Source organism: Bacillus rossius, unplaced genomic scaffold (assembly GCF_032445375.1).
Source record: "Bacillus rossius redtenbacheri isolate Brsri unplaced genomic scaffold, Brsri_v3 Brsri_v3_scf30, whole genome shotgun sequence".
NCBI classification, from domain to species: Eukaryota; Metazoa; Arthropoda; class Insecta; order Phasmatodea; family Bacillidae; genus Bacillus; species Bacillus rossius.
The window spans coordinates 256,918-396,337 of record NW_026962481.1 but is presented as its reverse complement, the minus strand read 5'-3'; the positions used below and the strand labels follow the sequence as shown (position 1 = coordinate 396,337).

The window sequence follows — 139,420 nt, the reverse complement described above, 5'->3', positions numbered from 1 at the left end:
AAAAGTGGGGAGAAGAAAAGAGTCAGTGGTGGCAAAAAAAGTGAGAGCAGGTGGTTTACTTGTTAATTTTATGTGAGAAATGTCTACAGTGTGTATATTCTTGTATTTAGGATTTTTTATAGATGGAATTGCTTCTACAGAAGGTAAAATTTGGGACAAAATAATTTTATTTAAACATATTTTCAAATCTTGGTACTAGGTATTTTAATCTCAAGAATGATAAACTTGGAAAACAGTTGTGGCACTTGTTATTCTGTGACTTTTAATTGTGATGCGAAGAGGTGAGATGCAGTGCCCACATACTATTCAACTACTTACTTGGTAAGTTAACTAATTGTAATACATTCTTGTATATTGTTAATTTGTTATACTTGCCTCTTATTGAGACAGATTCATGATTGTGTAGTTCCCAAGAAATGTTTGTAGAAATCTGCTGAGAAATGATGGAAAAAAATTTTGGCTGGTGTAAAATGTACTTGAAATTTTTTTCATGTACTGGAATTTTTTTTAGTTTATAAGTGGACACCCTGATTACATAAAACGTTATTGCGTATAGTATGTTCGTCAAGTTGGCGACCACCCATTAAAAATATATATTTTTTTTTTAATTCTATGCCGCGAATTAGTGATCATTACTGCTGATCACAGCCAAAATTTCATTACTTCAGCTGCATTATATAAAAATTTATAGCGTATAGTACGTTCGTTAATTTGGGTACCACCCATTTAATATTAATTTTTTTTTTAAAAAGTTCTGTGTTACGAATTAGTGCTCAATTAGTGCGAATCACAGCCAAAATTTCATCATTTGTGCTGCATTACATAAAAAGTAATTGCGTATAGCATGTTCGTCAAGTTGGCGACCACCCAAGGAAAATATCAATTTTTTGGAATGAACTTCATGTCACGAATTAGTGCTAAATTTGTGCTGACAGACGCCAAATTTTGAGATTTGTGCAAAGTAAACCTAAAAATTATAGCCCTTAATTCTTTTTGTACATGTGTCAAGTTGGCGACCACACATTAAAATTAAAAGTTCAAAATTTATCTCAAATTAGTACTCCATTTGTGCTAATTTGTGCCGTAAAAAAGACAATTTTTTCTGCATTACATAAAAAGTTATAGCCTATAGTATGTTCGGCAAGTTGGTGACCACCAATTTAAAAAATCAATTTTTTGAAAAAAAAAAAATTAAGCAACGAATTAGTGCTCAATAAGTTCTGATCATATCCAAAATTTCATAATTTGTGCTGCATTACATAAAATGTTATTGCGTATAGTATGTTAGTCAAGTTGGCGATCACCCATTAAAAATATCAATTTTTTTGAAAACAGTATGCCACGAATTAGTACTCAATTAGTGCTGATCACAGCCAAAATTTCATAATTTCAGCTGCATTATATAAAAACTTATAGCCTATAGTAGGGGAAGGCGGGGCAAGATGGGGATATGGGGTAAGACGGGGTAGTGGCACTTCCAAACCTGCCAGCTGTTGCAATCTAGCGGTGACAGTTTGAACTAAATCAAAGTAATCGTAGAGAGCAATACCAGCGTTGGAGCCATTTTCTCTTCAGTTGTTCATGACACACATACAAGTTTGCATTATTCGCCGACGTTGATGTAATTTTCAGCATTTTACTATCATCCAACGGTAAGTTGCTTTAATATATCTAAATAAAATTTATCATACCATCAATAGTGCTCCTTTTATGGATTTAAATGCAGTATTTACTATAATTTTATCGTTCGTTGGTACTAATCTAAGTCGGTATAACCTATAAGGCGTGGTTTGGGGCAAGACGAGGACGAATACCCCAGTATTGGCCTACATAAATAAAAAATTAATCCTGAAGATAAATTTTGTTTGTGAACATTGCGCGTGACACTAAATGGATCACTCTTGTAAATGAAACTTTATTAATATGAAAATTAGGGTTTTTATTACAAACTGTTGTTCTTTTATAATGTTTAGGTAAATTTGAAATTTTAATTGTTCATTGGTTTCTAAATTTATAATTTTAAAATCCATGCAAGCATTTTTTTTATGTTTTTAGTCTTCCGACAATTTATGTAATTACATATCGTAACTGATTATTGTGTTTTAAATTTAATTATTACATGTAAATCATCCAAAATTCAAAAGTAGATTAATAAGAAATGTATCTCTTTAAATGTTCATAGTTCTGTTTATAAACTCGGAATTTTTCAGTGAATTGAATGTATTTATTTTTATTTTCCAGAAATTGTTCGCTGTTATAAACGGACCAGTAACAGAGGAGCTTGGTCAGATGATTCTATGATGAAAGCAGTGAATGAAGTTCTGAGCGGAAGAATGGGTTACTACAAGGCTGCTTCAATATTCGATGTTCCACAAACCACACTGGAACGTAAGGTACGAAAACATCGAACAGAAAATGAGCAGAATGAGATGACAGATGTGGAAAGCGTGAGAGAAAAGTTAGGTCCCATGACCACCGTATTTACCATGGACGAAGAAAAGGAGCTGGCAGCTTATGTAAAGCACATGGAAAGTCGGCTATTTGGTCTCAGAACAAATGATTTGAAAAAAATTGGCTTTTCAGCTAGCTGAAAAAAAAAATAAGAAACATAATTTTAATAAAGAAAAGCAGGAAGCAGGTGCAGATTGGCTGGCCGGTTTTTTGAGAAGGAATCCTGATCTGTCGATTCGGAAGCCCGAGCCTTCATCGATAGCTCGTGCTACAGCATTCAACAAAGAAAATATTTCGCAGTTTTATAAGTTGCTGGGAGAACTTTATGACAGCTACAGCTTTACACCAGACCGAATTTACAATTGTGACGAGACTGGAATTTCAGCTGTTCCCAAATCGACATCTAAAATTATTGCTACTAGAGGAAAAAAGCAGGTTGGAGCATTGACTTCAGCTGACAGAGGGAAAACAGTTTCTGTTGAATTATTCATGAATGCTGCCGGCACATTTATGCCACCCATGCTGGTGTACCCAAGGCAAAGGATGAAGTCCGAACTGCTAAACGGTTGCTCTCCTGGAATGTGGGCGCAGTGCCACATTTCTGGCTGGATGCAGAAAGATATTTTTGAAAGTTGGTTTGAGAGTTTTGTGCAGTTTTCAGGTGCATCAAAGGAACGTCCAGTTCTCCTCCTGCTGGATGGGCATTCAACTCATGTTCAAAACTTAAACATTCTCGATAAAGCCAGAGAATGTGGGGTGGTTATAATGTGTTTTCCACCTCACTGCACCCACAGACTACAACCCCTTGATGTTGGAGTTATGAAACCTCTTAGCACATATTATGACCAAGAGACAACAAACTGGTTAAGATCGCACCCAGGAAAGGCGGTCACTATGTTTCAGATTGCTGAGATTCTAGGAAAAGCCTTCATTAGAGCTGCAACAATGAGCAATGCCATAAACAGCTTCAAGGCGACAGGAATTTATCCTTTTGATTCAGATATTTTTCCTGACTCAGCTTTTCATGCATCAAACACTACTGACCACACCTATCCTACTGTCATTAATGAATGTGCACTCAGCGAGGCAACAACAGCTGACCCTGGTACGTCTCAAGTCAACAACGAACCTGGATGTTCACATCATCTTGTGCCTTCGAGCCACCAAGACGACTCCATCCTCAGTGACTCAGGGAAGATGAGTGTTTTCACCACTTATCCAGATCGAATATTGCCCATTCCTCATGTAGGAAAAAGAAACGTTAGGAAGGTAGCATGTCGAAAAGGCAAAACAGCGATAATTACAAGTTCTCCTTATAAAAGAGAACTCGAAGACAAACTTTCAGGGAAGGGCAAACTGCAAAATGAGACAGTACAGAAGAAAACACTATCTGACAAAAAACTGAAGAAAAATTTGCCAAAAAAGTGTAAGGGAATTAAGGCCAAGAGAAGAGCAGGAAAAATAAAATCTAAAAATGTTTCATCGGAAAAGGATGTGGATAGCTCAGACAGTGAAGGAAATTGTGATACAGAATGTTTGTACTGCGGCTACTTTTATACTCAGTCTAATGAAGGATGGGTGTCATGTAGACACTGCTACAGATGGGCACACTGCTCATGTGCCAGAGAGGAAGATGAAGATGATGAAGTCAGTTTTGTCTGTGAACATTGTAAGCAAAACTAAATGGTTCACTTTAGTAAAATCTAAACTTTATTAGCAAGAAAATGAAAATCTTTCTTATAAGCGTGTGTTTAATGGCAATGGTTTGTTTCAAAACTTTATTGCTTTAAGGTTTCAAACTTAATAGGTTCTTTTAAAGTTCTTGTGAGCGATAATACTAATGTTTTTATGTAATTATGTATAATAACTCATTATTATGTTGAAACTTTAATTATTACATGTAAACCTATCACATTTAAAACTTTTTACTCATACCCCATCTTGCCCCAACAACCACCCCATCTTACCCCGGGGGTCGGGGTAAGATGGGGCATTTGCCACTCTCTGAGAAAACGAAATTTTTTCGTTAATGTAAAAAGTTATAAGCATTTTGACCAATGTGTTTGAAAGAAAACAAGACAATGTTAACATGTATACATAATAAAACATATTCTGCTAAATAATTTATTAAATATATTACGAAATCCCTTAACCACCCCATCTTGCCCCGCCTTCCCCTATGTTCGTTAAGTTGGCGACTACCCATTAAAAATATTTTTTTTTTTTGAAAACATACTATGCTACAAATTAGTGCTCAATTAATGCTGATCACAGCCAAAATTTCATTATATAAGTTACATTATATAAAAAGTTATAGCATATAGTATGTTCGTCAATTTGGGTACCACTCATTAAAAATATTTTTTTTAAAAATTCTATGTTACGAATTAGTGCTCAATTAGTGCTAATCACAGCCAAAATTTCATCATTTGTGCTGCATTACATAAAAAGTAATTGCGTATAGTATGTTCGTCAAGTTGGCGACCACCCAAGGAAAATATCAATTTTTTGCAATGAACTTCATGTCACGAATTAGTGCTCAATTTGTGCTGCCAGACGCCAAAATTTTGAGATTTGTGCAAAGTAAACCTAAAAGTTATAGCCCTTAACTCGTTTTGTACAACTGTCAAGTTGGCGACCAATCATTGGAATTAAAAGTTCAAAATATGTCAAAAATTATTTTTCAATTTGTGCTAATTTGTGCCATAAAAAAGATAATTTTTTCTGTATTACATAAAAAGTTATAGCCAATAGTACGTTCGTCAAGCAGGCGACCACCAATTTAAACTAATTTTTTTGAAGAAAAAAATAAGCAACGAATTAGTGCTAAATTAGTGCTGATCAAAGCCAAAATTTCATAATTTGTGCTGCATTACATAAAGCATATAGAATGTTCGGCAAGTTGGCGACCACCCATTTAAAATGTCCATGTTTTGGGGAAAATTTTGTTACGAATTAGTGCTCAATTAGTGCTGATCACTGGCAAAATTTCATATTTTCAGCTGCATTATATAAAATGTTATAGCGTATAGTACTGTTACGATTTCCCTGCGGGTTCGTAAAGGATAGCCCAATTAATAGATTTTATTTCACACACACAGTTTTATTTATTACCACTACTTGTCACTTACAAATAATCTTCTAAATTGGCAGATAATTAATTACAAGTAAAAAATGTCAATTCCCCAGTCACTCATTTCACACACCTCGCTGGACCGCACTTCCGGCGCAACTCTCGCCGCAGCACCCCTCGTGGGTCTCCGCCGCGGGACTCCGTCGCCACACTCCGCCGCCGCCGAGACTCACTTCCTCTTCACCGAGATCCCACTCGACTCCTCGCTCGCAACTTCACTCGGGACTCCGCCGCGCCCGCGACTCTATCGCCCGGAAACTCCCGACTCCACTGAACTCACTCACTCCCTGTCCTGGAACCTTCATCCAAGGACTTCGCCACTCTGCCGCACCCGCGGCACTATCGCCCGGAAACTCCGCCGCGGGAGAACTCCCCACTGAACTCCTGACTCTCTGCCCTGGAACCTTCGTCCAAGGACTTCGCCACTCTGCCGCACCCGCGGCACTATCGCCCGGAAACTCCGCCGCGGGAGAACTCCCCACTGAACTCCTGACTCTCTGCCCTGGAACCTTCGTCCAAGGACTTCGCCCCTCTGCCGCACCCGCGGCACTATCGCCCGGAATCTCCGCCGTGGGAGAACTCCCCACTGAACTCCCAACTCACTGACTCAGACTCAGACTCAACTTCCTTATATAGCCCTTGGGTTCCTGTCCAGAACAATCGGGCATGTCTCCGAGATATCTCGCGACCTTCGCCGTCGAAATGCCCAGAAACGCATCGTGAGTCCTCGAAGGACGCGGTGGCTGCTCTAAGAACGCCGATAAAGGCGTCTGAGTCCTTTTATTCCGCAGTGCGGCCTCTTTTAAGTAACCCGATCTGAGGCAGGTGCGCGCTGCGACAGTCAGGATGTCGCGTGATAGTATGACACGAGATACCAGGGAGAGGATGCGGGTGGAAGGGGGCGCAGACAGGCCGAACGAGCGCGGCGACGCCAAGCACTGCAGCCAAGCGCGATCGTAACAGTTTGTTCGTCAAGTTGGGTACCGTTCATTAAAAATATCAATTTTTTTGAAAACATTCTATGCCACGAATTAGTGCTCAATTAGTACTGATCACAGCCAAAATAATTTCATAATTTGTGCTGCATTACATTAAAAGTTATAGCATATAGTACCTCCGTTAAGTTGGCGACCACCCCTTTGAAATATCAATTTTTTTTGTTTAAAATTGCTCGCCACGAATTAGTGCTCAATTAGTGCTGATCACAGCCAGTATTTCATAATTTGTGCTGCATTAAATGAAAAGTTATTGCGTATAGTATGTCCGTCAAGTTGACGACCAACCATTAAATATATCAATTTTTTTGAAAATTATCTATGTTACGAATTAGTGTCAATTACTGCTGATCACAGCCAAAATTTCATAATATGTGCTGCATTACATTAAAAGTTATAGCATATAGTACCTCCGTCAAGTTGGCGACCACCCATTTAAAATATCATTTTTTTTTTTGTTTAAAATTCGTTGCCACGAATTACTGCTCAATTAGTGCTGATCACAGCCAATATTTCTTAATTTGGGCTGCATTTCATAAAAAAGTTTTAGCGTATAGTTTTTTCGTAAAGCTGGCGTCCACCCATTGAAAGTATTAATTTTTTGTAATTAATCTTATGTCAATGATTTTTTTTTGTTCTTGAAGTGACAAATTTTTTCATACTCGTGCTAAATAAACCTAACAGTTTGAGCTTTTTATAAGAAACAAGTTTGTTTCTAATCGCCATTTAGCAATTTTTCATAGTATTTCAGCGAAATCTACCACAGTTATTTTGTTGTACTGATGAACTTCCATATTTGTTGTCAGGCTGAATTTTAATCTGATGCCATAAGCCTGATGACTTGAGACATACTTTGATATCGTTATCAAGTTTGCCTCTGTGGATAACCGGCAGAGTTTTGCGAAAGTCACCGGTATGTAAGACAACCATTGCTCACATGATATCTGTAATATCTTGCAAGTTAAGAGAATTCTTCTTAGTGCCTATATATATTTTTTTGGGGGGTATTGTACTTTCGTCCCACACTTATAGTTAATTTTGTCCTAGCATGAAATCTCGAGAGCTTAGTAGTAGAAAATTGCAGATGGGTTATTTTACAGGGTGGCCACCAAACCGGTAAAACGGGAAAAACCGGGAAAATGTCGGGAATTTGAAAGGGCCCGGGTAAAACCGGGAAACTGTCTGGAATTTTACTTCTTTCCTGGGCAAATGCTGCGGGTAAATGCGCACAACTTATATAAGACGTACATCGCGGCGTCTGATAATCACGCGGCAAATGTCATGTTGGCAGCGACTGTAGTTTTCCCAGGCGTGTCATGTTTCTTCTTTCCTCATAGACGCAATACATCACTAATAGGGGGAAGGGGAGGGGGAATATGAACCGCACTACGGCGTGCAACGCGGGGTGTTGTTGTAATTTGTTCTGTTCAGTACAAGTCTTCGAGCGATGTTAGTCTTACGCTGTGCAGTTTGTTAGGAAGCTATTGCGGCAATGTCTACTAGGTATTCTTGTCGTTATGAGTCTTGAGTTTCCATGGGCTACTGAGGATGCGAAAGACAGAACTTGTGCGAGATGCAAGATATGCAATAAAAGTTTCAAGATCGATACGATGGGTAGGGGAGCATTTACAAGCCATGCCAAATCTAAGAATTACAATAGAGTTATAAATAAATAACCAATCAAGAAACCTGCAAGTTACAGAATTTTGTTTCCACTCAACCTGCTCAGGATGATGCCAACGCTTCCTGTAACAAAGTTAAGTCCTACGTTTGCACTTGTATTAGTACTTTAATTTATACTAGTAGCTTCCAACGGTTTAGCGGCGTTATAAAATACGACGTCTTGTAATCCATCGCTTATCAATAAACTGTCAAATATGTCCAGTAACTAACGACACTGCACGTTTTTTTAATGAATATTCGCAGCTGTGTGTCTAGGCCGGCCGATAAACCTTCCGCATTAACGTACCTTTAACGTCGGTAATGCTATGTTCACTTAAAATTTGTAAAATAATAATACTAAAGGTATAATAATTATGTACACCAGAACCCCGATTTCACGAACACCGGATTTAACGAAGCAGTGATTTTACGAATACATTCTCGGGAACCGTAAAAAAATTGGAAATTTTGACCAAAATGTGAAAATCAGAAAAAAATATTTTAAAAAAAACGTAATGAAAGATCATTAAAATTCCTGCTGGCTGGCGGCAGCGGCTTCGTGATGCCCTCCCTTCTGTAACATTCTTCAAGGCTAGCTCACACAAACCATCTAGTGTCCTCCCTTATAACACCCCAACTTCTCTCCCCTTTGAAAAACCTTCAGTGAGAAAACGCTCTTTTCACCCTCCTTTCGCCCGTAAAATTTGGCTACTAGCCCAGGAAACAAAGGTTTCAACCTGTGAAAAATTTGTCCAAAGCTGAATTTTTGCACAGTGGTAGAGTCGACTATGCTTAATAACATACCGAAAGTTTACCGCTGTAGACCTTGTGCGTATCACTGAAAATATGCAGTTAAGTCCTAGATGACAGCGACTTGCAGCAGTTCATTAAAATGCTTCCCATTTTCGCACTTTTAACCGTAGAATCTCGATAGCTATATGAAAATAATCTTAAAGCACTACTACTCACATTTATAATGAATAAAGTTCTAAAAGTTAATATTAAAGGTAAGAAAAAAATGTTAAATTAATGAAATAAGTTTTTTTACATCAGTCAAGGCAATAAAAAGACAATTCACTTAAAAATAAAGGGTCTTACGCAAATATTTCTTTAACAAAAGTTGTTGTATAGTTCTTAAGCTTTACAGGGACATATCTCTCAAAAGTCTAGCTTAATTTATAGGATCACTAGAGACTCCCGAGCTTATCAATGTCGTCTACGCACTGCGACAGAGTCACAGCCGCAAGCGCTGTGGCCACTCTCACTCCCACGAAATCGAAGATTTTTAATCTTTGTAAAATTTGCTGCTAACTGAAATTTAAAACAGTGGTAACATTCAAGTATTCTAGCAACATTTGAAATGTTTAACTTCGCAAACCTTGCGCGGAACACCGAAAACGAGAAGTTAAGTCCTAAATAATACTTTATTGACCACTCAACAATATGGCACTATAACGTAATTACTATAGTATACTTTCAGAATAGCAAACCAAAACTTACTCAAAACATTATTCTCAATGATTAAATTTAAAAATCTTTCACTACGTTTGACTAAATATGATATTTATTCAATAATATTAGAAGAGAGGTGTTCTGAAAAAAAGGGCAGAAATGAAAATACGTATAACAAAAACACGTAGAGCCTGATGTGAAAACATTAAATAAAAGTAGTTGCAAAGTTCTTAAACTTTAAATTAGTTTATTTGTTGAGAGCTTGGTACAATGTGTCTGACCGCTAAAGCGATCCGAGCCACGTAGTGTATACTACTGCGAGGTTGTCCTGCGAGGTTGTCGAAGTAGGCTCGGGTCGGGACGAATTTCGCTGTAAAGAAACAAAGGTTTTTAATACATGGAAAATTATCCCAAAGAAGAAACTTTGTACAGTTGTAGAATGAACGTTTTTTAGTAACATATCAAAAGTTTACCGATGAAAACCTTGTGCGTCACGCCAAAAACGAGCAGTTAAGCCCAAAATGTCAATTTTTTGCAATGATCCACAATTATGGATATTGCAAATGCAGTTTATGGAGTAGACTGACATTATGGAACCCAAAATAATCTAGAAATATTTCCCTATCTGAGTATAGTGATAAAAAGTACAAAGTTTAAACATCTTTCTATAAAATAGACAATTTAAAACATTAAAGTTAACGAATTCACTTTCATTCAATTTTTAGGAAATATAAATACATTTTACATAAACTTAAAGAGCCCTAAATGGAAATCGCTTGGATTAAACGTTGTTGCATATTTATTCATCTTTAAATTGGTATATTTTTTAAGTGTCTCATACAATTAGTCTGACCGCTGAAGCGATCCGAGCCGCGTAGTGTATACTACTGCGATGTTGTCGAAGTAGGCTCGGGTCGGGACGAATTTCGCTGTAAAGAAACAAAGGTTTTAAATACATGGAAAATTATCCCAAAGAAGAAACTTTGTACAGTTGTAGAATGAACGTTTCTTAGTAACATATCAAAAGTTTACCGTTGCAAACCTTGTGCGTCACGCAAAAAACGAGCAGTTAAGCCCAAAATGTCAATTTTTTGCAACGATCCACTATAATGGATATTGCAAATGCAGTTTATGGAGTAGACTGACAGTATGGAACCCAAAATAATCTAGAAACATTTCCCTATCTGAGGATAGTGATAAAAAGTACAAAGTTTAAACATCTTTCTATAAAATAGACAATTTAAAACATTAAAGTTAACGAATTCACTTTCATTCAATTTTTAGGAAATATATATTAATTTTACATAAACTTAAAGAGCCCAAAATGGAAATCGCTTAGAGTAAACGTTGTTGCATATTTATTCATCTTTAAATTGGTATATTTTTTAAGTGTCTCATACAATTAGTCTGACCGCTGAAGCGATCCGAGCCGCGTAGTGTATACTACTGCGATGTTGTCGAAGTAGCCTCGGGTCGGGACGAATTTCGCTGTAAAGAAACAAAGGTTTTTAATACATGGAAAATTATCCCAAAGAAGAAACTTTGCACAGTTGTAGAGTGAACGTTTCTTAGTAACATATCAAAAGTTTACCGATGCAAACCTTGTGCGTCACGCCAAAAACGAACAGTTAAGCCCAAAATGTCAATTTTTTGCAACGATCCACAATAATGGATATTGCAAATGCAGTGTATGGAGTAGACTAACAGTATGGAACCCAAAATAATCTAGAAACATTTCCCTATCTGAGGATAGTGATAAAAAGTACAAAGTTTAAACATCTTTCTATAAAATAGACAATTTAAATCATTAAAGTTAACGAATTCACTTTCATTCAATTTTTAGGAAATATATATTAATTTTACATAAACTTAAAGAGCCCAAAATAAAAATCACTTAGAGTAAACGTTGTTGCATATTTATTCATCTTTAAATTGGTATACTTTTTAAGTGTCTCATACAATTAGTCTGACCGCTGAAGCGATCCGAGCCGCGTAGTGTATACTACTGCGATGTTGTCGAAGTAGGCTCGGGTCGGGACGAATTTCGCTGTAAAGAAACAAAGGTTTTTAATACATGGAAAATTATCCAAAGAAGAAACTTTGCACAGTTGTAGAGTGAACGTTCCTTAGTAACATATCAAAAGTTTACCGTTGCAAACCTTGTGCGTCACGCCAAAAACGAGCAGTTAAGCCCAAAATGTCAATTTTTTGCAACGATCCACAATAATGGATATTGCAAATGCAGTGTATGGAGTAGACTGACAGTATGGAACCCAAAATTATCTAGAAATATTGCCCTATCTGAGGATAGTAATAAAAAGTACACAGTTTTAACATCTTTATATAAAATAGACAATTTAAATCATTAAAGTTGATAAATTCATTTTCATTAAATTTTACGGAAAAGTTAATACATCTTACATAAATATAAAGAGCCCTACGTGAAAATCGCTTTCAATAAACGTTGTTGCATATTTATTCTTCTTTAAATGGGTATATTTGTTAAGGGATTCATACAATTTGTTTGACCCCTGAAGCTATCCGAGCCGTGTAGTGTGTACTACTGTGAGGTTGCCGAAGTCGGCTTGGGGTCGGGACGAATTTCGCTGTTAAGAAACATGGAAAATTATCCCAAAGCAGAAACTTTGTACAGTTGTAGAATAAACGTTTCTTAGTAACATGTCAAAAGTTTACCGATGATCCCTTGTGATCACACCAATAAAGAGCAGTTAAGTCCTAAATTATAATTTCCCAAACGATCCACAAAATTGTGTTTCGTAAATAATTTAATAACTCTATAAATACTTTTTTTAAGTAGGCTCCCAGTATACAGCAAACTTGGTTTGTCCTCAAACGCCATACTACTACGGTAATAGGAATATGAAATCACTACAGACAAGATTTTGTTCCGTTTACTATGGTGAAACCAGAGCTAACCGAGAAATGACCGAACGTCCCGGAAAGTTGTGATATTTGACGATATTGCGGGAGTAGCACACCCGTACGTGACTACAGAGAATGGATAGTTTCCTTAACCGTTAGGATTTCTGGTACGAACACCCTCTCACAGGTAGGGTCATAAAATATGGTCAAACTCTTGCAAAAACATCCACCACCGCTCTTTGCCACTAGCAATCCAACGACGTCAGCTAGGCGCAGCACTCAAATACATTAACTTATTAAAAAAAAACTGAATATGTAATGCTACCTATACGTTTTACAACACAACTCGTGTTTTATATATTTTCTGAAAAAAAAAAGCTATTATTATAGGAATTATGTTGTAAAAGTGAAAACAAAACTTAAGAGTACATTTACGATGTATCGTTTTATTCAATTTTTATGTAGTAAACAGATTTTAAAGAAGTAAATGTATAATTTTTCATTTTGTCGAATACAGGCTACATTAAAATTTTGCATTGTTCTGATCGAAAATAAAACGATGTATCAGAAATAAAAAAAAATTTGTTGCTAAAAAAATAATTTTTAATAATAAAATTTTTGAAACAGAATAAATCCATGCAGATATAAAACCAGAGGTCCTCTAGAGTTTTTCATTTACAAGTTCCAAGCAGAAATCGTTTATTGTTAATTTTATTGTATCTAAAAACATTCATATAAGAAAAAAAAAAGCATATCTCATTACATGTAACATACACCCTCTCATATGAATTAGCTATGTTTTAAGTAATCCCTAAATACGACCCAGTTGAATGAGTGTCGCAGTACGCAGTGTGTCGCAATGCCGCGCTGGAACGGCGGTGGCCGTGAGAGATCAGTACGGCCGCAGTACACTGCAACGCTCGGGCCGCTTTAATGAGCCAACTAATTACGTTAGACTCTTTATAAATATACTGTCTTAAAGCTAAAGGTATAACCAAAAACATTTATTTAGACATTTTTCGCATTGGACTCTTCAAATTGGTGTAAATAGTATTTTTATCTGAGTGGCAAAGATAAAAAATAATATGTCATGAATTAATCGCTTAATATCACATCTTTAATATTAACAATTTATGCTTTTTACAACATTAATAGCTGTATTAGGTAAATATTTACTTGGGCGGTATTTCCGGAAAAAAATGTTAAAAATCCGAAAATACCTTTATTTTATGCTCTTCAAATTCCTCTTTTCATTAAAAGCGGCAAAGATTAGAAATTCCAAATACTTTAGGAGATATCGAATTTTTAAATTTCAGCACAAAACCAGCGTATTCCTGTGGCGTGCGTGCACCATTGTTTCTTGTTTACGTACGAGTATCTATTTTTTTTTATTGGATAATGATGTCACGTGATTGTTCGTGATAGGCCAGAATTCAAATGAACTAATACGTGATTATTTAGTTCAATTATTGTTTAAAACGGTGTTTAATTACCGCCTCCAACTTAGGTGAGTTTTTAACGTTTCTAATTTTAAAGTCTTATTTGTTATTTTGATATTGTTGCGCAAGTAATAAGTAGGCTAACAAAAAAATTTACGTGAGTTGTTACTGTACATCCTTTGTTACGGGTTTGTTAGGTAAGGTCAGTTACATTATAAATAATTTAAAACTAAAGAATAATTAAAATTAATAATTCACATTATTTTTAATATCACCTTAGTTTGAAAGTATTTATAATGTAACTGACCTGACCTAATCGACCATTTTAGTTTACTGTTCACCCTCTGTCCGGGTTTGTTTGGTCAGGTCAGTTACATTATAAATATTTTAAAACTAAACAGCCATTAAAATTAATTCACAAAATAATTTTTAATGTCGGCTTAGTTTGAAAGTATTAATAATGTAACTGACCTGACCTAATCAACCATTTTATTAATTACGCATTCACGAACACACGGCAAAATAACAAAAATGGCGCCGCTCGAATGGTTCCACAGGTCTTGTATTGCAAAATTAAAAAAATCGATATCTCCTAAAGTATTTGGAATTTCTTATCTCCGCCGCTTTTAATGAAAAGAGGAAGTTGAAGAGCATATGATAAAGGTATTTTCGGATTTTTAACATTTATTTTCGGAAATACCGCTCAACTACATATGATGAAATTTAAAAATTCGATATCTCCTAAAGTATTTGGAATTTCTTACCTCCGCCAATTTTAATGAAAAGAGGAAGTTGAAGAGCATAAAATAAAGGTATTTTCGGATTTTTAACATTTTTTTTCGGAAGTACCGCCCAAGTAAATATTTACCCTGTATTAGTCTCAAGATTATTTTGGTAGTTTTATGGACAGTCTAAATTAAAAACTGTACAAATGGGTAGCATTTTAATGGACTGATGTAAGTCGCTGTCATCTAGGACTTAAATGCAAATTTTCGGTGATACGCACAAGGTCTACAGCGGTAAACTTTCGGTATGTTATTAAGCATAGTCAAATCTACAACTGTGCAAAAATTCAGGTTTGGACAAATTTTTCACAGGTTTGTGGCTTTTTAAGTCTTGGTTTCCTGGACTATACTGTGAGTAGGGTACTGAAGAGTTGAGGGAGGGGGAAGATGGTAGTAAATCTTTCGGACCCCTCCTTCCCCCCCAACCCTCCAAAAAAAAGTATGTCAAAACATACCACTTTTCACACCAAGTTAGAGTTCAGTCATCTTTGGCAAGGAATTTACAACTTAAATATTAATGTATTTTAATAGCAGTGGTCCTATGAAAAGGGAATATACCGAATAAAAGCATGTTGGACCCCCTGCGGTCACCAACAAAGCATAACACGGCCCAATGCGTGGTGCAACTGCTACATCGCTTCGTTATTGCTCGCGCGAGAGGCGAGAGGTGGAATGTTAGAAGAAAGGAAGGGGGAAATGCGGGGGATGACAGACAGCAGCCAGTGTGTTTCCTGCGTGGGAAATAAGTGGCGTAGCCCCTTTTTTTATGCCGTGTGAAGCGACCTTTTTCTATCAACCCACGGGAGCTGTCAAAAGAAACATCGCTGCGACAGTTAAAACAAGACGCGGGCGAGCATCCGGTCGCTCGCTGTGTATATCTACGCGAAAAACATATCTCAATTCATGATAATAAGATTCCTTATAACTTACACGTATAGCCTGATGTTTACAGCATGAGCCATGCAAGTTTTTTTTAGCCACGTTTTGAATGAAAACAACCACCAGCCGGCCAGTGTTGTGCCCTGTTTAATACGCACAAAATATACCAGATATATTTGGTTCCAAAAGAAAAAAAAAAACAGAAAAGAACCTCAGGGAACTTGAGGCAAAAAAAGTCAAAATAATGAGTGATGCCTTAAAACAGACCGCTCTCATAGACGAAGAAATTTTAAACACAAAAAAGGTTAAAGTTATGTGGCAAATATATATTTAGTAAACTGTCACCTGTTTTTTTTTAGTTAGGTATGTATCACGCATTTTTGTTTTATATTTAGTACTATACAGTTCCGTGTTTTAAAATGTGTGCTTTATATTATGTATTACATAAATAAAAACATGTCATTTTGTTTATATATATATATATATATATATATATATATATATATATATATATATATATTGCAAAACCTGGAAAATCTTGAAAAAACCTGGAAAAAACCTGGAATCTTGTATCACAAATATATTGGCCACCCTGATTTACCTGTGAAAGTTCCAGTGGAAATTTCAGCAAGGAATGCGTAGTACGAGCCTTGTTCAGTAGTGCAGCAGCGGTAAATATTTACCCAGATATGTTGTTCCTGTTCCTCCAGGATCGTCGACTTATTGTAATTGTAAATGCTAACTTATGTAGGAATTGCTACCTCTTAAATTGTAATGCCTAATTATTTCGAATTATTATCAACACTCTCTCCCCTTGAGCGGCCTCGGTGAAAATAGTTACCTATTTCTTCGCCTCAGCTCTCTGATCCACAGCCTGGTGCCGTTGCATCTCGGTGCATCAAGGTTACGCATCAGCAAACCTGGGACGCCAACCTTTGGCAAGACGTGACGCACGCACCAAACGATAGCGCGTTTCAAATGCAAGGCAACGCCACGAGCTCACTGATATAACTTAATATCTAAAGGAATTGTTCATTTCTCCTTCAAGCTTCATCTCCTGTGTTTGTCAAAACCAAAGACTAATACAGTACATTAAACAACTCATGTAAAACAAATATAGACCTTACTATAACACAATAAGACAAAACAATATCAGTTTTACAATTAAAACACGAGTTCTGGGTTAGTGCAAATGCATCAAACATATACTAACGGGCATAGAATTTTCATTGATATAACATGTAATATTTACCGTTAATATTTGATGTTGGAAATAAAACATATTGATGAGCCTTTCTGGGATTTTTTACAGCGTATGCAAATGACACCAAAAATTCATATTAAACAAAACTAATGTTTCGATTAATTTCGTGATTTATTTTTTCAGTGTCCTAAACTATGTTCAACTCTCACATACCATTTGCGATTACTTCAAGTAAATTTATATATTCAGAACATAAAGATTATTGTGAAAAAAAATGTGAGTTTGCCACAATATTGTTTATATAATATGTAGCCTATCAGTTTTTCTTAGCAGTTCACATGAGCTCTATGTTGGCATATAATCTTTGTTGAAGATTACTGTTACTTTAACAGGAATAAAATAATTAATTACTTACTTTAAGAAAGAATATCACCATAAGCTGATTTATTATCCCCCCTCGCCCCCTCCCCCATGGCCACGTATATTTTATGGAAAACCCAATAGAATATCTGAACTACGCTTTCGAATTGAACATACATATATTTAGTTCACATAAATATTCACATTGTCGACTACAAAGTTATCACGTTTTGTGTTCTGGACTTTCCGGCGCTCTTCGTTCACTTGGAAAAGAACAGACGCATAGAGTAAGTAAAGTACTAGTACAGAGTGGACACTCAATGCTATTGCAGTTCTACGTTTTTTTATTCAGAAATGCCCTAGTTGCTATACAAAAACGCAAACTTGACAAACATTAAAACAAAGTTGCAATGGCTTAAAACCGAGATAAAGTACCTTCTGGAGTAAGACTTACATTTCAAATTATAAGTAAAATTTAATTTAAATACAACATTGATCCTAGAAAGTACAATTTGCAGTTAATATGCTTAAAACACTAATTTGAATAGTAGGGAAATTTGCAGTTTCAACTGAATGTTGGCGAGCTTGTGACTTCTTTCGTGCATGCATTAATATTTATAAAAATATTGATTTTATTTTTTTTTCCCTTATAACTAAATATCGGTAAACGTAACATATAATTATTTAGGAGAGCAATATTTTTAAAACAATAAGTAAATTTCTTACCTTCGGGACAGTGTTTGCCTTAACCTCATTTCGGTTAAAAATGTTTTGTTTACGTAGCATAACATTTGTTAAAATGCATAAAATGTAACATATTTTCGGATTATAATAAATTGCTACCTTTTTTTTATGTACAAGAAATAATTTCTGTTCTAGTAGAATCACGTTGATTGAAGTTAAGGTTAGGATTTTCGTAGGTACCTACCGAATTGCATCACAAATCGCAAACAAAACTAATGCATAAAAAAACGTCCAGAAGTATTTAATCATTAACACAGGCAATGTGTATTTCTGGCAAATTTAACTACCTAAGATGTACCATTTTAGTACAAATCTTTCTCGCATTTTCACTTCTTGAAGACAGGTGTATAGCAATTGTTAAGGGGGGGGGGGGGGGAATCTTAATTTCAACATAAAAATTTAAAAGACACTTCATTTTATCGCAACCCTCACCTCGGTAATTGTTCCGTATCACGTATCCAAGTTTATCCCTTGGTCCTGTTGGCATGATTATGTATGATTTATCCGGTGGCACATGATGCTTGCTGTTTTAATTAATGTTAAAACAGCAAGCATCATTACCACAGGATCAATGTATTCAGGATCATGCCATTAGTATCAAGGGATTGACTTGGATACGCAATATAAAATTTTTACCCACACCTCCCTCTCGACCTAAAAATAAAATTCATACAAAAAATTTAGACTAATTAAAGTACATAAGCAACAAGTTTGAGCAGAATTTGAGACTCATTAACGTTTAGAACAGTACCTAAGTATTTATGTATTGTGTGCTTGTCCTCAATGTGCGACTACACACTACCTAAAAAGAGGAAATTCTGTAGGGCATGAAAACAAAATGCTCATCACTATTTTAATTACACAAAATTTTTATTTTGTTTCGTTTTAATGATTTACACATACCTAGTTTCGTCATGCGGAAACTTAAAGTAAAGTTAATTATTATTATCTCTTCTCTTGTTGTAGTAGCAGTAGTTAACACAACACGTAGCCGAATCAGGCATGTTTCATAACAGTAATTTAGAACGTAGTTCATGAAATCATTAATATTATTTAACGAGATTACTATTTCAACATGATTGAAACAAAATTTCCTTCGAATTTTTTTATTAAACCTAATATTGCTTAATTCAACGCCGACGCGACGCCATTAATTATGGATAAACAAGTGGTTCAACATGCCAACGAAAACTTGTTAAGTAAATATATTATTTTCATTTCAACAATACCAATTTATGCTATAAATTTGATAAAATGTCAAAACAAATGTAATAATTATTTAATCAACGTGGTATTTTGATTATAATTTTTGTGCTCAGATGTTGGATAAAATTGTATAGCAACTAGAAAAATGCGATTGCCATGCCCTATGAAGTGTCCCCCCCCCCCCCCCCCTGAACATACGAGTAAGTGACAACAGCGCGGCTTTCTTAGCCCACTGGCCGCGCCAAGCACCTCCCGGGAAGCCTACATTTCACAAAGGGTTGAGGACCAACCCGAACATGCCCGAAGACTTAACCTTCGGTCAACTTCGGGACTTTGTTTTTCTTTTAACAAGACGCGCGGGAATTTTGATTAGTGAAGGCCCACCGCCCATACTTAAGGACAGAGGCTATTCCTATCTTGCAGAATCTCGTCACTGTTCAACTATGTAACAGAACTTAACTGAATTCAACATGTTTCAGGATAATTATATTTAGGGCGGTATTCCAAGACGTTTCAGTAAGGTAGCGAATATACACTGCCTTGTTGGGCAACTGCCATACCCTAACTTTCGGGTCATATTCCAAAACGTGTCCTAACTGATCTCCTGTAAGGTATCAGATCGGCTGCCGTTTTAATAAACAAGGACTTGTACCAGGCTATAAACAGTTGTACTTCGTGGAATCCATCGTAATTTTACCTTATTTTTTAAAACTATGGAATTATAATGTGAAATAAAATATTTAATTTTGGTTGTACAAGAATAAACGATGAATTTTTGGCCGTATTTATGTTTGCTGTTTTTTAAGATATTAGGGGGGAAATTGTAATCGTATAAGTTACATTAAAGTTCATTAAAAAGGAAAAAAAATATATATACAGTTATGGATCAAATCGGCAACAGATAGGACACCAAAAATCAGTGCCCTAAAAATAAGGGACTGGCCGTGTCCTATCGTGCACTTGGAATATGGTTAGGGTACAGGTATTGCATATTCAACACCTAAACCCTTATTTTTGTGTCTTGGAATATGGCCCTTAGTGTTGTATCTATAGCATGTTTCAATTTTTTTTTCATGGAAAATTCAAAATCATCTTTATATATTTACAGCTTAAAATTTTATTTTCTTTCCGGGAGGGTGCCAGGCTAACTTATGCAGCTGTTTGGTGGGTCGTCGGCCCCAGCTTTGTTCACTAGGATCGTGGCGGTGGTTGGATTACTAACTAGAGAAGTCGTATCACACTTCTCAGGCAGCATGGTTGGCTGATGCCTAACTTAGGTAAGGGGGCACTGGAAATCACTGTCAATTTGTTCTCGCATTTATTGGCATGCTATGCATTGCGGTGTTAAACTATGCGTTATACCTTATACTTTACCCTGACAAAAGTTTCTGATTGCTTCGTTATGTGCTTACGTTACATCTAACAGCAGTCTTATTGGGGATTTGCATGGAGTCGGCCATACCCGTAAGTTTTTGAATTACGACTCGAACAGGCTCTACGAGCCGTGAATCTACAAGTGCTTTAATGTCTTTGTTTGGGCCAGCAGACATATGCACGGCTACATTAAATTAAAACGCTTACCTCTGGAGTCAGCGAGTTCCATAATTGTCGACCCTGCGGCGTGGTCACGTGGCAGGGTTAAATCTAAGGCGGTTGGGATAAGCCCGGCTCCGCAAAGATGACCCAGGGATGTGTGGGTAACGAGAGAAAAAAGATTTAGAGGTGAGAAAGTCTATAAAACATTTACCACAATATTTCAAGACGTGTGTGAAAATGCTGAGAGTTAATATTGTGGTCATTCACTAAAAACTGGTTTCATTATATTTGTGAGGTTCATACTGTGCAGCTATACTGCATGACTATTAAGTAAATTATATAAACAATTATTTTATGCACAAATTACTACATTATGTTTCTCACCATAAAAGTAATTGTCCATAAAGGTACATACTGAGGTTGTTTAAAACAATAGCATGTTATGAGACTTTGTAGTGTCACCTGATGGTATAATGTAAAGAGGAAATATTACTGTGTAAGCTCTGTGTTGGTAATGCTCAGTATAGAAATTCAGTAATGTATGAGACATTTGCAGCCTAGATTGTCACTAAAGAATATTCTTTTTATGAAAAAAAAAACATAAATATTAATTTTTTTTTGTGTCCACAGTAATCTCTTTCCATTGTATTATTTTATCCGTAACATTCCTGTATAAAAAATCCTATCATTGTAGCTTTCCTAATTGTTCGTTGGTTTACTTGATATGTACCAACACTTATTCGTTGGTTTACTTGATATGTACCAACACAGTGGGTGAATGTATCTTGAAAGCGATACCACATAAAAGGTTACATGTTACATTTAAATTTATATGTTCACTTTATAAAAAAAATTCATTTATGTGCTGTGGAATGAAAAAAACGAAGACACATTGAATATTTAAACACTAATATTTTAAGGCATAAAATCTTGTGTTTTAAAGATAACTGACATGTCAAAAGGTAAAATTATTTATTATGAACGTTCAGCAAAAATCTTTACACTTTTCTTTCCTTTAAATGACAGCATTTTTTTTCCATATGAATCACCCAAGTTTGGTAAGTTTTGAAGATAGACAATCATGAAATATAAGGTTGTAAAAAATACTCTTTATTTCTCCAAAAAAAAAAAAATTATTTCACTTTCTTAGTTACTATCAATTAACTGGCAATGAAATAAAATTCTAAGTGAAATAAAAAAAGCACTATTATAACAAAAATTCACAAAATAATTCATTTTCATTGAATGTCCAAAGAATTTAATCTACAAGAAAATGTTCTAATGTCTTCACATGCCAGCATTAAACAGAAAATAATTCTTCCTTTCTATGGAGTGTCCAAGGAGTTTAATGTTTCAGCTCATTTTCTAATTTCCTTACATACCTGCAACAAACAGAAACAATTACAAGTACTGAGAATGTAGAGAATAAGTCATATAAATGGCAATCTGGAGACAAAGTCCATAACAGAAACTGTAGAGCAATAAAGTAATACATAGTATTTAACAGAAACTATATAGCAGAAAAATAATATTCATGGCAACATGATACACACCAGATGGTCAACACATTTCATTTCGTGAGTATATGTATAATTTGATAAGCTCAATAGTTTTGGTAGGCCTATCTTATTTAAATGTATACTGTTCTTCATGTATTCACAGCTTTCAATATTTTTTTTTTGTTTTTAATATTTGTTAAACATTCAGTTACATAAAAAATTGGAAATATCGTATACCTACATCACAAAGAGTGTTTGGTGATTTAATGCAATGGCAAAATTAGCACCTACACACATTAATTAAAAAAAAAACTACTACTGCTTATAAATACAAGTGGTAACAATAGTTAACAGCACTTAGCTCTTAATGTTTCTCAGGTAGATGTATAGAATATAAACGTGTGGTGATTGTAGTAGTGACTGCAGTTTGCGATACTGTATGCTGCAACACTAAGTGAGATTAATGGCAGAACAGTAAATATTTTTTGTGTAAACTTAAGACAAGCAGCCAGAAAAGTAGGACAGGTGGTTTATTTTTATGATTTTATAAAATGTTATAGTAATTAAGTAGTAGTGTTTTGTGTTTATTGTAATTTTATAGTTTATCAGATTTTTTGCAAACAAGAAAATAAAAATTACAAAATACCTTTTGCTTCCTGAAATGCTTTGGAATCATTTTGTAAGACAGCACTGTGTTACATCAAGCAGTCTACCAATAGTTTTATAGTTTTAACATTCATGATTGCGATATCGCAAGCGCCGCCATGTGCGAGTCCCTGCTTTCAATAAAAACAAGGGCCTCATAATCAGATTTTGTCACATATGGAGTTATGTGTTTCTTGCTGCAAGTATTGCTCTCTTGGGTAATGACTGAAAAACATATCAGGAAGTAAAAAAAAAAGTTATAATTTTACTCTTCTTACTTTTGTTGATTAAAACAAACTTAATAAAATCTTGTGCAGTTTTAAAAACGATAAACAACTTAAAGTACCTCAACATTCTCTTGGGAAATATTTTGATACATGTCAGGATGTGAAAAAAAGTTTTTCAGAATTTTTTTCTTTATTCATTTAAAAGCAAATTTAAAAACAATACAATTACTCTGTGTATTTTATTTGCTGTTAGGAGAGAGGTGGGTAATAATCTTACATTGTGGCTTTTCCACAAACTAAAAAAAAATTAGACAAAAACTTTTTTTGACACTAGTCTTAGCCCTGAATTTATCCTGAAAACAGACTTTAAATTTCTACAGGTTAGCAAGTAATCAAAGTTTAAAGCTTACATTATAAATATTATAATACCTGTGCATTCACACATACCTGTACGTTCTTAAAGTACAAACACTGGAAAGAAAAACTTTTGGACGGACATTCATATGCTTCTGTTACATCAGATATATATCTTGAGAAATAATAATGAAATGTAATATATCTTCAGTATGGTGTTCTATTATCCTAGTACAGGTAGGGCTTGTTCTTAAGTATAGAATATGATACCACAGGTAAAATATATACTGTAGTAGGTATGTTCTAAATCTAGAATAAGCATGGCCATAGCATAAAATACGTTACCAGAAAGCTAGTTTAATACACAAACATATTTTGTGCAAAACAAGCATTAGAATACTCCCCAACTAAAACCCCCATATAATCATGCTAGTCACATAATAATGCAGATATGGTAATGACATAAATGTGCCATGTTAATGTCATCATTAATGTGATAATGGTATTGTGATACATACTTGTCCCGAAAGTGAAATTGGTAAAAGTTCCGTATAACATATTCAAATTCATCCCTTGATCCAGAAGGCATGATCTTGTATACATTGTTCCTGTGGTACATTTTGCTTGATGTTTTGATTTGGTACATTGAAAGAACATGGGCATACTAACTTGTGTTATTACAATTTATATATGAATGTAAAACAGTTACAAAAGAAATTATTTCACAACACCTGAGATAATTTGTTTGTCTTGTGATGTTCTGTTCTAGTATTTGTTATGTTCATACTCTTTCGACGTAACAAATTAAAACAGCAAGCATCTTGTACCACAAAACCAAGGGATCAATTTGGACACGTGATACGAAAAAAATTACGCCAACCTAGGCTAAACTTTAAAACCTGTAGAGAGAAAATATGAACTAAATGATGATACATATCTCTTAATTTACACGCAAATCTGAAAGTTAGTTAAAGTTCAGTATCGCATATCCAAGTTTTTCACTTGATACCGAGGTACATGATGCTTGCTGTTTTAATTTAGTGCGTTGAAAGATCCTGAACATAACGAATACTTGTAATATAACAGTGAATAATAATCTTAAGATTATTACTAAATATGCACTTTCTTTCTATGAATTAAACACTTAACCTCACAATTATTATTAATAAGTGTTTTTGATATCCACCATGGCCGTGCTGTTATGAAAATAAAAACAAAGTCACGAAGTTGGCCGAAGGTGAAGTCTTCGGGCATGTTCGGGTTGGTCCTCAACCCTTTGTGAAATGTAGGCTTCCCAGCACCTCCCAGCAGAGCACTCCACGCATTCTAGCGGGCTCTTCGGAAGCAACCCACGCGGTGTACAGAATAGTTTGTTTTTTGACTCCTGCACAAACCAATTACCTTTATCGAACGCAGTAAACGTACGAATCGACCCTAAACCATAGCTCTACCAGTTTACATACATGATTTTTTGCAAATTCAACACTACGATTTAATAAGATCAATTTATAATTCCATAGAATATACAATAGCCAAGTAAATAATATTTAATTTATTATTTATTGCACCACATTAATTTCTATCTATGCTAGGCTCAAGAGAAAGCCCTTAGGAATTAAAAAATAGTAAATATGTTCGCTAATTATACTTTCATAAAATTTATAGCATAAATAATACATTTATATCGCAGTTAAGTACGCATTTGCGGCTAGAACAAGGTTTATTCTTTACATGAAAAAATTCACAAACACCTTGTGGCCCCCAGGCCACATTTATGTAATTTATTTATTTTACTCATTATTGATTTTATGAATTATTTCCTTTTTTAAATGATTTCTGTTTCTTAAATTTTATTTAGTGTTATTCTGGTTAATTATTTAATTATTGTAACCTTTTTCTTTTATAGTTTTATTCTGATTTGGTGTCTTTCTAGTGTTATTGTTATTCTATATATACATATCGATTGTATTTTCATGGCCGGCTACTGGGAGCGCGGATGCGATGCATCGATGACGTCATGAGCGGTCGTGTGCCGGCGGAGGCGAACGAAACTGTGCGCCGCGGTCTGTTGGTTTTTGGGACTGAAGATGCAATCTGCTCCCTTTACTCTCAAATTCGTTTAGCCTTTCAACGTAAAGAGATCTTCTCTGCCATATTCATGGACATATCTGCGGCTTTTGATAATGTCCAACTTCCCATCCTGTACTCGAAACTATATGCATTAGGACTTCCTAGTCAGATTATCAGGATCCTTTCTGCCTTACTCTCTTCTCGTACTTATACACCGCGGATGGTACGACCTGCACCTTACACCCGCCAGGTGTCCCAGGGATTAGTGCAAGGAAGCTCTCTTAGCCCTCTTCTCTTCCTTCTCTATACTCAAGACCTTATATTTCACATTGGAACTTCGGCTAAATTAACTGCGTACGCCGATGATGTGGTGTTGTGGTATCGTGGTTCTACTATTCTTGACACTAGTACTACTCTTTCAGCTGCACTCACTAAGGCTCAACATTGGTTGGGAACGCATGGGTTCAGTCTGTCCCTATCGAAAACGAAGATAATTCACTTCACACGAAAACGGGTTACGACGCCTGCTCATGCTATTTCATTGGATGGTGTTCCCTTACCTATAGTCACGTGCATCAAATACCTTGGTGTTTTCTTAGATCAACGAATGCTCGGTATCGCTCACATTAATTATGTCATTGATAAATGCTCTCGTCGGTTACACCTCCTTAAGGCTCTAGCGGGGAAAACTTGGGGGGCTGATGTCCGTAGTCTTCGCTCATTTTACATTTCTACTATCCGACCGATCCTTCTCTACGGTAGCCAGGTATTAATGCATGCGTCCACTTCCCAGTTGCAAAGGTTGGAAACACTTCAGAATAATGCTATGCGAATCATCCTCGGTGCGTTTAAATCCACACCTATCATGTATATGTACATTGAACTAGGCCTTATTCCATTATCCTTATCTCGCCGTATGCTATATGCCCGCCATTGGGTTCACCTTCGTATCGTAAGGCTGCCAGGTTTACGACGGGCTATGGACGCCCTATATGACATTCCCACTCCAGTTCTTACTGCTGCTCGATCCATTGATCCCGGACTGTATTGTTATAAATACTGCTACTCGTTTGATGTTCTTACTTATGTCCCCTTGGTTCGTATTGAGGGTCATAAAGACAAACCCCCCGCGGTGCTTCGGCAAATATACTTGGAACTTCTTGCATCCTACCCCTCTGCCTCTCGCATATATACGGACGGCTCTAAACGTCAGGATGGTGTGGGTGCCGCATGGTTTGACTCCTCGCACGGTCGATCTGGACTTTACAGGCTTCCTGATTACACTTCCATCTACTATGCCGAAGCGCTTGCAATACTTATGGCCTTACAATATATTCTGTCGCACGTGGTTCCCATTCCCTTGATTGTTTCAGATTCTGCCAGCGTTCTCACGTCCCTCTGTTCTTCTCATCAGACCTCCGACTTGCTTCTCTTACGTATTAAACGCCTCTGCCTTCAAATTGAACCACATTCGGGCCCTGTTACGTTCCTTTGGGTTCCCAGCCATGTTGGCTTGGGGGGAAATGAAACTGTCGATAAGATGGCCAATTTAGCCATATCCACCGGTCACCTAGTACAACCCGCCTCGTACCAGCCTCTGCTCCCTCTCGTGAAGAGATACTTCAAGGAGATTATGTTCCAGGATTGGATTGCTTATGCCCACACGCATTCATCGCTCTACCCTTCTCTCCATCCCTCTACGGTTCCAGTTTACGAAACGCTTCCCCCATATACTTCTCGCCGTCAGGCGGTCATGTCCTTCCGTCTTCGGTCCGAGCATCTTCTGACTCCAGAGCACCTCTGTCGACTGAACATGACACCCCATCCGACCTGCCCTTGTGGGGCTCCTGTCGCAGATGTTCAGCATCTTTTATTGGAATGTCCCCGTTTGAGTGCGAGAACGCACCTCCTACGTACTTTTCAAGAACTGGAATTGCCGTCCCCACTATGATTTGGCAATCATCGCTTACTTTTTGTCCAATGGCATCATTTTGTAACCCTGGGGTTGCTCTTGTAACTTCCTTGGTGGCTGGCCCTCCCTAACTCCTTGTTCCATGCTCCACGGCCTACTCCACCCTCGGTAGACGGGCCTCTACCAAGAAGATGTAGTTTATTCTCTAGTCTCCTCTTCTGATTAACATGCTCCCGACACTCTGAACTATGGCCGTGGGCTTCATGCTGTAGGCCACTGTCCAAAAACAAAAAAAAAAAAAAAAAAAAAGGTTTTTGGGAGTCGCCGCGACTGGACGTGTGTCGCGAGACAGGAGACACGGCTTTTCGACTCTGCACCGGCCAGTCCTCACCGGGGCCTGCTGAGATGGTGCCTTGCCTGACCGAGAGGCGTCTTCAGCGGCAAGATATTCGCAACCTACGCTAAGGTAAAGAGGCGACACTTAGCTTTGGCAGTAGCGGGTTGTGGATCAAGATTTATTATTAAAAAGAAGCATAGTTTTGTGAGGCGAACTTTTTTATGAACTGCGTATAACGGTGCAAGCGTATGGATTAGACTTTGCCGTTGTATAAAATGGATCAATGCTCCTTGGCTCCTTCCAATTTGACCGGAAGGCGGGTTTCAACCTGCGATATGTAAGGAATTTATAAAATGTAATTTTCAGGACCCTAAAACGCCCAAATATCTCAACCGCGCCCTTAAGATACGACCGTGCGGCGAACATAGAGAAACGAGACACACACACTTTTTGCATGTCTATGACTTACCTCCTATTATGATCTATTATACAGGTATCTCCATATCTATTCCACAGAAACCGTGAATTTTTCCGTGATAAAAAGTAGCCAATGTCACTACCTAGCTCATAAACTATCTCCATACAAAAAAAATCATGTCAAACAGTTTCTCTGTTGCTGCGTGAAAGAAGTACAAACAGGCAAGCACACTTCACATTTGTAATATTAGTAGAGATGGAAAGCTATGGACTAGGCAGTATGCTTGCAGAACACTCATAATAATACTGTATGAAGGTGTACACAAAGTGTGCGCAAGTTTCTTAGTTCACTATGAAAATTTTAGTAATATCCCGACTGGTTGTTTGTTGCACGAGGTTCAAATAAACTCAAAAGAATGTTTTTGAGATTAATAACAAAAATAAACTTAATGAACAGTTTGCAGTATGTCAATGAAAATCGTTATGCACTGTGTGTAGCTCACAACAAATACGAACATAAACACAGTATGATATGTCTTTTTGACAAACTTTTGAGAAAATTATAATAGTATTTAATAACATTACTTAGCAATAACTATACAACAAATCTGTATCATCCTTAATCTTGCTGTTTTTCGGTATTTAAATTGGGCATATTCAAACACAACAGTTTATAACGTATCTTTGGTCAATACATTTCAGTACAAATTTCAGTTTTTAATTACCGCACAATGCAATCAACTAGATAAATGCTCTTTACTTAATGGTTCCGGCTAGTTAGTTCAGCGTAAAGCATAATGTATTTCTCGTCAGGAATACCGAGTTGCGAGTGTCCAATAATTTACCTATGCCAATTTTACAATACAAATATTTCATTCATCGAGAATGAAATTAAGGTTTAGCGTTATTTAACTGTCTAGTTTTGGGATGAGTTCAGTTCATTTCAGTAAATCATTAAGTTTTCAAATTACGCTCTTGGCATCACTTGCGTTTAATCTATTTACTGAACTGTGTATAGGTAATAGTAGCATGTAACAATAAACCTACAAACAGCACCGAAGTGTGCTGCCCTATTTCAATAGTTTAATTAGACTTGCCTCTCTGCCCTAAGCATCAATAAAATAATGGAAGCTAAAATGTGCAACGTAGTATTCAAACAGTTTGAAATACATCTGTGCGACCGTTTCTTCACAGTAAGAGAAGTATGCGATGGATTTTAAGTTACAATAAAACGTTGTACATAACATGCTATTCATATCGAAACTTAAAATATTTGAATTTAGAAAGTTGTAATCTGTAACCATATTTACTATTTATTTTCAGTGCACATTACGTGTACATATTATATAGCTATCCCCCAATTTTTGTATTCCTTAATATATTTTATCGTGGTGAAATCACACTTTCTTTCTTTTCACTTCATACTGTTTTTTTAATGTTAAATACGCATCTATTTTGTTGCAATGTACATATATTATACCATCTTTACAGTTCCACTCTTATGCAATTTGGCTGCATACATACAAAAATTAAAACCAAACCCATCTTTCTTGTGCCTCATCACAGGAACATTATCATAAGGTTTTAGGAAATAGTTGCATCTTAGATTGAAATTTAGAATGCAGGTATAAAATATATTGTCTTGTGCATTTGTTGATTAATATAGTTATGCTTATTATTGAAACCAAATTCACTCAATTTTCACCCATGCCTTCGTTTTCTAAAAAATTAGAATAAAAGCTCCTTTTATTTTTTAATATAAATAAGTAGGCCCCTAATGAAAATTCTGAATTAATGTTTCAGTAATACGGAGAAAATCATACCTAATTTTAAGCAAACTCATCCCTTTTCATCACCTCGGGTATAAAATCCAAATAATATATAATAAATGTTGCAAACAAATGAAATATAAATTTATCTCACTAAATGTATTATAAACTAATTCAGTGTTTTCTTCAATAATTATTTATAATAATACCTTCATCTGTTATTACACTGGAGGTGAAATATTAGTAAATGGTGAATTACAGATGGTAGTTTTAGAAATGATTTTTAATGCTCTTTTTCACCCCTTTTGCTGTAGGATTAAAGAAATAAACAATCACGCTACATACGTCTAATGTAGGTCATTTGTACAAAGTTTCTTACCTGGTTACCTCCCTTTTGATTTGCTTGGAAGTTATGAATTTCTTTTTTAAACTTAATTTTTCATTTCATTTCATTTATTAGCGTCCTATATTTGACAGTACATATGTCCAGGTTTTGTCAGTAACATTATAAATAAAATACAACATCATAATACACTAACAAAACAATATTAAAAAAAAATGCATTATAACACAATAATATATGTTACAATAAAAAATGATAATAAAAACAATGCAGCAATTTATGTAGATGCACTGAGGAATTCATTAACAGAGTATGGAGCTATTCGTAGTAGGTAATCTTTGAGATGTCGTTTAAATATGGTATGTGATTGGGATGCTGTATTTAACAGGGATATCGGTAGAACATTTATTTAAGGCCCATGTAAAAAGGGTTCAATTCGTATTTTTTTGTTGAATGAAAAGGAATATGATTCTTATAAATGGATCTGGTAAAGTGATTATGTATTTCATTATTCTTTACATACTTAATATTTTGAATTACATAAATGACAACCGAATATATATAAATGGCTGGAAATGTTAAGAGTTTGTTATTCAGGAAAATAGGCCTACAAGAATCTGTCTTACTAAGATTATAAATAATTCTAATAACCCGTTTTTGAAGCTTAAATATCTTTAGCCAATTTAGGGAATTTCCCCAAAAAATAACACCATATCTCATTATTGAATATATGTTTGCATAATACATAGCCATTACTGCTTTATGTGAAGTTACAGTATTAATAGTTTTTATGGCAAAACAAAGATAACTAAGTCTACGACACAGAAAAGATATATGATTAGTCCAATTTAGATTCTCATCAAGATTCAGTCCCAGTAATTTTGCTGTTTTTACAGTATTAAGAATATTATTGCCAATAGTCACTTCAATATTATTTAATCTATTTATTTGAGAGTTAAAATATATAATAGAAGATTTTTGAATATTTAGAATCAGTCTATTATCAGTAAACCAAGTTTGCATTTGGTTGAGGGTTATGGAAATTCTTTTTTGTAGTTCCTGTAAAGTCTGGCCTGTTACTATAATGGAGGTATCATCTGCAAACATGATAGTCTGGCCATAATCTAGAAACAAAGGTAAATCATTAATAAAAAGCAAAAACAAAAGTGGACCGAGAATTGAACCTTGGGGAACACCAATACCAATTTTCAAAATTTTTGACCTAGAAGTAGTGGTAATATTATTATAAGTCACATTAATACTAGTAATTTGTGAACGATTTGATAAGTAAGATTTTATAATATTGTTTGCAACACCTCTTATACCATATTTACTTAATTTTTCTAATAAAATATCATGGCTTACACAATCAAATGCTTTGGTTAAATCTACAAGTATGCAAGCTGTCAAGACTTTATTATCTAAATGAGAATAAATACTATTGAGTAGAGTGAACAATGCTTGTTCCGTTGACTTGCCTTTAACAAAACCATACTGATTACTGGTAATTATATTATAACAATTTAAGAATGAAAGCAACCGTTTTAATATAATCTTTTCAAGAATTTTTGAAAAATTTGGTAATAAAGCAATTGGTCTATAATTATCAATGCAGGTAGTATCACCCTTTTTATGTAGTGGAATAATTTTCGCTATTTTGAGCCTATCAGGAAATATGCCATTTTCTAAACATTTATTAAATATATAGACAAGGGGCTTTTTAATGTGTTCTGCACATGATTTTATTACAGAAATAGGAACATCATCAAGACCAACAGAATTTTTATTTTTCATACCTCTTATTATTTGAGTAATTTCATTTTCATCTACTGGTGTTAGGTACATTGAATGCAAATGCGAATGAATATCAAGTATTCTAGGTGATATTCCTGTATTTATAATGGTTGAATTGTTTTTTATTAAAGAGGATGCAATTTCCGTAAAATATGCATTAAACTTATTAGCAATTTGGAAACTGTCAGTGATTGTATTATCATCATCATCAATTAAAGAAATGTTATGTTTATTATTGAAACATTTCATATCATTATTAATTATTTGCCACATTGTTTTACTTTTATTGGTGGAAGATAACAGTTTACATTCAATATAAAAATTTTTAGCATCTATAACAGATTTATTAAATTGTTTTTTAAATTTTTTATAATCATCTCGAATGTATGAATTTTTATTGCGGAGAAGCTTCTCCTTATAATGATTTAAAATTTCTAATCCAGAGGCAAGATCACTATTAATCCAAGGAGAGGACTTATTGTTAATGCTTATCCATAAATAGGGAAAGTATTGATTAAAATCAAGTAAAAATGTATTTATAAACAAGTTATATGCCTTATTGGGATTGCAAGTGTTATAGATTTCTTCCCACAATACAAGTGCAATCTCATTACAAAAAATATCTATTGTATCAAGTTTAAACAATCTTTTCAGTAAATGAGTAGTGGAATTATCATTAGATCTAAGTTCAGTGTCACTTAATTTTAATATTATATGTTGAGCCAAATGATCAGAAATAGCAGTATCAATAGTTTCTGCAAACAAAGTACTAGGGCTACATCTAATATTAGTAAGAATATTATCGATACATGTATTAATTGTATTGCCAATTCTTGTAGGGGTAAGTATCGTTCTATGTATACCATATTGCCTAAGTAGACAAAAAAATTTATTGTTTGTGTTATTTTCCTCATTAAAATTTATATTGAAATCACCACATATTATCACATATTTTTGTATCCTTAGAACTTTTTTTAAAATTAAGTCAAAATAATTTAAAAACAATTCAAAATGACAAAATCCAGGGGGTCTGTATATACCAGTGGTTCCCAACCAGTGGTCCGCGGACCATCAGTGGTCCGCGAGAGCTAAAATATGGTCCGTGAAAGATTTCATACTTTGAATGAACGCGCGTCGGTGAACAAAAGCGAGCGCGGCGCGCAGGCGACCAGGGGAAGGGCAAGCAACTGACTAAATTTATTGCGCAAGCTGGTCAGTCAATCGTACGTTTTCTTTTGTAGGTACATTCTATTGCATTTTGGTTTTGTTTTCAGAAAATGTTGCCTAAGAGAAAATATGATAATAGTTACATTAAATTTGGATTTACACCGATAGAAAGTAATGGATAAATAAAACCACAATATGTTATATGCGCAACTGTTCTCGCAAACGAAGCCTTGAAGCCAGCGAAATTAAAACGTCACCTAGAAACGATTCATCCAAATTTTTCTGACCAACTACCAGAGTTCTTTCAAGGAAAATTGGAGAATTTTAAAAGAATGAAACTCGGGCCAAGTGGTACAAGATATGCATCATCTGAAAAAAATTAGTAGTATCGTTTGAGATATCGAAATTAATAGCACAATCAAAAAAGCCTCACACAATAGGAGAAACTCTTGTGAAACCTTGTTTGATCAAAGCCGTCGAAGAAGTTTTAGGGTTAGAAGCAAAAAAAAAAAAAAAATAAAAGATATAAATTTGTCGAACAACACGGTGAAATATAGAATTGAACTCATGTCAAATGATATCGAGGAGCAACTTGTTTCGAGAATTAAAATGTCACCATTCTTCGCTTTGCAGTGCGATGAATCCACTGACATTTCTAATTGTGCTCATTTACTTGTTTTTTTCCCCGCTTTTTAGACGACGACAACATAATCAAAGAAGAACTGTTGTTTTCTCAGGAACTGGAAAGGACATCAAGAGGTATCGACGTCGTGAATATAACTGTATATTTCCCGAAATATGGCATTATGTGGGAAAAGATAGTCGGTTTCTGTACGGATGGTGCTCCTGCGATGTTAGGATCACATTCCGGTCTAGCAACATTAATCAAACAGAGGAATCCGTCAACATTAACATCGCATTGTATCCTTCATCGCCAGGCGTTAGCTTTCCAAGACTCTTCCTAAATGCCTTAATGATACAATGAAATTGGCCATAAAAGTAGAAAATGTCATTAAAAGCAGTGCCTTAAATTCATGCCTTTTTAAAAAACTGTGCACTGAAATGGACTCCAACCATGAGAACCTCCTCTTTCACACAGAGGTTCGTTGGTTGTCGAAAGGCAATATGCTGGAAAGATTATACGAGCTGAGAGGAGAGATTGAGTTGTTTCTAGGTGAGAATAAAATGGAAGACTTACTAGTACAGTTTTCTGATTTGACATACCAGATGCATTTGGCATATCTTGTGGATATTTTTACACACTTAAATAAGTTTAACTTGCAAATGCAAGGTTCAGGAAACAGACAATTAGAAGGCGTTGCAAATATTTTTAATTTTGAAGATAAACTTCGTGCTTTTATTTGCAAACTTAAGGTATGGATTATTCAAGTTGGCGAGGGCAATTATAGTGCGTTTTCAACATTGAAGGCACTCCTTGACGTCAAAAAGTATGTCATGTTTAGGGAAAGCATACAAAAAAACAGCAAATGTCATTTGCAAATGTTTGTTGATGAATTCAACCGTTACTTCCCAGAATATAACAATACAGAAGCTAATGTGGACCAAAAACTGATACGCAACCCTTTGGCACTAACGCTAGAGAAGTTGCAGAAGAAATCCAAGAAGAACTTATTGAATTACAAAATGACAGGAACTGTAAGAACGCTTTTGAATCTGATTCTTTGGAGACGTTTTGGTATAAGAAAGAAATTTCTAATATTAAAATTCGAAATTTTTTTTTGCACTCTCATGCTTTACTCAACAACTTATTTATGCGAACAAGGATTTTCTGCATTACTGCTCATTAAAAACAAATCCAGGAATCGACTGAAAGTAAGTGATGATTCGCGTGTAGCTTTGAGTAAAAATATTACCCCAAAAATTCAAGATCTTGTACAGAAGATGCAAGCTCAAAAATCTCATTGATACAAACTGAATTGTGTACTAAAAATATATGTTTTCAATCATAACACTGTTAATAATGTTTATTTTGGTTTTTTAGATTGCTTATGTTAAACGTTTGGATTAACATTGAACGATTAGACTTAAAATTTATTTTTAGATTGATACAGATTATTTTTTGACCTTGTGGTCCCTGCTAATAATAATGAAATTAAAGTGGTCCCTGATCAAAAAAAGGTTGGGAACCACTGGTATATACCAACAATACAGCTATGTATTGAGTTTATAGATATACAACAGCATTCAATTATTTTATCAAAGCAGTATTCAGATATATCAATGATCTTGTTCACAATATTTTTTAGAGTATAAATACAAACACCCCCACCTTTACTAATAGTTCTGTAATAACAAGAAGCTAAGTTATAACCATAAAAAAGACAATAGTCAAGTTCATTATGTTCAAGCCAGTGCTCGGAAAAACAAACAATATCAAATTTATAAAGACATAGCAAATGTTCTAAATTATGTTTTTTATTAAATATACTACATACATTTTGATGAAATATTGATAATTCTTGTAGATGCGATTTCATAGGTTTTAACATAGGTTTAAACATAGGTTTAAACATAGGTTTAAACATAGGTTTTAAAATAGGTTTTAACATAGTTGGCCCCTTCATATCCATACATTGCAAGGGGCCCTCTAAAAGTTTTCCTGATTTGGGAACTGATGCCAACCCAAGGCAAGTGGTTTAAGATGTACAAAGCATTGAGCACTATTTTGTTCATGCATTATAATTTTTCTAATCTCATTAGCAAGGCGATCTTTGCCTCTACCATTTAAATGGAGGCCATGATGAGTATGATTTACCCGAGTCAGGTTATTTACGTCAATTACTTTAACATTCTTAAAAGAACTACAAAGTTTGCCAATATTTTGGTTCACCTTTTTTGTTTCCACGTTTACACAAGAGTCATCAATAAGATCGTATCTATGTGGTAGGTTTACAACAATAACATTGACATGTCCTAATTTAAATAAATTTCTTTTTAACGTGGTAATTACTTCATTACCTTCATTTTTTGCAACATCATTTGCACCACCTAATATTATGACAGTATCCTTATTAGTGAGCTTCTCACAGTTTTGTATGAGCCCTTCTGTTACAATACGCAGAGGAGCATTTGGTTTAACAATACCGTTTACAGTACAATCACTAACATTATTTAGAATTTTTCCTGCTACATCACGTCCATGGCTGTCAGCAAACAACACTTTTTTACTTCTTACCTTAGTATTCATACAGTTGTCTAAGGATGGTACTTTTACATACATTTTCTTTTGTAATGGTGGAAAAGCTTCTACATTATTTAATAAACTATACCTGTTGTTGATGGTCTTATTTTGATTTGTTTTTTGCATCTCAAAATCTTTAATCCTTACTGTTCTCTTGGGTAAACAAAACTCTGCTTCGTCAGTTCTACTTTTTTCAAAATGTTCCAGTTTCGCAAGTAATTTATTATTTTCTTCTCTATTAATGATCAAGTCTTTTTGAAGTACCTCAATAATCATCTGAAGTGAGCCAAGTATATTATTCTCGACAGTTCCAATGGTATCTTTTGCCATATGAGAAATATTAGGTTCTTTAATGTTCATGCATTTCCTACAGAAACCATCTGTAAGGAGTTTTTTGTTTTCTTCTTTTAGGTCTGCAATGTCATTTTGAAGTAGGTCTATAATCTTTCTAAGTGGCACTTCGCAAAAGTAAAATAATAATAATATTGCTTTGTTGTGTAATATTTTCAATATCTGACCTCATTTATCTCCCTAGTTATCATTATGTTAAAATAAAATAAAAGTGTAAACAATTGCAATTCGTAATTCTGCACGCTCGTTGTTCTTGCCCAATTTGTTCAGAAGGTATGAATTTTTCTTCATTAGAATTAAATGAATCCGTTTTAGCCCTTATGTATGAAATTTCCAAAATCGTGAAAAGGAGTTGGTAGTAATAGCCGTAGTAATAGCTTTCACATGGAGGGGGTCCGCGGGTAAAAGCTAAAAATCTAAACACTCAAATCATAGTCATTTAGCAATTACTTTAACATGAAATGGGTACACACTAGTTCAGCTACATATAATTAAGCTACATACATACAAAAGTTACTTTAAGTACATTAAAATAAAATTTGTAAGTAATGTTCGTAAAGAATTTATTTAACTATAATAAAAGTAACAAAGTAGATGATAGATAACATAAACATAATATTGTATATAAATATTTTTTTTTAACTACATAGTTATTTTTATTCTATCTTTGTGATGCTTCGGTTTTTATTTATTTCCATATTGCACAATCAACATAAAACATTTTGACATAAAGAAGACTACAATCAATCAACATTTGGCATAAAAAAGCCTTCAAAATAAAATAATAAATTATAGGTAAAAAGTTAAAAAAAAATTAAAACTTCAAAGTATTAAATTTAGCCTTTTACTTCTTATGGCGAACATATTTATGATTTCATCTGAATCCAGTTCAGAAACTATGTCATGATGAACGCTCATCAACGCAAGCCCAGTTAGTCGTTCATCTGCCATGCTGTTTCTGAAGTAGTTTTTAAACCTCTTTAGAGTTGAAAAACATCTTTCTGGGGTTGCTGTGGACACTGGGAGTGTGGCCAAAATAGTGAGCAGCTTTTTTATAGTAGGAAAAAATTGATTCTCGCACTAATCTAGACTTTCTAGTACGGTGGATGGTTTGTTCGCCATATGTTCCCAATGATTCTGCCATATTTCATATTCACTTGAAAAATTATTTGCCTCAGTTTCTCCCAAAAATAATAGTGCTATTTTTTTTTAAGTCTTTCGCTTATCCTGGATCCCTATTGATCTTCTCAGGCAGAAGTATTTGAATCCCTTCTATTGTTTCTTCATGCGGTTTAAAGCGTGCATCAAGTTTTGTAATCACATTATCAATGGAAGGGTAAAATACATTTCGACAATAATATGTCTCAGCAGTTTCTCCTGGAACATTACTGCGCTGAGTTTGCCTTCCAGTCGTTCTTGGAACATTAATGTCGTTTAAACTGATATTCTTTGCTTGCTCGAAAAAGATCGCGAACTCGTTTTCATTCCGAATATTTATAAAGTATTTTTTATTGTTTTTACATAACTGCAAATATTGGTCAAATCGACATTGATCTTTTGCATTGCCTTATTTAGATTTACTGTGTATGAAAATACTTTTCTCAGTACAAGTAATGACACAATGAATTGGCAGTTTTCCATAGCTGTTTGCAGTTGTATGCTTCAGTGCTGACATTTCTATTAGCAGAATCCTGAAGTGTTTCAAGTGCTGTGCGTACTACTGGAAGCATTTCTGCGAATCTCTCAACAGCCACATGTTTTTCTGTCTATCGCGTCTCACAAAGAGAGATAAGCATTGAATGAGATGAGTTATTTTGATCCGCAATTTTCTTCATAAGACTGACGAAAAAAGTTTACTATACTTTTTATGGTTCCGATACAGTTTCTTATCATAGGTACTTGAATGCGCTAGAACCAAATTCAGAACGTGAGCCACACAGTGTACGAATTGCGCTTTTGGGTATTGTTCTGCGATAATTGTTCTCACGCCTCGTAAGCGACCACTCATCACTGCAGCACCATCAAACCCTTGCCCAATAAATTTATCCATGTCCAAATTATAACTTAAGAGATGTGTTATAATAGTCTTCGCTAACGCTTGAGCTGAAACATCTGCTACGTTGATAAATTTTAGACAATCTTCTCGGATGACAGATTTTACAGGCGAGCAGTCAGTCAACTTCTTCAAGGTGGGATTTCACTCTCTCCTTTTTTGCAAAAAAATCCAAAAGTTATACTTGGTTTGATGACCGTTTCATAATAAATTTTTATTCAAGAGTAGACATTTAATAGCAACAAAAGATGGCTTGAAAAAACATGTTGGCTGGCGATGGCGCGTGGTTCTATCAAGGTCGCGAGACTCGACTGTTGTGCACATGCGCAGTAAGCGCGTCGCACGGGAGGCGGGTGCGACGTATGCGCAGTAGGAATGGTACGCAGAAGTCAGGAGGGGGGATGTGCAAGGCGCAGTGTCCACGTAGCATACATAGGTAGTTCATTGTTGTGACGCGTGCTCATATTTTGTGGCACAGATTATATTATCCGTCATCAATCTGTTAATTTTAATTATGTCGTATGCTAAGGGGGGGATCTGGACCCCCTGACCCCCCCCCCCCGGGTCCAATTATATACGCCCATGCATACCTATCTAATATCTTTACTTACGCTTGATTTCCTTCGGAGATATCATTGATTTAAAAAAAATTTCCATACTCACCATATTGGGGGATGAATTATCTTGTAACTATATAAAGCCAAGTGTATAAGTTAGCCAAAGTTAGCCGGATCAAGCAGACACATATACGAAAATTAAAAAAAGAAAAAGAAGATGTGTTTGTGTTCCAAAAAAATGTAAATATGTGTTTCTATTACTTTTATTTTCATAATTTCATGTAATAGACAGACTACTTACGAACAGTTTTATTATAAATATAGACAATATTGATAAAAAAAAAGGATAGCAAAACACATAATTTATAGTGGATGGTTGGTTATATTAGGTAAGTATAGCTACATGAAAATTACTGTAAAATCATTTTATGGTTGCTTAGCAAATAACTTTTTAATATGTAGCTATCCAGCACTAGGAAACAGTTTACATGATTTCACAGTATCTTTAATGTAGCTATCCTAACCAAATCAACCATCCACAAAGTTTTAAAGCATTTATAATGTAGCTAACCTAACCTAATTGGCCATTAGTTATCATGTCCTTACCTGAAAATTACAATTTAATTAATAAATATACTTTTATTTGCATTCATTATTCAAAAATATTTATTACTTTTGAAATGTTACGTGATCGTATTTATTTTTACAAATACAAAAAAAGTTCGTACCTGCCGGGATTGGAACCGTCAACTTTACGTTTAGATGATAGCGCCGCTGAGCGCTCAGCCACGAGGCCATATTTGATAATTGGAAGTTTCAGATGACATATATGATCTTGCCGCCGGCCCCGGAACGAGCCTGAGCGGTGCGGCAGCCGGCCCCGGAACGAGCGTAAGCGGTGCGGCAGTTGCAGGAAGGTAGCACCATGGGGAGGAAACTGGAATAGGAAATTGTTGCACAGGCTTTTTTTTTATGATGGACCCTTTTTTTTGTTAGTTCGTCATTCGCCATGATACAGGTGGCCGCGCTAAATGCTATATCACACAATCACACTAAAGACTTCAACAAGTATAGCATAGCTACTTGTACTTGTAACGAAGTTTCTACATCAATTTTTAAAATTATTCAATATTATAATAAAAATAATTTGCTTTGAAAATACTCCGCTAAAAAACGTAGGATATTTATTTGACTCGCAAGGGTTGACTTGCTGGCGCCATGTTGTGTTTAGTGGTAAACAACAACTTGCAGCTGGTAAATTAGAAATCATTTTAAAATATTTGGTTAGCAAGAAAACGTGAAAAGATAAAAATGTCTGGACGATATGCCAATGAGCGAAAATGTGCAGTAAGATGCTGTCGTTCAAAACCAGAAGAGCAAAGATTTTTTTCTAATGAGTTTAGTGAATATTTTTATAAAATAGTGCATAACCAACTCCGTGTTCATCAGATTATTAAAATGTGTACAATACAGCCTCCATTTCTGGCACAACCTATACATCGTCTTCTATTTTCGTATCTCCTGTAACTAAAATGGAGTTATTGTCAGTAGTTCATAAATCAAAAGGTAAACGTTCATCAGGTTTAGATGCTGTACCTGATTTTATTATTAAAGACTTGTATTGATTATATAGTTGACCCATTGTTATATGTTTATAATGAATCTTTTATGCAAGGTTATTTTCCTACCTTATGGAAGTGTTCAAATGTTATTCCCTTGCATAAAAAAGGTCCTCGTGACGCCTGTCAGAATTATAGGCCAATATCGCTTCTGTCCTCATTCTCAAAAATATTAGAATTATTAATTTTTAATAGATTAATGTCATTTTTTGAGAAAAATAAAATTTTAGTGGGCAGTCAACATGGATTCAGGCGTTGTAAATCGACGATAACTGCACTTTATGAATTTATCAGCATTATAACTATGTACCTACACAGAACGAATCATCCTGTTGGGCTATTTTGTGACCTAAGTAAGGCTTGTGATAGTGTTAACCATAAAATATTAATTAAGAAGTTAAGCACATATGGTGTAAGAGATACAGTGCTTAATTGGTTAACATCTCACTTGTCTCAGCATTTACAAGTAGTCGTAGTACAACATATAGATCCCTTAACCAACATAAAATATAATGTTCATTCAGATAGGCAAAACATATCTGTTGGTGTTCCTCAGGGTTCTGTACTAGGACCTTTGCTTTTTCTTATATACGTTAACGATTTGCCTAAAAATGTTAAGAGTGGGAAAATTGTATTATATGCTGATGACACTAATATATATATACATGGAGATAACCCTTTAAGTTTAATTGCAAATATTAATATTTTAACTAGGGACATCATAGATTGGTTTAAGGCTAATGAATTAATTCTTAATAACACAAAAACAACGTGGCTGCATTTTAAACTTAATAACTTATACAATTTGCAAGACCCAACTGTATCGATTAATGGTTGTTATAATATATCTCAATCAAATTCAACCAAAATACTAGGTAAATATATTGAGAAGAACCCTAATTGGAAATCTCATATTGCTCATTTAATGATTTACTGACCTTAGCATAGTTTGGAGTATTTGTAACTGCTTGGTGTAGATTAGCAGGTTGGTGTTAGAGTGGAATTTCAAAAATTCTGCTTATCAGGTGTAGCTATTGAGGTTACGCATATGGTATTTTACAAATATAGATAATATTCTCTTCAAGAAAGTATATTGTTCACAATAATCATAACCCACTCTCACTGTTCATTTAATTAAATGTCACAATAGTTAGTAGGCTTTGTTTATATTGCGCCAAAGACAAACTGAAAGAAAAGAGTTCACACATGAGCGAAATGGTTTTCTTTAGATATATATCTTTGTTTCATTTTACCAATGAATTGACAAAAATCTTATTATGCAAATAGATTAATGGAATTATCTTATCAAATTAGTCTATTGTCATCTGTCCTTGATAAATCTACAAAGATTGAATGAAATCTAGCCGTTTAAAGTGGGTCAAAATCGCACCCAAAGGAATTGGTTACAAACATACATACAAACATACAGGTGAAGCTAACATAAAGCGTATATAAACAGGTTACAAGTATAAAATCAAAGGTACATATATTATTACCAATGCTGGACTGAGAGTTCAATCTAATAGCATACTGTTATTTAGGCCTACACTGTATGCAGTAGGTAACAGCCATTTTGATTGTGTTCATAGAAACAATGGTAGTATTGAAATCCAATGTAGGTAAGAATACAAATGCCATTATAATTTTATTTGTTCATAATTATTATTTTTTTTAATGTTGTGAGAAAACTATCAACATCAATGAACCAAGGTGATAGCTACCAAACACACAAACAAACAAGCACCAAAAAAGTAACAAATGACAAAATAAAATCTACTATAGTTCATAATGTAGGATCTACTAACTGTATTGTTACATTAGCTAACAAATAAGAACAGAACATATTATATTGTGTACATATCAGGGTTAGTATACTTAGATATATTTTTTTAAATATATATATGTTGGATTAACCAAATAAAGTTTAGTAGATAAATAATTTCTTGTAATAACTTTATAGATTTAGGGACTCTGTGATGTGTTTATTATAATTTGAGAAGAGTCTATAAATAAGATCATCGTTACAAATACACTACACAGGAGGCGAAACTTGAGTTGGGGAATTCTAGGTCTCGAATTATAAAAGTTGAGAACAAGAAGATAGTCTACGGCCTGTCAGAGGAAAGCACGTGTACAGCAGGAATATTGAAACATTAATTTATTTTATAATAAGCTTTTTAATTATACTGTTGACCAGATATGAACAACATCAAATAATAGGATGTGTTACTGGTAAAATATGGTGCCATGTTACCCCGTTCTGTAATATGGATGCTATAGACAAGGGTCTCCTTAAACTTTTGCACCAAGCAGAATGGTGCACCCTTTTTTTTAAATTTATTATAAATATTTTAAATCCCAAGGGTGACCATATATGAAGCACATAGAATGCTATGCTGTGTTACTGGTAAAATATGGTGCCATGTCACCCGGTTCTGAATATGGATGTTGTAGACAAGGGTCTCCTTAAACTTTTGCACCAAGCGGAATGATGCACCCATTATTTTTTTTAAATTTATAATAAATATTTTAAATCCTAAGGGTGACCATATGTGTTTTAGTGTGTCAGTCCGTCTGTCAGTTGTCCATGTGTCAGTGTGTGTCAGTCTGTCTCTCAGTGTGTCAGTCAGTCAGTGTGTCAGTCAGTCAGTGTGTCAGTCAGTCAGTGTGTCAGTCAGTCAGTGTGTCAGTCAGTCAGTGTGTCAGTCAGTCAGTGTGTCAGTCAGTCAGTGTGTCAGTCAGTCAGTGTGTCAGTCAGTCAGTGTGTCAGTCAGTCAGTGTGTCAGTCAGTCAGTGTGTCAGTCAGTCAGTCAGTGTGTCTGTCAGTCAGTCAGTGTGTCTGTCAGTCAGTCAGTGTGTCTGTCAGTCAGTCAGTGTGTCAGTCAGTCAGTGTGTCAGTCAGTCAGTGTGTCAGTCAGTCAGTGTGTCAGTCAGTCAGTGTGTCAGTCAGTCAGTGTGTCAGTCAGTCAGTGTGTCAGTCAGTCAGTGTGTCAGTCAGTCAGTGTGTCAGTCAGTCAGTGTGTCAGTCAGTCAGTGTGTCAGTCAGTCAGTGTGTCAGTCAGTCAGTGTGTCAGTCAGTCAGTGTGTCAGTCAGTCAGTGTGTCAGTCAGTCAGTGTGTCAGTCAGTCAGTGTGTCAGTCAGTCAGTCAGTGTGTCAGTCAGTCAGTCAGTGTGTCAGTCAGTCAGTCAGTGTGTCAGTCAGTCAGTCAGTGTGTCAGTCAGTCAGTCAGTGTGTCAGTCAGTGTCAGTCAGTCAGTCAGTCAGAGTCAGTCAGTGTCAGTCAGTCAGAGTCAGTCAGTGTCAGTCAGTCAGAGTCAGTCAGTGTCAGTCAGTCAGTGTGTCAGTCAGTCAGTGTGTCAGTCAGTCAGTGTGTCAGTCAGTCAGTGTGTCAGTCAGTCAGTGTGTCAGTCAGTCAGTGTGTCAGTCAGTCAGTGTGTCAGTCAGTCAGTGTGTCAGTCAGTCAGTGTGTCAGTCAGTCAGTGTGTCAGTCAGTCAGTGTGTCAGTCAGTCAGTGTGTCAGTCAGTCAGTGTGTCAGTCAGTCAGTGTGTCAGTCAGTCAGTGTGTCAGTCAGTCAGTGTGTCAGTCAGTCAGTGTGTCAGTCAGTCAGTGTGTCAGTCAGTCAGTGTGTCAGTCAGTCAGTGTGTCAGTCAGTCAGTGTGTCAGTCAGTCAGTGTGTCAGTCAGTCAGTGTGTCAGTCAGTCAGTGTGTCAGTCAGTCAGTGTGTCAGTCAGTCAGTCAGTGTGTCAGTCAGTCAGTCAGTGTGTCAGTCAGTCAGTCAGTGTGTCAGTCAGTCAGTCAGTGTGTCAGTCAGTCAGTCAGTGTGTCAGTCAGTCAGTCAGTGTGTCAGTCAGTCAGTCAGTGTGTCAGTCAGTCAGTCAGTGTGTCAGTCAGTCAGTCAGTGTGTCAGTCAGTCAGTCAGTGTGTCAGTCAGTCAGTCAGTGTGTCAGTCAGTGTGTCAGTCAGTCAGTCAGTGTGTCTGTGTTCAGTGTGTCTGTGTTCAGTGTGTCTGTGTTCAGTGTGTCTGTGTTCAGTGTGTCTGTGTTCAGTGTGTCTGTGTTCAGTGTGTCTGTGTTCAGTGTGTCTGTGTTCAGTGTGTCTGTGTGTCTGTGTTCAGTGTGTCTGTGTGTCTGTGTGTCTGTGTGTCTGTGTGTCTGTGTTCAGTGTGTCTGTGTTCAGTGTGTCTGTGTTCAGTGTGTCTGTGTTCAGTGTGTCTGTGTTCAGTGTGTCTGTGTTCAGTGTGTCCGTGTTCAGTGTGTCTGTGTTCAGTGTGTCCGTGTTCAGTGTGTCCGTGTTCAGTGTGTCCGTGTTCAGTGTGTCCGTGTTCAGTGTGTCCGTGTTCAGTGTGTCCGTGTTCAGTGTGTCCGTGTTCAGTGTGTCCGTGTTCAGTGTGTCCGTGTTCAGTGTGTCCGTGTTCAGTGTGTCCGTGTTCAGTGTGTCCGTGTTCAGTGTGTCTCAGAAGGGGGTGTATATAATTTTTGAAACAATCCACCGCATGCATTTAATATTTTATATTTACCGAAAAAAATCAATTTTCAATAATTGGTTTTGAAAGTGTTATTTTCTGTAACTACAAATTTTAAAAATTAAAAAGTTACCTTTAAATAAAACCATTTTGGAACTCTATGCTCACAACTTTTGCAATTTTAAGAAATTTTGGAATACTTTACTTCAAATACGAAAGACAGAAATGCAAGCAGAAATACAAGGAGTTGAAATTTGGCCAATACGTGCATTATGTTTTGCCTTTTGGGTAGTTTACCAATAAAATTATATAACTTTAGCATCTGGCATTTCTTGCGTAGTTTATAAACCCAACTTAGTACTAGGGGTTTCTCACTAAAATATGTTCGGTATTTATTAAGATTGGCGCCTTTTCCGTAAAAATTAAGATACAAATCTGAAACAACTTTCATTAAGTGCAAAAATATTACTCTATTTTTTAAGCAAAGGCGCACATACCAAATTCCTTACCGTTTCGGAGTAATTACCATTTATTGTTTACATTATAAAATATGACCATTGATGGCGGTAGTCGCCGTTTGGTTGTTGTTTACCTACATTTATATTATATTTACAACAATTTTCATAAATAAAAACAAGCATAATTATTATGACTGATCTAAACCAACCTAACCTGACCTAACCTATCATAACCTGACCTAACCGAAAGTAACATTTAACATAATATTTTAAACGTTCAAAACTAACATAAATATATTGTAGTCGGGTACAAATCCTTCGCTGCCAGTAAAACCCCGGGATCAGTCAAAAATTAAAAAAAAAAATTAAAATGTGAAGGGTTAGGTTGGGTGAGGTCAGTCACTTAATGCTTGTTTTTATTTAAGAACATGGTCGTGTATGTAATATAAATGAACGTAAACAAAAATTATCATGGCAGCCGTTGCATCTACAGGGTTTGTTGTGCATTATAAAAAAATCAATTGTGTACAAAATCTAATATGTCCAAGGAACATCTGCCACATAGTTCTCTGGTACCCAGACAGTTAGCCATATCAATATCAGAATTTATGAGGATTTAAATTGACGTATTCCCGTTAACGGCCGCAACATTTAATAGTGCAAATTGCCGTTCGAAGTGCTGTAGGCCCTATTTAAAGAAATACAACACTGTTTGAATAGATTTTAAAATTTGCCTGCCACGTGACTACATTCTCCAAAAGAAAAAATACCCTTTGAAAACGTCTAAAAACCACGCTCACGGCCATACAAACAATGAAAACAAATGTCCGTTGGCGTGTTAAGGAACAGGTATTGTAAATCTTCATGCAAACATTTATTTCTCCGAAACGGGAAGGAATTTCGTAATACGCCTTTTTGCTATAAAAACAGGAAATTTTTATGCACGTAATGAAAGTTGTTTCAGATTTTTTAAATCTTAATTTTTACGAAAAAGGGGCCAATCTTAAGTAATACCAGATGTTCAAAATATATGAAAATTATTTCACTTAATGTCTATAATTACTAAACTAAGTATTCCATAACAGGATGTATTCAAAACAGGATACATTAAATAGTTTAGCTGCACTATTACAGAGTTTTAATAAGAATTTTAGATATATTTATTAAAAAATAATTTTAAATCATGAATTTGATTATGAATTACTAATTATAATTAAATTAACCTAACAAACCATCTACCTACATATATGTTATAGTATTTTCTATGTAGGCCTAGTTGTTAAAACTGAAATCAAACAACTGTAATTTATTTGAACTACAGACTTTCATTACATGATATTTCTCGTCTGTGTATTTCTGCAACAAAAATAAAAATAAAATATATTTGGTTTAGATTCAGTACTGCTGCTTAATTTAAGAATTGTTAAATTTTATTTGGAGCACAGTTTGAATGGAATCTTTAGCTATGTAGTTTCTTTTTCTGCAATGTGATGATAAATTTACGTATGTGTTAATACTAGACTAGGATACAATGAAACCCCTTATTTGCACTGTTCGTGGGCACAAAGTGAAAAAGTGTAAAATAAGGGAAATGTATGGAAAATCATTTTTTGGTCAGATAACTGTCATATTATACAACCTTAACATATTTCACTATCATAGAAACATAACTATTCCATATTATGAGTGTCTAAAGCATATCTAAAAATAATTATTGACATTTAATCTTTAATCTCTTATTTACATTCTGTGAAGTGTAGGTAAGCATCTATAAAATACATACGTACATTCATACTGTAGTTGGCAATTCATATCAGATGTTTGCAGATTAAGAATATTGATCAAAGTGTTAATACATAAGGATAGTTTACTAAAGCAAAAGTTACATTTAAAAAAAAAAAATACAGCAAGTTTTACAAAAACCTTATTTCAGTATTTAATAAACATTCCAATGGTCATTTAGTCATTTGAAATTGTCAATCCAACCATGAATATATGAAACTCAATTCCGAGCCATGTAGCTGAAATTGCGCCTTTTGTGTACTCAAAACACATTTTATGGTTTATTCCAGGGCCCTTGCACCCACCAACCATTCTGCATTGTGCAAAAAATGGAAATTGTAAATAACGGTAACGTAAATAAGGGGTTTCACTGTAGTGAAATTCATAACAAGCTAAATGAGTGTGCACAATTTAAAGATGTGCTAAGTGAGAGATTGGTTTAACTACATGTGTATTAATCACTTTGGCTATTATGTTACTAAATAAAAATATGTCTTTGCATCACACATTTATTGTGTACTCATCTCATTGCAGCGGCGGAGCCAGGGGGGGGGGGTTTAGGGGTTCAAACCCCCCCATCCTTAGCAACAAATCTTTAATTATTTTCTTATTAATCACTCAAACAAATTTCATATTAAAATAATAAAATTTTTACCATTACAATATTTAAATTTAAGTACCGAAAACTGTTAAAATAGCACTATTTTACACCTTAAAATCCAATTTTTCCCGGGGTACGACTCCCGGACCACCCGCTTTAATAAGGGGGGGGGGGGCGCCCCATGCTCCTTAACACCCCCCATAGACAAATCCTGGCTACGCCATTGTCTCATTGTACACAGAATTTTAGCATGATCTCATTATTTTAGGTTGGCTCTTGTGGACATTGAGACTGTGTTTGGCAGTTCATATGTGTTGGAGAAATCTTAGAAAGAATATGGGGTATAATTGGTAGCTAAATATGCCAAATATAATTTGTGGTTCCAGTATATATCTACATGTCAAAATAGAACTGGCTAAAACAGTATCATAAAAGTACCGTAGACTATGGGTCTGTATATAGGGCGACCATTTTTACTTAAATGAGATGCGAAAATTGGACGAGGCAAGTGGTACTTCAGAGAAAGGAAGTAGCTCTGAAAATGACCACAACTTTATAATGGAAAGTACGTTTAATTGAAAGTATAGTACACCAAAGCACACAAATCCATTTAAATTAATATGTCGTAAAACTAAAACATTTTAATATCAACTTAAAATAGAAAAACAAAAACCCAGGTATTTCAAACTACAGGCAGAATTTAATGCATAATTACTGTCGTAAGTCTTAGTACACACTAAGAAATAGTGTGACAATGCAGGCTATGAGTATGTGTGTCAGTATGTGTGTCAGTCTGTGTGTCAGTCTGTGTGTCAGTCTGTATGTCAGTCTATGTGTGAGTCTGTCAGAGTGTGAGACAGTCTGTCAGTGTGTCAGTCTGTCAGTCAGTGTGTGTCTGTCTGTCAGTGTGTCTGTCAATGTGTCTGTCAGTGTGTTATTCAGTGTGTCAGTGTGTCTGACTGTCAGTCAGTGTGTCAGTCAGTGTGTCAGTCTGTGTGTCAGTCTGTGTGTCAGTCTGTGTGTCAGTCTGTGTGTCAGTGTCTGTGCGTCAGTCTGTCTGTGCGTCAGTCTGTCTGTGCGTCAGTCTGTCTGTGCGTCAGTCTGTCTGTGCGTCAGTCTGTCTGTGCGTCAGTCTGTCTGTGCGTCAGTCTGTCAGTCTGTCTGTGTGTCTGTCTGTGTGTCTGTCAGTCTGTCTGTGTGTCAGTCTGTCTGTGTGTCAGTCTGTCTGTGTGTCAGTCTGTCTGTGTGTCAGTCTGTCTGTGTGTCAGTCTGTCTGTGTGTCAGTCTGTCTGTGTGTCAGTCTGTCTGTGTGTCAGTCTGTCTGTGTGTCAGTCTGTCTGTGTGTCAGTCTGTCTGTGTGTCAGTCTGTCTGTGTGTCAGTCTGTCTGTGTGTCAGTCTGTCTGTGTGTCAGTCTGTCTGTGTGTCTGTCTGTCTGTGTGTCTGTCTGTGTGTCAGTCTGTCTGTGTGTCTGTCAGTGTGTCTGTCAGTGTGTCTGTCTGTGTGTCTGTCTGTGTGTCTGTCTGTGTGTCTGTCTGTGTGTCTGTCAGTGTGTCTGTCTGTGTGTCTGTCAGTCTGTCTGTGTGTCAGTCTGTCTGTGTGTCAGTCTGTCTGTGTGTCAGTCTGTCTGTGTGTCAGTCTGTCTGTGTGTCAGTCTGTCTGTGTGTCAGTCTGTCTGTGTGTCAGTCTGTCTGTGTGTCAGTCTGTCTGTGTGTCAGTCTGACTGTGTGTCAGTCTGACTGTGTGTCAGTCTGACTGTGTGTCAGTCTGACTGTGTGTCAGTCTGACTGTGTGTCAGTCTGACTGTGTGTCAGTCTGACTGTGTGTCAGTCTGACTGTGTGTCTGTCAGTCTGACTGTGTGTCTGTCAGTCTGACTGTGTGTCTGTCAGTCTGACTGTGTGTCTGTCATTCTGTCAGTGTGTCTGTCAGTCTGTCAGTGTGTCTGTCAGTCTGTCAGTGTGTCTGTCAGTGTGTCAGTGTGTCTGTCAGTGTGTCTGTCAGTGTGTCTGTCAGTCTGTCAGTGTGTCTGTCAGTCTGTCAGTGTGTCTGTCAGTGTGTCTGTGTGTCTGTCAGTGTGTCTGTGTGTCTGTCAGTCTGTCAGTGTGTCTGTCAGTGTGTCTGTGTGTCTGTCAGTCTGTCTGTGTGTCTGTCTGTGTGTCTGTGTGTCTGTCTGTGTGTCTGTGTGTCTGTCTGTGTGTCTGTGTGTCAGTCTGTCTGTGTGTCAGTATGTCTGTGTGTCAGTCTGTCTGTGTGTCAGTCTGTCTGTGTGTCAGTCTGTCTGTGTGTCAGTCTGTCTGTGTGTCAGTCTGTCTGTGTGTCAGTCTGTCTGTGTGTCAGTCTGTCTGTGTGTCAGTCTGTCTGTGTGTCAGTCTGTCTGTGTGTCAGTCTGTCTGTGTGTCAGTCTGTCTGTGTGTCAGTCTGTCTGTGTGTCAGTCTGTCTGTGTGTCAGTCTGTCTGTGTGTCTGACTGTCTGTGTGTCTGACTGTCTGTGTGTCTGACTGTCTGTGTGTCAGTCAGTCTGACTGTGTCAGTCAGTCTGACTGTGTGTCTGTCAGTGTGTCAGTCAGTGTGTCTGTCAGTCTGTCTATCAGTGTGTCAGTGTGTCAGTGTGTCTCATTCTGTCAATGTGTCTGTCAGTCTGTCAGTGTGTCTGTCATTCTGTCAATGTGTCTGTCAGTGTCTTTCATTCTGTCTGTCAGTGTCTGTCAGTGTCTTTCATTCTGTCTGTCAGTGTCTGTCAGTGTCTTTCATTCTGTCTGTCTGTGTCTGTCAGTGTCTTTCATTCCGTCTGTGTCTGTCAGTGTGTCTGTCAGTGTGTCTCAGTGTCTGACAGTGTGTCTCAGTGTCTGTCAGTGTGTCTCAGTGTCTGTCAGTCTGTCAGTGTGTCTGTCAGTCTGTCAGTCTGTATGTCAGTCTGTCAGTGTGTCAGTCTGTCTGTCAGTGTGTCAGTCTGTCTGTCAGTGTGTCTGTCATTCTGTCAGTGTGACTGTCAGTCTCTCAGTGTATCCGTCTGTCATTCTGTCAGTGTCTGTCATTCTGTCAGTGTGCCTGTCAGTCTCTCAGTGTATCCGTCTGTCTGTCAGTGTGTCTGTCATTCTGTCAGTGTGCCCATCAGTCTCTCAGTGTCTGTCATTCTCTCAGTGATGCCTGTCAGTCTCTCAGTGTGTCTGTCATTCTGTCAGTGTGTCTGTCAGTCTGTCAGTCTGTCTGTCAGTCTCTCAGTGTGTCTGTTATTCTGTCAGTGTGTCTGTCAGTCTGTTAGTCTGTCTGTGTGTCTGTCAGTGTGTCTGTGTGTCAGTCTGTCAGTGTGTTTGTCAGTGTGTCTGCCAGTGTGTCTGCCAGTGACTTGTCAGTGTGTCTGTCATCTGTGTGTCAGTCTGTCAGTCTGTCTGTAAGTCTGTCAGTGTGTCTGTCAGTCTGTCAGTGAGTCTGTCAGTGTGTCCGTCAATGTTCTGTGTGTCAGTCTGTCAGTCTGTCTGTCAGTCTGTCAGTGTGTCCGTCAATCTTTCTGTGTGTCAGTGTTAGTCTGTCTGTGTCTGTCAGTGTGTCTGTGTGTCAGTCTGTCAGTGTGTTTGTCAGTGTGTCTGCCAGTGACTTGTCAGTGTGTCAGTCATCTGTGTGTCAGTCTGTCTGAGTCAGTCAGTGTGTCTGTCAGTGTATCCGTCTGTCTGTCAGTGTGTCTGTCAGTCTGTCATTGTGTCTGTCAGTCTCTCAGAGTGTCCGTCAGTCTGTATCAGTGTGTCTGTCAGTGTGTCTGTCAGTCTGTCTCAGTGTGTCAGTGTGTCTGTCATTCTGTCAGTGTGTCTGTCATTCTGTAAATGTGTCTGTCAGTGTGTCAGTCAGTGTGTCTGTCAGTCTGTCAGTCTGTCAGTGTGTCTGTCATTCTGTCAGTGTGTCTGTCATTCTGTCAAATTGTCTGTCATTCTGTCAGTGTGTCAGTGTGTCTGTCAGTGTGTCAGTGTGTCTCAGTCTGTCAGTGTGTCTGTCAGTCTGTGTGTCTTGATGTTTGTGTGTCATACTGTGTGTCTGGCTGTGTTTGTCAGTCTGTGTGTGTGTCAGGTTGTGTGTCAGTCTTTCTGTTTCAGTCTGTGTGTCAGTCTGTCTGTGTCAGTCTGTGTGTCAGTCTGTGTGTCTGTCTGTGTGTCTGTCTGTGTGTCTGTCTGTGTGTCTGTCTGTGTGTCAGTCTGTGTGTCAGTCTGTGTGTCAGTCTGTGTGTCAGTCTGTGTGTCAGTCTGTGTGTCAGTCTGTGTGTCAGTCTGTGTGTCAGTCTGTGTGTCAGTCTGTGTGTCAGTCTGTGTGTCAGTCTGTGTGTCAGTCTGTGTGTCAGTCTTTCTGTGTGTCAGTCTGTGTGTCAGTCTTTCTGTGTGTCAGTCTGTGTGTCAGTCTTTCTGTGTGTCAGTCTGTGTGTCAGTCTGTCTGTGTCTGTCAGTCTGTGTCTGTCAGTCTGTCAGTCTGTGTCTGTCAGTCTGTCAGTCTGTGTCTGTCAGTCTGTCAGTGTGTCTGTCTGTCAGTCTGTCAGTGTGTCTGTCTGTCAGTCTGTCAGTGTGTCTGTCTGTCAGTCTGTCAGTGTGTCTGTCTGTCAGTCTGTCAGTGTGTCAGTCTGTCAGTGTGTCTGTCTGTATGTCTGTCAGTGTCTGTCTGTGTCTGTCAGTGTCTGTCTGTCAGTCTGTCAGTGTGTCTGTCTGTCAGTCTGTCAGTGTGTCTGTCTGTCAGTCTGTCAGTGTGTGTCTGTCTGTAAGTGTGTCTGTCAATGTGTCTTTCAGTGTGTTTTTCAGTGTCAGTGTGTCTGACTGTCAGTCAGTGTGTCAGTAAGTGTGTCTGTCTGTGTGTCTGTCTGTGTGTCAGTCTGTCTGTGTGTCTGTCTGTCTGTGTGTCTGTCTGTGTGTCAGTCTCTCTGTGTGTCAGTCTCTCTGTGTGTCAGTCTGTCTGTGTGTCAGTCTGTCTGTGTGTCAGTCTCTCTGTGTGTCAGTCTGTCTGTGTGTCAGTCTGTCTGTGTGTCAGTCTCTCTGTGTGTCAGTCTGTCTGTGTGTCAGTCTTTCTGTGTGTCAGTCTGTCTGTGAGTCAGTCTGTCTGTGTTTGAGTCTGTCTGTGTTTGAGTCTGTCTGTGTTTGTATCTGTCTGAGTTTGAGTCTGTCTGTGTTTAAGTCTGTGTGTGTTTGTCAGTCAGTGTGACTGTCAGTCAGTCTGTCAGTCAGTGTGACTGTCAGTCAGTCTGTCAGTCATTCCGTCAGTCAGTCTGTGTGTCTGTCAGTCTGTCTGTGTGTCTGTCAGTCTGTCTGTCAGTCAGTCTGTCAGTCAGTCTGTGTGTCTGTCAGGGTGTCTCAGTCAGAATATGTGTGTGGCTGTGTGTCTGTCAGTGTGTCTGTCAGTGTGTCGGTCAGTGTGTCTGTCAGTGTGTCTCAGTGTCTGTCAGTCTGTCAGTGTGTCTGGAAGTCTGTCATTGTGTCTGTCAGTCTGTCATTGTGTCTGTCAGTCTGTCATTGTGTCTGTCAGTCTGTCATTGTGTCAGTGTGTCTGTCAGTGTGTCTGTCAGTGTGTCTGTCAGTGTGTCTGTCAGTGTGTCTGTCAGTGTGTCTGTCAGTGTGTCTGTCAGTGTGTCTGTCAGTGTGTCTGTCAGTGTGTCTGTCAGTGTGTCTGTCAGTGTGTCTGTCAGTGTGTCTGTCAGTGTGTCTGTCAGTGTGTCTGTCAGTGTGTCTGTCAGTGTGTCTGTCAGTGAACCTGTCAGTGTGTCTGTCAGTGTGTCTGTCAGTGAACCTGTCAGTCTGTTATTGTGTCTGCCAGTGAGTAAGTCTGTCAGTGTGTCTGCCAGTCTGTCATTGTGTCTGCCAGTCTGTCAAGGTGTCTGTCTGTCGGTCTGCCAGTGTGTCTCTCAGTCTGTCAGTGTGTCTGTCGGTCTGCCAGTGTGTCTGTCGGTCTGCCAGTGTGTCTCTCAGTCTGTCAGTGTGTCTGTCTGTCAGTCTGTCAGTGTGTCTGTCTGTCAGTCTGTCAGTCTGTCAGTGTGCCAGTGTGTCAGTCTGTCAGTGTGTCTGTCTCAGTCTGTCAGTGTGTCTGTCAGTCTGTGTGTCTTGATGTTTGTGTGTCAGACTTTGTGTCTGGCTGTGTGTCTGGCTGTGTGTCTGTCAGTGTGTCTGTCAGTGTGTCTGTCAGTGTGTCTGTCAGTGTGTCTGTCAGTGTGTCTGTCAGTGTGTCTGTTAGTGTGTCTGTCAGTGAACCTGTCAGTCTGTTATTGTGTCTGCCAGTGAGTAAGTCTGTCAGTGTGTCTGTCAGTCTGTCATTGTCTGTCAGTCTCTCAGTGTGTCCGTCAGTCTGTCTATCAGTGTGTCCATCAGTCTGTCTATCAGTGTGTCTGTCAGTCTGTCTATCAGTCTGTCTATCAGTGTGTCTGTCAGTGTGTCTGTCAGTGTGTCTGTCAGTCTGTCTCAGTGTGTCAGTGTGTCTGTCATTGTCAGTCTGTCTCAGTGTGTCAGTGTGTCTGTCATTCTGTCAATGTGTCTGTCAGTGTGTCAGTGTAACTGTCAGTGTGTCAGTGTGTCTGTCAGTGTGTCAGTGTGGCTGTCAGTGTGTCAGTAGGTAAGTCAGTGTGTCAGTAGGTCTGTCAGTGTGTCAGTGTGTCTGTCATTCTGTCAGTCTGTCAATGTGTCTGTCAGTCTGTCAGTCTGTCTCAGTCTGTCAGTGTGTCTGTCAGTCTGTCAGTCTGTCTGTCAGTGTGTCAGTGTGTCTGTCAGTCTGTCTGTCAGTCTGTCAGTCTGTCTGTCAGTGTGTCAGTGTGTCTGTCAGTCTGTCTGTCAGTCTGTCAGTGTGTCCGTCAATCTTTCTGTGTGTCAGTGTTAGTCTGTCTGTGTGTCTGTCAGTCTCTCAGTGTGTCTGTCATTCTCTCAGTGATGCCTGTCAGTCTCTTAGTGTGTCTGTCATTCTGTCAGTGTGTCTTTCAGTCTGTCAGTCTGTCTGTCAGTCTGTCAGTGTGTCAGTCTGTCTGTCAGTGTGTCAGTCTGTCAGTCTGTCTGTCAGTCTGTCAGTGTGTCAGTCTGTCAGTCAGTCTGTCAGTCTGTCAGTGTGTCTGTCAGTCTGTCAGTGAGTCTGTCAGTGTGTCCGTCAATGTTCTGTGTGTCAGTCTGTCAGTCTGTCTGTCAGTCTGTCAGTGTGTCCGTCAATCTTTCTGTGTGTCAGTGTTAGTCTGTCTGTGTGTCTGTCAGTGTGTCTGTGTGTCAGTCTGTCAGTGTGTTTGTCAGTGTGTCTGCCAGTGTGTCTGCCAGTGACTTGTCAGTGTGTCTGTCATCTGTGTGTCAGTCTGTCTGAGTCAGTCAGTGTGTCTGTCAGTGTATCCGTCTGTCTGTCAGTGTGTCTGTCAGTCTGTCATTGTGTCTGTCAGTCTCTCAGAGTGTCCGTCAGTCTGTCTATCAGTGTGTCTGTCAGTCTGTCTATCAGTGTGTCTGTCAGTGTGTCTGTCAGTCTGTCTCAGTGTGTCAGTCATTCTGTCAATGTGTCTGTCAGTGTGTCAGTGTAACTGTCAGTGTGTCAGTGTGTCTGTCAGTGTGTCTGTCAGTGTGTCTGTCAGTGTGTCTGTCAGTCTGTCAGTGTGTCTGTCAGTCTGTCAGTGTGTCTGTCATTCTGTCAGTGTGTCTGTCATTCTGTCAGTGTGTCTGTCATTCTGTCAGTGTGTCTGTCATTCTGTCAGTGTGTCTGTCATTCTGTCAATGTGTCTGTCATTCTGTCAGTGTGTCTGTCAGTGTGTCTGTCAGTGTGTCTGTCAGTGTGTCTGTCAGTGTGTCTGTCAGTGTGTCTGTCAGTGTGTCTGTCAGTGTGTCTGTCAGTGTGTCTGTCAGTGTGTCTGTCAGTGTGTCTGTCAGTGTGTCTGTCAGTGTGTCTGTCAGTGTGTCAGTCTGTGTGTCAGTCTGTGTGTCAGTCTTTCTGTGTGTCTGTGTGTCAGTCTGTCTGTGTGTCAGTCTGTCTGTGTGTCAGTCTGTCTGTGTGTCAGTCTGTCAGTGTGTCAGTCTGTCAGTGTGTCAGTCTGTCAGTGTGTTTGTCAGTGTGTCTGCCAGTGTGTCTGCCAGTGACTTGTCAGTGTGTCTGTCATCTGTGTGTCAGTCTGTCTGAGTCAGTCAGTGTGTCTGTCAGTGTGTCTGCCAGTCTGTCATTGTGTCTGCCAGTCTGTCATTGTGTCTGCCAGTCTGTCAAGGTGTCTGTCGGTCTGCCAGTGTGTCTCTCAGTCTGTCAGTGTGTCTGTCTGTCAGTGTGTCTGTCTGTCTGTCAGTCTGTCAGTCTGTCAGTGTGCCAGTGTGTCAGTCTGTCAGTGTGTCTGTCTCAGTCTGTGTGTCTTGATGTTTGTGTGTCAGACTTTGTGTCTGGCTGTGTTTGTCAGTCTGTGTGTGTCAGGTTGTCAGTCTGTCTGTGTCAGTCTGTGTGTCTGTCTGTGTCTGTCTGTGTGTCTGTCTGTGTGTCTGTCTGTGTGTCAGTCTGTGTGTCAGTCTGTGTGTCAGTCTGTGTGTCAGTCTGTGTGTCAGTCTTTCTGTGTGTCTGTGTGTCAGTCTGTCTGTGTGTCAGTCTGTCTGTGTGTCAGTCTGTCTGTGTGTCAGTCTGTCTGTGTGTCAGTCTGTCTGTGTGTCAGTCTGTCAGTGTATCAGTCTGTCAGTGTGTTTGTCAGTGTGTCTGCCAGTGTGTCTGCCAGTGACTTGTCAGTGTGTCTGTCAGTGTATCCGTCTGTCTGTCAGTGTGTCTGTCAGTCTGTCATTGTCTGTCAGTCAGTCTGTCTATCAGTGTGTCCGTCAGTCTGTCTATCAGTGTGTCTGTCAGTGTGTCTGTCAGTCTGTCTATCAGTCTGTCTGTCAGTGTGTCTGTCAGTGTGTCTGTCAGTGTGTCTGTCAGTCTGTCTCAGTGTGTTAGTGTGTCTGTCATTCTGTCAATGTGTCTGTCAGTGTGTCAGTGTGGCTGTCAGTGTGTCAGTAGGTAAGTCAGTGTGTCAGTAGGTCTGTCAGTGTGTCAGTGTGTCTGTCAGTGTGTCTGTCATTCTGTCAATGTGTCTGTCAGTCTGTCAGTCTGTCTGTCAGTCTGTCTGTCAGTCTGTCTGTCAGTCTGTCTGTCAGTCTGTCTGTCAGTCTGTCAGTGTGTCTGTCAGTGTGTCTGTCAGTCTGTCAGTCTGTCTGTCAGTGTGTCCGTCAATCTTTCTGTGTGTCAGTGTTAGTCTGTCTGTGTGTCTGTCAGTGTGTCTGTGTGTCAGTCTGTCAGTGTGTTTGTCAGTGTGTCTGCCAGTGTGTCTGCCAGTGTTTTGTCAGTGTGTCTGTCATCTGTGTGTCAGTCTGTTTGAGTAAGTCAGTGTGTCTGTCAGTGTATCCGTCTTTCTGTCAGTGTGTCTGTCATTCTGTCAGTGTGCCTGTCAGTCTCTCAGTGTGTCTGTCATTCTCTCAGTGATGCCTGTCAGTCTCTTAGTGTGTCTGTCATTCTGTCAGTGTGTCTGTCAGTCTGTCAGTCTGTCTGTGTGTCAGTCTGTCTGTCAGTGTGTCAGTCTGTCTGTCAGTGTGTCAGTCTGTCAGTCTGTCTGTCAGTCTGTCAGTGTGTCTGTCAGTCTGTCAGTGAGTCTGTCAGTGTGTCCGTCAATGTTCTGTGTGTCAGTCTGTCAGTCTGTCTGTCAGTCTGTCAGTGTGTCCGTCAATCTTTCTATGTGTCAGTGTTAGTCTGTCTGTGTGTCTGTCAGTGTGTCTGTGTGTCAGTCTGTCAGTGTGTTTGTCAGTGTGTTTGTCAGTGTGTCTGCCAGTGTGTCTGCCAGTGACTTGTCAGTGTGTCTGTCATCTGTGTGTCAGTCTGTCTGAGTCAGTCAGTGTGTCTGTCAGTGTATCCGTCTGTCTGTCAGTGTGTCTGTCAGTCTGTCATTGTGTCTGTCAGTCTGTCATTGTGTCTGTCAGTCTCTCAGAGTGTCCGTCAGTCTGTCTATCAGTGTGTCTGTCAGTGTGTCTGTCAGTGTGTCTGTCAGTCTGTCTCAGTGTGTCAGTCATTCTGTCAATGTGTCTGTCAGTGTAACTGTCAGTGTGTCAGTGTGTCTGTCAGTGTGTCTGTCAGTCTGTCAGTGTGTCTGTCAGTCTGTCAGTGTGTCTGTCATTCTGTCAGTGTGTCTGTCATTCTGTCAGTGTGTCTGTCATTCTGTCAATGTGACTGTCATTCTGTCAGTGTGTCAGTGTGTCTGTCAGTGTGTCTGTCAGTGTGTCTGTCAGTGTGTCTGTCAGTGTGTCTGTCAGTGTGTCTGTCAGTGTGTCTGTCAGTGTGTCTCAGTGTCTTTCAGTCTGTCAGTCTGTCAGTGTGTCTGGAAGTTTGTCAGTCTGTCTGTCAGTCTGTCTGTCTGTCAGTCTGTCTGTCTGTCTGTCAGTGTGTCTGTCTGTCTGTCAGTGTGTCTGTCAGTCTGTCATTGTGTCTGTCAGTCTGTCATTGTGTCTGTCAGTCTGTCATTGTGTCTGTCAGTCTCTCAGAGTGTCCGTCAGTCTGTCTATCAGTGTGTCTATCAGTGTGTCTGTCAGTGTGTCTGTCAGTCTGTCTCAGTGTGTCAGTGTGTCTGTCATTCTGTCAATGTGTCTGTCAGTGTAACTCTCAGTGTGTCAGTGTGTCTGTCAGTGTGTCAGTGTGTCAGTGTGTCTGTCAGTGTGTCAGTGTGGCTGTCAGTGTGTCAGTAGGTAAGTCAGTGTGTCAGTAGGTAAGTCAGTGTGTAAGTAGGTCTGTCAGTGTGTAAGTAGGTCTGTCAGTGTGTCTGTCATTCTGTCAATGTGTCTGTCAGTCTGTCAGTGTGTCTGTCATTCTGTCAATGTGTCTGTCATTCTGTCAGTGTGTCTGTCAGTGTGTCTGTCAGTGTCTGTCAGTGTGTCTGTCAGTGTGTCTGTCAGTGTGTCTGTCAGTGTGTCTGTCAGTGTGTCTGTCAGTGTGTCTGTCAGTGTGTCTGTCAGTGTGTCTGTCAGTGTGTCTGTCAGTGTGTCTGTCAGTGTGTCATTGTGTCTGTCAGTGTGTCATTGTGTCTGTCAGTGTGTCATTGTGTCTGTCAGTGTGTCATTGTGTCTGTCAGTCTGTCATTGTGTCTGTCAGTCTGTCATTGTGTCTGTCAGTCTGTCATTGTGTCTGTCAGTCTGTCATTGTGTCTGTCAGTCTGTCATTGTGTCTGTCAGTCTGTCATTGTGTCTGTCAGTGTGTCTGTCAGTGTGTCTGTCTGTCAGTGTGTCTGTCTGTCAGTGTGTCTGTCAGTCTGTCATTGTGTCTGTCAGTCTGTCATTGTGTCTGTCAGTCTGTCATTGTGTCTGTCAGTCTCTCAGTGTCAGCGTGTCTGTCATTCTATCAATGTGTCTGTCAGTGTGTCAGTGTAACTCTCAGTGTGTCAGTGTGTCTGTCAGTGTGTCTCAGTGTCTGTCAGTCTGTCAGTGTGTCTCAGTGTCTGTCAGTCTGTCAGTGTGTCTGGAAGTTTGTCAGTCTGTCTGTCAGTCTGTCAGTCTGTCAGTGTGTCAGTGTGTCAGTCTGTCAGTCTGTCAGTGTCTGTCTCAGTCTGTCAGTGTGTCTGTCAGTCTGTGTGTCTTGATGTTTGTGTGTCAGACTGTGTGTCTGTCAGTGTGTCAGTGTGTCCGTCAGTCTCTCAGTGTGTCCGTCAGTCTGTCATTGTGTCTATCAGTGTGTCTATCAGTGTGCCTGTCAGCCTGTCAGTGTGTCTGTCAGTCTGTCTGTCAGTGCCTCTGTAGGTGTGCCTTCAGTGTGTCTGTCAGTGTGTCTGTCAGTCTTTTAGTGTGTCTGTCAGTGAGCCTGTCAGTCGGTTAGTGTGTCTGTCAGTGAGCCTGTCAGTCTGTTAGTGTGTCTGTCAGTGAATCTTTCAGTCTGTTATTGTGTCTGCCAGTGATTAAGTCTGTCAGTGTGTCTGTCAGTGTGTCTGCCAGTCTGTCATTGTGTCTGCCAGTCTGTCAAGGTGTCTGTCTGTCGGTCTGCCAGTGTGTCTCTCAGTCTGTCAGTGTGTCTGTCGGTCTGCCAGTGTGTCTCTCAGTCTGTCAGTGTGTCTGTCTGTCAGTCTGTCAGTCTGTCAGTGTGTCTGTCTGTCAGTCTGTCAGTCTGTCAGTGTGTCAGTGTGTCTGTCTGTCAGTCTGTCAGTGTGTCTGTCAGTCTGTGTGTCTTGATGTGTGTGTGTCAGACTGTGTGTCTGGCTGTGTTTGTCAGCCTGTGTGTGTCAGGTTGTGTCAGTCTGTCTGTGTCAGTCTGTGTGTCAGTCTGTCTGTGTCAGTCTGTGTGTCAGTCTGTCTGTGTGTCAGTCTGTCTGTGTGTCAGTCTGTCTGTGTGTCAGTCTGTCTGTGTGTCAGTCTGTCTGTGTGTCAGTCTGTCTGTGTGTCAGTCTGTCTGTGTGTCAGTCTGTCTGTGTGTCAGTCTGTCTGTGTGTCAGTCTGTCTGTGTGTCAGTCTGTCTGTGTGTCAGTCTGTCTGTGTGTCAGTCTGTCTGTGTGTCAGTCTGTCTGTGTGTCAGTCTGTCTGTGTGTCAGTCTGTCTGTGTGTCAGTCTGTCTGTGTGTGTCTGTCTGTGTGTCAGTCTGTCTGTGTGTCAGTCTGTCTGTGTGTCAGTCTGTCTGTGTGTCAGTCTGTCTGTGTGTCAGTCTGTCTGTGTGTCAGTCTGTGTGTGTCTGTGTGTGTGTGTCTGTGTGTGTCTGTGTGTGTCTGTCTGTGTGTGTCTATGTGTCTGTATGTCTATGTGTCTGTGTGTCTATGTGTCTGTGTGTCTGTGTGTCTGTGTGTCTGTGTGTCTGTGTATCAGTCTGTCTGTGTGTGTCTGTGTGTCTGTCTGTCTGTGTGTGTGTGTGTCTGTCTGTCTGTGTGTGTGTGTGTCTGTGTGTGTCATGTGTGTCTGTGTGTGTCATGTGTGTCTGTGTGTGTCATGTGTGTCTGTGCGTGTCATGTGTGTCTGTGCGTGTCATGTGTGTCTGTGCGTGTCATGTGTGTCTGTGTGTGTCATGTGTGTCTGTGTGTGTCATGTGTGTCTGTGCGTGTCATGTGTGTCTGTGTGTGTCATGTGTGTCTGTGTGTGTCATGTGTGTCTGTGTGTGTCATGTGTGTCTGTGTGTGTCATGTGTGTCTGTGTGTGTCATGTGTGTCTGTGTGTCAGTCTCTGTGTGTCAGTCTGTCTGTGTGTCAGTCTGACTGTGTGTCAGTCTCAGTGTGTGTGTCAGTCTGACTGTGTGTCAGTCTCAGTGTGTCTGTCAGTCTGTCTGTCAGTCTGTCAGTCTGTCAGTGTGTCTGTCAGTCTGTCAGTGTGTCTGTCAGTCTGTCAGTCTGTCTGTCAGTCTGTCAGTGTGTCTGTCAGTGTGTCTGTGTGTCTGTCAGTCTGTGTGTCTTGATGTGTGTGTGTCAGACTGTGTGTCTGGCTGTGTTTGTCAGCCTGTGTGTGTCAGGTTGTGTCAGTCTGTCTGTGTCAGTCTGTGTGTCAGTCTGTCATTGTGTCTGTCTGTGTGTCAGTCTGTCATTGTGTCTGTCTGTCTGTCAGTCTGTCTATCAGTGTGTCTGTCAGTCTGTCTGTCAGTGTGTCAGTCTGTCTGTCAGTGTGTCAGTCTGTCTGTCAGTGAGTCTGTCAGTGTGTCTGTCAGTCTGTCAGTGAGTCTGTCAGTCTGTCAGTGAGTCTTTCAGTGTGTCCGTCAATGTTCTGTGTGTCAGTCTGTCAGTGTGTCCGTCAATCTTTCTGTGTGTCAGTGTTAGTCTGTCTGTGTGTCTGTCAGTGTGTCTGTGTGTCAGTCTGTCAGTGTGTCAGTGTGTCTGCCAGTGTGTCTGCCAGTGACTTGTCAGTGTGTCTGTCATCTGTGTGTCAGTCTGTCTGAGTCAGTCAGTGTGTCTGTCAGTGTATCCGTCTGTCTGTCAGTGTGTCTGTCTGTCTGTCAGTGTGTCTGTCAGTCTGTCATTGTGTCTGTCAGTCTCTCAGAGTGTCCGTCAGTCTGTCTATCAGTGTGTCTGTCAGTGTGTCTGTCAGTCTGTCTATCAGTGTGTCAGTGTGTCTGTCAGTGTGTCTCATTCTGTCAATGTGTCTGTCAGTCTGTCAGTGTGTCTGTCATTCTGTCAATGTGTCTGTCAGTGTCTTTCATTCTGTCTGTCAGTGTCTGTCAGTGTCTTTCATTCTGTCTGTCTGTGTCTGTCAGTGTCTTTCATTCTGTCTCAATGTGTCTGTCAGTGTGTCTGTCAGTGTGTCTCAGTGTCTGTCAGTGTTTCAGTGTCTGTCAGTGTGTCTCAGTGTCTGTCAGTCTGTCAGTGTGTCTGTCAGTCTGTCAGTCTGTATGTCAGTCTGTCAGTGTGTCAGTCTGTCTGTCAGTGTGTCAGTCTGTCAGTCTGTCTGTCAGTCTGTCAGTGTGTCTGTCATTCTGTCAGTGTGCCTGTCAGTCTCTCAGTGTATCCGTCTGTCATTCTGTCAGTGTGCCTGTCAGTCTCTCAGTGTATCCGTCTGTCTGTCAGTGTGTCTGTCATTCTGTCAGTGTGCCCGTCAGTCTCTCAGTGTCTGTCATTCTCTCAGTGATGCCTGTCAGTCTCTCAGTGTGTCTGTCATTCTGTCAGTGTGTCTGTCAGTCTGTCAGTCTGTCTGTCAGTCTCTCAGTGTGTCTGTTATTCTGTCAGTGTGTCTGTCAGTCTGTTAGTCTGACTGTGTGTCTGTCAGTGTGTCTGTGTGTCAGTCTGTCAGTGTGTTTGTCGGTGTGTGCCAGTGTGTCTGCCAGTGTGTCTGCCAGTGACTTGTCAGTGTGTCTGTCATCTGTGTGTCAGTCTGTCTGAGTCAGTCAGTCTGTCTGTCAGTGTGTCAGTCAGTCAGTCTGTCAGTCTGTCTGTAAGTCTGTCAGTGTGTCTGTCAGTCTGTCAGTGTGTCTGTCAGTCTGTCAGTGAGTCTGTCAGTGTGTCCGTCAATGTTCTGTGTGTCAGTCTGTCAGTCTGTCTGTCAGTGTGTCCGTCAATCTTTCTGTGTGTCAGTGTTAGTCTGTCTGTGTGTCTGTCAGTGTGTCTGTGTGTCAGTCTGTCAGTGTGTTTGTCAGTGTGTCTGCCAGTGTGTCTGCCAGTGACTTGTCAGTGTGTCTGTCATCTGTGTGTCAGTCTGTCTGAGTCAGTCAGTGTGTCTGTCAGTGTATCCGACTGTCTGTCAGTGTGTCTGTCAGTCTGTCATTGTGTCTGTCAGTCTCTCAGAGTGTCCGTCAGTCTGTCTATCAGTGTGTCTGTCAGTGTGTCTGTCAGTCTGTCTCAGTGTGTCAGTGTGTCTGTCATTCTGTCAGTGTGTCTGTCATTCGGTCAATGTGTCTGTCAGTGTGTCAGTGTAACTGTCAGTGTGTCAGTGTGTCTGTCAGTGTGTCTGACAGTCTGTCAGTGTGTCTGTCATTCTGTCAGTGTGTCTGTCATTCTGTCAAATTGTCTGTCATTTTGTCAGTGTGTCTGTCAGTGTGTCAGTGTGTCTGTCAGTGTGTCAGTGTGTCTGTCAGTGTGTCTGTCAGTGTGTCTGTCAGTGTGTCTGTCAGTGTGTCTGTCAGTGTGTCTGTCAGTGTGTCTCAGTGTCTGTCAGTCTGTCAGTGTGTCTGGAAGTTTGTCAGTCTGTCAGTCTGTCAGTCTGTCAGTGTGTCAGTCTGTCTGTCAGTGTGTCTGTCTGTCTGTCTGTCAGTGTGTCTGTCAGTCTGTCATTGTGTCTGTCAGTCTGTCATTGTGTCTGTCAGTCTGTCATTGTGTCTGTCAGTGTGTCAGTGTGTCTGTCAGTGTGTCTGTCTGTGTGTCTGTCTGTGTGTCTGTCAGTGTGTCTGTCTGTGTGTCTGTCAGTCTGTCTGTGTGTCAGTCTGTCTGTGTGTCAGTCTGTCTGTGTGTCAGTCTGTCTGTGTGTCAGTCTGTCTGTGTGTCAGTCTGACTGTGTGTCAGTCTGACTGTATGTCAGTCTGACTGTGTGTCAGTCTGACTGTGTGTCAGTCTGACTGTGTGTCAGTCTGACTGTGTGTCAGTCTGACTGTGTGTCAGTCTGACTGTGTGTCAGTCTGACTGTGTGTCAGTCATTCTGTCAGTGTGTCTGTCATTCTGTCAGTGTGTCTGTCAGTCTGTCAGTGTGTCTCTCAGTCTGTCAGTGTGTCTGTCAGTCTGTCAGTGTGTCTGTCAGTGTGTCAGTGTGTCTGTCAGTGTGTCTGTCAGTCTGTCAGTGTGTCTGTCAGTGTGTCTGTCAGTCTGTCAGTGTGTCTGTCAGTCTGTCAGTGTGTCTGTCAGTCTGTGTGTCAGTCTGTCTGTGTGTCAGTCTGTCTGTGTGTCTGACTGTCTGTGTGTCAGTCAGTCTGACTGTGTCAGTCAGTCTGACTGTGTGTCTGTCAGTCTGTCAGTGTGTCTGTCAGTCTGTCAGTCTGTCAGTGTGTCTGTCAGTCTGTCAGTGTGTCTGTCAGTCTGTCAGTGTGTCTGTCAGTGTGTCTGTCAGTCTGTCAGTGTGTCTGTCAGTGTGTCTGTCAGTCTGTCAGTGTGTCTGTCAGTGTGTCAGTCTGTCTGTCAGTGTGTCTGTCATTCTGTCAGTGTGACTGTCAGTCTCTCAGTGTATCCGTCTGTCATTCTGTCAGTGTCTGTCATTCTGTCAGTGTGCCCGTCAGTCTGTCAGTGTGCCCGTCAGTCTGTCATTGTGTCTGTCAGTCTGTCATTGTGTCTGTCAGTCTGTCATTGTGTCTGTCAGTCTGTCATTGTGTCTGTCAGTCTGTCATTGTGTCTGTCAGTCTGTCATTGTGTCTGTCAGTCTGTCATTGTGTCTGTCAGTCTGTCAGTGTGTCTGTCAGTCTGTCAGTGTGTCTGTCAGTCTGTCTGTCAGTGTGTCTGTCAGTCTGTCTATCAGTGTGTCTGTCAGTCTGTCTATCAGTGTGTCTGTCAGTCTGTCTATCAGTGTGTCTGTCAGTCTGTCTATCAGTCTGTCTATCAGTGTGTCTGTCAGTCTGTCTGTCAGTGTGTCTGTCAGTCTGTCTGTCAGTGTGTCAGTCTGTCTGTCAGTGTGTCTGTGTGTCAGTCTGTCAGTGTGTCAGTGTGTCTGCCAGTGTGTCTGCCAGTGACTTGTCAGTGTGTCTGTCATCTGTGTGTCAGTCTGTCTGAGTCAGTCAGTGTGTCTGTCAGTGTATCCGTCTGTCTGTCAGTGTGTCTGTCTGTCTGTCAGTGTGTCTGTCAGTCTGTCATTGTGTCTGTCAGTCTCTCAGACTGTCCGTCAGTCTGTCTATCAGTGTGTCTGTCAGTGTGTCTGTCAGTCTGTCTATCAGTGTGTCAGTGTGTCTGTCAGTGTGTCTCATTCTGTCAATGTGTCTGTCAGTCTGTCAGTGTGTCTGTCATTCTGTCAATGTGTCTGTCAGTGTCTTTCATTCTGTCTGTCAGTGTCTGTAGGTGTCTTTCATTCTGTCTGTCTGTGTCTGTCAGTGTCTTTCATTCTGTCTCAATGTGTCTGTCAGTGTGTCTGTCAGTGTGTCTCAGTGTCTGTCAGTGTTTCAGTGTCTGTCAGTGTGTCTCAGTGTCTGTCAGTCTGTCAGTGTGTCTGTCAGTCTGTCAGTCTGTATGTCAGTCTGTCAGTGTGTCAGTCTGTCTGTCAGTGTGTCAGTCTGTCAGTCTGTCTGTCAGTCTGTCAGTGTGTCTGTCATTCTGTCAGTGTGCCTGTCAGTCTCTCAGTGTATCCGTCTGTCATTCTGTCAGTGTCTGTCATTCTGTCAGTGTGCCTGTCAGTCTCTCAGTGTATCCGTCTGTCTGTCAGTGTGTCTGTCATTCTGTCAGTGTGCCCGTCAGTCTCTCAGTGTCTGTCATTCTCTCAGTGATGCCTGTCAGTCTCTCAGTGTGTCTGTCATTCTGTCAGTGTGTCTGTCAGTCTGTCAGTCTGTCTGTCAGTCTCTCAGTGTGTCTGTTATTCTGTCAGTGTGTCTGTCAGTCTGTTAGTCTGACTGTGTGTCTGTCAGTGTGTCTGTGTGTCAGTCTGTCAGTGTGTTTGTCGGTGTGTCTGCCAGTGTGTCTGCCAGTGTGTCTGCCAGTGACTTGTCAGTGTGTCTGTCATCTGTGTGTCAGTCTGTCTGAGTCAGTCAGTCTGTCTGTCAGTGTGTCTGTCAGTCAGTCAGTCTGTCAGTCTGTCTGTAAGTCTGTCAGTGTGTCTGTCAGTCTGTCAGTGAGTCTGTCAGTGTGTCCGTCAATGTTCTGTGTGTCAGTCTGTCAGTCTGTCTGTCAGTGTGTCCGTCAATCTTTCTGTGTGTCAGTGTTAGTCTGTCTGTGTGTCTGTCAGTGTGTCTGTGTGTCAGTCTGTCAGTGTGTTTGTCAGTGTGTCTGCCAGTGTGTCTGCCAGTGACTTGTCAGTGTGTCTGTCATCTGTGTGTCAGTCTGTCTGAGTCAGTCAGTGTGTCTGTCAGTGTATCCGACTGTCTGTCAGTGTGTCTGTCAGTGTGTCTGACAGTCTGTCAGTGTGTCTGTCATTCTGTCAGTGTGTCTGTCATTCTGTCAAATTGTCTGTCATTTTGTCAGTGTGTCTGTCAGTGTGTCAGTGTAACTGTCAGTGTGTCTGTCAGTGTGTCTGACAGTCTGTCAGTGTGTCTGTCATTCTGTCAGTGTGTCTGTCATTCTGTCAAATTGTCTGTCATTTTGTCAGTGTGTCTGTCAGTGTGTCAGTGTGTCTGTCAGTGTGTCAGTGTGTCTGTCAGTGTGTCTGTCAGTGTGTCTGTCAGTGTGTCTGTCAGTGTGTCTCAGTGTCTGTCAGTCTGTCAGTGTGTCTGGAAGTTTGTCAGTCTGTAAGTCTGTCAGTCTGTCAGTGTGTCAGTCTGTCTGTCAGTGTGTCTGTCTGTCTGTCTGTCAGTGTGTCTGTCAGTCTGTCATTGTGTCTGTCAGTCTCCCAGAGTGTCCGTCAGTCTGTCTATCAGTGTGTCTGTCAGTGTGTCTGTCAGTGTGTCTGTCAGTCTGTCTCAGTGTGTCAGTGTGTCTGTCATTCTGTCAATGTGTCTGTCAGTGTGTCAGTGTAACTCTCAGTGTGTCAGTGTGTCTGTCAGTGTGTCAGTGTGTCTGTCAGTGTGTCTGTCAGTGTGTCTGTCAGTGTGTCTGTCAGTGTGTCTGTCAGTGTGTCTGTCAGTGTGTCTGTCAGTGTGTCTGTCAGTCGGTCTCAGTGTGTCAGTGTGTCTGTCATTCTGTCAGTGTGTCTGTCATTCTGTCAATGTGTCTGTCAGTGTGTCAGTGTAACTGTCAGTGTGTCAGTGTGTCTGTCAGTGTGTCTGACAGTCTGTCAGTGTGTCAGTGTGTCTGTCATTCTGTCAGTGTGTCTGTCATTCTGTCAATGTGTCTGTCAGTGTGTCAGTGTAACTGTCAGTGTGTCAGTGTGTCTGTCAGTTTGTCTGACAGTCTGTCAGTGTGTCTGTCATTCTGTCAGTGTGTCTGTCATTCTGTCAAATTGTCTGTCATTTTGTCAGTGTGTCTGTCAGTGTGTCAGTGTGTCTGTCAGTGTGTCAGTGTGTCTGTCAGTGTGTCAGTGTGTCTGTCAGTGTGTCTGTCAGTGTGTCTGTCAGTGTGTCTGTCAGTGTGTCTGTCAGTGTGTCTGTCAGTGTGTCTGTCAGTGTGTCTCAGTGTCTGTCAGTCTGTCAGTGTGTCTGGAAGTTTGTCAGTCTGTCAGTCTGTCAGTCTGTCAGTGTGTCAGTCTGTCTGTCAGTGTGTCTGTCTGTCTGTCTGTCAGTGTGTCTGTCAGTCTGTCATTGTGTCTGTCAGTCTGTCATTGTGTCTGTCAGTGTGTCAGTGTGTCTGTCAGTGTGTCTGTCAGTGTGTCTGTCAGTGTGTCTGTCAGTGTGTCTGTCAGTGTGTCTGTCAGTGTGTCTGTCAGTCTGTCAGTGTGTCTGGAAGTTTGTCAGTCTGTAAGTCTGTCAGTCTGTCAGTGTGTCAGTCTGTCTGTCAGTGTGTCTGTCTGTCTGTCTGTCAGTGTGTCTGTCAGTCTGTCATTGTGTCTGTCAGTCTCTCAGAGTGTCCGTCAGTCTGTCTATCAGTGTGTCTGTCAGTGTGTCTGTCAGTGTGTCTGTCAGTCTGTCTCAGTGTGTCTGTCAGTCTGTCTCAGTGTGTCAGTGTGTCTGTCATTCTGTCAATGTGTCTGTCAGTGTGTCAGTGTAACTCTCAGTGTGTCAGTGTGTCTGTCAGTGTGTCAGTGTGTCAGTGTGTCTGTCAGTGTGTCAGTGTGTCTGTCAGTGTGGCTGTCAGTGTGTCAGTAGGTAAGTCAGTGTGTAAGTAGGTAAGTCAGTGTGTAAGTAGGTAAGTCAGTGTGTAAGTAGGTAAGTCAGTGTGTAAGTAGGTCTGTCAGTGTGTCTGTCATTCTGTCAATGTGTCTGTCAGTCTGTCAGTGTGTCTGTCATTCTGTCAATGTGTCTGTCATTCTGTCAATGTGTCTGTCATTCTGTCAATGTGTCTGTCAGTGTGTCTGTCAATGTGTCTGTCAGTGTGTCTGTCAGTGTGTCTGTCAGTGTGTCTGTCAGTGTGTCTGTCAGTGTGTCTGTCAGTGTGTCTGTCAGTGTGTCTGTTTGTCTGTCTGTGTGTCTGTCAGTCTGTCAGTTTGTCTGTCTGTCTGTCAGTGTGTCTGTCTGTCTGTCAGTGTGTCTGTCTGTCTGTCAGTGTGTCTGTCTGTCTGTCTGTCAGTGTGTCTGTCAGTCTGTCATTGTGTCTGTCAGTCTGTCATTGTGTCTGTCAGTCTGTCATTGTGTCTGTCAGTCTCTCAGAGTGTCCGTCAGTCTGTCTATCAGTGTGTCTGTCAGTGTGTCTGTCAGTCTGTCTCAGTGTGTCAGTGTGTCTGTCATTCTGTCAATGTGTCTGTCAGTGTGTCAGTGTAACTCTCAGTGTGTCAGTGTGTCTGTCAGTCTGTCAGTGTGTCTGGAAGTTTGTCAGTCTGTCAGTCTGTCAGTCTGTCAGTGTGTCAGTCTGTCTGTCAGTCTGTCAGTCTGTCAGTGTGTCTGTCTGTCTGTCAGTGTGTCTGTCTGTCTGTCAGTGTGTCTGTCAGTCTGTCATTGTGTCTGTCAGTCTGTCATTGTGTCTGTCAGTCTCTCAGAGTGTCCGTCAGTCTGTCTATCAGTGTGTCTGTCAGTGTTGTTGTCAGTGTTGTTGTCAGTGTGTCTGTCAGTGTGTCTGTCAGTGTGTCTGTCAGTGTGTCTGTCGGTGTGTTTGTCAGTCTGTCTGTTTGTCTGTCTGTGTGTCTGTCTGTGTGTCTGTCAGTCTGTCAGTTTGTCTGTCAGTTTTTCTGTCAGTGTGTCTGTCAGTGTGTCCGTCAGTGTGTCTGTCAGTCTGTCTGTCAGTCTGTCTGTCTGTCAGTCTGTCCATCAGTGTGTCAGTGTGCCTGTCACCTGTCAGTGTTTTTGTCAGCCGGTCAGTGTTTCTGTCAGTCTGTCAGTGTGTCTGTCAGTCTGTCAGTGCCTCTGTATGTGTGTCTATCAGTGCCTCTGTATGTGTTTCTGTCAGTGCCTCTGTATGTGTGTCTGTCAGTCTGTCAGTGTGTCTGTTTGTCTGTGTGTCTGACTGTCAGTGTGTCTGTCAGTCTTTTAGTGTGTCTGCCAGTGAGCCTGTCAGTCTTTTAGTGTCTGCCAGTGAGCCTGTCAGTCTGTTAGTGTGTCTGCCAGTGTGTCAGTCTGTCAGTGTGTCTGTCATTCTGTCAGTTTGTCTGTCATTCTGTCAGTGTGTCTTGTCATTCTGTCAATGTGTCCGTCATTCTCTCAGTGTGTCCGTTATTCTCTCAGTGTGTCCGTCAGTCTCTCAGTGTGTCCGTCAGTCTCTCAGTGTGTCCGTCAGTCTCTCAGTGTGTCCGTCAGTCTCTCAGTGTGTCTGTCAGTCTGTCTATCAGTGTGTCTGTCAGTTTGATAGTGTGTCTGTCATTCATTTAATGTCTGTCATATTGTCAGTGTTTCCGTCAGACTGTCAGTGTGTCTGTCAGTCTGTCAGTGTGTCTGTCAGTGTGTCAGTGTGTCTTGTCATTCTGTCAATGTGTCTGTCAGACTGTCAGCGTGTCGTCAGTATGTCATACTATCAGTGTGTGTCTGTCAGTCTGTCTGTCAGTTTGTGTGTCAGTCTGTTAGTCTGTCTGTCAGTCTGTGTGTCAGTCAGTCTGTGTGTCAGTCTGTCTGTGTGTCAGTCTGTCTGTGTGTCAGTCTGTATGTGAGTCTGTCTGTCAGTGTGTATGTCTGTCTAAGTATCAGTCTATATGCCAGTCAGTGTGTCGTCAGTCTGTCAGTGTGTCGTCAGTCTGTCAGTGTGTCATTCTGTGTGTCAGTCTCTCTTTTTGTCAGTCAGTCTGAGTGTCAATCTGTCTGTCAGTGTGTCAGTCTGTCTGTGTGTCAGTCTGTCAGTGTGTCTGTCAGTGTGTCTGTCAGTGTGTCTGTCAGTGTTTGTCAGTCTGTCTGTTTTTCTGTCAGTGTGCCTGTCAGTCTGTCAGTTTGTCAGTTTGTCTGTCAGTGTGTCTGTCAGTGTGTTCGTCAGTGTGTCTGTCAGTCTGTCTGTCAGTCTGTCTATCAGTGTGTCAGTGTGCCTGTCACCTGTCAGTGTTTTTGTCAGCCTGTCAGTGTTTCTGTCAGTCTGTCAGTGTGTCTGTCAGTCTGTCAGTTCCTCTGTATGTGTGTCTATCAGTGCCTCTGTATGTGTTTCTGTCAGTGCCTCTGTATGTGTTTCTGTCAGTGCCTCTGTATGTGTTTCTGTCAGTGCCTCTGTAGGTGTGTCTGTCAGTATGTCTGTTTGTCAGTATGTCTGACTGTCAGTGTGTCTGTCAGTCTTTAAGTGTGTCTGCCAGTGAGCTTGTCAGTCTGTTAGTGTGTCTGCCAGTGTGTCAGTCTGTCATTGTGTCTGTCAGTCTGTCATTGTGTCTGTTTTTCTGTCAGTGTGTCTGTCATTCTGTCAGTGTGTCTGTCATTCTCTCAGTGTGTTTGTCAGTCTGTCAGTGTGTCTGTCATTCTGGCAATGTGTCTGTCAGTGTATCAGTGTGTCTGTCAGTGTATCAGTGTGTCCGTCAGTCTCTGTGTGTCTGTCAGTCTGTCTATCAGTGTGTCAGTGTGTCTGTCAGTCTGTCAATCTGTCTATCAGTGTGTCAGTCATTCTGTCAATGTCTGTCAGTGTTTCTGTCAGTCTGTCTGTCCGTGTGAGATTCTGTCAGTCTCTCAGTCTTTCTGTCTGTGTGTGATTCTGTCAGTCTGTCAGTCAGTGTGTCAGTGTGTCTTTCAGTGTGTTAATGTGTCTTTCAGTGTGTCTGTCAGTGTGTCAGTGTGTCTGCAGTGTATCAATGTGTCTGACATTCTGTTAATGTGTCTGTCAGTCTGTCAGTGTGTCTGTCATTTTATCAGTGTGTCTGTCAGTGTGTCCGTCAGCCTCTCTGTGTGTCAGTGTATTAGTCTGTCTGTGTGTCAGTGTATTAGTCTGTCTGTGTGTCAGTGTATTAGTCTGTCTGTGTGTCAGTGTATTAGTCTGTCTGTGTGTCAGTGTGTTAGTCTGTCTGTGTGTCAGTCTCTCTGTGTGTGTCTGTCTGTTTGAGTCTGTCTGTGTGTCTGTGTGAATGTCATTCTGTCAATGTGTCTGTCAGTCTGTCAATGTGTCAGTGTGTCTGTCATTCTGTCAATGTGTCTGTCATTCTGTCAATGTGTCTGTCATTCTGTCAATGTGTCTGTCATTCTGTCAATGTGTCTGTCATTCTGTCAATGTGTCTGTCAGTCTGTCAATGTGTCTGTCAGTCTGTCAATGTGTCTGTCAGTCTGTCAATGTGTCTGTCAGTCTGTCAATGTGTCAGTGTGTCGTCAGTCTGTCAGTGTGTAGTAAGTATGTCAGTGTGTCTGTTAGTCTCTCAGTGTGTCTGTCGGTCTGTCTGTCAATGTGTATGTCAGTCTCTCAGTGTGTCCGTCATTCTCTCAGTGTGTCCGTCAGTCTCTCAGTGTGTCCGTCAGTCTCTCAGTGTGTCCGTCAGTCCCTCAGTGTGTCCGTCAGTCCCTCAGTGTGTCCGTCAGTCCCTCAGTGTGTCCGTCAGTCCCTCAGTGTGTCCGTCAGTCTCTCTGTGTGTCCGTCAGTCTTTCAGTGTGTCTGTCAGTCTGTCTATCAGTGTGTCTGTCAGTTTGATAGTGTGTCTGTCATTCTTTTAATGTCTGTCATTCTGTCAGTGTGTCCGTCAGACTGTCAGTGTGTCCGTCAGTCTGTCAGTGTGTCCGTCAGTCTCTCAGTGTGTCCGTCATTCTCTGTGTGTCCGTTAGTCTCTCAGTGTGTCCGTTAGTCTCTCAGTGTGTCCGTCAGTCTCTCAGTGTGTCCGTCAGTCTCTCAGTGTGTCCGTCAGTCTCTCAGTGTGTCCGTCAGTCTCTCAGTGTGTCCGTCAGTCTCTCAGTGTGTCCGTCAGTCTCTCAGTGTGTCCGTCAGTCTGTCTTTCAGTGTGTCCGTCAGTCTGTCTATCAGTGTGTCTGTCAGTCTGTCTATCAGTGTGTCTGTCAGTCTGTCTATATGTGTGTCTGTCAGTGTGTTAATCTGTTTGTCAGTGTGTCAGTGTGTCTTTCATTCTGTCAATGTGACTGTCAGTGTGTCTGTCAGTCTCTCAGTGTGTCTGTCAGTCTCTCAGTGTGTCCGTCAGTCTCTCAGTGTGTCCGTCATTCTCTCAGTGTGTCCGTCAGTCTCTCAGTGTGTCCGTCATCTCTCAGTGTGTCCGTCAGTCTGTCTATTAATGTGTCTGTCAGTCTGTCTATATGTGTGTCTGTCAGTGTGTTAATCTGTTTGTCAGTGTGTCAGTGTGTCTTTCATTCTGTCAATGTGACTGTCAGTGTGTCTGTCAGTCTCTCAGTGTGTCTGTCATTCTCTCAGTGTGTCCGTCATTCTCTCAGTGTGTCCGTCAGTCTCTCAGTGTGTCCGTCATCTCTCAGTGTGTCCGTCAGTCTGTCTATTAATGTGTCTGTCAGTCTGTCTATAAGTGTGTCTGTCAGTCTGTATCAGTGTGTCTGTCTGTATTTGAGTCTGTATGTCAGTCAGTGTGTGTCTGTCAGTGTGTCTGCCAGTGTGTCTGTCAGTGTGTCTGTCAGTCTGTATGTGTGAGTCTGTCAGCCTGTGTGTCCGTCTGTGTGTCTGTCAGTCTGTGTGTCAGTCTGTATGTCTGTCTTTCAGTAAGTTAGTATGTCTGTGTGCCAGTCTGTGTGCCAATCTGTGTGTCAGTGTTTCAGTCGGTCTGTGTGTCTGTGTGTGTTTCTGTCAGTCTGTCAGTCTGTCCATCAGTGTATCAGTGTGTCTGTCATTCTGTCAATGTGTCTGCCAGTCTGTCGGTGTGTCTGTCAGTGTGTCAGTGTTTCCGTCATTCTGTCAATGTGTCTATTAGTCTGTCAGTGTGTCCGTCAGTCTGTCAGTGTGTCTGTCAGTCTGTCAGTGTGTCTGTCAGTCTGTTAGTGTGTCGTCAGCCTGTCAGTGTGTCGTCAGTCAGTGTGTCGTCAGTCTGTCAGTGTGTCCGTCAGTCTGTCAGTCTGTGTTTCAGTTTCTCTGGGTGTCAGTCTCTCTGTGTGTCAGTCTGTCTGTGTTTGAATCAACTGTGTGTCAGTTTGTCAGTCAGTGTGTATGTTTGTCAGTCTGTGTGTCAGTCTGTCAGTGTGTCATTCTGTGTGTCAGTCTCTCTTTTTGTCAGTCAGTCTGAGTGTCAATCTGTCTGTCAGTGTGTCAGTCTGTCTGTGTGTCAGTCTGTCAGTGTGTCTGTCAGTGTGTCTGTCAGTGTTTGTCAGTCTGTCTGTTTTTCTGTCAGTGTGCCTGTCAGTCTGTCAGTTTGTCAGTTTGTCTGTCAGTGTGTCTGTCAGTGTGTTCGTCAGTGTGTCTGTCAGTCTGTCTGTCAGTCTGTCTATCAGTGTGTCAGTGTGCCTGTCACCTGTCAGTGTTTTTGTCAGCCTGTCAGTGTTTCTGTCAGTCTGTCAGTGTGTCTGTCAGTCTGTCAGTTCCTCTGTATGTGTGTCTATCAGTGCCTCTGTATGTGTTTCTGTCAGTGCCTCTGTATGTGTGTCTGTCAGACTGTCAGTGTGTCTGTTTGTCAGTGTGTCTGAATGTCAGTGTGTCTGTCAGTCTTTTAGTGTGTCTGCCAGTGAGCCTGTCAGTCTTTCAGTGTGTCTGCCAGTGAGCCTGTCAGTCTGTTAGTGTGTCTGCCAGTCTGTCAGTGTGTCTGTCATTCTGTCAGTGTGTCTGTTATTCTGTCAGTGTGTCTGTCATTCTGTCAGTGTGTCCGTCATTCTGTCAGTGTGTCCGTCATTCTGTCATTGTGTCCGTCAGTCTCTCAGTGTGTCAGTGTGTCTTGTCATTCTGTCAATGTGTCTGTCAGTGTGTCTGTCTGTCTGTCTGACAGCCTGTCTGTCTGTCTGACAGCCTGTCTGTCTGTTTGTCAGTCTGTCAGTGTGTCTGTCAGTGTGTCTGTCTGTTTGTCAGTCTGTCTGTCTGTCAGTCTGTCTATCAGTGTGTCAGTGTGCCTGTCACTTTCAGTGTTTTTGTCTGCCTGTCAGTGTTTCTGTCAGTCTGTCAGTGTGTCTGTCAGTCTGTCAGTGCCTCTGTATGTGTGTCTATCAGTGCCTCTGTATGTGTTTCTGTCAGTGCCTCTGTATGTGTGTCTGTCAGACTGTCAGTGTGTCTGTTTGTCAGTGTGTCTGACTGTCAGTGTGTCTGTCAGTCTTTTAGTGTGTCTGCCAGTGAGCCTGTCAGTCTTTCAGTGTGTCTGCCAGTGAGCCTGTCAGTCTGTTAGTGTGTCTGCCAGTGTGTCAGTCTGTCAGTGTGTCTGTCATTCTGTCAGTGTCTGTCATTGTCAGTGTGTCTGTCATTCTGTCAGTGTGTCTGTCATTCTGTCAGTGTGTCCATCATTCTGTCAGTGTGTCCGTCATTCTGTCATTGTGTCCGTCAGTCTCTCAGTGTGTCAGTGTGTCTTGTCATTCTGTCAATGTGTCAGTGTGTCTTGTCTTTCTGTCAATGTGTCTGTCAGTCTGTCAGTGTGTCTGTCAGTCTGTCAGTGTGTCTGTCAGTCTGTCAGTGTGTCCGTCAGTCTTTCAGTGTGTCTGGCTAAGTATTCCATAACAGGATGTATTCAAAACAGGATACATTAAATAGTTTAGCTGCACTATTTCAGAGTTTTAATAAGAAGTTTAGATACATTTATTAAAAATAATTTTAAATCATGAATTTGATTATGAATTACTAATTATAATTAAATTAACCTAACAAACCATCTACATATATGTTTTAGTATTTTCTATGTAGGCCTAGTTGTTAAAACTGAAATCAAAAAACTGTAATTTATTTGAATTATCACAATTTCTTTATTACAGAACAGTTGCCATTAGTAACTTTGAAATGTAAGTCATGTGCTTTGTTGAATTTGTAGGAATTTTTTGTAGCCTGGAAACTTGCTTATCTGGTATTACTGGCTGGGTCGGTTCTACTGCATTTTGTTTTCATGCCAACCACTGTATATAAAATGCAGGGACATCCATTAGTTAGAATAGTGTTGTCATGTAGGTCTTCTTTCTTGATGCCTAGTCTGCCTCTCTCTTCCCATTCTCTGGACGTGGCCTTACTATCTCATTTTCGCTTTTCTATGATGTTATTAAAGTCCTGTACTCTAGCTTCCACAATATTCTATATAATTCTAATCCTGTCTCCCTAAGTTTCCTTACGAGGCAAAGATACCATTATAATTATTAAATGAGGGCCAAGAAACATAACTTTGGAATTTCTTGGTCTTTTTCTAATAATAAATTTATTAATGCATCTTTTGGACGTTAGAAAAAAGGCATTAAAGTAATTGACCAAAATTGTTGTGCACAGCTTAATTAAAAGTGCAGTATTCTTGTATCTGCTCTTGCTAGATATAATTTAAAATTTGGGGGATAAAGTGTCTGAATTAATCTTTATTGTGAATATGGCTGGTATGTTATTTATTTATTGGTTTTTGCAGCTGCTGTCCTGAAACTTCATAAGGTTAACCATATTGAGATGAAGGATACAATCTGCCTGTGGCTGAAACAGAGCGAAACAAGAGTAATGAAGAGGTAAAACTTTTGTTATTCTAACAACTTTATTTTAACAACTTTTTAATTGTAACATTGAAAGTTGCCCAAGTTGACTGCAAGTGTGTCTGTCAGACTGCAAGTGTGACCGTCAGTGTGTCCGTCAGTCTCTCAGTGTGTCTGTCAGTCAGACTGACGGACAGACACAATGACAGAAAGTGTGTCTGTGTGTGTCTGTCAGTCTATCTGTCAGTCTGTGTGTCTGTCTGTCTGTCAGTCTGGTAGTCTGTCTGTCAGTGTGTATGTCTGTCTAGGTGTCAGTCTGTGTTCCAGTCTGTGTGTAAGTGTTTCAGTCTCTCTGTGTGTCTAGCTGTGTGTGATTCTGTCAGTCTGTGAATCTGTCTGTCAGTGTGTGATTCTGCCAGTCTGCCAGTTTGTCTATCAGTTGGTCAGTGTATCTGTCAGTCTGTCAGTGTGTCTGTCAGTGTGTCTGTCAGTGTGTCTGTCAGTGTGTCTGTCAGTGTGTCTGTCAGTGTGTCTGTCAGTGTGTCTGTCAGTGTTACAGTGTGTCTGTCAGTGTGTCAGTGTGTCAGTGTGTCTGTCATTCTGTCAATGTGTCTGTCAGTGTGATAGTGTGTCTGTCATTCTGTCAATGTCTGTCAGTGTGTCTGTCAGTCAGACTGACTTACAGACACAATGACAGACACACTGACAGACAGTGTGTCTGTCTGTGTGTGAGTCTTTCAGTCTGTCTGTCATTTTGTGTGTCAGTCTGTCTGTCAGTCTGTATGTCAGTCTGTGTGTCAGTCTGTGTGTGAGTCTGTCTGTCAGTGTGTATGTCTGTTTAAGCATCAGTCTGTATGCCAGTCTGTGTGTCAGTGTTTTAGTCTCTCTGTGTGTCTGTCTGTGTGTGATTCTGTCAGTCTGTCAGTCTGTCTGTGTGTCTGTCAGTCTGTCAGTGTGTCTGTCAGTGTGTCAGTGTGTCTTACAGTGTATCAGTGTGTCTGTCATTCTGTCAGTGTGTCTGTTATTCTGTCAGTGAGTCTGTCAGTCTCTGTGTGTCTGTCAAGCTCTCAGTGTGTCTGTCAGTCTCTCAGTGTGTCCGTCAGTCTCTCAGTGTGTCCGTCAGTCTCTCAGTGTGTCCGTCAGTCTCTCAGTGTGTCCGTCAGTCTCTCAGTGTGTCCGTCAGTCTCTCAGTGTGTCCGTCAGTCTCTCAGGGTGTCTGTAAGTCTCTCAGTGTGTTCGTCAGTCTCTCAGGGTGTCTGTCAGTCTGTCAGTCTGTTAGTGTGTCGTCAGTCTGTCAGTGTGTCGTCAGTCTGTCAGTGTGTCGTCAGTCTGTCGTCAGTCTGTCAGTGTGTCCGTCAGTATCTCAGTGTGTTTGTCAGTCTCAGTTTGTCTGTCAGTCTGTCAGTGTGTCCGTCAATCTAAGTGTGTCCGTCACTCTCAGTGGGTCTGTCAGTCTATCTATCAGTGTGTCAGTCTGTCTATCAGTGTGTCAGTGTGTCTGTCATTCTGTCAATGTGTCTGTCATTTTGTCAATGTGTCTTGTCAGTCTGTCAGTGTGTCTGTCAGTGTGTCAGTGTGTCTTACAGTGTATCAGTGTGTCTGTCATTCTGTCAGTGTGTCTGTTATTCTGTCAGTGAGTCTGTCAGTCTCTGTGTGTCTGTCAAGCTCTCAGTGTGTCTGTCAGTCTCTCAGTGTGTCTGTCAGTCTCTCAGTGTGTCCGTCAGTCTCTCTGTGTGTCCGTCAGTCTCTCAGTGTGTCCGTCAGTCTCTCAGTGTGTCCGTCAGTCTCTCAGTGTGTCCGTCAGTCTCTCAGGGTGTTCGTCAGTCTCTCAGGGTGTCTGTCAGTCTGTCAGTGTATTCGTCAGTCTTTCAGGGTGTCTGTCAGTCTGTATATCAGTGTGTCTGTCAGTCTGTCTATCAGTGTGTCAGTGTGGCTGTCATTCTGTCAATGTGTCTGTCAGTGTTTCTGTCAGTCTGTCTGTCCGTGTGTGATTCTGTCAGTCTCTCAGTCTTTCTGTCTGTGTGCGATTCTGTCAGTCTGTCTGTCAGTGTGTGATTCTGTCAGTCTGCCAGTCTGTCAGTGTGTCCGTCAGTCTCTGTGTGTCTGTCAGTCTGTCTATCAGTGTGTCAGTGTGTCTGTAATTCTCTCAATGTGTCTGACAGTCTGTCAGTGAACCTGTCAATGTGTCAGTGTGTCCGCCAGTTTCTCAGTGTCTCTCAGTGTGTCTCAGTCTGTCTATCAGTGTGTCTGTCAGTCTGTCTATATGTGTGTCTGTCAGTGTGTTAATCTGTTTGTCAGTGTGTCAGTGTGTCTTTCATTCTGTCAATATGTCTGTCAGTGTGTCAATGTGACTGTCATTGTGTCTGTCAGTCTCTCAGTGTGTCTGTCAGTCTCTCAGTGTGTCCGTCATTCTCTCAGTGTGTCCGTCAGTCTCTCAGTGTGTCCGTCAGTCTCTCAGTGTGTCCGTCATTCTCTCAGTGTGTCCGTCAGTCTCTCAGTGTGTCCGTCATCTCTCAGTGTGTCCGTCAGTCTGTCTATTAATGTGTCTGTCAGTCTGTCTATAAGTGTGTCTGTCAGTCTGTATCAGTGTGTCTGTCTGTCTGTATTTGAGTCTGTATGTCAGTCAGTGTGTGTCTGTCAGTATGTCTGTCAGTATGTGTCTGTCAGTGTGTCTGTCATTGTGTCTGTCAGTGTGTCTGTCAGTGTGTCTGTCAGTGTGTCTGTCAGTGTGTCTGTCAGTGTGTCTGTCAGTCTGTCTGTCAGTCTGTGAGTCAGTCTGTGAGTCAGTCTGTGTGTGAGTCTGTCTGTCAAAGGTGTATGTCTGTTTAAGTATGTCTGTATGCCAGTCTGTGTGTCAGTGTTTCAGTCTCTCTGTGTGTCTGTCTGTGTGTGATTCTGTCAGTCTGTCAGTCTGTCAGTGTGTCTGTCAGTCTGTCAGTCTGTTAGTGTGTCGTCAGTCTGTCAGTGTGTCGTCAGTCTGTCAGTGTGTCGTCAGTCTGTCAGTGTGTCGTCAGTCTGTCAGTGTGTCGTCAGTCTGTCAGTGTGTCGTCAGTCTGTCAGTGTGTCCGTCAGTCTGTCAGTGTGTCCGTCAGTATCTCAGTGTGTTTGTCAGTCTCAGTGTGTCTGTCAGTCTGTCAGTGTGTCCGTCAATCTGAGTGTGTCCGTCAATCTCAGTGGGTCTGTCAGTCTGTCTATCAGTGTGTCTGTCATTCTGTCAATGTGTCTGTCATTCTGTCAATGTGTCTTGTCAGTCTGTAAGTGTGTCATTCTGTCAGTGTGTCTGTCAAGCTCTCAGTGTGTCTGTCAGTCTCTCAGTGTGTCCGTCAGTCTCTCAGTGTGTCCGTCAGTCTCTCAGTGTGTCCGTCAGTCTCTCAGGGTGTTGGTCAGTCTCTCAGGGTGTCTGTAAGTCTCTCAGTGTGTTCGTCAGTCTCTCAGGGTGTCTGTCAGTCTGTCAGTCTGTTAGTGTGTCGTCAGTCTGTCAGTGTGTCGTCAGTCTGTCAGTGTGTCGTCAGTCTGTCGTCAGTCTGTCAGTGTGTCGTCAGTCTGTCAGTGTGTCCGTCAGTATCTCAGTGTGTTTGTCAGTCTCAGTTTGTCTGTCAGTCTGTCAGTGTGTCCGTCAATCTAAGTGTGTCCGTCACTCTCAGTGGGTCTGTCAGTCTATCTATCAGTGTGTCAGTCTGTCTATCAGTGTGTCAGTGTGTCTGTCATTCTGTCAATGTGTCTGTCATTTTGTCAATGTGTCTTGTCAGTCTGTCAGTGTGTCTGTCAGTGTGTCAGTGTGTCTTACAGTGTATCAGTGTGTCTGTCATTCTGTCAGTGTGTCTGTTATTCTGTCAGTGAATCTGTCAGTCTCTGTGTGTCTGTCAAGCTCTCAGTGTGTCTGTCAGTCTCTCAGTGTGTCCGTCAGTCTCTCAGTGTGTCCGTCAGTCTCTCAGTGTGTCCGTCAGTCTCTCAGTGTGTCCGTCAGTCTCTCAGGGTGTTCGTCAGTCTCTCAGGGTGTTCGTCAGTCTCTCAGGGTGTTCGTCAGTCTCTCAGGGTGTCTGTCAGTCTGTCAGTGTGTTCGTCAGTCTCTCAGTGTGTCTGTCAGTCTGTCTATCAGTGTGTCTGTCAGTCTGTCTATCAGTGTGTCAGTGTGTCTGTCATTCTGTCAATGTGTCTGTCAGTGTTTCTGTCAGTCTGTCTGTCCGTGTGTGATTCTGTCAGTCTGTCTGTCAGTGTGTGATTCTGTCTGTCTGCCAGTCTGTCAGTGTGTCCGTCAGTCTCTGTGTGTCTGTCAGTCTGTCTATCAGTGTGTAAGTGTGTCTGTAATTCTCTCAATGTGTCTGACAGTCTGTCAGTGAATCTGTCAATGTGTCAGTGTGTCCGCCAGTTTCTCAGTGTGTCTCAGTGTGTCTCAGGCTGTCTATCATTGTGTCAGTGTGTCTGTCATTCTGTCAATATGTCTGTCAGTGTGTCAGTGTGTCTGTCAGTCTGTGTGTTTGTCAATCTGTCTATCAGTGTTATTGTGTCTGTCATTCTGTCAATGTGTCTTCCTGTGTGTGAGTGTCTAAGTGTAAGTCTGCGTGCCAATCTGTGTGTCAGTGGGACGGTCTGTCTGTGTGTCTGTCTGTGTGTGATTCTGTCAGTATGTCTGTCATTGTGTGATTCTGTCAGTCTGCCAGTCTGTCTATCAGTGTGTCAGTGTGTCATTCTGTCATTCTGTCAATTTGTCTGTCAGTCTGTCAATGTGTCTGTCAGTGTGTCATTGTGTCCGTCAGTCTTTCAGTGTGTCCGTCAGTCTTTCAGTGTGTCAGTCAGACTCTCAGTGTGTCGGTCAGACTCTCAGTGTGTCCGTCAGTCTCTCAGTCCGTCTGTCAGTGTGTCTGTCAGTCTGAAAGTGTGTCTGTCAGTCTGTCAGTCTGAAAGTGTGTCTGTGAGTCAGTTAGTCAGTCTGTCTGTCAGTCAGGCTGTGTGTCCGTCAGTGTGTTTGTCAGTCCGTTAGTGTGTCTGTTAGTCTGTTAGTGTGTCGTCAGTCTGTCAGTGTGTCGTCAGTCTGTCAGTGTGTCCGTCATTCGCTCAGGGTGTCCGTCAGTCTCTCAGTGTGTCCGTCAGTCTGTCAGTGTGTATGTCATTATGTCATTCTGTCAGTGTGTATGTCATTGTGTCTGTCTGTCAGTCTCTTTGTGTGTCAGTCTGTCTGTGTGTCAGTCTCTCTGTGTCAGTCTGTCTGTGTTTGAGTCTGTCTGTGTGTCTGTGTGACTGTCATTCTGTCAATGTGTCTGTCAGTCATTCAATGTGTCAGTGTGTCTGTCATTCTGTCAATATGTCTCTCATTCTGTCAATGTGTCTGTCAGTCTGTCAATGTGTCAGTGTGTCGTCAGTCTGTCAGTGTGTAGTAAGTATGTCAGTGTGTCTGTCAGTCTCTCAGTGTGTCTGTCAGTCTGTCTGTCAGTCTGTCTGTCAGTCTCTCAGTGTGTCCGTCATTCTCTCAGTGTGTCCGTCATTCTCTCAGTGTGTCCGTCAGTCTCTCAGTGTGTCCGTCAGTCTCTCAGTGTGTCCGTCAGTCTCTCAGTGTGTCTGTCAGTCTGTCTATCAGTGTGTCTGTCAGGTTGATAGTGTGTCTGTCATTCTTTTAATGTCTGTCATTCTGTCAGTCTGTCCGTCAGACTGTCAGTGTGTCCGTCTGACTGTCAGTGTGTCCGTCACTCTGTCAGTTGTGTCCGTCTGTCTCTCAGTGTGTCCGTCATTCTCTCAGTGTGTCCGTTAGTCTCTCAGTGTGTCCGTCAGTCTCTCAGTGTGTCCGTCAGTCTGTCTATCAGTGTGTCTGTCAGTCTGTATATCAGTGTGTCTGTCAGTCTGTCTATCAGTGTGTCTGTCAGTGTGTCAATGTGTCTGTCAGTGTATCAGTGTGTCTTTCATTCTGTCAATATGTCTGTCAGTGTGTCAATGTGACTGTCAGTGTGTCTGTCAGTCTCTCAGTGTGTCTGTCAGTGTGTACGTCTGTGTGTCAGTCTGTATGTCTGCCTTTCAGTAAGTTAGTATGTCTGTGTGCCAGTCTGTGTGTCAATCTGTGTGTCAGTGTTTCAGTCGGTCTGTGTGTCTGTCTGTGTGTGATTCTGTCAGTCTATCTGTCTGTCCATCAGTGTTTCAGTGAGTCTGTCATTCAGTCAATGTGTCTGTCAGTCTGTCAGTGTGTGTGTCAGTGTGTCAGTGTTTCCGTCATTCTGTCAATGTGTCTATAAGTCTGTCAGTGTGTCCGTCAGTCTGTCAGTGTGTCTGTCAGTCTGTCAGAGTGTCAGTCGGTCTGTCAGTGTGTCTGTCAGTCTATCAGTGTGTCAGTCAGTCAGTGTGTCTGTCAGTCTGTCAGAGTGTCAGTCGGTCTGTCAGTGTGTCTGTCAGTCTGTCAGTCTGTCAGTGTGTCAGTCTGTCAGTGTGTCTGTAATTCTGTCAGTGTGTGTGTAATTCTGTCAGTGTGTGTGTAATTCTGTCAGTGTGTCTTTCAGTCTGTCAGTCTGTCAGTGTGTCCGTCAGTATCTCAGTGTGTTTGTCAGTCTCAGTGTGTCTGTCAGTCTGTCAGTGTGTCCGTCAATCTGAGTGTGTCCGTCACTCTCAGTGGGTCTGTCAGTCTGTCTATCAGTGTGTCTGTCATTCTGTCAATGTGTCTGTCATTCTGTCAATGTGTCTGTCATTCTGTCAATGTGTCTTGTCAGTCTGTCAGTGTGTCTGTCAGTGTGTCAGTGTGTCTTACAGTGTATCAGTGTGTCTGTCATTCTGTCAGTGTGTCTGTTATTCTGTCAGTGAGTCTGTTAGTCTCTGTGTGTCTGTCAAGCTCTCAGTGTGTCTGTCAGTCTCTCAGTGTGTCCGTCAGTCTCTCAGTGTGTCCGTCAGTCTCTCAGTGTGTCCGTCAGTCTCTCAGTGTGTCCGTCAGTCTCTCTGTGTGTCCGTCAGTCTCTCTGTGTGTCCGTCATTCTCTCAGGGTGTTCGTCTGTCTCTCAGGGTGTCTGTCAGTCTGTCAGTGTGTTTGTCAGTCTCTCAGGGTGTCTGTTAGTCTGTCTATCAGTGTGTCAGTGTGTCTGTAATTCTCTCAATGTGTCTGACAGTCTGTCAGTGAATCTGTCAATGTGTCAGTGTGTCCGCCAGTTTCTCAGTGTCTCTCAGTGTGTCTTAGGCTGTCTATCATTGTGTCAGTGTGTATGTCATTCTGTCAATATGTCTGTCAGTGTGTTAGTGTGCCTGTCTGTGTGTTTGATAGTCTGTCTATCGGTGTTAGTGTGTCTGTCATTCTGTCAATGTGTCTTCCTGTGTGTGTCTGACTAAGTGTAAGTCTGTGTGCCAATCTGTGTGTCAGTGTGACGGTCTGTCTGTGTGTCTGTCTGTGTGTGATTCTGTCAGTATGTCTGTCATTGTGTGATTCTGTCAGTCTGCCAGTCTGTCTATCAGTGTGTCAGTGTGTCATTCTGTCAATGTGTCTGTAAGTCTGTCAATGTGTCTGTCAGTGTGTCATTGTGTCCGTCAGTCTTTCAGTGTGTCCGTCAGTCTCTCAGTCCGTCTGTCAGTGTGTCTGTCAGTCTGAAAGTGTGTCTGTCAGTCTGTCAGTCTGAAAGTGTGTCTGTCAGTCAGTCTGTCAGTTAGTCTGTCAGTCAGGCTGTGTGTCCGTCAGTGTGTTTGTCAGTCCGTCAGTGTGTCTGTTAATCTGTTAGTGTGTCGTCAGTCTGTCAGTGTGTCCTTCAGTCGCTCAGGGTGTCCGTCAGTCTCTCAGTGTGTCCGTCAGTCTGTCAGTGATTATGTCATTATGTCTGTCTGTCAGTGTGTATGTCATTGTGTCTGTCTGTCAGTCTCTTTGTGTGTCAGTCTCTCTGTGTGTCAGTCTCTCTATGTGTCAGTCTGTCTGTGTGTCAGTCTGTCTGTGTTTGAGTCTGTCTGTGTGTCTGTGTGACTGTCATTCTGTCAATGTGTCTGTCAGTCTGTCAATGTGTCAGTGTGTCTGTCATTCTGTCAATGTGTCTGTCATTCTGTCAATGTGTCTGTCATTCTGTCAATGTGTCTGTCAGTCTGTCAATGTGTCAGTGTGTCGTCAGTCTGTAGTAAGTATGTCAGTGTGTCTGTCAGTCTCTCAGTGTGTCTGTCAGTCTGTCTGTCAGTGTGTCTGTCATTCTGTCAGTGTGTCTGTCAAGCTCTCAGTGTGTCTGTCAAGCTCTCAGTGTGTCTGTCAAGCTCTCAGTGTGTCTGTCAGTCTCTCAGTGTGTCCGTCAGTCTCTCAGTGTGTCCGTCAGTCTCTCAGTGTGTCCGTCAGTCTCTCAGGGTGTTGGTCAGTCTCTCAGAGTGTCTGTAAGTCTCTCAGTGTGTTCGTCAGTCTCTCAGGGTGTCTGTCAGTCTGTCAGTCTGTTAGTGTGTCGTCAGTCTGTCAGTGTGTCGTCAGTCTCTCAGTGTGTCCGTCAGTCTCTCAGGGTGTTCGTCAGTCTCTCAGGGTGTCTGTCAGTCTCAGTTTGTCTGTCAGTCTGTCAGTGTGTCCGTCAATCTAAGTGTGTCCGTCACTCTCAGTGGGTCTGTCAGTCTATCTATCAGTGTGTCAGTCTGTCTATCAGTGTGTCAGTGTGTCTGTCATTCTGTCAATGTGTCTGTCATTTTGTCAATGTGTCTTGTCAGTCTGTCAGTGTGTCTGTCAGTGTGTCAGTGTGTCTTACAGTGTATCAGTGTGTCTGTCATTCTGTCAGTGTGTCTGTTATTCTGTCAGTGAGTCTGTCAGTCTCTGTGTGTCTGTCAAGCTCTCAGTGTGTCTGTCAGTCTCTCAGTGTGTCTGTCAGTCTCTCAGTGTGTCCGTCAGTCTCTCAGTGTGTCCGTCAGTCTCTCAGTGTGTCCGTCAGTCTCTCAGTGTGTCCGTCAGTCTCTCAGTGTGTCCGTCAGTCTCTCAGTGTGTCCGTCAGTCTCTCAGTGTGTCCGTCAGTCTCTCAGTGTGTCCGTCAGTCTCTCAGGGTGTTCGTCAGTCTCTCAGGGTGTCTGTCAGTCTGTCAGTGTGTTCGTCAGTCTCTCAGTGTGTCTGTCAGTCTGTCTATCAGTGTGTCTGTCAGTCTGTCTATCAGTGTGTCAGTGTGTCTGTCATTCTGTCAATGTGTCTGTCAGTGTTTCTGTCAGTCTGTCTGTCCGTGTGTGATTCTGTCAGTCTGTCTGTCAGTGTGTGATTCTGTCTGTCTGCCAGTCTGTCAGTGTGTCCGTCAGTCTCTGTGTGTCTGTTAGTCTGTCTATCAGTGTGTCAGTGTGTCTGTAATTCTCTCAATGTGTTTGACAGTCTGTCAGTGAATCTGTCATTGTGTCAGTGTGTCCGCCAGTTTCTCAGTGTGTCTCAGTGTGTCTCAGGCTGTCTATCATTGTGTCAGTGTGTCTGTCATTCTGTCAATATGTCTGTCAGTGTGTCAGTGTGTCTGTCAGTCTGTGTGTTTGTCAATCTGTCTATCAGTGTTATTGTGTCTGTCATTCTGTCAATGTGTCTTCGTGTGTGTGAGTGTCTGTCTAAGTGTAAGTCTGCGTGCCAATCTGTGTGTCAGTGGGACGGTCTGTCTGTGTGTCTGTCTGTGTGTGATTCTGTCAGTATGTCTGTCATTGTGTGATTCTGTCAGTCTGCCAGTCTGTCTATCAGTGTGTCAGTGTGTCATTCTGTCAATTTGTCTGTCAGTCTGTCAATGTGTCTGTCAGTGTGTCATTGTGTCCGTCAGTCTTCCAGTGTGTCCGTCAGTATTTCAGTGTGTCAGTCACTCTGTGTGTCGGTCAGACTCTCAGTGTGTCCGTTAGTCTCTCAGTCCGTCTGTCAGTGTGTCTGTCAGTCTGAAAGTGTGTCTGTCAGTCTGTCAGTCTGAAAGTGTGTCTGTCAGTCAGTCAGTCTGTCTGTCAGTCAGGCTGTGTGTCCGTCAGTGTGTTTGTCAGTCCGTAGTGTGTCTGTTAGTCTGTTAGTGTGTCGTCAGTCTGTCAGTGTGTCCTTCATTCGCTCAGGGTGTCCGTCAGTCTCTCAGTGTGTCCGTCAGTCTGTCAGTGTGTATGTCATTATGTCATTCTGTCAGTGTGTATGTCATTGTGTCTGTCTGTCAGTCTCTTTGTGTGTCAGTCTCTCTGTGTGTCAGTCTCTCTGTGTGTCAGTCTCTCTGTGTGTCAGTCTCTCTGTGTGTCAGTCTCTCTGTGTGTCAGTCTCTCTGTGTGTCAGTCTCTCTGTGTGTCAGTCTCTCTGTGTGTCAGTCTGTCTGTGTGTCAGTCTCTCTGTGTCAGTCTGTCTGTGTTTGAGTCTGTCTGTGTGTCTGTGTGACTGTCATTCTGTCAGTGTGTCTGTCAAGCTCTCAGTGTGTCTGTCAGTCTCTCAGTGTGTCCGTCAGTCTCTCAGTGTGTCCGTCAGTCTCTCAGTGTGTCCGTCAGTCTCTCAGTGTGTCCGTCAGTCTCTCAGGGTGTTGGTCAGTCTCTCAGGGTGTCTGTAAGTCTCTCAGTGTGTTCGTCAGTCTCTCAGGGTGTCTGTCAGTCTGTCAGTCTGTTAGTGTGTCGTCAGTCGGTCAGTGTGTCGTCAGTCTGTCAGTGTGTCGTCAGTCTGTCGTCAGTCTGTCAGTGTGTCGTCAGTCTGTCAGTGTGTCCGTCAGTATCTCAGTGTGTTTGTCAGTCTCAGTTTGTCTGTCAGTCTGTCAGTGTGTCCGTCAATCTAAGTGTGTCCGTCACTCTCAGTGGGTCTGTCAGTCTATCTATCAGTGTGTCAGTCTGTCTATCAGTGTGTCAGTGTGTCTGTCATTCTGTCAATGTGTCTGTCATTTTGTCAATGTGTCTTGTCAGTCTGTCAGTGTGTCTGTCAGTGTGTCAGTGTGTCTTACAGTGTATCAGTGTGTCTGTCATTCTGTCAGTGTGTCTGTTATTCTGTCAGTGAGTCTGTCAGTCTCTGTGTGTCTGTCAAGCTCTCAGTGTGTCTGTCAGTCTCTCAGTGTGTCCGTCAGTCTCTCAGTGTGTCCGTCAGTCTCTCAGTGTGTCCGTCAGTCTCTCAGTGTGTCCGTCAGTTTCTCAGTGTGTCCGTCAGTCTCTCAGGGTGTTGGTCAGTCTCTCAGAGTGTCTATAAGTCTCTCAGTGTGTTCGTCAGTCTCTCAGGGTGTCTGTCAGTCTGTCAGTCTGTTAGTGTGTCGTCAGTCTGTTAGTGTGTCGTCAGTCTGTCAGTGTGTCGTCAGTCTGTCAGTGTGTCGTCAGTCTGTCGTCAGTCTGTCAGTGTGTCCGTCAGTATCTCAGTGTGTTTGTCAGTCTCAGTTTGTCTGTCAGTCTGTCAGTGTGTCCGTCAATCTAAGTGTGTCCGTCACTCTCAGTGGGTCTGTCAGTCTATCTATCAGTGTGTCAGTCTGTCTATCAGTGTGTCAGTGTGTCTGTCATTCTGTCAATGTGTCTATCATTTTGTCAATGTGTCTTGTCAGTCTGTCAGTGTGTCTGTCAGTGTGTCAGTGTGTCTTACAGTGTATCAGTGTGTCTGTCATTCTGTCAGTGTGTCTGTTATTCTGTCAGTGAGTCTGTCAGTCTCTGTGTGTCTGTCAAGCTCTCAGTGTGTCTGTCAGTCTCTCAGTGTGTCCGTCAGTCTCTCAGTGTGTCCGTCAGTCTCTCAGTGTGTCCGTCAGTCTCTCAGTGTGTCCGTCAGTCTCTCAGTGTGTCCGTCAGTCTCTCAGGGTGTTCGTCAGTCTCTCAGGGTGTTCGTCAGTCTCTCAGGGTGTTCGTCAGTCTCTCAGGGTGTCTGTCAGTCTGTCAGTGTGTTCGTCAGTCTCTCAGTGTGTCTGTCAGTCTGTCTATCAGTGTGTCTGTCAGTCTGTCTATCAGTGTGTCAGTGTGTCTGTCATTCTGTCAATGTGTCTGTCAGTGTTTCTGTCAGTCTGTCTGTCCGTGTGTGATTCTGTCAGTCTGTCTGTCAGTGTGTGATTCTGTCTGTCTGCCAGTCTGTCAGTGTGTCCGTCAGTCTCTGTGTGTCTGTCAGTCTGTCTATCAGTGTGTAAGTGTGTCTGTAATTCTCTCAATGTGTCTGACAGTCTGTCAGTGAATCTGTCAATGTGTCAGTGTGTCCGCCAGTTTCTCAGTGTGTCTCAGTGTGTCTCAGGCTGTCTATCATTGTGTCAGTGTGTCTGTCATTCTGTCAATATGTCTGTCAGTGTGTCAGTGTGTCTGTAAGTCTGTGTGTTTGTCAATCTGTCTATCAGTGTTATTGTGTCTGTCATTCTGTCAATGTGTCTTCCTGTGTGTGAGTGTCTAAGTGCAAGTCTGCGTGCCAATCTGTGTGTCAGTGGGACGGTCTGTCTGTGTGTCTGTCTGTGTGTGATTCTGTCAGTATGTCTGTCATTGTGTGATTCTGTCAGTCTGCCAGTCTGTCTATCAGTGTGTCAGTGTGTCATTCTGTCATTCTGTCAATTTGTCTGTCAGTCTGTCAATGTGTCTGTCAGTGTGTCATTGTGTCCGTCAGTCTTTCAGTGTGTCCGTCAGTCTTTCAGTGTGTCAGTCAGACTCTCAGTGTGTCGGTCAGACTCTCAGTGTGTCCGTCAGTCTCTCAGTCCGTCTGTCAGTGTGTCTGTCAGTCTGAAAGTGTGTCTGTCAGTCTGTCAGTCTGAAAGTGTGTCTGTGAGTCAGTCAGTCAGTCTGTCTGTCAGTCAGGCTGTGTGTCCGTCAGTGTGTTTGTCAGTCCGTTAGTGTGTCTGTTAGTCTGTTAGTGTGTCGTCAGTCTTTCAGTGTGTCGTCAGTCTGTCAGTGTGTCCTTCATTCGCTCAGGGTGTCCGTCAGTCTCTCAGTGTGTCCGTCAGTCTGTCAGTGTGTATGTCATTATGTCATTCTGTCAGTGTGTATGTCATTGTGTCTGTCTGTCAGTCTCTTTGTGTGTCAGTCTGTCTGTGTGTCAGTCTCTCTGTGTCAGTCTGTCTGTGTTTGAGTCTGTCTGTGTGTCTGTGTGACTGTCATTCTGTCAATGTGTCTGTCAGTCATTCAATGTGTCAGTGTGTCTGTCATTCTGTCAATATGTCTCTCATTCTGTCAATGTGTCTGTCAGTCTGTCAATGTGTCAGTGTGTCGTCAGTCTGTCAGTGTGTAGTAAGTATGTCAGTGTGTCTGTCAGTCTCTCAGTGTGTCTGTCAGTCTGTCTGTCAGTCTGTCTGTCAGTCTCTCAGTGTGTCCGTCATTCTCTCAGTGTGTCCGTCATTCTCTCAGTGTGTCCGTCAGTCTCTCAGTGTGTCCGTCAGTCTCTCAGTGTGTCCGTCAGTCTCTCAGTGTGTCTGTCAGTCTGTCTATCAGTGTGTCTGTCAGGTTGATAGTGTGTCTGTCATTCTTTTAATGTCTGTCATTCTCTCAGTCTGTCCGTCAGACTGTCAGTGTGTCCGTCTGACTGTCAGTGTGTCCGTCACTCTGTCAGTTGTGTCCGTCTGTCGCTCAGTGTGTCCGTCATTCTCTCAGTGTGTCCGTTAGTCTCTCAGTGTGTCCGTCAGTCTCTCAGTGTGTCCGTCAGTCTGTCTATCAGTGTGTCTGTCAGTCTGTATATCAGTGTGTCTGTCAGTCTGTCTATCAGTGTGTCTGTCAGTGTGTCAATGTGTCTGTCAGTGTATCAGTGTGTCTTTCATTCTGTCAATATGTCTGTCAGTGTGTCAATGTGACTGTCAGTGTGTCTGTCAGTCTCTCAGTGTGTCTGTCAGTGTGTACGTCTGTGTGTCAGTCTGTATGTCTGCCTTTCAGTAAGTTAGTATGTCTGTGTGCCAGTCTGTGTGTCAATCTGTGTGTCAGTGTTTCAGTCGGTCTGTGTGTCTGTCTGTGTGTGATTCTGTCAGTCTATCTGTCTGTCCATCAGTGTTTCAGTGAGTCTGTCATTCAGTCAATGTGTCTGTCAGTCTGTCAGTGTGTGTGTCAGTGTGTCAGTGTTTCCGTCATTCTGTCAATGTGTCTATAAGTCTGTCAGTGTGTCCGTCAGTCTGTCAGTGTGTCTGTCAGTCTGTCAGAGTGTCAGTCGGTCTGTCAGTGTGTCTGTCAGTCTATCAGTGTGTCAGTCAGTCAGTGTGTCTGTCAGTCTGTCAGAGTGTCAGTCGGTCTGTCAGTGTGTCTGTCAGTCTGTCAGTCTGTCAGTGTGTCAGTCTGTCAGTGTGTCTGTAATTCTGTCAGTGTGTGTGTAATTCTGTCAGTGTGTCTTTCAGTCTGTCAGTCTGTCAGTGTGTCCGTCAGTATCTCAGTGTGTTTGTCAGTCTCAGTGTGTCTGTCAGTCTGTCAGTGTGTCCGTCAATCTGAGTGTGTCCGTCACTCTCAGTGGGTCTGTCAGTCTGTCTATCAGTGTGTCTGTCATTCTGTCAATGTGTCTGTCATTCTGTCAATGTGTCTTGTCAGTCTGTCAGTGTGTCTGTCAGTGTGTCAGTGTGTCTTACAGTGTATCAGTGTGTCTGTCATTCTGTCAGTGTGTATGTTATTCTGTCAGTGAGTCTGTTAGTCTCTGTGTGTCTGTCAAGCTCTCAGTGTGTCTGTCAGTCTCTCAGTGTGTCCGTCAGTCTCTCAGTGTGTCCGTCAGTCTCTCAGTGTGTCCGTCAGTCTCTCAGTGTGTCCGTCAGTCTCTCTGTGTGTCCGTCAGTCTCTCTGTGTGTCCGTCATTCTCTCAGGGTGTTCGTCTGTCTCTCAGGGTGTCTGTCAGTCTGTCAGTGTGTTTGTCAGTCTCTCAGGGTGTCTGTTAGTCTGTCTATCAGTGTGTCAGTGTGTCTGTAATTCTCTCAATGTGTCTGACAGTCTGTCAGTGAATCTGTCAATGTGTCAGTGTGTCCGCCAGTTTCTCAGTGTCTCTCAGTGTGTCTTAGGCTGTCTATCATTGTGTCAGTGTGTATGTCATTCTGTCAATATGTCTGTCAGTGTGTTAGTGTGCCTGTCAGTCTGTGTGTTTGATAGTCTGTCTATCGGTGTTAGTGTGTCTGTCATTCTGTCAATGTGTCTTCCTGTGTGTGTCTGACTAAGTGTAAGTCTGTGTGCCAATCTGTGTGTCAGTGTGACGGTCTGTCTGTGTGTCTGTCTGTGTGTGATTCTGTCAGTATGTCTGTCATTGTGTGATTCTGTCAGTCTGCCAGTCTGTCTATCAGTGTGTCAGTGTGTCATTCTGTCAATGTGTCTGTAAGTCTGTCAATGTGTCTGTCAGTGTGTCATTGTGTCCGTCAGTCTTTCAGTGTGTCCGTCAGTCTCTCAGTCCGTCTGTCAGTGTGTCTGTCAGTCTGAAAGTGTGTCTGTCAGTCTGTCAGTCTGAAAGTGTGTCTGTCAGTCAGTCTGTCAGTTAGTCTGTCAGTCAGGCTGTGTGTCCGTCAGTGTGTTTGTCAGTCCGTCAGTGTGTCTGTTAATCTGTTAGTGTGTCGTCAGTCTGTCAGTGTGTCCTTCAGTCGCTCAGGGTGTCCGTCAGTCTCTCAGTGTGTCCGTCAGTCTGTCAGTGATTATGTCATTATGTCTGTCTGTCAGTGTGTATGTCATTGTGTCTGTCTGTCAGTCTCTTTGTGTGTCAGTCTCTCTGTGTGTCAGTCTCTCTGTGTGTCAGTCTGTATGTGTGTCAGTCTGTCTGTGTTTGAGTCTGTCTGTGTGTCTGTGTGACTGTCATTCTGTCAATGTGTCTGTCAGTCTGTTTATGTGTCAGTGTGTCTGTCATTCTGTCAATGTGTCTGTCATTCTGTCAATGTGTCTGTCAGTCTGTCAATGTGTCAGTGTGTCGTCAGTCTGTAGTAAGTATGTCAGTGTGTCTGTCAGTCTCTCAGTGTGTCTGTCAGTCTGTCTGTCAGTGTGTCTGTCATTCTGTCAGTGTGTCTGTCAAGCTCTCAGTGTGTCTGTCAAGCTCTCAGTGTGTCTGTCAGTCTCTCAGTGTGTCCGTCAGTCTCTCAGTGTGTCCGTCAGTCTCTCAGTGTGTCCGTCAGTCTCTCAGGGTGTTGGTCAGTCTCTCAGAGTGTCTGTAAGTCTCTCAGTGTGTTCGTCAGTCTCTCAGGGTGTCTGTCAGTCTGTCAGTGTGTCCGTCAATCTAAGTGTGTCCGTCACTCTCAGTGGGTCTGTCAGTCTATCTATCAGTGTGTCAGTCTGTCTATCAGTGTGTCTGTCATTCTGTCAATGTGTCTGTCATTTTGTCAATGTGTCTTGTCAGTCTGTCAGTGTGTCTGTCAGTGTGTCAGTGTGTCTTACAGTGTATCAGTGTGTCTGTCATTCTGTCAGTGTGTCTGTTATTCTGTCAGTGAGTCTGTCAGTCTCTGTGTGTCTGTCAAGCTCTCAGTGTGTCTGTCAGTCTCTCAGTGTGTCCGTCAGTCTCTCAGTGTGTCCGTCAGTCTCTCAGTGTGTCCGTCAGTCTCTCAGTGTGTCCGTCAGTCTCTCAGTGTGTCCGTCAGTCTCTGTGTGTCCGTCAGTCTCTCAGGGTGTTCGTCAGTCTCTCAGGGTGTCTGTCAGTCTGTCAGTGTGTTCGTCAGTCTCTCAGTGTGTCTGTCAGTCTGTCTATCAGTGTGTCTGTCAGTCTGTCTATCAGTGTGTCAGTGTGTCTGTCATTCTGTCAATGTGTCTGTCAGTGTTTCTGTCAGTCTGTCTGTCCGTGTGTGATTCTGTCAGTCTGTCTGTCAGTGTGTGATTCTGTCTGTCTGCCAGTCTGTCAGTGTGTCCGTCAGTCTCTGTGTGTCTGTCAGTCTGTCTATCAGTGTGTCAGTGTGTCTGTAATTCTCTCAATGTGTTTGACAGTCTGTCAGTGAATCTGTCATTGTGTCAGTGTGTCCGCCAGTTTCTCAGTGTGTCTCAGTGTGTCTCAGGCTGTCTATCATTGTGTCAGTGTGTCTGTCATTCTGTCAATATGTCTGTCAGTGTGTCAGTGTGTCTGTCAGTCTGTGTGTTTGTCAATCTGTCTATCAGTGTTATTGTGTCTGTCATTCTGTCAATGTGTCTTCGTGTGTGTGAGTGTCTGTCTAAGTGTAAGTCTGCGTGCCAATCTGTGTGTCAGTGGGACGGTCTGTCTGTGTGTCTGTCTGTGTGTGATTCTGTCAGTATGTCTGTCATTGTGTGATTCTGTCAGTCTGCCAGTCTGTCTATCAGTGTGTCAGTGTGTCATTCTGTCAATTTGTCTGTCAGTCTGTCAATGTGTCTGTCAGTGTGTCATTGTGTCCGTCAGTCTTCCAGTGTGTCCGTCAGTATTTCAGTGTGTCAGTCAGACTCTGTGTGTCGGTCAGACTCTCAGTGTGTCCGTTAGTCTCTCAGTCCGTCTGTCAGTGTGTCTGTCAGTCTGAAAGTGTGTCTGTCAGTCTGTCAGTCTGAAAGTGTGTCTGTCAGTCAGTCAGTCAGTCTGTCAGTCAGGCTGTGTGTCCGTCAGTGTGTTTGTGAGTCCGTAGTGTGTCTGTTAGTCTGTTAGTGTGTCGTCAGTCTGTCAGTGTGTCGTCAGTCTGTCAGTGTGTCCTTCATTCGCTCAGGGTGTCCGTCAGTCTCTCAGTGTGTCCGTCAGTCTGTCAGTGTGTATGTCATTATGTCATTCTGTCAGTGTGTATGTCATTGTGTCTGTCTGTCAGTCTCTTTGTGTGTCAGTCTCTTTGTGTGTCAGTCTCTCTGTGTGTCAGTCTGTCTGTGTGTCAGTCTCTCTGTGTGTCAGTCTCTCTGTGTGTCAGTCTCTCTGTGTCAGTCTGTCTGTGTTTGAGTCTGTCTGTGTGTCTGTGTGACTGTCATTCTGTCAATGTGTCTGTCAGTCTGTCAATGTGTCCTTTAAGTGTGTCTGCCAGTGAGCTTGTCAGTCTGTTAGTGTGTCTGCCAGTGTGTCAGTCTGTCATTGTGTCTGTCAGTCTGTCATTGTCTGTTTTTCTGTCAGTGTGTCTGTCATTCTGTCAGTGTGTCTGTCATTCTCTCAGTGTGTTTGTCAGTCTGTCAGTGTGTCTGTCATTCTGGCAATGTGTCTGTCAGTGTATCAGTGTGTCCGTCAGTCTCTGTGTGTCTGTCAGTCTGTCTATCAGTGTGTCAGTGTGACTGTCAGTCTGTCAATCTGTCTATCAGTGTGTCAGTGTGTCTGTCATTCTGTCAATGTCTGTCAGTGTTTCTGTCCGTGTGAGATTCTGTCAGTCTCTCAGTCTTTCTGTCTGTGTGTGATTCTGTCAGTCTGTCAGTCTGTCTGCCAGTGTGTCAGTCTGTCATTGTGTCTGTCAGTCTGTCATTGTGTCTGTTTTTCTGTCAGTGTGTCTGTCATTCTGTCAGTGTGTCTGTCATTCTCTCAGTGTGTTTGTCAGTCTGTCAGTGTGTCTGTCATTCTGGCAATGTGTCTGTCAGTGTATCAGTGTGTCCGTCAGTCTCTGTGTGTCTGTCAGTCTGTCTATCAGTGTGTCAGTGTGACTGTCAGTCTGTCAATCTGTCTATCAGTGTGTCAGTGTGTCTGTCATTCTGTCAATGTCTGTCAGTGTTTCTGTCCGTGTGAGATTCTGTCAGTCTCTCAGTCTTTCTGTCTGTGTGTGATTCTGTCAGTCTGTCAGTCAGTCTGTCAGTGTGTCTGTCATTTTATCAGTGTGTCTGTCAGTGTGTCCGTCAGTCTCTCTGTGTGTCAGTGTATTAGTCTGTCTGTGTGTCTGTGTGTCAGTGTGTTAGTCTGTCTGTGTGTCAGTGTGTTAGTCTGTCTATGTGTCAGTCTCTCTGTGTGTGTCTGTCTGTTTGAGTCTGTCTGTGTGTCTGTGTGAATGTCATTCTGTCAATGTGTCTGTCAGTCTGTCAATGTGTCTGTCAGTCTGTCAATGTGTCAGTGTGTCTGTCAGTCTGTCTATCAGTGTGTCTGTCAGTTTGATAGTGTGTCTGTCATTCTTTTAATGTCTGTCATTTTGTCAGTGTGTCCGTCAGACTGTCAGTGTGTCCGTCAGTCTCTCAGTGTGTCCGTCATTCTCTGTGTGTCCGTTAGTCTCTCAGTGTGTCCGTCAGTCTCTCAGTGTGTCCGTCAGTCTCTCAGTGTGTCCGTCAGTCTGTCTTTCAGTGTGTCTGTCAGTCTGTATATCAGTGTGTCTGTCAGTCTGTCTATCAGTGTGTCTGTCAGTCTGTCTATATGTGTGTCTGTCAGTGTGTTAATCTGTTTGTCAGTGTGTCAGTGTGTCTTTCATTCTGTCAATATGTCTGTCAGTGTGTCAATGTGACTGTCAGTGTGTCTGTCAGTCTCTCAGTGTGTCCGTCAGTCTCTCAGTGTGTCCGTCAGTCTGTCTTTCAGTGTGTCTGTCAGTCTGTATATCAGTGTGTCTGTCAGTCTGTCTATCAGTGTGTCTGTCAGTCTGTCTATCAGTGTGTCTGTCAGTCTGTCTATATGTGTGTCTGTCAGTGTGTTAATCTGTTTGTCAGTGTGTCAGTGTGTCTTTCATTCTGTCAATATGTCTGTCAGTGTGTCAATGTGACTGTCAGTGTGTCTGTCAGTCTCTCAGTGTGTCCGTCATCTCTCAGTGTGTCCGTCGGTCTGTCCTTTAATGTGTCTGTCAGTCTGTCTATAAGTGTGTCTGTCAGTCTGTATCAGTGTGTCTGTCTGTCTGTATTTGAGTCTGTATGTCAGTCAGTGTGTGTCTGTCAGTGTGTCTGTCAGTATGTGTCTGTCAGTGCGTCTGTCAGTGCGTCTGTCAGTGTGTCTGTCAGTGTGTCTGTCAGTCTGTGTGTCAGTCTGTATGTCTGTCTTTCAGTAAGTTAGTATGTCTGTGTGCCAGTCTGTGTGCCAATCTGTGTGTCAGTGTTTCAGTCGGTCTGTGTGTCTGTGTGTGTTTCTGTCAGTCTGTCAGTCTGTCCATCAGTGTATCAGTGTGTCTGTCATTCTGTCAATGTGTCTGCCAGTCTGTCGGTGTGTCAGTCTGTGTGTCAGTTTCTCTGGGTGTCAGTCTCTCTGTGTGTCAGTCTGTCTGTGTTTGAATCAACTGTGTGTCAGTTTGTCAGTCAGTGTGTATGTTTGTCAGTCTGTCAGTCAGTCTGTCAGTGTGTCATTCTGTGTGTCAGTCTCTCTTTTTGTCAGTCAGTCTGTGTGTCAATCTGTCTGTTAGTGTGTCAGTCTGTCTGTGTGTCAGTCTGTGTGTCAGTCTGTGACAGTATGTCTGTGTGTCTGTCAGTGTGTCTGTGTGTCTGTCAGTGTGTCTGTCAGTGTGTCTGTGTGTGTGTGTGTGTCAGTGTGTTTGTCAGTCTGTCTGTTTGTCTCTCTGTCAGTCTGTCAGTTTGTCTGTCAGTGTGTCTGTCAGTCTGTCTGTCAGTCTGTCTGTCTGTTTGTCAGTCTGTCAGTGTGTCTGTCTGTCTGTCAATCTGTCTGTCTGTCTGACAGTCTGTCTATCAGTGTGTCAGTGTGCCTGTCACTTTCAGTGTTTTTGTCTGCCTGTCAGAGTTTCTGTCTGTCAGTCAGTGTGTCTGTCAGTCTGTCAGTTCCTCTGTATGTGTGTCTATCAGTGCCTCTGTATGTGTTTCTGTCAGTGCCTCTGTATGTGTGTCTGTCAGACTGTCAGTGTGTCTGTTTGTCAGTGTGTCTGAATGTCAGTGTGTCTGTCAGTGTGTCTGTCAGTGTGTCTGTGTGTGTGTGTGTGTCAGTGTGTTTGTCAGTCTGTCTGTTTGTCTCTCTGTCAGTCTGTCAGTTTGTCTGTCAGTGTGTCTGTCAGTCTGTCTGTCAGTCTGTCTGTCTGTTTGTCAGTCTGTCAGTGTGTCTGTCTGTCTGTCAATCTGTCTGTCTGTCTGACAGTCTGTCTATCAGTGTGTCAGTGTGCCTGTCACTTTCAGTGTTTTTGTCTGCCTGTCAGAGTTTCTGTCTGTCAGTCAGTGTGTCTGCCAGTCTGTCAGTGTGTCTGTCATTCTGTCAGTGTGTCTGTTATTCTGTCAGTGTGTCTGTCATTCTGTCAGTGTGTCCGTCATTCTGTCAGTATGTCCGTCATTCTGTCATTGTGTCCGTCAGTCTCTCAGTGTGTCAGTGTGTCTTGTCATTCTGTTAATGTGTCTGTCAGTGTGTCTGTCAGTCTGTCTGTCAGTCTGTCTGTCTGTTTGTCAGTCTGTCAGTGTGTCTGTCTGTCTGTCAATCTGTCTGTCTGTCTGACAGTCTGTCTATCAGTGTGTCAGTGTGCCTGTCACTTTCAGTGTTTTTGTCTGCCTGTCAGTGTTTCTGTCAGTCTGTCAGTGTGTCTGTCAGTCTGTCAGTGCCTCTGTATGTGTGTCTATCAGTGCCTCTGTATGTGTTTCTGTCAGTGCCTCTGTATGTGTGTCTGTCAGACTGTCAGTGTGTGTGTTTGTCAGTGTGTGTGTTTGTCAGTGTGTCTGACTGTCAGTGTGTCTGTCAGTCTTTTAGTGTGTCTGCCAGTGAGCCTGTCAGTCTTTCAGTGTGTCTGCCAGTGAGCCTGTCAGTTTGTTAGTGTGTCTGCCAGTGTGTCAGTCTGTCAGTGTGTCTGTCATTCTGTCAGTGTGTCTGTCATTCTGTCAGTGTCCGTCATTCGGTCAGTGTGTCCATCATTCTGTCAGTGTGTCCGTCATTCTGTCATTGTGTCCGTCAGTCTCTCAGTGTGTCAGTGTGTCTTGTCATTCTGTCAATGTGTCTGTCAGTCTGTCAGTGTGTCTGTCAGTCTGTCAGTGTGTCCGTCAGTCTTTCAGTGTGTCTGGCTAAGTATTCCATAACAGGATGTATTCAAAACAGGATACATTAAATAGTTTAGCTGCACTATTACAGAGTTTTAATAAGAAGTTTAGATACATTTATTAAAAATAATTTTAAATCATGAATTTGATTATGAATTACTAATTATAATTAAATTAACCTAACAAACCATCTACATATATGTTTTAGTATTTTCTATGTAGGCCTAGTTGTTATAACTGAAATCAAAAAACTGTAATTTATTTGAATTATCACAATTTCTTTATTACAGAACAGTTGCCATTAGTAACTTTGAAATGTAAGTCATGTGCTTTGTTGAATTTGTAGGAATTTTTTGTAGCCTGGAAACTTGCTTATCTGGTATTACTGGCTGGGTCGGTTCTACTGCATTTTGTTTTCATGCCAACCACTGTATATAAAATGCAGGGACATCCATTAGTTAGAATAGTGTTGTCATGTAGGTCTTCTTTCTTGATGCCTAGTCTGCCTCTCTCTTCCCATTCTCTGGACGTGGCCTTACTATCTCATTTTCGCTTTTCTATGATGTTATTAAAGTCCTGTACTCTAGCTTCCACAATATTCTATATAATTCTAATCCTGTCTCCCTAAGTTTCCTTACGAGGCAAAGATACCATTATAATTATTAAATGAGGGCCAAGAAACATAACTTTGGAATTTCTTGGTCTTTTTCTAATAATAAATTTATTAATGCATCTTTTGGACGTTAGAAAAAAGGCATTAAAGTAATTGACCAAAATTGTTGTGCACAGCTTAATTAAAAGTGCAGTATTCTTGTATCTGCTCTTGCTAGATATAATTTAAAATTTGGGGGATAAAGTGTCTGAATTAATCTTTATTGTGAATATGGCTGGTATGTTATTTATTTATTGGTTTTTGCAGCTGCTGTCCTGAAACTTCATAAGGTTAACCATATTGAGGTGAAGGATACAATCTGCCTGTGGCTGAAACAGAGCGAAACAAGAGTAATGAAGAGGTAAAACTTTTGTTATTCTAACAACTTTATTTTAACAACTTTTTAATTGTAACATTGAAAGTTGCCCAAGTTGACTGCAAGTGTGTCTGTCAGACTGCAAGTGTGACCGTCAGTGTGTCCGTCAGTCTCTCAGTGTGTCTGTCAGTCAGACTGACGGACAGACACAATGACAGAAAGTGTGTCTGTGTGTGTCTGTCAGTCTATCTGTCAGTCTGTGTGTCTGTCTGTCTGTCAGTCTGGTAGTCTGTCTGTCAGTGTGTATGTCTGTCTAGGTGTCAGTCTGTGTTCCAGTCTGTGTGTAAGTGTTTCAGTCTCTCTGTGTGTCTAGCTGTGTGTGATTCTGTCAGTCTGTGAATCTGTCTGTCAGTGTGAGATTCTGCCAGTCTGCCAGTCTGCCAGTTTGTCTATCAGTTGGTCAGTGTATCTGTCAGTCTGTCAGTGTGTCTGTCAGTGTGTCTGTCAGTGTGTCTGTCAGTGTGTCTGTCAGTGTGTCTGTCAGTGTTACAGTGTGTCTGTCAGTGTGTCAGTGTGTCTGTCAGTGTGTCAGTGTGTCTGTCATTCTGTCAATGTGTCTGTCAGTGTGATAGTGTGTCTGTCATTCTGTCAATGTCTGTCAGTGTGTCTGTCAGTCAGACTGACTTACAGACACAATGACAGACACACTGACAGACAGTGTGTCTGTCTGTGTGTGAGTCTTTCAGTCTGTCTGTCAGTTTGTGTGTCAGTCTGTCTGTCAGTCTGTATGTCAGTCTGTGTGTCAGTCTGTGTGTGAGTCTGTCTGTCAGTGTGTATGTCTGTTTAAGCATCAGTCTGTATGCCAGTCTGTGTGTCAGTGTTTTAGTCTCTCTGTGTGTCTGTCTGTGTGTGATTCTGTCAGTCTGTCAGTCTGTCTGTGTGTCTGTCAGTCTGTCAGTGTGTCTGTCAGTGTGTCAGTGTGTCTTACAGTGTATCAGTGTGTCTGTCATTCTGTCAGTGTGTCTGTTATTCTGTCAGTGAGTCTGTCAGTCTCTGTGTGTCTGTCAAGCTCTCAGTGTGTCTGTCAGTCTCTCAGTGTGTCCGTCAGTCTCTCAGTGTGTCCGTCAGTCTCTCAGTGTGTCCGTCAGTCTCTCAGTGTGTCCGTCAGTCTCTCAGTGTGTCCGTCAGTCTCTCAGTGTGTCCGTCAGTCTCTCAGGGTGTTGGTCAGTCTCTCAGAGTGTTTGTAAGTCTCTCAGTGTGTTCGTCAGTCTGTCAGTCTGTTAGTGTGTCGTCAGTCTGTCAGTGTGTCGTCAGTCTGTCAGTGTGTCCGTCAGTATCTCAGTGTGTTTGTCAGTCTCAGTTTGTCTGTCAGTCTGTCAGTGTGTCCGTCAATCTAAGTGTGTCCGTCACTCTCAGTGGGTCTGTCAGTCTATCTATCAGTGTGTCAGTCTGTCTATCAGTGTGTCAGTGTGTCTGTCATTCTGTCAATGTGTCTGTCATTTTGTCAATGTGTCTTGTCAGTCTGTCAGTGTGTCTGTCAGTGTGTCAGTGTGTCTTACAGTGTATCAGTGTGTCTGTCATTCTGTCAGTGTGTCTGTTATTCTGTCAGTGAGTCTGTCAGTCTCTGTGTGTCTGTCAAGCTCTCAGTGTGTCTGTCAGTCTCTCAGTGTGTCCGTCAGTCTCTCAGTGTGTCCGTCAGTCTCTCAGTGTGTCCGTCAGTCTCTCAGTGTGTCCGTCAGTCTCTCAGTGTGTCCGTCAGTCTCTCAGGGTGTTCGTCAGTCTCTCAGGGTGTCTGTCAGTCTGTCAGTGTATTCGTCAGTCTTTCAGGGTGTCTGTCAGTCTGTATATCAGTGTGTCTGTCAGTCTGTCTATCAGTGTGTCAGTGTGGCTGTCATTCTGTCAATGTGTCTGTCAGTGTTTCTGTCAGTCTGTCTGTCCGTGTGTGATTCTGTCAGTCTCTCAGTCTTTCTGTCTGTGTGTGATTCTGTCAGTCTGCCAGTCTGTCAGTGTGTCCGTCAGTCTCTGTGTGTCTGTCAGTCTGTCTATCAGTGTGTCAGTGTGTCTGTAATTCTCTCAATGTGTCTGACAGTCTGTCAGTGAACCTGTCAATGTGTCAGTGTGTCCGCCAGTTTCTCAGTGTCTCTCAGTGTGTCTCAGTCTGTCTATCAGTGTGTCTGTCAGTCTGTCTATATGTGTGTCTGTCAGTGTGTTAATCTGTTTGTCAGTGTGTCAGTGTGTCTTTCATTCTGTCAAAATATGTCTGTCAGTGTGTCAATGTGACTGTCAGTGTGTCTGTCAGTCTCTCAGTGTGTCTGTCAGTCTCTCAGTGTGTCCGTCATTCTCTCAGTGTGTCCGTCAGTCTCTCAGTGTGTCCGTCAGTCTCTCAGTGTGTCCGTCATTCTCTCAGTGTGTCCGTCATCTCTCAGTGTGTCCGTCAGTCTGTCTATTAATGTGTCTGTCAGTCTGTCTATAAGTGTGTCTGTCAGTCTGTCTATAAGTGTGTCTGTCAGTCTGTATCAGTGTGTCTGTCTGTCTGTATTTGAGTCTGTATGTCAGTCAGTGTGTGTCTGTCAGTATGTGTCTGTCAGTGTGTCTGTCAGTGTGTCTGTCAGTGTGTCTGTCAGTGTGTCTGTCAGTGTGTCTGTCAGTCTGTCTGTCAGTCTGTCTGTCAGTCTGTGAGTCAGTCTGTGAGTCAGTCTGTGTGTGAGTCTGTCTGTCAAAGGTGTATGTCTGTTTAAGTATGTCTGTATGCCAGTCTGTGTGTCAGTGTTTCAGTCTCTCTGTGTGTCTGTCTGTGTGTGATTCTGTCAGTCTGTCAGTCTGTCTGTGTGTCTGTCAGTCTGTCAGTCTGTTAGTGTGTCGTCAGTCCGTCAGTGTGTCGTCAGTCTGTCAGTGTGTCGTCAGTCTGTCAGTGTGTCGTCAGTCTGTCAGTGTGTCGTCAGTCTGTCAGTGTGTCGTCAGTCTGTCAGTGTGTCCGTCAGTATCTCAGTGTGTTTGTCAGTCTCAGTGTGTCTGTCAGTCTGTCAGTGTGTCCGTCAATCTGAGTGTGTCCGTCAATCTCAGTGGGTCTGTCAGTCTGTCTATCAGTGTGTCTGTCATTCTGTCAATGTGTCTGTCATTCTGTCAATGTGTCTTGTCAGTCTGTAAGTGTGTCATTCTGTCAGTGTGTCTGTCAAGCTCTCAGTGTGTCTGTCAGTCTCTCAGTGTGTCCGTCAGTCTCTCAGTGTGTCCGTCAGTCTCTCAGTGTGTCCGTCAGTCTCTCAGGGTGTTGGTCAGTCTCTCAGGGTGTTGGTCAGTCTCTCAGGGTGTCTGTAAGTCTCTCAGTGTGTTCGTCAGTCTCTCAGGGTGTCTGTCAGTCTGTCAGTCTGTTAGTGTGTCGTCAGTCTGTCAGTGTGTCGTCAGTCTGTCAGTGTGTCGTCAGTCTGTCGTCAGTCTGTCAGTGTGTCGTCAGTCTGTCAGTGTGTCCGTCAGTATCTCAGTGTGTTTGTCAGTCTCAGTTTGTCTGTCAGTCTGTCAGTGTGTCCGTCAATCTAAGTGTGTCCGTCACTCTCAGTGGGTCTGTCAGTCTATCTATCAGTGTGTCAGTCTGTCTATCAGTGTGTCAGTGTGCCTGTCACTTTCAGTGTTTTTGTCTGCCTGTCAGTGTTTCTGTCAGTCTGTCAGTGTGTCTGTCAGTCTGTCAGTGCCTCTGTATGTGTGTCTATCAGTGCCTCTGTATGTGTTTCTGTCAGTGCCTCTGTATGTGTGTCTGTCAGACTGTCAGTGTGTGTGTTTGTCAGTGTGTGTGTTTGTCAGTGTGTCTGACTGTCAGTGTGTCTGTCAGTCTTTTAGTGTGTCTGCCAGTGAGCCTGTCAGTCTTTCAGTGTGTCTGCCAGTGAGCCTGTCAGTTTGTTAGTGTGTCTGCCAGTGTGTCAGTCTGTCAGTGTGTCTGTCATTCTGTCAGTGTGTCTGTCATTCTGTCAGTGTCCGTCATTCGGTCAGTGTGTCCATCATTCTGTCAGTGTGTCCGTCATTCTGTCATTGTGTCCGTCAGTCTCTCAGTGTGTCAGTGTGTCTTGTCATTCTGTCAATGTGTCTGTCAGTCTGTCAGTGTGTCTGTCAGTCTGTCAGTGTGTCCGTCAGTCTTTCAGTGTGTCTGGCTAAGTATTCCATAACAGGATGTATTCAAAACAGGATACATTAAATAGTTTAGCTGCACTATTACAGAGTTTTAATAAGAAGTTTAGATACATTTATTAAAAATAATTTTAAATCATGAATTTGATTATGAATTACTAATTATAATTAAATTAACCTAACAAACCATCTACATATATGTTTTAGTATTTTCTATGTAGGCCTAGTTGTTATAACTGAAATCAAAAAACTGTAATTTATTTGAATTATCACAATTTCTTTATTACAGAACAGTTGCCATTAGTAACTTTGAAATGTAAGTCATGTGCTTTGTTGAATTTGTAGGAATTTTTTGTAGCCTGGAAACTTGCTTATCTGGTATTACTGGCTGGGTCGGTTCTACTGCATTTTGTTTTCATGCCAACCACTGTATATAAAATGCAGGGACATCCATTAGTTAGAATAGTGTTGTCATGTAGGTCTTCTTTCTTGATGCCTAGTCTGCCTCTCTCTTCCCATTCTCTGGACGTGGCCTTACTATCTCATTTTCGCTTTTCTATGATGTTATTAAAGTCCTGTACTCTAGCTTCCACAATATTCTATATAATTCTAATCCTGTCTCCCTAAGTTTCCTTACGAGGCAAAGATACCATTATAATTATTAAATGAGGGCCAAGAAACATAACTTTGGAATTTCTTGGTCTTTTTCTAATAATAAATTTATTAATGCATCTTTTGGACGTTAGAAAAAAGGCATTAAAGTAATTGACCAAAATTGTTGTGCACAGCTTAATTAAAAGTGCAGTATTCTTGTATCTGCTCTTGCTAGATATAATTTAAAATTTGGGGGATAAAGTGTCTGAATTAATCTTTATTGTGAATATGGCTGGTATGTTATTTATTTATTGGTTTTTGCAGCTGCTGTCCTGAAACTTCATAAGGTTAACCATATTGAGGTGAAGGATACAATCTGCCTGTGGCTGAAACAGAGCGAAACAAGAGTAATGAAGAGGTAAAACTTTTGTTATTCTAACAACTTTATTTTAACAACTTTTTAATTGTAACATTGAAAGTTGCCCAAGTTGACTGCAAGTGTGTCTGTCAGACTGCAAGTGTGACCGTCAGTGTGTCCGTCAGTCTCTCAGTGTGTCTGTCAGTCAGACTGACGGACAGACACAATGACAGAAAGTGTGTCTGTGTGTGTCTGTCAGTCTATCTGTCAGTCTGTGTGTCTGTCTGTCTGTCAGTCTGGTAGTCTGTCTGTCAGTGTGTATGTCTGTCTAGGTGTCAGTCTGTGTTCCAGTCTGTGTGTAAGTGTTTCAGTCTCTCTGTGTGTCTAGCTGTGTGTGATTCTGTCAGTCTGTGAATCTGTCTGTCAGTGTGAGATTCTGCCAGTCTGCCAGTCTGCCAGTTTGTCTATCAGTTGGTCAGTGTATCTGTCAGTCTGTCAGTGTGTCTGTCAGTGTGTCTGTCAGTGTGTCTGTCAGTGTGTCTGTCAGTGTGTCTGTCAGTGTTACAGTGTGTCTGTCAGTGTGTCAGTGTGTCTGTCATTCTGTCAATGTGTCTGTCAGTGTGATAGTGTGTCTGTCATTCTGTCAATGTCTGTCAGTGTGTCTGTCAGTCAGACTGACTTACAGACACAATGACAGACACACTGACAGACAGTGTGTCTGTCTGTGTGTGAGTCTTTCAGTCTGTCTGTCAGTTTGTGTGTCAGTCTGTCTGTCAGTCTGTATGTCAGTCTGTGTGTCAGTCTGTGTGTGAGTCTGTCTGTCAGTGTGTATGTCTGTTTAAGCATCAGTCTGTATGCCAGTCTGTGTGTCAGTGTTTTAGTCTCTCTGTGTGTCTGTCTGTGTGTGATTCTGTCAGTCTGTCAGTCTGTCTGTGTGTCTGTCAGTCTGTCAGTGGGTCTGTCAGTGTGTCAGTGTGTCTTACAGTGTATCAGTGTGTCTGTCATTCTGTCAGTGTGTCTGTTATTCTGTCAGTGAGTCTGTCAGTCTCTGTGTGTCTGTCAAGCTCTCAGTGTGTCTGTCAGTCTCTCAGTGTGTCCGTCAGTCTCTCAGTGTGTCCGTCAGTCTCTCAGTGTGTCCGTCAGTCTCTCAGTGTGTCCGTCAGTCTCTCAGTGTGTCCGTCAGTCTCTCAGTGTGTCCGTCAGTCTCTCAGTGTGTCCGTCAGTCTCTCAGGGTGTTGGTCAGTCTCTCAGAGTGTTTGTAAGTCTCTCAGTGTGTTCGTCAGTCTCTCAGGGTGTCTGTCAGTCTGTCAGTCTGTTAGTGTGTCGTCAGTCTGTCAGTGTGTCGTCAGTCTGTCAGTGTGTCGTCAGTCTGTCGTCAGTCTGTCAGTGTGTCCGTCAGTATCTCAGTGTGTTTGTCAGTCTCAGTTTGTCTGTCAGTCTGTCAGTGTGTCTGTCAGTGTGTCAGTGTGTCTTACAGTGTATCAGTGTGTCTGTCATTCTGTCAGTGTGTCTGTTATTCTGTCAGTGAGTCTGTCAGTCTCTGTGTGTCTGTCAAGCTCTCAGTGTGTCTGTCAGTCTCTCAGTGTGTCCGTCAGTCTCTCAGTGTGTCCGTCAGTCTCTCAGTGTGTCCGTCAGTCTCTCAGTGTGTCCGTCAGTCTCTCAGTGTGTCCGTCAGTCTCTCAGGGTGTTCGTCAGTCTCTCAGGGTGTCTGTCAGTCTGTCAGTGTATTCGTCAGTCTTTCAGGGTGTCTGTCAGTCTGTATATCAGTGTGTCTGTCAGTCTGTCTATCAGTGTGTCAGTGTGGCTGTCATTCTGTCAATGTGTCTGTCAGTGTTTCTGTCAGTCTGTCTGTCCGTGTGTGATTCTGTCAGTCTCTCAGTCTTTCTGTCTGTGTGTGATTCTGTCAGTCTGCCAGTCTGTCAGTGTGTCCGTCAGTCTCTGTGTGTCTGTCAGTCTGTCTATCAGTGTGTCAGTGTGTCTGTAATTCTCTCAATGTGTCTGACAGTCTGTCAGTGAACCTGTCAATGTGTCAGTGTGTCCGCCAGTTTCTCAGTGTCTCTCAGTGTGTCTCAGTCTGTCTATCAGTGTGTCTGTCAGTCTGTCTATATGTGTGTCTGTCAGTGTGTTAATCTGTTTGTCAGTGTGTCAGTGTGTCTTTCATTCTGTCAAAATATGTCTGTCAGTGTGTCAATGTGACTGTCAGTGTGTCTGTCAGTCTCTCAGTGTGTCTGTCAGTCTCTCAGTGTGTCCGTCATTCTCTCAGTGTGTCCGTCAGTCTCTCAGTGTGTCCGTCAGTCTCTCAGTGTGTCCGTCATTCTCTCAGTGTGTCCGTCATCTCTCAGTGTGTCCGTCAGTCTGTCTATTAATGTGTCTGTCAGTCTGTCTATAAGTGTGTCTGTCAGTCTGTCTATAAGTGTGTCTGTCAGTCTGTATCAGTGTGTCTGTCTGTCTGTATTTGAGTCTGTATGTCAGTCAGTGTGTGTCTGTCAGTATGTGTCTGTCAGTGTGTCTGTCAGTGTGTCTGTCAGTGTGTCTGTCAGTGTGTCTGTCAGTGTGTCTGTCAGTCTGTCTGTCAGTCTGTCTGTCAGTCTGTGAGTCAGTCTGTGAGTCAGTCTGTGTGTGAGTCTGTCTGTCAAAGGTGTATGTCTGTTTAAGTATGTCTGTATGCCAGTCTGTGTGTCAGTGTTTCAGTCTCTCTGTGTGTCTGTCTGTGTGTGATTCTGTCAGTCTGTCAGTCTGTCTGTGTGTCTGTCAGTCTGTCAGTCTGTTAGTGTGTCGTCAGTCCGTCAGTGTGTCGTCAGTCTGTCAGTGTGTCGTCAGTCTGTCAGTGTGTCGTCAGTCTGTCAGTGTGTCGTCAGTCTGTCAGTGTGTCGTCAGTCTGTCAGTGTGTCCGTCAGTATCTCAGTGTGTTTGTCAGTCTCAGTGTGTCTGTCAGTCTGTCAGTGTGTCCGTCAATCTGAGTGTGTCCGTCAATCTCAGTGGGTCTGTCAGTCTGTCTATCAGTGTGTCTGTCATTCTGTCAATGTGTCTGTCATTCTGTCAATGTGTCTTGTCAGTCTGTAAGTGTGTCATTCTGTCAGTGTGTCTGTCAAGCTCTCAGTGTGTCTGTCAGTCTCTCAGTGTGTCCGTCAGTCTCTCAGTGTGTCCGTCAGTCTCTCAGTGTGTCCGTCAGTCTCTCAGGGTGTTGGTCAGTCTCTCAGGGTGTTGGTCAGTCTCTCAGGGTGTCTGTAAGTCTCTCAGTGTGTTCGTCAGTCTCTCAGGGTGTCTGTCAGTCTGTCAGTCTGTTAGTGTGTCGTCAGTCTGTCAGTGTGTCGTCAGTCTGTCAGTGTGTCGTCAGTCTGTCGTCAGTCTGTCAGTGTGTCGTCAGTCTGTCAGTGTGTCCGTCAGTATCTCAGTGTGTTTGTCAGTCTCAGTTTGTCTGTCAGTCTGTCAGTGTGTCCGTCAATCTAAGTGTGTCCGTCACTCTCAGTGGGTCTGTCAGTCTATCTATCAGTGTGTCAGTCTGTCTATCAGTGTGTCAATGTGTCTGTCATTTTGTCAATGTGTCTTGTCAGTCTGTCAGTGTGTCAGTGTGTCTTACAGTGTATCAGTGTGTCTGTCATTCTGTCAGTGTGTCTGTTATTCTGTCAGTGAGTCTGTCAGTCTCTGTGTGTCTGTCAAGCTCTCAGTGTGTCTGTCAGTCTCTCAGTGTGTCCGTCAGTCTCTCAGTGTGTCCGTCAGTCTCTCAGTGTGTCCGTCAGTCTCTCAGTGTGTCCGTCAGTCTCTCAGTGTGTCCGTCAGTCTCTCAGTGTGTCCGTCAGTCTCTCAGGGTGTTGGTCAGTCTCTCAGAGTGTCTGTAAGTCTCTCAGTGTGTTCGTCAGTCTCTCAGGGTGTCTGTCAGTCTGTCAGTCTGTTAGTGTGTCGTCAGTCTGTCAGTGTGTCGTCAGTCTGTCAGTGTGTCGTCAGTCTGTCGTCAGTCTGTCAGTGTGTCCGTCAGTATCTCAGTGTGTTTGTCAGTCTCAGTTTGTCTGTCAGTCTGTCAGTGTGTCCGTCAATCTAAGTGTGTCCGTCACTCTCAGTGGGTCTGTCAGTCTATCTATCAGTGTGTCAGTCTGTCTATCAGTGTGTCAGTGTGTCTGTCATTCTGTCAATGTGTCTGTCATTTTGTCAATGTGTCTTGTCAGTCTGTCAGTGTGTCTTACAGTGTATCAGTGTGTCTGTCATTCTGTCAGTGTCTGTTATTCTGTCAGTGAGTCTGTCAGTCTCTGTGTGTCTTTCAAGCTCTCAGTGTGTTTGTCAGTCTGTCAGTGTGTCTGTCATTCTGGCAATGTGTCTGTCAGTGTATCAGTGTGTCCGTCAGTCTCTGTGTGTCTGTCAGTCTGTCTATCAGTGTGTCAGTGTGACTGTCAGTCTGTCAATCTGTCTATCAGTGTGTCAGTGTGTCTGTCATTCTGTCAATGTCTGTCAGTGTTTCTGTCCGTGTGAGATTCTGTCAGTCTCTCAGTCTTTCTGTCTGTGTGTGATTCTGTCAGTCTGTCAGTCAGTCTGTCAGTGTGTCTGTCATTTTATCAGTGTGTCTGTCAGTGTGTCCGTCAGTCTCTCTGTGTGTCAGTGTATTAGTCTGTCTGTGTGTCTGTGTGTCAGTGTGTTAGTCTGTCTGTGTGTCAGTGTGTTAGTCTGTCTGTGTGTCAGTCTCTCTGTGTGTGTCTGTCTGTTTGAGTCTGTCTGTGTGTCTGTGTGAATGTCATTCTGTCAATGTGTCTGTCAGTCTGTCAATGTGTCAGTGTGTCTGTCATTCTGTCAATGTGTCTGTCATTCTGTCAATGTGTCTGTCATTCTGTCAATGTGTCTGTCAGTCTGTCAATGTGTCTGTCAGTCTGTCAATGTGTCAGTGTGTCGTCAGTCTGTCAGTGTGTAGTAAGTATGTCAGTGTGTCTGTTAGTCTCTCAGTGTGTCTGTCGGTCTGTCTGTCAGTGTGTATGTCAGTCTGTCAGTGTGTCCGTCATTCTCTCAGTGTGTCCGTCATTCTCTCAGTGTGTCCGTCAGTCTCTCAGTGTGTCCGTCAGTCTCTCAGTGTGTCCGTCAGTCCCTCAGTGTGTCCGTCAGTCTCTCTGTGTGTCCGTCAGTCTCTCTGTGTGTCCGTCAGTCTTTCAGTGTGTCTGTCAGTCTGTCTATCAGTGTGTCTGTCAGTTTGATAGTGTGTCTGTCATTCTTTTAATGTCTGTCATTTTGTCAGTGTGTCCGTCAGACTGTCAGTGTGTCCGTCAGTCTGTCAGTGTGTCCGTCAGTCTCTCAGTGTGTCCGTCATTCTCTGTGTGTCCGTTAGTCTCTCAGTGTGTCCGTCAGTCTCTCAGTGTGTCCGTCAGTCTCTCAGTGTGTCCGTCAGTCTGTCTTTCAGTGTGTCTGTCAGTCTGTATATCAGTGTGTCTGTCAGTCTGTCTATCAGTGTGTCTGTCAGTCTGTCTATCAGTGTGTCTGTCAGTCTGTCTATATGTGTGTCTGTCAGTGTGTTAATCTGTTTGTCAGTGTGTCAGTGTGTCTTTCATTCAGTCAATATGTCTGTCAGTGTGTCAAATTGACTGTCAGTGTGTCTGTCAGTCTCTTAGTGTGTCTGTCAGTCTCTCAGTGTGTCCGTCATCTCTCAGTGTGTCCGTCAGTCTGTCTATTAATGTGTCTGTCAGTCTCTCTATAAGTGTGTCTGTCAGTCTGTATCAGTGTGTCTGTCTGTCTGTATTTGAGTCTGTATGTCAGTCAGTGTGTGTCTGTCAGTGTGTCTGTCAGTATGTGTCTGTCAGTGTGTCTGTCAGTATGTGTCTGTCAGTGTGTCTGTCAGTGTGTCTGTCAGTGTGTCTGTCAGTGTGTCTGTCAGTGTGTCTGTCAGTGTGTCTGTCAGTCTGTGTGTCAGTCTGTATGTCTGTCTTTCAGTAAGTTAGTATGTCTGTGTGCCAGTCTGTGTGCCAATCTGTGTGTCAGTGTTTCAGTCGGTCTGTGTGTCTGTGTGTGTTTCTGTCAGTCTGTCAGTCTGTCCATCAGTGTATCAGTGTGTCATTCTGTCAATGTGTCTGCCAGTCTGTCGGTGTGTCTGTCAGTGTGTCAGTGTTTCCGTCATTCTGTCAATGTGTCTATTAGTCTGTCAGTGTGTCCGTCAGTCTGTCAGTGTGTCTGTCAGTCTGTCAGTGTGTCTGTCAGTCTGTTAGTGTGTCGTCAGCCTGTCAGTGTGTCGTCAGTCTGTCAGTGTGTCCGTCAGTCTGTCAGTCTGTGTGTCAGTTTCTCTGGGTGTCAGTCTCTCTGTGTGTCAGTCTGTCTGTGTTTGAATCAACTGTGTGTCAGTTTGTCAGTCAGTGTGTATGTTTGTCAGTCTGTCAGTCAGTCTGTCAGTGTGTCATTCTGTGTGTCAGTCTCTCTTTTTGTCAGTCAGTCTGTGTGTCAATCTGTCTGTCAGTGTGTCAGTCTGTCTGTGTGTCAGTCTGTGTGTCAGTCTGTGACAGTATGTCTGTGTGTCTGTCAGTGTGTCTGTGTGTCTGTCAGTGTGTCTGTCAGTGTGTCTGTGTGTGTGTGTGTGTCAGTGTGTTTGTCAGTCTGTCTGTTTGTCCATCTGTCAGTCTGTCAGTTTGTCTGTCAGTGTGTCTGTCAGTCTGTCTGTCAGTCTGTCTGTCTGTTTGTCAGCCTGTCAGTGTGTCTGTCTGTCTGTCAATCTGTCTGTCTGTCTGACAGTCTGTCTATCAGTGTGTCAGTGTGCCTGTCACTTTCAGTGTTTTTGTCTGCCTGTCAGAGTTTCTGTCAGTCAGTCAGTGTGTCTGTCAGTCTGTCAGTTCCTCTGTATGTGTGTCTATCAGTGCCTCTGTATGTGTTTCTGTCAGTGCCTCTGTATGTGTGTCTGTCAGACTGTCAGTGTGTCTGTTTGTCAGTGTGTCTGAATGTCAGTGTGTCTGTCAGTCTTTTAGTGTGTCTGCCAGTGAGCCTGTCAGTCTTTCAGTGTTTCTGCCAGTGAGCCTGTCAGTCTGTTAGTGTGTCTGCCAGTCTGTCAGTGTGTCTGTCATTCTGTCAGTGTGTCTGTTATTCTGTCAGTGTGTCTGTCATTCTGTCAGTGTGTCCGTCATTCTGTCAGTATGTCCGTCATTCTGTCATTGTGTCCGTCAGTCTCTCAGTGTGTCAGTGTGTCTTGTCAATCTGTTAATGTGTCTGTCAGCGTGTCTGTCAGTCTGTCTGTCAGTCTGTCTGTCTGTTTGTCAGTCTGTCAGTGTGTCTGTCTGTCTGTCAATCTGTCTGTCTGTCTGACAGTCTGTCTATCAGTGTGTCAGTGTGCCTGTCACTTTCAGTGTTTTTGTCTGCCTGTCAGTGTTTCTGTCAGTCTGTCAGTGTGTCTGTCAGTCTGTCAGTGCCTCTGTATGTGTGTCTATCAGTGCCTCTGTATGTGTTTCTGTCAGTGCCTCTGTATGTGTGTCTGTCAGACTGTCAGTGTGTGTGTTTGTCAGTGTGTCTGACTGTCAGTGTGTCTGTCAGTCTTTTAGTGTGTCTGCCAGTGAGCCTGTCAGTCTTTCAGTGTGTCTGCCAGTGAGCCTGTCAGTTTGTTAGTGTGTCTGCCAGTGTGTCAGTCTGTCAGTGTGTCTGTCATTCTGTCAGTGTGTCTGTTATTCTGTCAGTGAGTCTGTCAGTCTCTGTGTGTCTGTCAAGCTCTCAGTGTGTCTGTCAGTCTCTCAGTGTGTCTGTCAGTCTCTCAGTGTGTCCGTCAGTCTCTCAGTGTGTCCGTCAGTCTCTCAGTGTGTCCGTCAGTCTCTCAGTGTGTCCGTCAGTCTCTCAGTGTGTCCGTCAGTCTCTTAGTGTGTCCGTCAGTCTCTCAGGGTGTTCGTCAGTCTCTCAGGGTGTCTGTCAGTCTGTCAGTGTGTTCGTCAGTCTCTCAGTGTGTCTGTCAGTCTGTCTATCAGTGTGTCTGTCAGTCTGTCTATCAGTGTGTCAGTGTGTCTGTCATTCTGTCAATGTGTCTGTCAGTGTTTCTGTCAGTCTGTCTGTCCGTGTGTGATTCTGTCTGTCTGCCAGTCTGTCAGTGTGTCCGTCAGTCTCTGTGTGTCTGTCAGTCTGTCTATCAGTGTGTCAGTGTGTCTGTAATTCTCTCAATGTGTTTGACAGTCTGTCAGTGAATCTGTCATTGTGTCAGTGTGTCCGCCAGTTTCTCAGTGTGTCTCAGTGTGTCTCAGGCTGTCTATCATTGTGTCAGTGTGTCTGTCATTCTGTCAATATGTCTGTCAGTGTGTCAGTGTGTCTGTCAGTCTGTGTGTTTGTCAATCTGTCTATCAGTGTTATTGTGTCTGTCATTCTGTCAATGTGTCTTCGTGTGTGTGAGTGTCTGTCTAAGTGTAAGTCTGCGTGCCAATCTGTGTGTCAGTGGGACGGTCTGTCTGTGTGTCTGTCTGTGTGTGATTCTGTCAGTATGTCTGTCATTGTGTGATTCTGTCAGTCTGCCAGTCTGTCTATCAGTGTGTCAGTGTGTCATTCTGTCAATTTGTCTGTCAGTCTGTCAATGTGTCTGTCAGTGTGTCATTGTGTCCGTCAGTCTTCCAGTGTGTCCGTCAGTATTTCAGTGTGTCAGTCACTCTGTGTGTCGGTCAGACTCTCAGTGTGTCCGTTAGTCTCTCAGTCCGTCTGTCAGTGTGTCTGTCAGTCTGAAAGTGTGTCTGTCAGTCTGTCAGTCTGAAAGTGTGTCTGTCAGTCAGTCAGTCTGTCTGTCAGTCAGGCTGTGTGTCCGTCAGTGTGTTTGTCAGTCCGTAGTGTGTCTGTTAGTCTGTTAGTGTGTCGTCAGTCTGTCAGTGTGTCGTCAGTCTGTCAGTGTGTCCTTCATTCGCTCAGGGTGTCCGTCAGTCTCTCAGTGTGTCCGTCAGTCTGTCAGTGTGTATGTCATTATGTCATTCTGTCAGTGTGTATGTCATTGTGTCTGTCTGTCAGTCTCTTTGTGTGTCAGTCTCTCTGTGTGTCAGTCTCTCTGTGTGTCAGTCTCTCTGTGTGTCAGTCTCTCTGTGTGTCAGTCTGTCTGTGTGTCAGTCTCTCTGTGTCAGTCTCTCTGTGTCAGTCTGTCTGTGTTTGAGTCTGTCTGTGTGTCTGTGTGACTGTCATTCTGTCAGTGTGTCTGTCAAGCTCTCAGTGTGTCTGTCAGTCTCTCAGTGTGTCCGTCAGTCTCTCAGTGTGTCCGTCAGTCTCTCAGTGTGTCCGTCAGTCTCTCAGGGTGTTGGTCAGTCTCTCAGGGTGTCTGTAAGTCTCTCAGTGTGTTCGTCAGTCTCTCAGGGTGTCTGTCAGTCTGTCAGTCTGTTAGTGTGTCGTCAGTCGGTCAGTGTGTCGTCAGTCTGTCAGTGTGTCGTCAGTCTGTCGTCAGTCTGTCAGTGTGTCGTCAGTCTGTCAGTGTGTCCGTCAGTATCTCAGTGTGTTTGTCAGTCTCAGTTTGTCTGTCAGTCTGTCAGTGTGTCCGTCAATCTAAGTGTGTCCGTCACTCTCAGTGGGTCTGTCAGTCTATCTATCAGTGTGTCAGTCTGTCTATCAGTGTGTCAGTGTGTCTGTCATTCTGTCAATGTGTCTGTCATTTTGTCAATGTGTCTTGTCAGTCTGTCAGTGTGTCTGTCAGTGTGTCAGTGTGTCTTACAGTGTATCAGTGTGTCTGTCATTCTGTCAGTGTGTCTGTTATTCTGTCAGTGAGTCTGTCAGTCTCTGTGTGTCTGTCAAGCTCTCAGTGTGTCTGTCAGTCTCTCAGTGTGTCCGTCAGTCTCTCAGTGTGTCCGTCAGTCTCTCAGTGTGTCCGTCAGTCTCTCAGTGTGTCCGTCAGTTTCTCAGTGTGTCCGTCAGTCTCTCAGGGTGTTGGTCAGTCTCTCAGAGTGTCTGTAAGTCTCTCAGTGTGTTCGTCAGTCTCTCAGGGTGTCTGTCAGTCTGTCAGTCTGTTAGTGTGTCGTCAGTCTGTTAGTGTGTCGTCAGTCTGTCAGTGTGTCGTCAGTCTGTCAGTGTGTCGTCAGTCTGTCGTCAGTCTGTCAGTGTGTCCGTCAGTATCTCAGTGTGTTTGTCAGTCTCAGTTTGTCTGTCAGTCTGTCAGTGTGTCCGTCAATCTAAGTGTGTCCGTCACTCTCAGTGGGTCTGTCAGTCTATCTATCAGTGTGTCAGTCTGTCTATCAGTGTGTCAGTGTGTCTGTCATTCTGTCAATGTGTCTGTCATTTTGTCAATGTGTCTTGTCAGTCTGTCAGTGTGTCTGTCAGTGTGTCAGTGTGTCTTACAGTGTATCAGTGTGTCTGTCATTCTGTCAGTGTGTCTGTTATTCTGTCAGTGAGTCTGTCAGTCTCTGTGTGTCTGTCAAGCTCTCAGTGTGTCTGTCAGTCTCTCAGTGTGTCCGTCAGTCTCTCAGTGTGTCCGTCAGTCTCTCAGTGTGTCCGTCAGTCTCTCAGTGTGTCCGTCAGTCTCTCAGTGTGTCCGTCAGTCTCTCAGTGTGTTCGTCAGTCTCTCAGGGTGTTCGTCAGTCTCTCAGGGTGTTCGTCAGTCTCTCAGGGTGTCTGTCAGTCTGTCAGTGTGTTCGTCAGTCTCTCAGTGTGTCTGTCAGTCTGTCTATCAGTGTGTCTGTCAGTCTGTCTATCAGTGTGTCAGTGTGTCTGTCATTCTGTCAATGTGTCTGTCAGTGTTTCTGTCAGTCTGTCTGTCCGTGTGTGATTCTGTCAGTCTGTCTGTTAGTGTGTGATTCTGTCTGTCTGCCAGTCTGTCAGTGTGTCCGTCAGTCTCTGTGTGTCTGTCAGTCTGTCTATCAGTGTGTAAGTGTGTCTGTAATTCTCTCAATGTGTCTGACAGTCTGTCAGTGAATCTGTCAATGTGTCAGTGTGTCCGCCAGTTTCTCAGTGTGTCTCAGTGTGTCTCAGGCTGTCTATCATTGTGTCAGTGTGTCTGTCATTCTGTCAATATGTCTGTCAGTGTGTCAGTGTGTCTGTCAGTCTGTGTGTTTGTCAATCTGTCTATCAGTGTTATTGTGTCTGTCATTCTGTCAATGTGTCTTCCTGTGTGTGAGTGTCTAAGTGTAAGTCTGCGTGCCAATCTGTGTGTCAGTGGGACGGTCTGTCTGTGTGTCTGTCTGTGTGTGATTCTGTCAGTATGTCTGTCATTGTGTGATTCTGTCAGTCTGCCAGTCTGTCTATCAGTGTGTCAGTGTGTCATTCTGTCATTCTGTCAATTTGTCTGTCAGTCTGTCAATGTGTCTGTCAGTGTGTCATTGTGTCCGTCAGTCTTTCAGTGTGTCCGTCAGTCTTTCAGTGTGTCAGTCAGACTCTCAGTGTGTCGGTCAGACTCTCAGTGTGTCCGTCAGTCTCTCAGTCCGTCTGTCAGTGTGTCTGTCAGTCTGAAAGTGTGTCTGTCAGTCTGTCAGTCTGAAAGTGTGTCTGTGAGTCAGTCAGTCAGTCTGTCTGTCAGTCAGGCTGTGTGTCCGTCAGTGTGTTTGTCAGTCCGTTAGTGTGTCTGTTAGTCTGTTAGTGTGTCGTCAGTCTGTCAGTGTGTCGTCAGTCTGTCAGTGTGTCCTTCATTCGCTCAGGGTGTCCGTCAGTCTCTCAGTGTGTCCGTTAGTCTGTCAGTGTGTATGTCATTATGTCATTCTGTCAGTGTGTATGTCATTGTGTCTGTCTGTCAGTCTCTTTGTGTGTCAGTCTGTCTGTGTGTCAGTCTCTCTGTGTCAGTCTGTCTGTGTTTGAGTCTGTCTGTGTGTCTGTGTGACTGTCATTCTGTCAATGTGTCTGTCAGTCATTCAATGTGTCAGTGTGTCTGTCATTCTGTGAATATGTCTCTCATTCTGTCAATGTGTCTGTCAGTCTGTCAATGTGTCAGTGTGTCGTCAGTCTGTCAGTGTGTAGTAAGTATGTCAGTGTGTCTGTCAGTCTCTCAGTGTGTCTGTCAGTCTGTCTGTCAGTCTGTCTGTCAGTCTCTCAGTGTGTCCGTCAGTCTCTCAGTGTGTCCGTCAGTCTCTCAGTGTGTCCGTCAGTCTCTCAGTGTGTCTGTCAGTCTGTCTATCAGTGTGTCTGTCAGGTTGATAGTGTGTCTGTCATTCTTTTAATGTCTGTCATTCTCTCAGTCTGTCCGTCAGACTGTCAGTGTGTCCGTCTGACTGTCAGTTTGTCCGTCACTCTGTCAGTTGTGTCCGTCTGTCTCTCAGTGTGTCCGTCATTCTCTCAGTGTGTCCGTTAGTCTCTCAGTGTGTCCGTCAGTCTCTCAGTGTGTCCGTCAGTCTGTCTATCAGTGTGTCTGTCAGTCTGTATATCAGTGTGTCTGTCAGTCTGTCTATCAGTGTGTCTGTCAGTGTGTCAATGTGTCTGTCAGTGTATCAGTGTGTCTTTCATTCTGTCAATATGTCTGTCAGTGTGTCAATGTGACTGTCAGTGTGTCTGTCAGTCTCTCAGTGTGTCTGTCAGTGTGTACGTCTGTGTGTCAGTCTGTATGTCTGCCTTTCAGTAAGTTAGTATGTCTGTGTGCCAGTCTGTGTGTCAATCTGTGTGTCAGTGTTTCAGTCGGTCTGTGTGTCTGTCTGTGTGTGATTCTGTCAGTCTATCTGTCTGTCCATCAGTGTTTCAGTGAGTCTGTCATTCAGTCAATGTGTCTGTCAGTCTGTCAGTGTGTGTGTCAGTGTGTCAGTGTTTCCGTCATTCTGTCAATGTGTCTATAAGTCTGTCAGTGTGTCCGTCAGTCTGTCAGTGTGTCTGTCAGTCTGTCAGAGTGTCAGTCGGTCTGTCAGTGTGTCTGTCAGTCTATCAGTGTGTCAGTCAGTCAGTGTGTCTGTCAGTCTGTCAGAGTGTCAGTCGGTCTGTCAGTGTGTCTGTCAGTCTGTCAGTCTGTCAGTGTGTCAGTCTGTCAGTGTGTCTGTAATTCTGTCAGTGTGTGTGTAATTCTGTCAGTGTGTCTTTCAGTCTGTCAGTCTGTCAGTGTGTCCGTCAGTATCTCAGTGTGTTTGTCAGTCTCAGTGTGTCTGTCAGTCTGTCAGTGTGTCCGTCAATCTGAGTGTGTCCGTCACTCTCAGTGGGTCTGTCAGTCTGTCTATCAGTGTGTCTGTCATTCTGTCAATGTGTCTGTCATTCTGTCAATGTGTCTTGTCAGTCTGTCAGTGTGTCTGTCAGTGTGTCAGTGTGTCTTACAGTGTATCAGTGTGTCTGTCATTCTGTCAGTGTGTCTGTTATTCTGTCAGTGAGTCTGTTAGTCTCTGTGTGTCTGTCAAGCTCTCAGTGTGTCTGTCAGTCTCTCAGTGTGTCCGTCAGTCTCTCAGTGTGTCCGTCAGTCTCTCAGTGTGTCCGTCAGTCTCTCAGTGTGTCCGTCAGTCTCTCTGTGTGTCCGTCAGTCTCTCTGTGTGTCCGTCATTCTCTCAGGGTGTTCGTCTGTCTCTCAGGGTGTCTGTCAGTCTGTCAGTGTGTTTGTCAGTCTCTCAGGGTGTCTGTTAGTCTGTCTATCAGTGTGTCAGTGTGTCTGTAATTCTCTCAATGTGTCTGACAGTCTGTCAGTGAATCTGTCAATGTGTCAGTGTGTCCGCCAGTTTCTCAGTGTCTCTCAGTGTGTCTTAGGCTGTCTATCATTGTGTCAGTGTGTATGTCATTCTGTCAATATGTCTGTCAGTGTGTTAGTGTGCCTGTCAGTCTGTGTGTTTGATAGTCTGTCTATCGGTGTTAGTGTGTCTGTCATTCTGTCAATGTGTCTTCCTGTGTGTGTCTGACTAAGTGTAAGTCTGTGTGCCAATCTGTGTGTCAGTGTGACGGTCTGTCTGTGTGTCTGTCTGTGTGTGATTCTGTCAGTATGTCTGTCATTGTGTGATTCTGTCAGTCTGCCAGTCTGTCTATCAGTGTGTCAGTGTGTCATTCTGTCAATGTGTCTGTAAGTCTGTCAATGTGTCTGTCAGTGTGTCATTGTGTCCGTCAGTCTTTCAGTGTGTCCGTCAGTCTCTCAGTCCGTCTGTCAGTGTGTCTGTCAGTCTGAAAGTGTGTCTGTCAGTCTGTCAGTCTGAAAGTGTGTCTGTCAGTCAGTCTGTCAGTTAGTCTGTCAGTCAGGCTGTGTGTCCGTCAGTGTGTTTGTCAGTCCGTCAGTGTGTCTGTTAATCTGTTAGTGTGTCGTCAGTCTGTCAGTGTGTCCTTCAGTCGCTCAGGGTGTCCGTCAGTCTCTCAGTGTGTCCGTCAGTCTGTCAGTGATTATGTCATTATGTCTGTCTGTCAGTGTGTATGTCATTGTGTCTGTCTGTCAGTCTCTTTGTGTGTCAGTCTCTCTGTGTGTCAGTCTCTCTGTGTGTCAGTCTGTCTGTGTGTCAGTCTGTCTGTGTTTGAGTCTGTCTGTGTGTCTGTGTGACTGTCATTCTGTCAATGTGTCTGTCAGTCTGTCAATGTGTCAGTGTGTCTGTCATTCTGTCAATGTGTCTGTCATTCTGTCAATGTGTCTGTCAGTCTGTCAATGTGTCAGTGTGTCGTCAGTCTGTAGTAAGTATGTCAGTGTGTCTGTCAGTCTCTCAGTGTGTCTGTCAGTCTGTCTGTCAGTGTGTCTGTCATTCTGTCAGTGTGTCTGTCAAGCTCTCAGTGTGTCTGTCAAGCTCTCAGTGTGTCTGTCAAGCTCTCAGTGTGTCCGTCAGTCTCTCAGTGTGTCCGTCAGTCTCTCAGTGTGTCCGTCAGTCTCTCAGTGTGTCCGTCAGTCTCTCAGGGTGTTGGTCAGTCTCTCAGAGTGTCTGTAAGTCTCTCAGTGTGTTCGTCAGTCTCTCAGGGTGTCTGTCAGTCTGTCAGTCTGTTAGTGTGTCGTCAGTCTGTCAGTGTGTCGTCAGTCTCTCAGTGTGTCCGTCAGTCTCTCAGGGTGTTCGTCAGTCTCTCAGGGTGTCTGTCAGTCTCAGTTTGTCTGTCAGTCTGTCAGTGTGTCCGTCAATCTAAGTGTGTCCGTCACTCTCAGTGGGTCTGTCAGTCTATCTATCAGTGTGTCAGTCTGTCTATCAGTGTGTCAGTGTGTCTGTCATTCTGTCAATGTGTCTGTCATTTTGTCAATGTGTCTTGTCAGTCTGTCAGTGTGTCTGTCAGTGTGTCAGTGTGTCTTACAGTGTATCAGTGTGTCTGTCATTCTGTCAGTGTGTCTGTTATTCTGTCAGTGAGTCTGTCAGTCTCTGTGTGTCTGTCAAGCTCTCAGTGTGTCCGTCAGTCTCTCAGTGTGTCCGTCAGTCTCTCAGTGTGTCCGTCAGTCTCTCAGTGTGTCCGTCAGTCTCTCAGTGTGTCCGTCAGTCTCTGTGTGTCCGTCAGTCTCTCAGGGTGTTCGTCAGTCTCTCAGGGTGTCTGTCAGTCTGTCAGTGTGTTCGTCAGTCTCTCAGTGTGTCTGTCAGTCTGTCTATCAGTGTGTCTGTCAGTCTGTCTATCAGTGTGTCAGTGTGTCTGTCATTCTGTCAATGTGTCTGTCAGTGTTTCTGTCAGTCTGTCTGTCCGTGTGTGATTCTGTCAGTCTGTCTGTCAGTGTGTGATTCTGTCTGTCTGCCAGTCTGTCAGTGTGTCCGTCAGTCTCTGTGTGTCTGTCAGTCTGTCTATCAGTGTGTCAGTGTGTCTGTAATTCTCTCAATGTGTTTGACAGTCTGTCAGTGAATCTGTCATTGTGTCAGTGTGTCCGCCAGTTTCTCAGTGTGTCTCAGTGTGTCTCAGGCTGTCTATCATTGTGTCAGTGTGTCTGTCATTCTGTCAATATGTCTGTCAGTGTGTCAGTGTGTCTGTCAGTCTGTGTGTTTGTCAATCTGTCTATCAGTGTTATTGTGTCTGTCATTCTGTCAATGTGTCTTCGTGTGTGTGAGTGTCTGTCTAAGTGTAAGTCTGCGTGCCAATCTGTGTGTCAGTGGGACGGTCTGTCTGTGTGTCTGTCTGTGTGTGATTCTGTCAGTATGTCTGTCATTGTGTGATTCTGTCAGTCTGCCAGTCTGTCTATCAGTGTGTCAGTGTGTCATTCTGTCAATTTGTCTGTCAGTCTGTCAATGTGTCTGTCAGTGTGTCATTGTGTCCGTCAGTCTTCCAGTGTGTCCGTCAGTATTTCAGTGTGTCAGTCAGACTCTGTGTGTCGGTCAGACTCTCAGTGTGTCCGTTAGTCTCTCAGTCCGTCTGTCAGTGTGTCTGTCAGTCTGAAAGTGTGTCTGTCAGTCTGTCAGTCTGAAAGTGTGTCTGTCAGTCAGTCAGTCAGTCTGTCAGTCAGGCTGTGTGTCCGTCAGTGTGTTTGTCAGTCCGTAGTGTGTCTGTTAGTCTGTTAGTGTGTCGTCAGTCTGTCAGTGTGTCGTCAGTCTGTCAGTGTGTCCTTCATTCGCTCAGGGTGTCCGTCAGTCTCTCAGTGTGTCCGTCAGTCTGTCAGTGTGTATGTCATTATGTCATTCTGTCAGTGTGTATGTCATTGTGTCTGTCTGTCAGTCTCTTTGTGTGTCAGTCTCTCTGTGTGTCAGTCTCTCTGTGTGTCAGTCTGTCTGTGTGTCAGTCTCTCTGTGTCAGTCTGTCTGTGTTTGAGTCTGTCTGTGTGTCTGTGTGACTGTCATTCTGTCAATGTGTCTGTCAGTCTGTCAATGTGTCCTTTAAGTGTGTCTGCCAGTGAGCTTGTCAGTCTGTTAGTGTGTCTGCCAGTGTGTCAGTCTGTCATTGTGTCTGTCAGTCTGTCATTGTGTCTGTTTTTCTGTCAGTGTGTCTGTCATTCTGTCAGTGTGTCTGTCATTCTCTCAGTGTGTTTGTCAGTCTGTCAGTGTGTCTGTCATTCTGGCAATGTGTCTGTCAGTGTATCAGTGTGTCCGTCAGTCTCTGTGTGTCTGTCAGTCTGTCTATCAGTGTGTCAGTGTGACTGTCAGTCTGTCAATCTGTCTATCAGTGTGTCAGTGTGTCTGTCATTCTGTCAATGTCTGTCAGTGTTTCTGTCCGTGTGAGATTCTGTCAGTCTCTCATTCTTTCTGTCTGTGTGTGATTCTGTCAGTCTGTCAGTCAGTCTGTCAGTGTGTCTGTCATTTTATCAGTGTGTCTGTCAGTGTGTCCGTCAGTCTCTCTGTGTGTCAGTGTATTAGTCTGTCTGTGTGTCTGTGTGTCAGTGTGTTAGTCTGTCTGTGTGTCAGTGTGTTAGTCTGTCTATGTGTCAGTCTCTCTGTGTGTGTCTGTCTGTTTGAGTCTGTCTGTGTGTCTGTGTGAATGTCATTCTGTCAATGTGTCTGTCAGTCTGTCAATGTGTCTGTCAGTCTGTCAATGTGTCAGTGCGTCTGTCAGTCTGTCTATCAGTGTGTCTGTCAGTTTGATAGTGTGTCTGTCATTCTTTTAATGTCTGTCATTTTGTCAGTGTGTCCGTCAGACTGTCAGTGTGTCCGTCAGTCTCTCAGTGTGTCCGTCATTCTCTGTGTGTCCGTTAGTCTCTCAGTGTGTCCGTCAGTCTCTCAGTGTGTCCGTCAGTCTCTCAGTGTGTCCGTCAGTCTGTCTTTCAGTGTGTCTGTCAGTCTGTATATCAGTGTGTCTGTCAGTCTGTCTATCAGTGTGTCTGTCACTCTGTCTATATGTGTGTCTGTCAGTGTGTTAATCTGTTTGTCAGTGTGTCAGTGTGTCTTTCATTCTGTCAATATGTCTGTCAGTGTGTCAATGTGACTGTCAGTGTGTCCGTCAGTCTCTCAGTGTGTCCGTCAGTCTCTCAGTGTGTCCGTCAGTCTGTCTTTCAGTGTGTCTGTCAGTCTGTATATCAGTGTGTCTGTCAGTCTGTCTATCAGTGTGTCTGTCAGTCTGTCTATCAGTGTGTCTGTCAGTCTGTCTATATGTGTGTCTGTCAGTGTGTTAATCTGTTTGTCAGTGTGTCAGTGTGTCTTTCATTCTGTCAATATGTCTGTCAGTGTGTCAATGTGACTGTCAGTGTGTCTGTCAGTCTCTCAGTGTGTCCGTCATCTCTCAGTGTGTCCGTCGGTCTGTCCTTTAATGTGTCTGTCAGTCTGTCTATAAGTGTGTCTGTCAGTCTGTATCAGTGTGTCTGTCTGTCTGTATTTGAGTCTGTATGTCAGTCAGTGTGTGTCTGTCAGTGTGTCTGTCAGTATGTGTCTGTCAGTGCGTCTGTCAGTGCGTCTGTCAGTGTGTCTGTCAGTGTGTCTGTCAGTCTGTGTGTCTGTCTGTATGTCTGTCTTTCAGTAAGTTAGTATGTCTGTGTGCCAGTCTGTGTGCCAATCTGTGTGTCAGTGTTTCAGTCGGTCTGTGTGTCTGTGTGTGTTTCTGTCAGTCTGTCAGTCTGTCCATCAGTGTATCAGTGTGTCTGTCATTCTGTCAATGTGTCTGCCAGTCTGTCGGTGTGTCAGTCTGTGTGTCAGTTTCTCTGGGTGTCAGTCTCTCTGTGTGTCAGTCTGTCTGTGTTTGAATCAACTGTGTGTCAGTTTGTCAGTCAGTGTGTATGTTTGTCAGTCTGTCAGTCAGTCTGTCAGTGTGTCATTCTGTGTGTCAGTCTCTCTTTTTGTCAGTCAGTCTGTGTGTCAATCTGTCTGTTAGTGTGTCAGTCTGTCTGTGTGTCAGTCTGTGTGTCAGTCTGTGACAGTATGTCTGTGTGTCTGTCAGTGTGTCTGTGTGTCTGTCAGTGTGTCTGTCAGTGTGTCTGTGTGTGTGTGTGTGTCAGTGTGTTTGTCAGTCTGTCTGTTTGTCTCTCTGTCAGTCTGTCAGTTTGTCTGTCAGTGTGTCTGTCAGTCTGTCTGTCAGTCTGTCTGTCTGTTTGTCAGTCTGTCAGTGTGTCTGTCTGTCTGTCAATCTGTCTGTCTGTCTGACAGTCTGTCTATCAGTGTGTCAGTGTGCCTGTCACTTTCAGTGTTTTTGTCTGCCTGTCAGAGTTTCTGTCTGTCAGTCAGTGTGTCTGTCAGTCTGTCAGTTCCTCTGTATGTGTGTCTATCAGTGCCTCTGTATGTGTTTCTGTCAGTGCCTCTGTATGTGTGTCTGTCAGACTGTCAGTGTGTCTGTTTATCAGTGTGTCTGAATGTCAGTGTGTCTGTCAGTCTTTTAGTGTGTCTGCCAGTGAGCCTGTCAGTCTTTCAGTGTTTCTGCCAGTGAGCCTGTCAGTCTGTTAGTGTGTCTGCCAGTCTGTCAGTGTGTCTGTCATTCTGTCAGTGTGTCTGTTATTCTGTCAGTGTGTCTGTCATTCTGTCAGTGTGTCCGTCATTCTGTCAGTGTGTCCGTCATTCTGTCATTGTGTCCGTCAGTCTCTCAGTGTGTCAGTGTGTCTTGTCATTCTGTTAATGTGTCTGTCAGTGTGTCTGTCAGTCTGTCTGTCAGTCTGTCTGTCTGTTTGTCAGTCTGTCAGTGTGTCTGTCTGTCTGTCTGTTAATCTGTCTGTCTGTCTGACAGTCTGTCTATCAGTGTGTCAGTGTGCCTGTCACTTTCAGTGTTTTTGTCTGCCTGTCAGTGTTTCTGTCAGTCTGTCAGTGTGTCTGTCAGTCTGTCAGTGCCTCTGTATGTGTGTCTATCAGTGCCTCTGTATGTGTTTCTGTCAGTGCCTCTGTATGTGTGTCTGTCAGACTGTCAGTGTGTGTGTTTGTCAGTGTGTCTGACTGTCAGTGTGTCTGTCAGTCTTTTAGTGTGTCTGCCAGTGAGCCTGTCAGTCTTTCAGTGTGTCTGCCAGTGAGCCTGTCAGTTTGTTAGTGTGTCTGCAAGTGTGTCAGTCTGTCAGTGTGTCTGTCATTCTGTCAGTGTGTCTGTCATTCTGTCAGTGTGTCCGTCATTCGGTCAGTGTGTCCATCATTCTGTCAGTGTGTCCATCATTCTGTCAGTGTGTCCGTCATTCTGTCATTGTGTCCGTCAGTCTCTCAGTGTGTCAGTGTGTCTTGTCATTCTGTCAATGTGTCTGTCAGTCTGTCAGTGTGTCTGTCAGTCTGTCAGTGTGTCCGTCAGTCTTTCAGTGTGTCTGGCTAAGTATTCCATAACAGGATGTATTCAAAACAGGATACATTAAATAGTTTAGCTGCACTATTACAGAGTTTTAATAAGAAGTTTAGATACATTTATTAAAAATAATTTTAAATCATGAATTTGATTATGAATTACTAATTATAATTAAATTAACCTAACAAACCATCTACATATATGTTTTAGTATTTTCTATGTAGGCCTAGTTGTTATAACTGAAATCAAAAAACTGTAATTTATTTGAATTATCACAATTTCTTTATTACAGAACAGTTGCCATTAGTAACTTTGAAATGTAAGTCATGTGCTTTGTTGAATTTGTAGGAATTTTTTGTAGCCTGGAAACTTGCTTATCTGGTATTACTGGCTGGGTCGGTTCTACTGCATTTTGTTTTCATGCCAACCACTGTATATAAAATGCAGGGACATCCATTAGTTAGAATAGTGTTGTCATGTAGGTCTTCTTTCTTGATGCCTAGTCTGCCTCTCTCTTCCCATTCTCTGGACGTGGCCTTACTATCTCATTTTCGCTTTTCTATGATGTTATTAAAGTCCTGTACTCTAGCTTCCACAATATTCTATATAATTCTAATCCTGTCTCCCTAAGTTTCCTTACGAGGCAAAGATACCATTATAATTATTAAATGAGGGCCAAGAAACATAACTTTGGAATTTCTTGGTCTTTTTCTAATAATAAATTTATTAATGCATCTTTTGGACGTTAGAAAAAAGGCATTAAAGTAATTGACCAAAATTGTTGTGCACAGCTTAATTAAAAGTGCAGTATTCTTGTATCTGCTCTTGCTAGATATAATTTAAAATTTGGGGGATAAAGTGTCTGAATTAATCTTTATTGTGAATATGGCTGGTATGTTATTTATTTATTGGTTTTTGCAGCTGCTGTCCTGAAACTTCATAAGGTTAACCATATTGAGGTGAAGGATACAATCTGCCTGTGGCTGAAACAGAGCGAAACAAGAGTAATGAAGAGGTAAAACTTTTGTTATTCTAACAACTTTATTTTAACAACTTTTTAATTGTAACATTGAAAGTTGCCCAAGTTGACTGCAAGTGTGTCTGTCAGACTGCAAGTGTGACCGTCAGTGTGTCCGTCAGTCTCTCAGTGTGTCTGTCAGTCAGACTGACGGACAGACACAATGACAGAAAGTGTGTCTGTGTGTGTCTGTCAGTCTATCTGTCAGTCTGTGTGTCTGTCTGTCTGTCATTCTGGTAGTCTGTCTGTCAGTGTGTATGTCTGTCTAGGTGTCAGTCTGTGTTCCAGTCTGTGTGTAAGTGTTTCAGTCTCTCTGTGTGTCTAGCTGTGTGTGATTCTGTCAGTCTGTGAATCTGTCTGTCAGTGTGTGATTCTGCCAGTCTGCCAGTCTGCCAGTTTGTCTATCAGTTGGTCAGTGTATCTGTCAGTCTGTCAGTGTGTCTGTCAGTGTGTCTGTCAGTGTGTCTGTCAGTGTGTCTGTCAGTGTGTCTGTCAGTGTTACAGTGTGTCTGTCAGTGTGTCAGTGTGTCTGTCATTCTGTCAATGTGTCTGTCAGTGTGATAGTGTGTCTGTCATTCTGTCAATGTCTGTCAGTGTGTCTGTCAGTCAGACTGACTTACAGACACAATGACAGACACACTGACAGACAGTGTGTCTGTCTGTGTGTGAGTCTTTCAGTCTGTCTGTCAGTTTGTGTGTCAGTCTGTCTGTCAGTCTGTATGTCAGTCTGTGTGTCAGTCTGTGTGTGAGTCTGTCTGTCAGTGTGTATGTCTGTTTAAGCATCAGTCTGTATGCCAGTCTGTGTGTCAGTGTTTTAGTCTCTCTGTGTGTCTGTCTGTGTGTGATTCTGTCAGTCTGTCAGTCTGTCTGTGTGTCTGTCAGTCTGTCAGTGTGTCTGTCAGTGTGTCAGTGTGTCTTACAGTGTATCAGTGTGTCTGTCATTCTGTCAGTGTGTCTGTTATTCTGTCAGTGAGTCTGTCAGTCTCTGTGTGTCTGTCAAGCTCTCAGTGTGTCTGTCAGTCTCTCAGTGTGTCCGTCAGTCTCTCAGTGTGTCCGTCAGTCTCTCAGTGTGTCCGTCAGTCTCTCAGTGTGTCCGTCAGTCTCTCAGTGTGTCCGTCAGTCTCTCAGGGTGTTGGTCAGTCTCTCAGAGTGTTTTTAAGTCTCTCAGTGTGTTCGTCAGTCTCTCAGGGTGTCTGTCAGTCTGTCAGTCTGTTAGTGTGTCGTCAGTCTGTCAGTGTGTCGTCAGTCTGTCAGTGTGTCGTCAGTCTGTCGTCAGTCTGTCAGTGTGTCCGTCAGTATCTCAGTGTGTTTGTCAGTCTCAGTTTGTCTGTCAGTCTGTCAGTGTGTCCGTCAATCTAAGTGTGTCCGTCACTCTCAGTGGGTCTGTCAGTCTATCTATCAGTGTGTCAGTCTGTCTATCAGTGTGTCAGTGTGTCTGTCATTCTGTCAATGTGTCTGTCATTTTGTCAATGTGTCTTGTCAGTCTGTCAGTGTGTCTGTCAGTGTGTCAGTGTGTCTTACAGTGTATCAGTGTGTCTGTCATTCTGTCAGTGTGTCTGTTATTCTGTCAGTGAGTCTGTCAGTCTCTGTGTGTCTGTCAAGCTCTCAGTGTGTCTGTCAGTCTCTCAGTGTGTCCGTCAGTCTCTCAGTGTGTCCGTCAGTCTCTCAGTGTGTCCGTCAGTCTCTCAGTGTGTCCGTCAGTCTCTCAGTGTGTCCGTCAGTCTCTCAGGGTGTTCGTCAGTCTCTCAGGGTGTCTGTCAGTCTGTCAGTGTATTCGTCAGTCTTTCAGGGTGTCTGTCAGTCTGTATATCAGTGTGTCTGTCAGTCTGTCTATCAGTGTGTCAGTGTGGCTGTCATTCTGTCAATGTGTCTGTCAGTGTTTCTGTCAGTCTGTCTGTCCGTGTGTGATTCTGTCTTTCTCTCAGTCTTTCTGTCTGTGTGTGATTCTGTCAGTCTGCCAGTCTGTCAGTGTGTCCGTCAGTCTCTGTGTGTCTGTCAGTCTGTCTATCAGTGTGTCAGTGTGTCTGTAATTCTCTCAATGTGTCTGACAGTCTGTCAGTGAACCTGTCAATGTGTCAGTGTGTCCGCCAGTTTCTCAGTGTCTCTCAGTGTGTCTCAGTCTGTCTATCAGTGTGTCTGTCAGTCTGTCTATATGTGTGTCTGTCAGTGTGTTAATCTGTTTGTCAGTGTGTCAGTGTGTCTTTCATTCTGTCAATATGTCTGTCAGTGTGTCAATGTGACTGTCAGTGTGTCTGTCAGTCTCTCAGTGTGTCTGTCAGTCTCTCAGTGTGTCCGTCATTCTCTCAGTGTGTCCGTCAGTCTCTCAGTGTGTCCGTCAGTCTCTCAGTGTGTCCGTCATTCTCTCAGTGTGTCCGTCATCTCTCAGTGTGTCCGTCAGTCTGTCTATTAATGTGTCTGTCAGTCTGTCTATAAGTGTGTCTGTCAGTCTGTCTATAAGTGTGTCTGTCAGTCTGTATCAGTGTGTCTGTCTGTCTGTATTTGAGTCTGTATGTCAGTCAGTGTGTGTCTGTCAGTATGTGTCTGTCAGTGTGTCTGTCAGTGTGTCTGTCAGTGTGTCTGTCAGTGTGTCTGTCAGTGTGTCTGTCAGTCTGTCTGTCAGTCTGTCTGTCAGTCTGTGAGTCAGTCTGTGAGTCAGTCTGTGTGTGAGTCTGTCTGTCAAAGGTGTATGTCTGTTTAAGTATGTCTGTATGCCAGTCTGTGTGTCAGTGTTTCAGTCTCTCTGTGTGTCTGTCTGTGTGTGATTCTGTCAGTCTGTCAGTCTGTCTGTGTGTCTGTCAGTCTGTCAGTCTGTTAGTGTGTCGTCAGTCCGTCAGTGTGTCGTCAGTCTGTCAGTGTGTCGTCAGTCTGTCAGTGTGTCGTCAGTCTGTCAGTGTGTCGTCAGTCTGTCAGTGTGTCGTCAGTCTGTCAGTGTGTCCGTCAGTATCTCAGTGTGTTTGTCAGTCTCAGTGTGTCTGTCAGTCTGTCAGTGTGTCCGTCAATCTGAGTGTGTCCGTCAATCTCAGTGGGTCTGTCAGTCTGTCTATCAGTGTGTCTGTCATTCTGTCAATGTGTCTGTCATTCTGTCAATGTGTCTTGTCAGTCTGTAAGTGTGTCATTCTGTCAGTGTGTCTGTCAAGCTCTCAGTGTGTCTGTCAGTCTCTCAGTGTGTCCGTCAGTCTCTCAGTGTGTCCGTCAGTCTCTCAGTGTGTCCGTCAGTCTCTCAGGGTGTTGGTCAGTCTCTCAGGGTGTCTGTAAGTCTCTCAGTGTGTTCGTCAGTCTCTCAGGGTGTCTGTCAGTCTGTCAGTCTGTTAGTGTGTCGTCAGTCTGTCAGTGTGTCGTCAGTCTGTCAGTGTGTCGTCAGTCTGTCGTCAGTCTGTCAGTGTGTCGTCAGTCTGTCAGTGTGTCCGTCAGTATCTGTGTGTTTGTCAGTCTCAGTTTCTGTCAGTCTGTCAGTGTGTCCGTCAATCTAAGTGTGTCCGTCACTCTCAGTGGGTCTGTCAGTCTATCTATCAGTGTGTCAGTCTGTCTATCAGTGTGTCAATGTGTCTGTCATTTTGTCAATGTGTCTTGTCAGTCTGTCAGTGTGTCAGTGTGTCTTACAGTGTATCAGTGTGTCTGTCATTCTGTCAGTGTGTCTGTTATTCTGTCAGTGAGTCTGTCAGTCTCTGTGTGTCTGTCAAGCTCTCAGTGTGTCTGTCAGTCTCTCAGTGTGTCCGTCAGTCTCTCAGTGTGTCCGTCAGTCTCTCAGTGTGTCCGTCAGTCTCTCAGTGTGTCCGTCAGTCTCTCAGTGTGTCCGTCAGTCTCTCAGGGTGTTGGTCAGTCTCTCAGAGTGTCTGTAAGTCTCTCAGTGTGTTCGTCAGTCTCTCAGGGTGTCTGTCAGTCGGTCAGTCTGTTAGTGTGTCGTCAGTCTGTCAGTGTGTCGTCAGTCTGTCAGTGTGTCGTCAGTCTGTCGTCAGTCTGTCAGTGTGTCCGTCAGTATCTCAGTGTGTTTGTCAGTCTCAGTTTGTCTGTCAGTCTGTCAGTGTGTCCGTCAATCTAAGTGTGTCCGTCACTCTCAGTGGGTCTGTCAGTCTATCTATCAGTGTGTCAGTCTGTCTATCAGTGTGTCAGTGTGTCTGTCATTCTGTCAATGTGTCTGTCATTTTGTCAATGTGTCTTGTCAGTCTGTCAGTGTGTCTTACAGTGTATCAGTGTGTCTGTCATTCTGTCAGTGTCTGTTATTCTGTCAGTGAGTCTGTCAGTCTCTGTGTGTCTGTCAAGCTCTCAGTGTGTCTGTCAGTCTCTCAGTGTGTCCGTCAGTCTCTCAGTGTGTCCGTCAGTCTCTCAGTGTGTCCGTCAGTCTCTCAGTGTGTCCGTCAGTCTCTCAGGGTGTTCGTCAGTCTCTCAGGGTGTTCGTCAGTCTCTCAGGGTGTTCGTCAGTCTCTCAGGGTGTCTGTCAGTCTGTCAGTGTGTTCGTCAGTCTCTCAGTGTGTCTGTCAGTCTGTCTATCAGTGTGTCTGTCAGTCTGTCTATCAGTGTGTCTGTCAGTCTGTCTATCAGTGTGTCAGTGTGTCTGTCATTCTGTCAATGTGTCTGTCTGTCCGTGTGTGATTCTGTCAGTCTGTCTGTCAGTGTGTGATTCTGTCTGTCTGCCAGTCTGTCAGTGTGTCCGTCAGTCTCTGTGTGTCTGTCAGTCTGTCTATCAGTGTGTAAGTGTGTCTGTAATTCTCTCAATGTGTCTGACAGTCTGTCAGTGAATCTGTCAATGTGTCAGTGTGTCCGCCAGTTTCTCAGTGTGTCTCAGTGTGTCTCAGGCTGTCTATCATTGTGTCAGTGTGTCTGTCATTCTGTCAATATGTCTGTCAGTGTGTCAGTGTGTCTGTCAGTCTGTGTGTTTGTCAATCTGTCTATCAGTGTTATTGTGTCTGTCATTCTGTCAATGTGTCTTCCTGTGTGTGAGTGTCTGTCTAAGTGTAAGTCTGCGTGCCAATCTGTGTGTCAGTGGGACGGTCTGTCTGTGTGTCTGTCTGTGTGTGATTCTGTCAGTATGTCTGTCATTGTGTGATTCTGTCAGTCTGCCAGTCTGTCTATCAGTGTGTCAGTGTGTCATTCTGTCAATTTGTCTGTCAGTCTGTCAATGTGTCTGTCAGTGTGTCATTGTGTCCGTCAGTCTTTCAGTGTGTCAGTCAGACTCTCAGTGTGTCGGTCAGACTCTCAGTGTGTCCGTCAGTCTCTCAGTCCGTCTGTCAGTGTGTCTGTCAGTCTGAAAGTGTGTCTGTCAGTCTGTCATTCTGAAAGTGTGTCTGTGAGTCAGTCAGTCTGTCTGTCAGTCAGGCTGTGTGTCCGTCAGTGTGTTTGTCAGTCCGTTAGTGTGTCTGTTAGTCTGTTAGTGTGTCGTCAGTCTGTCAGTGTGTCGTCAGTCTGTCAGTGTGTCCTTCATTCGCTCAGGGTGTCCGTCAGTCTCTCAGTGTGTCCGTCAGTCTGTCAGTGTGTATGTCATTATGTCATTCTGTCAGTGTGTATGTCATTGTGTCTGTCTGTCAGTCTCTTTGTGTGTCAGTCTGTCTGTGTGTCAGTCTCTCTGTGTCAGTCTGTCTGTGTTTGAGTCTGTCTGTGTGTCTGTGTGACTGTCATTCTGTCAATGTGTCTGTCAGTCTGTCAATGTGTCAGTGTGTCTGTCATTCTGTCAATATGTCTCTCATTCTGTCAATGTGTCTGTCAGTCTGTCAATGTGTCAGTGTGTCGTCAGTCTGTCAGTGTGTAGTAAGTATGTCAGTGTGTCTGTCAGTCTCTCAGTGTGTCTGTCAGTCTGTCTGTCAGTCTGTCTGTCAGTCTCTCAGTGTGTCCGTCATTCTCTCAGTGTGTCCGTCATTCTCTCAGTGTGTCCGTCAGTCTCTCAGTGTGTCCGTCAGTCTCTCAGTGTGTCCGTCAGTCTCTCAGTGTGTCTGTCAGTCTGTCTATCAGTGTGTCTGTCAGGTTGATAGTGTGTCTGTCATTCTTTTAATGTCTGTCATTCTGTCAGTCTGTCCGTCAGACTGTCAGTGTGTCCGTCTGACTGTCAGTGTGTCCGTCACTCTGTCAGTTGTGTCCGTCTGTCTCTCAGTGTGTCCGTCTGTCTCTCAGTGTGTCCGTTAGTCTCTCAGTGTGTCCGTCAGTCTCTCAGTGTGTCCGTCAGTCTGTCTATCAGTGTGTCTGTCAGTCTGTATATCAGTGTGTCTGTCAGTCTGTCTATCAGTGTGTCTGTCAGTGTGTCAATGTGTCTGTCAGTGTATCAGTGTGTCTTTCATTCTGTCAATATGTCTGTCAGTGTGTCAATGTGACTGTAAGTGTGTCTGTCAGTCTCTCAGTGTGTCTGTCAGTGTGTACGTCTGTGTGTCAGTCTGTATGTCTGCCTTTCAGTAAGTTAGTATGTCTGTGTGCCAGTCTGTGTGTCAATCTGTGTGTCAGTGTTTCAGTCGGTCTGTGTGTCTGTCTGTGTGTGATTCTGTCAGTCTATCTGTCTGTCCATCAGTGTTTCAGTGAGTCTGTCATTCAGTCAATGTGTCTGTCAGTCTGTCAGTGTGTCTGTCAGTGTGTCAGTGTTTCCGTCATTCTGTCAATGTGTCTATAAGTCTGTCAGTGTGTCCGTCAGTCTGTCAGTGTGTCTGTCAGTCTGTCAGAGTGTCAGTCGGTCTGTCAGTGTGTCTGTCAGTCTATCAGTGTGTCAGTCAGTCAGTGTGTCTGTCAGTCTGTCAGAGTGTCAGTCGGTCTGTCAGTGTGTCTGTCAGTCTGTCAGTGTGTCAGTCTGTCAGTGTGTCTGTAATTCTGTCATTGTGTCTGTTTTTCTGTCAGTGTGTCTGTCATTCTGTCAGTGTGTCTGTCATTCTCTCAGTGTGTTTGTCAGTCTGTCAGTGTGTCTGTCATTCTGTCAATGTGTCTGTCAGTGTATCAGTGTGTCCGTCAGTCTCTGTGTGTCTGTCAGTCTGTCTATCAGTGTGTCAGTGTGACTGTCAGTCTGTCAATCTGTCTATCAGTGTGTCAGTGTGTCTGTCATTCTGTCAATGTCTGTCAGTGTTTCTGTCCGTGTGAGATTCTGTCAGTCTCTCAGTCTTTCTGTCTGTGTGTGATTCTGTCAGTCTGTCAGTCTGTCTGCCAGTGTGTCAGTGTGTCAGTCTGTCATTGTGTCTGTCAGTCTGTCATTGTGTCTGTTTTTCTGTCAGTGTGTCTGTCATTCTGTCAGTGTGTCTGTCATTCTCTCAGTGTGTTTGTCAGTCTGTCAGTGTGTCTGTCATTCTGGCAATGTGTCTGTCAGTGTATCAGTGTGTCCGTCAGTCTCTGTGTGTCTGTCAGTCTGTCTATCAGTGTGTCAGTGTGACTGTCAGTCTGTTAATCTGTCTATCAGTGTGTCAGTGTGTCTGTCATTCTGTCAATGTCTGTCAGTGTTTCTGTCCGTGTGAGATTCTGTCAGTCTCTCAGTCTCTCAGTCTTTCTGTCTGTGTGTGATTCTGTCAGTCTGTCAGTCAGTCTGTCAGTGTGTCTGTCATTTTATCAGTGTGTCTGTCAGTGTGTCCGTCAGTCTCTCTGTGTGTCAGTGTATTAGTCTGTCTGTGTGTCTGTGTGTCAGTGTGTTAGTCTGTCTGTGTGTCAGTGTGTTAGTCTGTCTGTGTGTCAGTCTCTCTGTGTGTGTCTGTCTGTTTGAGTCTGTCTGTGTGTCTGTGTGAATGTCATTCTGTCAATGTGTCTGTCAGTCTGTCAATGTGTCAGTGTGTCTGTCATTCTGTCAATGTGTCTGTCATTCTGTCAATGTGTCTGTCATTCTGTCAATGTGTCTGTCAGTCTGTCAATGTGTCTGTCAGTCTGTCAATGTGTCAGTGTGTCGTCAGTCTGTCAGTGTGTAGTAAGTATGTCAGTGTGTCTGTTAGTCTCTCAGTGTGTCTGTCGGTCTGTCTGTCAGTGTGTATGTCAGTCTGTCAGTGTGTCCGTCATTCTCTCAGTGTGTCCGTCATTCTCTCAGTGTGTCCGTCAGTCTCTCAGTGTGTCCGTCAGTCTCTCAGTGTGTCCGTCAGTCCCTCAGTGTGTCCGTCAGTCTCTCTGTGTGTCCGTCAGTCTCTCTGTGTGTCCGTCAGTCTTTCAGTGTGTCTGTCAGTCTGTCTATCAGTGTGTCTGTCAGTTTGATAGTGTGTCTGTCATTCTTTTAATGTCTGTCATTTTGTCAGTGTGTCCGTCAGACTGTCAGTGTGTCCGTCAGTCTGTCAGTGTGTCCGTCAGTCTCTCAGTGTGTCCGTCATTCTCTGTGTGTCCGTTAGTCTCTCAGTGTGTCCGTCAGTCTCTCAGTGTGTCCGTCAGTCTCTCAGTGTGTCCGTCAGTCTGTCTTTCAGTGTGTCTGTCAGTCTGTATATCAGTGTGTCTGTCAGTCTGTCTATCAGTGTGTCTGTCAGTCTGTCTATCAGTGTGTCTGTCAGTCTGTCTATATGTGTGTCTGTCAGTGTGTTAATCTGTTTGTCAGTGTGTCAGTGTGTCTTTCATTCTGTCAATATGTCTGTCAGTGTGTCAATGTGACTGTCAGTGTGTCTGTCAGTCTCTCAGTGTGTCCGTCATCTCTCAGTGTGTCCGTCAGTCTGTCTATTAATGTGTCTGTCAGTCTCTATAAGTGTGTCTGTCAGTCTGTATCAGTGTGTCTGTCTGTCTGTATTTGAGTCTGTATGTCAGTCAGTGTGTGTCTGTCAGTGTGTCTGTCAGTATGTGTCTGTCAGTGTGTCTGTCAGTGTGTCTGTCAGTGTGTCTGTCAGTCTCTCAGTGTGTCTGTCAGTCTGTCTGTCAGTGTGTCTGTCATTCTGTCAGTGTGTCTGTCAAGCTCTCATTGTGTCTGTCAGTCTCTCAGTGTGTCCGTCAGTTTCTCAGTGTGTCCGTCAGTCTCTCAGTGTGTCCGTCAGTCTCTCAGGGTGTTGGTCAGTCTCTCAGAGTGTCTGTAAGTCTCTCAGTGTGTTCGTCAGTCTCTCAGGGTGTCTGTCAGTCTGTCAGTCTGTTAGTGTGTCGTCAGTCTGTCAGTGTGTCGTCAGTCTGTCAGTGTGTCGTCAGTCTGTCGTCAGTCTGTCAGTGTGTCCGTCAGTATCTCAGTGTGTTTGTCAGTCTCAGTTTGTCTGTCAGTCTGTCAGTGTGTCCGTCAATCTAAGTGTGTCCGTCACTCTCAGTGGGTCTGTCAGTCTATCTATCAGTGTGTCAGTCTGTCTATCAGTGTGTCAGTGTGTCTGTCATTCTGTCAATGTGTCTGTCATTTTGTCAATGTGTCTTGTCAGTCTGTCAGTGTGTCTGTCAGTGTGTCAGTGTGTCTTACAGTGTATCAGTGTGTCTGTCATTCTGTCAGTGTGTCTGTTATTCTGTCAGTGAGTCTGTCAGTCTCTGTGTGTCTGTCAAGCTCTCAGTGTGTCTCAGTCTCTCAGTGTGTCCGTCAGTCTCTCAGTGTGTCCGTCAGTCTCTCAGTGTGTCCGTCAGTATCTCAGTGTGTTTGTCAGTCTCAGTTTGTCTGTCAGTCTGTCAGTGTGTCCGTCAATCTAAGTGTGTCCGTCACTCTCAGTGGGTCTGTCAGTCTGTATCAGTGTGTCTGTCTGTCTGTATTTGAGTCTGTATGTCAGTCAGTGTGTGTCTGTCAGTGTGTCTGTCAGTGTTTCTGTCAGTATGTGTCTGTCAGTGTGTGTCTGTCAGTGTGTCTGTCAGTGTGTCTGTCAGTGTGTCTGTCAGTGTGTCTGTCAGTCTGTGTGTCAGTCTGTATGTCTGTCTTTCAGTAAGTTAGTATGTCTGTGTGCCAGTCTGTGTGCCAATCTGTGTGTCAGTGTTTCAGTCGGTCTGTGTGTCTGTGTGTGTTTCTGTCAGTCTGTCAGTCTGTCCATCAGTGTATCAGTGTGTCTGTCATTCTGTCAATGTGTCTGCCAGTCTGTTTGTGTGTCTGTCAGTGTGTCAGTGTTTCGGTCATTCTGTCAATGTGTCTATTAGTCTGTCAGTGTGTCCGTCAGTCTGTCAGTGTGTCTGTCAGTCTGTCAGTGTGTCTGTCAGTCTGTTAGTGTGTCGTCAGCCTGTCAGTGTGTCGTCAGTCTGTCAGTGTGTCCGTCAGTCTGTCAGTCTGTGTGTCAGTTTCTCTGGGTGTCAGTCTCTCTGTGTGTCAGTCTGTCTGTGTTTGAATCAACTGTGTGTCAGTTTGTCAGTCAGTGTGTATGTTTGTCAGTCTGTCAGTCAGTCTGTCAGTGTGTCATTCTGTGTGTCAGTCTCTCTTTTTGTCAGTCAGTCTGTGTGTCAATCTGTCTGTCAGTGTGTCAGTCTGTCTGTGTGTCAGTCTGTGTGTCAGTCTGTGACAGTATGTCTGTGTGTCTGTCAGTGTGTCTGTGTGTCTGTCAGTGTGTCTGTCAGTGTGTCTGTGTGTGTGTGTGTGTCAGTGTGTTTGTCAGTCTGTCTGTTTGTCTCTCTGTCAGTCTGTCAGTTTGTCTGTCAGTGTGTCTGTCAGTCTGTCTGTCAGTCTGTCTGTCTGTCAGTCTGTCTGTCTGTTTGTCAGTCTGTCAGTGTGTCTGTCTGTCTGTCAATCTGTCTGTCTGTCTGACAGTCTGTCTGACAGTCTGTCTATCAGTGTGTCAGTGTGCCTGTCACTTTCAGTGTTTTTGTCTGCCTGTCAGAGTTTCTGTCAGTCAGTCAGTGTGTCTGTCAGTCTGTCAGTTCCTCTGTATGTGTGTCTATCAGTGCCTCTGTATGTGTTTCTGTCAGTGCCTCTGTATGTGTGTCTGTCAGACTGTCAGTGTGTCTGTTTGTCAGTGTGTCTGAATGTCAGTGTGTCTGTCAGTCTTTTAGTGTGTCTGCCAGTGAGCCTGTCAGTCTTTCAGTGTTTCTGCCAGTGAGCCTGTCAGTCTGTTAGTGTGTCTGCCAGTCTGTCAGTGTGTCTGTCATTCTGTCAGTGTGTCTGTTATTCTGTCAGTGTGTCTGTCATTCTGTCAGTGTGTCCGTCATTCTGTCAGTATGTCCGTCATTCTGTCATTGTGTCCGTCAGTCTCTCAGTGTGTCAGTGTGTCTTGTCATTCTGTTAATGTGTCTGTCAGTGTGTCTGTCAGTCTGTCTGTCAGTCTGTCTGTCTGTTTGTCAGTCTGTCAGTGTGTCTGTCTGTCTGTCTGTCAATCTGTCTGTCTGTCTGACAGTCTGTCTATCAGTGTGTCAGTGTGCCTGTCACTTTCAGTGTTTTTGTCTGCCTGTCAGTGTTTCTATCAGTCTGTCAGTGTGTCTGTCAGTCTGTCAGTGCCTCTGTATGTGTGTCTATCAGTGCCTCTGTATGTGTTTCTGTCAGTGCCTCTGTATGTGTGTCTGTCAGACTGTCAGTGTGTGTGTTTGTCAGTGTGTCTGACTGTCAGTGTGTCTGTCAGTCTTTTAGTGTGTCTGCCAGTGAGCCTGTCAGTCTTTCAGTGTGTCTGCCAGTGAGCCTGTCAGTTTGTTAGTGTGTCTGCCAGTGTGTCAGTCTGTCAGTGTGTCTGTCATTCTGTCAGTGTGTCTGTCATTCTGTCAGTGTGTCCGTCATTCGGTCAGTGTGTCCATCATTCTGTCAGTGTGTCCGTCATTCTGTCATTGTGTCCGTCAGTCTCTCAGTGTGTCAGTGTGTCTTGTCATTCTGTCAATGTGTCTGTCAGTCTGTCAGTGTGTCTGTCAGTCTGTCAGTGTGTCCGTCAGTCTTTCAGTGTGTCTGGCTAAGTATTCCATAACAGGATGTATTCAAAACAGGATACATTAAATAGTTTAGCTGCACTATTACAGAGTTTTAATAAGAAGTTTAGATACATTTATTAAAAATAATTTTAAATCATGAATTTGATTATGAATTACTAATTATAATTAAATTAACCTAACAAACCATCTACATATATGTTTTAGTATTTTCTATGTAGGCCTAGTTGTTATAACTGAAATCAAAAAACTGTAATTTATTTGAATTATCACAATTTCTTTATTACAGAACAGTTGCCATTAGTAACTTTGAAATGTAAGTCATGTGCTTTGTTGAATTTGTAGGAATTTTTTGTAGCCTGGAAACTTGCTTATCTGGTATTACTGGCTGGGTCGGTTCTACTGCATTTTGTTTTCATGCCAACCACTGTATATAAAATGCAGGGACATCCATTAGTTAGAATAGTGTTGTCATGTAGGTCTTCTTTCTTGATGCCTAGTCTGCCTCTCTCTTCCCATTCTCTGGACGTGGCCTTACTATCTCATTTTCGCTTTTCTATGATGTTATTAAAGTCCTGTACTCTAGCTTCCACAATATTCTATATAATTCTAATCCTGTCACCCCAAGTTTCCTTACGAGGCAAAGATACCATTATAATTATTAAATGAGGGCCAAGAAACATAACTTTGGAATTTCTTGGTCTTTTTCTAATAATAAATTTATTAATGCATCTTTTGGACGTTAGAAAAAAGGCATTAAAGTAATTGACCAAAATTGTTGTGCACAGCTTAATTAAAAGTGCAGTATTCTTGTATCTGCTCTTGCTAGATATAATTTAAAATTTGGGGGATAAAGTGTCTGAATTAATCTTTATTGTGAATATGGCTGGTATGTTATTTATTTATTGGTTTTTGCAGCTGCTGTCCTGAAACTTCATAAGGTTAACCATATTGAGATGAAGGATACAATCTGCCTGTGGCTGAAACAGAGCAAAACAAGAGTAATGAAGAGGTAAAACTTTTGTTATTCTAACAACTTTATTTTAACAACTTTTTAATTGTAACATTGAAAGTTGCCCAAGTTGACTGCAAGTGTGTCTGTCAGACTGCAAGTGTGACCGTCAGTGTGTCCGTCAGTCTCTCAGTGTGTCTGTCAGTCAGACTGACGGACAGACACAATGACAGAAAGTGTGTCTGTGTGTGTCTGTCAGTCTATCTGTCAGTCTGTGTGTCTGTCTGTCTGTCAGTCTGGTAGTCTGTCTGTCAGTGTGTATGTCTGTCTAGGTGTCAGTCTGTGTTCCAGTCTGTGTGTAAGTGTTTCAGTCTCTCTGTGTGTCTAGCTGTGTGTGATTCTGTCAGTCTGTGAATCTGTCTGTCAGTGTGTGATTCTGCCAGTCTGCCAGTTTGTCTATCAGTTGGTCAGTGTATCTGTCAGTCTGTCAGTGTGTCTGTCAGTGTGTCTGTCAGTGTGTCTGTCAGTGTGTCTGTCAGTGTTACAGTGTGTCTGTCAGTGTGTCAGTGTGTCTGTCATTCTGTCAGTGTGTCTGTCAGTGTGATAGTGTGTCTGTCATTCTGTCAATGTCTGTCAGTGTGTCTGTCAGTCAGACTGACTTACAGACACAATGACAGACACACTGACAGACAGTGTGTCTGTCTGTGTGTGAGTCTTTCAGTCTGTCTGTCATTTTGTGTGTCAGTCTGTCTGTCAGTCTGTATGTCAGTCTGTGTGTCAGTCTGTGTGTGAGTCTGTCTGTCAGTGTGTATGTCTGTTTAAGCATCAGTCTGTATGCCAGTCTGTGTGTCAGTGTTTTAGTCTCTCTGTGTGTCTGTCTGTGTGTGATTCTGTCAGTCTGTCAGTCTGTCTGTGTGTCTGTAAGTCTGTCAGTGTGTCTGTCAGTGTGTCAGTGTGTCTTACAGTGTATCAGTGTGTCTGTCATTCTGTCAGTGTGTCTGTTATTCTGTCAGTGAGTCTGTCAGTCTCTGTGTGTCTGTCAAGCTCTCAGTGTGTCTGTCAGTCTCTCAGTGTGTCCGTCAGTCTCTCAGTGTGTCCGTCAGTCTCTCAGTGTGTCCGTCAGTCTCTCAGTGTGTCCGTCAGTCTCTCAGTGTGTCCGTCAGTCTCTCAGGGTGTCGGTCAGTCTCTCAGAGTGTCTGTAAGTCTCTCAGTGTGTTCGTCAGTCTCTCAGGGTGTCTGTCAGTCTGTCAGTCTGTTAGTGTGTCGTCAGTCTGTCAGTGTGTCGTCAGTCTGTCAGTGTGTCGTCAGTCTGTCGTCAGTCTGTCAGTGTGTCCGTCAGTATCTCAGTGTGTTTGTCAGTCTCAGTTTGTCTGTCAGTCTGTCAGTGTGTCCGTCAATCTAAGTGTGTCCGTCACTCTCAGTGGGTCTGTCAGTCTATCTATCAGTGTGTCAGTCTGTCTATCAGTGTGTCAGTGTGTCTGTCATTCTGTCAATGTGTCTGTCATTTTGTCAATGTGTCTTGTCAGTCTGTCAGTGTGTCTGTCAGTGTGTCAGTGTGTCTTACAGTGTATCAGTGTGTCTGTCATTCTGTCAGTGTGTCTGTTATTCTGTCAGTGAGTCTGTCAGTCTCTGTGTGTCTGTCAAGCTCTCAGTGTGTCTGTCAGTCTCTCAGTGTGTCCGTCAGTCTCTCAGTGTGTCCGTCAGTCTCTCAGTGTGTCCGTCAGTCTCTCAGTGTGTCCGTCAGTCTCTCAGTGTGTCCGTCAGTCTCTCAGGGTGTTCGTCAGTCTCTCAGGGTGTCTGTCAGTCTGTCAGTGTATTCGTCAGTCTTTCAGGGTGTCTGTCAGTCTGTATATCAGTGTGTCTGTCAGTCTGTCTATCAGTGTGTCAGTGTGGCTGTCATTCTGTCAATGTGTCTGTCAGTGTTTCTGTCAGTCTGTCTGTCCGTGTGTGATTCTGTCAGTCTCTCAGTCTTTCTGTCTGTGTGTGATTCTGTCAGTCTGTCTGTCAGTGTGTGATTCTGTCAGTCTGCCAGTCTGTCAGTGTGTCCGTCAGTCTCTGTGTGTCTGTCAGTCTGTCTATCAGTGTGTCAGTGTGTCTGTAATTCTCTCAATGTGTCTGACAGTCTGTCAGTAAACCTGTCAATGTGTCAGTGTGTCCGCCAGTTTCTCAGTGTCTCTCAGTGT

The 139,420-nt window shown here is 42.7% G+C and overlaps 1 long non-coding RNA gene across 1 annotated transcript; it reads left to right on the top strand.

The window, feature by feature from the left end:
* The first annotated feature begins 27,754 nt into the window (after positions 1–27,754).
* On the top strand, positions 27,755–98,771 carry LOC134544107 (uncharacterized). The gene is made up of 3 exons (XR_010077537.1): positions 27,755–27,902; positions 76,197–76,290; positions 98,684–98,771. It is a non-coding gene; the product is annotated as an uncharacterized LOC134544107 (long non-coding RNA).
* Positions 98,772–139,420: the final 40,649 nt, after the last annotated feature.